We start from the raw sequence: 144,179 nt of genomic DNA, 5'->3' as shown, positions 1-144,179 counted from the left end.
CCTATGGCCCCGCCCCTTTAACAACAAAATGATAATAAACATAGGCCCTCATTCTGACCCTGGCGGTCTTTGACCGCCAGGGCGGAGGACCGCGGGAGCACCGCCGACAAGCCGGCGGTGCTTCAATGGGGATTCCGACCACGGCGGTAAAGCCGCGGTCGGACCGGCACCACTGGCGGGGTCCCGCCAGTGTACCGCGGCCCCATTGAATCCTCCGCGGCGGCGCAGCTTGCTGCACCGCCGCGGGGATTCTGACCCCCCCTACCGCCATCCAGATCCCGGCGGTCGGACCGCCGAGATCCGGATGGCGGTAGGGGGGGTCGCGGGGCCCCTGGGGGCCCCTGCAGTGCCCATGCCACTGGCATGGGCATTGCAGGGGCCCCCGTAAGAGGGCCCCTAAATGTATTTCACTGTCTGCTGCGCAGACAGTGAAATACGCGACGGGTGCAACTGCACCCGTCGCACAGCTTCCACTCCGCCGGCTCGATTCCGAGCCGGCTTCATCGTGGAAGCCTCTTTCCCGCTGGGCTGGCTGGCGGTCTGAAGGAGACCGCCCGCCAGCCCAGCGGGAAAGTCAGAATTACCGCCGCGGTCTTTCGACCGCGGAACGGTAACCTGACGGCGGGACTTTGGCGGGCGGCCTCCGCCGCCCGCCAAGGTCAGAATGAGGGCCATAGTTTATTATCATTTCGTTGTTCAAGGTTTGCAGCAGCTGCTGCTGACGGGGGGAGGGTGACACCTCCTCTGCCATAGCAAAGGAGCCACAGCTGCCTCTGACCTGCTAATCTTTATATGTGCCCACACCAAAAGGACCATGAGCTCACTGACTGGTGGTCAGCAGTGCTTAACAAAAACCCCTTAATGTGTCTTGACCTGAAAGTCACAGTGCTTCAGGAATGGTGTTGTCCTAGCAAGCTGTTTTGGTCCTATCCTTCTGGGCCGACTATGCAATGGGTTCATCGAGACACAAAGAGGTACTTTGTTATGGGAGGCAGAATGATGTGCTTATTTGGAAATTTGCCAAAAATCTGAGTCGTCCAATCCCGGATCAAACTAGTGACCTGCAGGACTAACTCAAAAATAGTATGCTCTGGAGCCCGAAAGAGATGCAGGGCAATATTAACCTCCATATATGGCTGTGATCAGCAAAGTACTTTGAACGGGAATAAGAATTGCTAGCCTGCTGCCCCTCCTCTCTCGGTGCGGAGTAAGTTGTCCATCAAAATGTACCCCCAGTCTGAAGGCGATCCGGGGATTGTCATGATTGCTAAGTTGATCGCATGAGTTCCATTGTTCACTGTCATACGTTCTAGCTATAATAAACTGGAAAAAAGCTTTTTGCATACACTGCACTCGCATGTATTTATATTATTATGAAAAAAAAATTCTGTTGGTTTTATGTTGAGGGTTCATTTTTTCTTTGATTTTATGTGATTAAATTCTGAATCTCTTCAAGAACTGCATCACACACAAGAAAGATGGCTTGTCAGTATAAACGTTTACAAAATAAAATAGACATATAGGGCCTGATTCTAACTTTGGAGGATGGTGTTAAACCGTCCCAAAAGTGGCGGATATACCACCTACCGTATTACGAGTCCATTATATCCTATGGAACTCGTAATACGGTAGGTGGTATATCCGCCACTTTTGGGACGGTTTAACACCGTCCTCCAGAGTTAGAATCAGGCCCATAGTCCATTTATTAAGTAATACCCGGCTGCTAAGACGCAGAAACAAGAAGCTTCAGAAAAGGTAATCATGTTTATATTCAAAGGATGTTCGCAGTAATACGGAAGAAGCACACTGACATGAGTAGCAGCTTCTTGGCTGCTTAGTTCCTACACCCAGGAAATATTGCACTGCTGCTGCGAACATTAAACCTGTTGGCTGGGTATGAGTGAGGATGCACAGGTGTTCTGTAACTGCTCTCTGAGTTAGGCCCATTTGTACTGCTGTTCCCATTCCGCATTTATGGTGTACCCCAGTGAGGCATAGAGAACAAGGGGGTGATGATGGCATGCACTGGGAGCAAAGAGTACAGGGGATCCACGGGTACAAGGGAGAGTGAATGTATAAGGTTTAACAAGGACCAAGGGGAAAATAGTGCAAGTGGGCGTAGACGTTGCAAAGGGGAGCGTGCAGGGAGGTCATACAAAGTACAAGGAGGGTGTACAGGGTGCAAGGAGACAAAGTGAAAGGGACGCGCATGGTACAAAGGACAGCCATGCGAGGGGTGAATGGAGCGGGAAGGGTAGAGCAGTGCACGGTGGTAGGAGAGAAGCACAGACGCAAAACGGACCCCCCGGGTGCAAAAAGAAAAGTGAAGGCTGCAAGGGATAGAATAGGATCAACAAACTTGCAGAGTGCCAAGAAAGTGAAAAGTGTCAGGAGAGTAGAGGCTGTGCCAGAGGAGTGCCAGGTACATGGAAGGCATATGGTACCACGGGAGCACAAGGTGTAGTAGAAGAGCAGGTTTCATGGGGGAGTGCAGGGTGCAAGAAGAAATGCTGGGAACCTAAGGAAGTGGGGGTGCGAGTGCACCGTACAGGAAAATTAAAGGGGGGAAACCTTGCTAAAATGCAGGGGAAAGTGCAGCGTGCAAGGGGAGAACACGAGTTGTGAGGAGTAGCACAACATGCAAGGTTTAACAGCAAGGGATTTCAAGCTTTCTATGTACTTATAAAAATGCATTTACCCCAAGACACATAGAACAGGTATGAAGTGGGCATCAAAGCACATGCTGCCTTCGCACAAACATGGCAGGTAAAATGCCCAAGTAACATTGCAAGCTCCCTGATTATACAAAAGTAAACATGGATGATTTGAGTAGGCATGCAAGCTATATTTGAACAGAACAAATACTACTTAGGCAGCAGTAGTGTAACTACAGATGAAACACAGACATATATACACACAGCAAGTACAGCACAGTCAGCACTAGTGCATTCTTATCCTGCTTTCCCGAACACACACAAATCCCAACATGATACTAATGTTTGGTGTAATTTATTGGAAGGTGGACCACCTATTCTAGGAGGTAGGCTGCTTTCTTGCTCTATAAATGCATGCACCACTGATACATATCAATGCACCCAACTGGACCAACCCAATTGTTTGCACCTATACACACAACACTCACTCATACTCACAACAGGCATCAGCACACAGCCCCCTACAAAGAATATAGTAATTATATGCACATCGCAAAATTCACTCTCACACAAACTCCTTGTATCTTTCAGGAATTCTTCGCTTCTTGCTGACATGATCACCTCCATCCTAAGAATACTCAATAGGAATTTCTCACACTCCGTGGAAGTTCACTCTTCAGGGCATTGAGAGCAAGGAATACGTTACAGCCTCAAGCTGTGTTTTTGACAACTCTTTCTCCTGGCTAACTATATGCTGGCACACTAAGACTATGCCCAAATTACAACTCTTCCATCATCTGTTGTCTCGACTGACTTGAACCCTTCCCCCACTTTCACAGAATCTGTGTGTTGGATATCACCCAAGGTTTCTGCTTGACATTTTGTTTATTAACAATCTGGGGTGATTGGACTTCACTGGTGCCCCCAAAGATCAACATGTATGTATGTATGTATGCCATATTTATAAAGCGCATTCCTACTCACAAAGAGCAGATGTACAAGTGCTAATTTGTGGCTGCACACTCTTGGGATTTGAAAATTCTCCGGGATTCCAACTGCAACATGGCTCTTTGCTATGTCCTAAACCTATTTTGTGAATCGGAAAGCATTTCTAATTTGCAGAATGGGTTTACTGACCCATGCCAAACCACAGGAAGGGGCTTAAAATGGGCATCCTCTCCTAATTTCGATTCAGAATAGTATGTATGGATGGTTTGAGATTCAAATTGCAAAGAGGAAACTGTTTCCTTTGGGAATTGTATTGGGTGACCTTGGTGGGAAATGGACCACTGACTGCAACCCCCATGGGGTTCCCAAACAAAAACGCACTTTTATTTATTTATTTAGTTATTTATCTTTCAAGTGTCCTAGGGCCATATGTATGAAAAAATGGCCTTGCGAATCGGAAATAGCGATTTTTAAGAAATCGCTATTTCCGAGTCGCAATTGGCCATGTAACAAAATTGCGATTCGGAATTAGCGATTTCTTAAAAATCGCTATTTGTGGTTTGCGAGGCCCATTTACCGAATCGCAATTTGCATTTTCGCAAATTGCGATTTTTTTGCGATTCGGTAAAAAAACGCAAACTGCGAGAAATTTCGAGAAAGCACACCTGGAGGAGCCTGATGACATCACAAGCAGGAAATGAGTCATCCCAGGCAGTTTCAGGTGCTACACCCAAACCAGCATCCTGAGAGAGAGCAGCCCAGCCACACAGAGCAGCACTCAGAAGGAGGCAGCACACCTGAGCAAGGATGGACACCCTAGCCCAAGAACAGGAGAAGAGAGAAAGAAAGCGCAAGCTAAAATTCAGTGAGCAGGAGCTTGAGGCGCTGACAGAGGAGGTGGTCAGGAGCCATGACCGCCTTTTTGGAAAAAGCTCACTCCAGGTGCCTGAGAGTGAGAAAAGGAGACTATGGGCGGATATCCAATCAAAAATCTGCGCAATTGGAGTGGTACAGCGCTCCGTAGAAGAAATTAAGAAGAGGTGGTATGGCCTGCGGTCCTGTGCGAAGTATAGGGTGGCAAGGAGACTGCAGGAGGCCAGGGGCACAGGAGGCGGTCCACCCACAGAGGCACCATCCACCCCATTAGAGGACCTAGTCAAGTCCACACTCCTCCCTGAAGCTGTGACAGGGGTCACAGAGATCGACACCTCCGGCACACCAAGTACCAGCCAAGGTAAGTGCAATATTGATTTGTAACCCCATATGTGTATGCACAAAAGCCCCTTAGGAATTAGCAAGTAATGTTAAACATTGTGAGAAGTAGTCCAGTCCACATCTTAGAAGCAGCACAACAATGCATTATGGGAGTGGCAGTCCACAACCCAGAGCTGAAAGTAGCACATACAATGTATTTAAGTAGAGTGACACCCAGAGGAACACAACACACACAACACAGTGTAGAGAAGTACCTGTACCTTTATTACCAATGTGTGACCATAAATGTAACAAACATAACTGACATGCTGCATATTGTCGTTGCAGGTGGGCCAGGCCCAGCAGCCACAGCATCAGCATGCGTAGGCGAGACAGACACTCATCCGGCCTCCGATTCCAACACCAGTGGGTCTCTCGCCATTGCGTCTGTCCGACGCAGGCCCAGATCACTGCCACTGCCAGAGCTCAGCCAAGACTCAGATGAGTAGCAGGAAGGGTCAATTTCCCCATCACCAACAGGCAGACGCAGCCAGATGCAGGAGGTCAGGTGTCAGCAGACCACAGCACCACGCAGGATGGCGACAAATTCTGGGGCACAGCAGCATGAGGCAGGTGAGGGTCCCTCCTTATTTGGCGGGCTGGAAGCTGCTATGTTGCAGCGGCAGCGCCTACAAAACAAGAGGATCCTGGGATTAGAAAATAATTTGCGCCAACATAACAGCAACGTGGTGGGCCTGCATCGCCAGCTTGAGTCCCTGAATGCCAGCACAGAACAGCTGCGTGAGGGACAGGTGCAGGCATCACAGGACACCAGAGACCTCACAAGTGCTGTCCATGAACTCTGCCAGGAGCTGCGCCATGAGAGGGTGAGCCAGCGCAGACAGGAGCGCAGATTTAGGAACATGTTTGGCAGTTTCTGTCGTTCTTCTAATAGGGTGGCAAATGCAACTGCACTGATTGCCCATTGTGCAGTGGCTGCACAAGTGGAGGCAGCACACAGCAGCAGGGATGTTGTGAACGGACTGGTACAGATCACCAATGTGATCGACCACATAATGGGACAGAGGTCAGCCACACCGAGTGAGATTGCACTGGGGGACACTGAGGACAGTTCCAGCCTCAGCAGTGTAGCTGTACCAGCATTGGACACCAGACGGCGCAGTGCCAGGCACAGCACTGCCACTGAGGCCGACAATAGAGGTGCCAGTGAGGTAACTGGGCACCCGAGTGGCGTGCGTGGGCGCAAAAAATGACTGTAGCTGCCAGTGGACTTATGTTTTCACTATGACGTAATAGTGCATTACTCAGGTCCTTCATTGTTTCTGGTTTCTCAATTAATCTTTTTTTTTGTTATTCCTCACACGTACATTACCTGACTTAAGGTAATAAATTTATTTCACTACAGGTACAGTTGTCAGAGGATTTGTGTCATTTATACTCACGTCTGAAATGGTTGTGTGTGGTCGGCACGCCTTTGCCTTCCCTCTGCTGCACTGGTCCTGTCTGCTGGATGTAGGGGTGGTATGGGATCATCATCCTCATCAGATTCAGATTCACATATTTCTACAGGTATGCCCCTGGTGGTAGCTATATTGTGCAAGATAGCACAAGTAGCCACTATTCTACATGTCGCAATTATGGCGATTTCTTATTTTTGGTCTGCGAATGCCTTTCATGCATCGCAGACAACTTTTTTGCACTCGCAAACGGCCGATTTTTGTGATTCGCACCGTTTGCGAGTGCCAAAAAGTTTCATACATCTGGCCCCTAGTTCCTTTAAGCCACATGGCCTGCTTTTGAAAAATAGGGTCTTGAAACTAGGTGGATTTCACTGCAAAACTGCACAATATAAGATCAAATCAAGAAATTAACTTCTCATGAGGGTAAAAGAATGGTTGTGTCAGTTGGTGGGAAAATTGATTTGTCCCATGTTGATGGAGCCCCTTAAGGACCATGTTTGGACCAGAACAAAGTTAAATGTTATGCATCCCCGTGGTCATAATATATGCAGTGCTTTAGACCAGAGATCATAAAATACCCAAATTATTGGTTCGTTATGCTGCTGCTACATCCCTACAGTGCTGTATTAGTTAATGATTTGGACTGCTTTTGCTAGTGGGAAGCTGGGTATTTTGCATCAAAACTCCCCACAGCCCACCTCGTCACCACAGAAGAAAGAAAAGTACAGACAACTGGGCCGAGTCGCTCCATCTTCCTTGCTTCCCTTCAGCTGGGAGGCTTAATGACTCGGAACAATCATAAAACGCAGGAGCCTCTGCATTTTTATTAGTGTGCAATTGATGTAGCTTTCCATTTTTTATTTTTATGAACTTTAGCTCTTCCCCCCCACCCAGCACTCGTTCCATGCGGCTCGCACGGGGAGATCTTCGGCTCGTGGGCTGACTCCGGGCGCCGGCTGCCGTCGGGAGCACACACTGCAGCTTGTGCTGGGAAGCTTCACTGCTGAAGTGATCAGGTCGGAGGGGTGTTCTATTTATTTGGCTTTTATTGTGTTTGTTGACATCTAATTGGCCCCTTCTGTTCTTCCTCTCCAGTGCCAGTTAGAAGTTGTAGTTGTTCCTAATACTAATGGAATATAATGAATAGCCTTCTAGAGGGTCATTAACTCAGGGTTGCGAGGACGTTTGACATAATCGTGCCTTTGATGTTACCTAGCCCTAAACCTACCGAGACTGGTACTGCCAGCTTGAAAAGGGAAAGCGAAGCCTCAAAATTGGACCGTCGATGGGTGTGACGTACAAAAAGGCGTTTAAAAAAATGTGTACTGTCCACAGCAGAACACAGTTTATTGGGGAAAAAAGAGAATACGAAGACCAAGCCTATGTGCAGTGGCAGTGTGTGTTCTTGCATATGTTTGTTTGTGGTGATGGTTTTCGATCTCTGTACGGTTGATTGCTATGTTCTGAGTGCACCACTTCGGATGGATGGCATGGCACACCCTGATTTGCGTCGCGGGGTGTGTTGTTGGGTATGTTTGTGTGTAATTTGTTATGATGCTTGTGTTTTTGTAAGCGTGTAGAATACTGTTGTGGTGCACCACTTTGAGTGGATAGCAAGACACACCCTGTTGTGGGAAATACCGCGTTAAGTAGAACTACATAATTTAGGGTGACCAGATCTCCAGAACAAAAAAACGGGACATTTTGCAAAAATAGAAGAAGGACTACAATTTTAGGTCAACGGAGCACCCCTGAATGACAGCTCTCATCAACTTAAGAACACAGAAGAGGCACTAGGAAAAGAAATAATAAGTAATTTTGAAAACCACCATCATACTTGTTATCTACATTGCTTACTTATAACATCTGCTAACTACCACATCTTTAGAACATCAAAAAAAGTGTCTTTCACTGTTTTCAGTCGCCCCCCTCTAAAAACCGGGACATAAGCCAAATTTGCCAAAATCTGCCGGGACAGTAAGTGAAAAACAGGGACTGTCCCGGCAAATCCGGAATGCAGACTGAACAATACAAGCAAGCATTGGCAAAGCCAATAAGTCCTGCTGTGACTGCTGTTCAATATGACTAATAGTGGTGTGATATAGAGGAGGGAGGTGTACAGTGAACTAGTGCAGAGGAGTACAGTTGTGGGTGTAAGTAACTTATACAAGGAACCAAAATAAAAATCATTGCAAAGACATGAGGCTTAAAGGGGATGAATAGCTGAAAGTCAACTAAAATAGACACATCATAAATGTATAAATGTGTTAGTGTGGTATTTATACATTATGCCACATAAAATATAATTTAATTTTGTTGTTTGAGTTAACCAAAAGATGCAGGCATAGGTAAACAATGTCCAAGAATGCATCTGAGAACAGAACGAATGGAGAAAGCAGAACGAGAACTGGACACAGAGGAAGTGTCTGGGAACACACAGTGTGTTCAGCGAATGGACACTAATTAAGTTGAATCGATCTGTGCTTGGTCCATGCTTCACAGGAAGAAAAGGAAGTGATGCCATGACCAGTTATGAGGCAGTAAAGAAGAGTGACAATGAAGCCAATGAATAGTAGGCAATAGGTGGACTCTTGCTCATTATTGTAAACAATACCCCTTGCAAGTGCGAGCCCATACAGTGCATGTGCCATCCCAGACGAGACTGAAAAATTATGTTTGGCATTAATAATTCATTCACTTAGGGCCAATTGCAAGAAAATAATTACTTAAGGTTATTTTAACCATTTTCCATCAGATAACTGCTCCTCAAAAACATTGAAATGCCTTCCACCTGCATTGTGAGGATCTACTTACCTTCACATTAAGGAGAAATATTAGAGCGCATACTTCCAACAAACCTGAACAACCTTTGTTCATTTAATATGCTATAAACTCAACACTATTCGTCATCAAAACCATGACACTGGAAGAGACGAGTAAATTATCAAACCTAATCAAATCCTCCAAAATGCCATCAAAACTGTGGCCAACAACCTATTTCAAGGATCCCTTGTAAAAATTGGGTCGAAAAACATATGCATCCTTCATGCTTCACTCAATGATGACACAATCCCCTTATGCATGAAAGTAGCTAGAATAACACTGCATCTGAGGAAAACACCAGCCTTACCTGATATTCAGTCCAACTGAAGATCAACATTGAACCTCTACTACACAGGTAAAATAATTACTCGCAAAACAACCAAAGGGATATATGGAGCAGCATAACCAACAAGTCTCTCCAGTCATGCTTCAGGCCTGTGAGAGGGGTTCAGATGCTGATAACACTTGTACAACCTTCTCACTACCCTGGTTGAATACATTCATGTATCCCTAATTCTCTTCAGCCTTCAGAGACATGTGATGGAAGAATCTTTTGAATAGTCCTGAAATGGAGCAGATCGTTTCTAAGTTGGGTGCTCAGGATTCCTAGGGGTCGTCCCTGTTCTCTCCATAATGCAATATCTAAATGCACTTATTAGTTAAGCTAATCTTACAGGTGTCTGGAAATTCAGAATGATGCAGATGCTACACAAATATATACTATTCTTGTTAGAAATGGGGTCTTTGGTTGACAGTCAGGTTACCCCCTGTTCAAGCAAGGACCCTCACTCTAGTCAGGGTAAAAGAGAATCACCCACAGCTAACCCCTGCTTGCCCCCTTGGTAGCTTGGCAGAACAGTAGGCTTAACTTCAGAGTGCTAGGTGTAAAGTATGTGTACCAAAACACACAGTAACTTAATGAAAACACTACTAACTGACACAACACCAGTTTAGAAAAATTGGAAATATTTATCTAAACAAAACAAGGCCAAAACAACAAAAATCAGACATACACAATTCAAGTTATGAATTTCTAAAGATTAAACCCCAAAATAGCACTTAGAAACACAAAATGCTTCGATGAGGTGTTAATACGGCGTTGTGACGGAGTCGTTCCCAACAAGCCGACACCAGCGGCGCCAGACACAGTTGCATAGACCCCCAAGTACAATACCTTTGGTGAAGAGTGAAAACAAGTCGATGCGCGAGATCGCGGCGTCTGTGCGAAACGTTGAATCCGCGCACTTCGAGCTGCGTCGGTCACGACGTGGTGTGGCGATTTCCGTGGAGTCGCAGACTTCAGTGGGGCTGCAGCGGCGTTGGGCCTGCGAAGGTCATCGCGTTCCAGCAAAGACCACGGAGTTGGTTGCAGGCGGCGTCACCGGATTCAGCAGCAGCGGTGGTCCGAAGTCGTCCGAAGTGGATTTCCTTGGATTTCCACCAGATTTCCTTTCAAGGGCCCAGGGACTGGATAGGGCACTACTTGTCAGAGCAGGAGTCTCTCCAGAGACTCCAGGTGCTGGCAGAAAGAAGTCTTTGCTGTCCCTGAGACTTCAAACAACAGGAGGCAAGCTCTAAATCAAGCCCTTGGAGATTTCTTCATAAGATGAAAGGCACACAAAGTCCAGTCTTTGCACCTCTTACTCTGGCAGAAGCAGCAACTGCAGGATAACTTCACAAAGCACAGTCACAAACAGGGCAGCACTTCTCCTCAGCTCTTCTCCAGGCAGAGGTTCCTCTTGTTTCCAGAAGTGTTCTAAAGTCTGTGGTTTTGGGTGCCCTTCTTATACCCAATTTCTCCTTTGAAGTAGGCCTACTTCAAAGTAAAGTCTCTTTTGAATGTGAAATCCTGCCTTTCCCAGGCCAGGCCCCAGACACTCACCAGGGGGTCGGAGACTGCATTGTGTGAGGACAGGCACAGCCCTTTCAGGTGTAAGTGACCACTCCTCCTCTCCCTCCTAGCACAGATGGCTCATCAGGAAATGCAGACTACACCCCAGCTCCTTTTGTGTCACTGTCTAGTGTGAGGTGCAACCAGCCCAACTGTCAAACTGACCCAGACAGGGAATCCACAAACAGGTAGAGTAACAGAAATGGTATAAGCAAGAAAATGCTCACTTTCTAAAAGTGACATTTTCAAACACACAATCTTAAAATCAACTTTACTAAAAGATGTATTTTTTAATTGTGAGCTCAGAAACCCCAAACTCCGCATGTCCATCCGCTCCCAAAGGGAATCTACACTTTAATCAGATTTAAAGGTAGCCCCCATGTTAACCTACGAGAGGGACAGGCCTTGCAGCAGGGAAAAACGAATTTAGCATTATTTCACTGTCAGGACATATAAAACACATTACTATGGCCCTGATTTCAACATTAGCCGCCTGCCAAGTTGAATCCGCCGCACGGCCGCCAATGCAGACGCACTCCCGCAGTGGCTATTTGGAGATCCCTGCTGGGCCGGCGGGTGGAAACCTATTTTCTGCCCGCCGGACCAGTGGGGATCTCGGCCGCAGCACGGGAGCCGGCTCCAAATGGAGCCGGCGGTTTTGCGGCGGTGCGACGGGTGCAGTTGCACCCATCACGGGTTTCACTGTCTGCTATGCAGACATTGAAAAGCTCATTGGGGCCCCCAGGGTCCCCGCATCTCCCCTTTCTGCCAGCCTTTTCATGGCAGTTCAGACCGCCATGAAAAGGCTGGCGGGAGGGGGACTCGTAATCCCCTGGGCAGCACTGCCCTGGGGGATTACATCCGCCGGGACCAATGTGGCGGGAAACCGCCGGGACCAATGTGGCGGGAAACTGCCGGTCCCAGCGGGGCGACCGCGGCGCTTCCGCCGCAGTCGTAATCCCATGGGAAGCACCGCCAGCCTGTTGGTGGTGCTTCTGTCGAAACAGCCCTGGCGGTCTTTGACCGCCAGGGTTGTAATGAGGGCCTATATGTCCTACCTTAACCATCCAGTGCACCCTGCCCTTGGGGCTACATAGGGCCTACCTTAGGGGTGCCTAACATGTAAGAAAAGTTCAAACTGCACACACAGACATTGCAGTGGCAGGTCTGAGACATGATTTCAGAGCTACTTATGTGGGTGGCACAACCAGTGCTGTAGGCCCACTAGTAGCATTTGATTTATAGGCCCTGGCACCTGTAGTGCACCTTACTAGGGACTTACTAGTAAATCAAATATGCCAATCATGGATAAACCAATCAACCATACAATTTACACAGAGAGCATGTGCACTTTAGCACTGGTTAGCAGTGGTAAAGTGCTCAGAGTTCAAAAGCCAACAGCAACAGGTCAGGAAAAATAGGAGGCAGGAGGCAAAAAGATTGGGGATGGCCCTGCATAAGCAAAAAAGTCCAACAATTCTGAAATGTAGTCAACATCACCAATTACCTGAATCACAATTATGACAGCATAAAAGAAGGCGTCCTTTGCTTCCGTAGTACCAAAGAGAGAGCATGGCAGCCCACATGGCAACACAACAACCCTCCATATATGAGAGCAGCCATTGCCTAGGCAAAGTCCAACGTATGAGTTGTGCCTTCCACTCCAATTTCATATTCTCCCGCAAGTTGCAGTGCTCAAAGGTGACAATTTCCAGTTGTTTGTGCAGATAGAGATTGCCTGATCCCTAACAATGACTCAGTTGCATTATTGCAATATGATGTACACAGGCTTTCTAAGCAGCACAATAGACTAGCTGAAGAGTGTGCAAAATCACTCCACAACACCAGTATTATTCTAAAAAATTAATTGTCCCACATCTGGCCTGCATAGAAAACATTTCTCTGGCTCCAGATGTCACCTGGTTTCAAGTTTAGTGTCTCATGCACCATGCATAAGGTGTTCCCGAACAGGAGTATGAGTTACTAACTGAAGTTGCTCATACTGTAGGCTAGCCAAGACGAATGCTCTTCAAACGGCCCACTCTCAGAGCATTTGCAATAAATGTTTTGACAACTATTCCAGAAGGGAAGAAATCTAAGGATCTCAGTAGTGATAGTGTGAGGTAGCCTATCATGCTTCTGAGGGAGCATATATAAAATTTAAGCTGGAGGCTAGTTCCTCCCCAAGATTCACCATTAGCTGCACTGAGAGCTTTCAGAGACCTATGTCTCTTTAGAATACAAATGTTACGCCTGTGTTTGAGACTAGTTTAAAAAAAAATAAGTAAACGGCTAAATCATGTTATAATTTGAATCAATAAACTCACTGTAATTAAATTTGAATTGACTTGTAGGTTAGTAATTGTTCAGAGCTGCACTACTGTGTGCTTAATTCAGCTACTATGGGTTAATTAATTTGCCTAGAAGTGTCAGTTTCATCTCATAGGTTGTGATTGTCTTCCTAGGAAACATAAGGGCTGTACATTTCAAATGTAATCCCTACCGTCAAAAGAAAGAGAAAGACATGTTCTGAGGGGCACAGACTCGGTATTTGTGACTGAAGGTGGCAGATATAATGTGGTTCTTTCCATTAGGAAGGTCTCAAAGACAAGTAACTCCTCTTCCCCCATCCAGCGACAGTATTAGCAACTGGCACACAAACTTTGTCACAGTATAGTGTCTGAACTCATTTTAAGTGGATAACTTTCGGAGCAAAAGAAAGTTCCTCCTGTGACATTTTAGATTTTAGGGCACAACACTTTGTTAAGGATATTACAAGGCACATGGACTGGATCACTTAGTATGGAAAAAAGATCCTTCCCATGACGTCTTGGCTTTTGACCGCCTCCCTTAGAAAACTGCAGGCTAGAAGGTGCCTGTTTCAAAGAGCTCTGTACTAGGGAACTAAAATTGTAAAGTATGCAAAGAGGACTGTGAACAGAGTGTACGTTTAGTTGGCTCTGAAAAGTGCTATAGAACTAAGTCATGCCATACTACACTTCCCTGCTAACCCATCATGTGGTTGGAAGATTTAGGTTATGGGGTTACCATAACCATTTTGTCAACAAGGCTGAATGCTGTGGATTGTACCCTGTAAGTTTTAAGAGTTGCTACAACTTTCAGTACCCATTGAAACTTTTCTACGCCCTCCCTGTCATGTAATGTGTGCATGGGAGTCCTATGTCTAAACAAGTTCTCTTGTCAAATCATTCACATGTTTGTCTTCTTAGGACATAATTACGAGTTTCCCGGAGCGTTGTTCCTTGGGCAGGATACTGCTCTGGGCAACTATTCCTTTCCTAGTGTCTCTGACTACAGGATTATCGGGTCCTTAAACTCCTGACCCGATAGTTGCAGGTCTGGAGACACATGCCAGGATTCTTTGGCAAAGGTGAAGCCAGATAGTGTACCCAGAACCCGCATGCCGGCTTAGTGCAGCATGTGGGGAGCGGGAAATGCTCCCCCAGATATAAAAGTAAAAAAACATCTGCCCTCACACATTTACCACCAGGGCAAGTAGGGGGCAGGAAACACCATGTTGGCAGTGGCTGTCATACCGCCAACAGGCTGGGGGAGAAGACTGCCAAATCATAACCATGGCGGTATTCACAACAGAATACAGCCAATCCACCGCCGGCACCATCAGTGTGGTCAGGCCGCCATGGACAACGTTAGCCACCTACAGGCCAGCGGAGACCATGTTCCCGCCAGACAGATTCCGAGGCTGCACACCACCAAGGTTTCCACCGTGGTCAAACCACCACGGAAACCCTGGTGGAAACCAAAAGGAGACACTCACCTTCAGGAACACATACCAGCCTGGAGCCGCCATGGAACCTAAACTACACGTCTTCCCGCTGCTCCTGCTCGCCCAACTACTCCGCAACCAGAAACGACAATGATACACTTACCTGTCACTGTTCCATAATGCCAACGTATCTTTGCACTCACAACATACACATCGGGAACGGGTGCGAGGGCAACACACACACGTAACCTCACACAGACAGCCACATACATACACGCCCATACCTAGTACACACACTACGTCCATCACACACACATAAAAAATACACACCAACCCCCAATACACAGCACCAGCACAGTCACACACAACAACACACAACACCACCAAATGACACAACTACACCACAACCGCAGCACCTCAAAAGCACCATTAAGCGTCCACAATACACATCTCCACTTGACAAATCATACATAAAACACAATGTAACAATACCAGAGAACGAACACACACAATCACACATCCATACAATGTGGCATACGCCATACCTCGCAAACACACACCACAATGGATCTGACAGACCACACACACTCACGCACACAGTACAACCGCACAAAGACACACAACAGTGCAAATAACACATCAACACAATCACAATACACAATGCCAACACAAATACATGTCCCCAAATTATAAGTGCCCATCACACAATATACACCCATCACTGCGGGACAAATACAATGCACTCACCCTCACATGCTGCCCAGACACAACTGGTAGCACATCTACAACACACACAAAGCTTACTCACATAAAACTAAAGCAGCCAAGACCAAAACGGGCCCATGAAAAGAAAGGCAGGACAAAGATTTAACCTTCGAGCCAACAACGGGTATGGCCAGATATATGTAAATAAATAAATAAATATATACATTAAAATGAACACAGATTAAAGCCATAGGCCAGTCCAAACACATATGTGTTACATGCACACATGGCTGATGATGATGATCCTGTCTCTCCTGTGGCACTCCCCTTGCCCTTCGGCCCTCTCTGTCGGTGGCCAACAGCATCCCCACTCATCTGTGCCCCATCTCCTTCGCCTGCCGATGCTAATGCACACAAATAGGTGAGAGAGGGAGGGAGAGATAGAGAGGCTCATCACATTCTTCACACACACACATTACAACATGCACACCTGTAGGTGTACATCTCCTGGCTAGGAAATCCCACATGGAAAAACACATATCCTACATTATGTCACAACATGTTACTTCTATCCACCCCTTTATGTCATCTCTCTCACCGACACCATATTCCATGTAAGGTAGCCCAACTGGATCATTCCATCTAATTACCTGTAATTACCTGTAAAGCAATGTCACCATAGTCATCATGCCCTGGCTAAAGCTGAAATTCAGTCCTATTCCTGGTCATAACTCTAAATACTCCGATCACCTTTAGGAAAAGCAGTTGACTAAACAAATTATATCATGCATGTTTCGATTCAATACCTGACCAATCCATGTCCATAAGTGATGTGCCATGCAATTAAAGACAACTCTATTCACAGATGACACAGCACCTGCCATTACAATCACATGCCTAGCGGAACCCTCTGTACATTTATGCCATTATGGAAACAATCTCTGATGAAGACACAACGGTGGTCATTCTGACCCTGGCGGTCTTTGACCGCCAGGGCGGAGGACCGCGGGAGCACCGCCGACAGGCCGGCGGTGCTCCAATGGGGATTCCGACCGCGGCGGTAAAGCCGCGGTCGGACCGGCACCACTGGCGGGGTCCCGCCAGTGTACCGCGGCCCCATTGAATCCTCCGCGGCGGCGCAGCTTGCTGCACCGCCGCGGGGATTCCGACCCCCCCTACCGCCATCCAGATCCCGGCGGTCGGACCGCCGAGATCCGGATGGCGGTAGGGGGGGTCGCGGGGCCCCTGGGGGCCCCTGCAGTGCCCATGCCACTGGCATGGGCATTGCAGGGGCCCCCGTAAGAGGGCCCCTAAATGTATTTCACTGTCTGCTGCGCAGACAGTGAAATACGCGACGGGTGCAACTGCACCCGTCGCACAGCTTCCACTCCGCCGGCTCGATTCCGAGCCGGCTTCATCGTGGAAGCCTCTTTCCCGCTGGGCTGGCTGGCGGTCTGAAGGCGACCGCCCGCCAGCCCAGCGGGAAAGTCAGAATTACCGCCGCGGTCTTTCGACCGCGGAACGGTAACCTGACGGCGGGACTTTGGCGGTCGGCCTCCGCCGCCCGCCAAGGTCAGAATGAGGGCCAACATGTGGCAGTCCCATGCAGGTGCCATCTGATGTTTAGAATCCATGTCTGGAGAACAGCCATTTCACTAAATGTCCCAAATCCCAAAGGAATATCTGCAGTTACTATACACAGATACACCACATCACATCATACATGCACATACAGCTACAGTGTCCTAAATAGCACACATGAGACATCTACTGACAATCACAGAGAGCAGTGTAAGAACAACTAAACCAAGGCCAGCCAACTAAATCCTAATGGGGCACATAACATTATACCTGACATGCAGAAACTGTTCCACAACATGACAACATGAGTAAACCAACACCACTCACACCATTCCTGACATGTGATTACCTGTACCTAAGTCTAGACAGCACACATATCCCACTGAAAAGAGGTGTACACATGATGTACACATGGTCCTACACTACTCCCACGACACTTACAACATACCCAACAACATCACCTGTACGACAAACAGTAGTAAAGTCAAACCATAACATCTCGAAGTAAGAAGTAAGCAAAAACCATTTCCTGTCCAACCTGTCCACATCAGCTAGGCTAAGGATAGCAATGATTGTACCACTTAACAACATCTGCCCCCAAGTAACCATTGTGGCATGATGTACGTGGCTAATACCATATTTTGTACTAGTATTAGTAGGCTATTGGCACTTATAGCATGTACATTGCACATCGTCAGATGGTAGGACAGCCTATTCATATACCTCCTCTAAGACAATAGCATTGGGATAATAGTGAATCGCCTACAGTTCAATGGCATGGAAATACATGGTAAGGCCAAATAATAACAACATAGTTGGATGTTCTTCCATTACAACCTTCACATACCCCATAGTATGAATTTGAAGGAACAATGGGGGCACCTCCACAAACCCATATGTACAGTCCTATACTGACCATATCTGTTGACTGATTGAGATGCCAGCTTCACAAGGAGTCAATACCTGGACCAGGACAAAAGGTAACTAGGCCATGTACCAAATATTTCAGGCACTCAGTAGCAAATACAGGTGATCTACACAGATGGGAGTGGTCTGACACCTTAGAGATACAAATGTACATGTTCAGATGTATGGACCTGGAAATACTAGATGGGTAGGATGATGTAGCAGCTTACCTACATACATATATATATGGCTGGGTGAAGTCACACATGTGGCAATGTCAATTGTGCACCTCCACATGCAGTCATAGCTATACCTTAACACAGGTGATCTAAATGTACACATGACCAACACTAATGCCAGATCTTGATTAGTCAGGCAATGTGAGTATTATATATTCCCACAAGTGTAGATACATGTAGCATCTACCACATTGTCACTGCTGCTGAAGTGTGACAGCATACACCATACTGCCACAGCCAAGTACATGGATACAGTCAGTACTTATCCCCTTGTGGCTGCTGTGCTGCCCTCAAACGGCCATCCACCTCAATATAGGCCACCACCAAAATGTGGGCCATTAGGGGGGTCAGGGTCTGACAGGCACCCCTCCCTCGTTGGGAGGACATCTACAGCTGGGCCTCAGCAGTCTTCCGGGCCCAGAGTCTCAGGTCCTCCCACCACTTTCTGCAATGGGTGCTCTGCCGGATGTGGACCCCCCAGAGTCACACCAATAGGAGTAGTTAGAACACATAGGTCACAGGAAGTAGGCACATATACCCATCCTCTCTGTTCACACACCTTCACATCATGCCATCTACATGCATCTACATCTTCACAAGTTCACATGGCATAAGCAGCGTCAAACACAACACCTATCACACATTACTGGGGCATTGGACTCACCTGCTCCTCTGGTTTCCCATATCGTTGCCCATACAGAGGTAGACCCTCCTCCACTAGCCTCTATATCTCTTCTGGGGTGAAGGGGCCCTATCACCTGCAAGATGTGGCAAGATGTGGCATGATGGCTCCCAGAGGCAGTACACAGCAGCTCACATCGTGGAAGTCTTGCTGGCAACAGTGCCAGGAGTCAAAGAAAATGGCGATCACGGCCGCCATGTACTGGACTGTCACCGCCAGCAGTCATGGCCTTTGGCCCAAGTCTGCCAAGGGCAGCAATGTTAACCAATGGCAGGCTGCACGGCGGTTGTAACCGCCTACCGCCATCACGACTTCCGCTAGCGGACTTAGGTCACTCTCAACTGTCCACTACAGTAGGTCAGGCGCCTGCCATTTTGGGCACGTCATCGATGGATGTTCTTACTTACCTGAGTCAATCACTTACTCCCCCAAAATCTTGTGTATCCGTATGTAGTGCCATCATGGATGTGCAACATATTGTGCCAAATTTAACAAATTTACGTGTTGAGGGAGTATATATGGTAAGAACTATGTAAAGCTATTCTGAGGTACAGAGGCCACAGGCAGATATTGGTAAAATCCAAAACATATGTGTGAATAGTGCAGGAGAGCTAAGTCTTACACACATGTATGCTTACATTTTTTTCATATGTAAAATCCCATTTACATGTTAGCCAATGTACAGCAATGAGAGTGAATTAGGTGCATATCTATGGCCTGTACTGTATCTGTCAGAAATGCTATGCATCCTCTACAGATGTTAGGTGTCAGGTAATATACAATGTGTTCATGATATGTGCATACCGCATGACTCATAGTATATTCTCTTCTCTCAACATAGTAATCCTGTCATGAGGAGAGTGAGACAACCACCAGTGTAGTGTCCACTAGTAGATCTGGAAACCATGGAAGAAAGGCATGTCATCCAGACATACCGTCTGAATCGTCATACCATTATGTATCTTTGTACACAGTTGGAGTCAGATCTGATGCCTTCCTTTCACAATCTCTATGGAATACCTCACATCGTTTAAGTCTTGTCATTTTTACACTTCCTGGCCACAGGGTTCTCTCAGAATACTGTCACCTTAAGAGCAGGGATGTCTCAGTCCATGTTCAGTCTGGTTTTGAAGGATGTACTGTGTGCATTGTTGAAACACCTGGAGAGCTGCATCAGGTTTCCCCAACGAGCAGATTTGGCCTCTGTGAAGGCAGACTTTTATGAGATGGGATACATTCCTCATGTGGTAGGAGCCATTGATGGCACCCGTGTAGCCCTGGTCCCTCCCAGTGCCAATGAACAGGTGTATAGGATCAGGAAGAACTACCATTCAGTCAACGTATAGGTGGTGTGTCTGGCAGACCAGTACATCCCATAAGTAAATGCCAAGTTTCCAGGATCTGTGCATGATTCCTACATCATGCGGAACAACAATGTCCCACATCTGATGACACAACTACAAACAGAGAGGGCCTGGCTGCTTGGTAGGTTGGCACTGTAGTGTGTATTTGTGTTTTATGTCTCCTGTCATCACAATATAGCCAGTCGCAGGAACTAATTCTGAGTTGTTCTACCATTGTGTTCACAGGTGACTCAGGCTATCCAAACCCTCCTTGGCTGCTGATATCAGTGAGGCACCCAGCTACGCCAGGGGAACTCCATTAAAATGAGGCCCACGGGAGGACAAGGCGTGTAATTGTGCAGACATTTGGGCTCCTGAAGGCTAGATGCAGGTGCCTGGACTGATCTGGAGAAGCCCTCCTCTACTCCCCCCACAAGGTATGCCAAATAATAGTTGCCTGCTGCATGCTCCACAATCTAGCCCTGAGATGTCTGATACCATTGATAGCAGATGAGGGGGTTGCAGCTGGACCAGTGGCTGGAAATGCTGATATGGCAAGTGATGAAGAGCCAGAGGAAAAAGGAGTAGGTGACAGTAGGTCATATGTCATCAATCATGCCAGGGAGACCAGATCCTCAGGGCCTGCACACGTTCCCAACATGTCCACCACTAGACAGCTCCAAAGCTCCGATAAAAATATCTCAGAGCTTGAGAGAGTCCAAGTGGGGGAAAAGGGGATTAGGTAGGGAACCGCTGGGAAGGAGAGCTGTAGGAAGCAAAAGGTTAAACAACACAATATCAAGATATAATCACATTGACTTTCAATAGACTACGGTTCTAAAAGTTCTCATACTGTAACCATGGATAACCGAAGAAGTGACTATAACTAGACCTCAAGAAATCTGGGTACCTGGAAAAAAATCAAGAATGGGTTAATACAATGTTTCATATGAGCTTTTCATGAAATATCACATACAGTCTAAAAATACAAGAACCTTCTAGAGTAATGCTTCAGAACAAACGTTGCATTTTTACATGAGGACAGAAGGCTATTTGAAACATTCCCTGGAAACAATAGGAATTGTACTAGGGACTTAATATGCACAAAGAATGTCACATTTTGAATTTAGCATCTTCACAGAAAATCCAAAAGCTCGGGATAAATGTGTGCACTTCAACAAACACTACACCCCAAAGTTTTAATTGCCATGAAATGATCGCGCACACTGTTGCCGATCTGAACGTCAATTTTTACGTGCTGGAAATGAATCACGCACACTGCCGATTCGAACAAGAATATGCGAATGCCATGAAATGATCGCGCACACTATTGCCGAACTGAACATCAAGTTTTACATACTGGAAATGAATCGCACACACTGCCGATTCGAACAAGAATATGCAAATGCAATTAAATGATCGCACACACTGTTGCCAATCTGAACATCAAGTTTTACATGCTAGAAATGAATCGCGCACACTGCCGATTCGAACAAGAATATGTAAATGCCATGAAATGATTGCCAAGATTAACATGAGAGCAATGAATCGCACACTCTGAAAGTTTCACAAGAAGGCCCAAAAACTCGAGAGTCTTTGAGAACAGGGTCTCAAAGACCGTCTTTCCGCCCTGCTCAAGGATCACCAGTATAATGCGGGGCAGGCCTGGAACATCAAGGAAGGCTTCCGGAACAGGAGCTCAGGAAGTTGCTGCTGCTCTGCACCGGGACCTCTGAATAGTGAGCACGTGGAGCTGGGCTGGCTCCCTTATATAGAGTCTGGCCCAGCCCACAAACCAGACCCACTCATGCTGCAGGGAAGGCTTCTAGAAGGTCCTAGAAAGGGACCACCCCATAACACACTCAGTAAGCCTGCAGCAATACCTTGCAGACATCATTAATAGTGTTTTTCAAGGTTAAACTCTGCAATGCAAAAGGTTAACATACTGCATATAAACACAGTGCATGAATTATGCTCTTGTATAAAGGCTGAGTTTTTGCATTTTTGTCGCCCGTAGAGCGCGCACTGTCCTGATGTTGACAAATTAGTACTTTCACTGACATACAGGTATGTCAAGTGGACCTTTTGATGTGTTGATTGTGCACAACTTGAAGTAGATGACTTGATTAATCAGTGGAGATGTCATGAGCTCCAATGCCTATGTGTGAGTTGTGGATGCAGACTGATAGATTGTTAAGTGTAATGTACAATATGGTCTGCTATATCATGTATTCTTATATCTGATCCTTAAATACACTTCTGTTATGGACTACTCAGTATTGAGGTATGTTTCTTGCATTCTTCTATCCTCTTTTCCTTCCACTCACTGAAATTGCTAAATCGAGTTTGGCTCTGCAACCAAGGCTTGAGATATTCATTGTGAGTAGCCAATGGTAATTGCTGACAGACATGAGAGGTGTCCCTGACAGAAAGCTGGTAAACTGGATATTGTTACAGTGGGATGGTACTTTGTTAGTACTTCCTTCATACAAGTGGGGTTGTGACTGCTTAGTCCTTTCCTATTACCAGTGTGGTTGGGGGATGTGAAATGGTGCATTACATGTAAGTTGAAGTATGTGGCCCATGTGTGATGATTGGATCATGGCCTCTGGCTTCACAATGGGTGGGGCACTTTGTGATGACCATGGGACCTAGCTGTGTTTCTATTCTGACATTGCTGTCCAAGGTGCAGGTAACTGTTTACCGACAAAGGTGAGTGACAATCCTACAGTTAGTCAGTGTATTGGTAAAGTACTGGGTTCCTCAGTGATGTTCTTTGTATGTTCCATTGGATATGTGATCATGTAGCTAAGGTATGGGTATGTGAAGAACCTGTACCTGGTGAAATGTAGGTCCAATCTGGGTGCCCCTGCTTAGTAGATAGATTACCATGGACATGACTTCTGTTATCTGTATATGTGCATGTATGCCACCATGCCTTCCATCCTGGTGGTAGTCTTTGTCATGCTCTATTTGCAGATTGGTATACTGACTATACTATTGTGTTGCCCAGGATTTCAACCTCTCTGATATGTGTCCTGTGACAGTTCTGTTGTCATGTGTCTCCTGCTGAGGGAGCCTCCATCTGATTACCATTACTCTGTCTGTTCGATGCAGGGGGACATGACCAAACCACAGTTGACAAGCATGACAATTGTTGATGTATTATAAAAGACACATATACAGTAGCTGTGTTCAATTGTGATCTATTGTGCATATCAGAATACTAACAGTCAAAATAAAAATGCAAAAATGAAATAAATGAAAAATAAGGTGATGAGTGAGGTCATGGTCAATGGATTCATCCGTGTAGCTGCTACACCAGTTGGTTACACAGGTACAGTGTCCTTGCACCGGGGGACAATTGAGTTATGTCTCAGAACAGTCTACAGTGTGTCTCAGTGTCACACAAGGGTGATATATCAAGAGAGGTTCACTTTCTGGCATTGGGTCTGGTCTTGGCATCTGCTTCAGCTGGATGTCTGGGTGGATGTCCACGTTTGTGGGGGCGTTCTTCAGCTACAGAGGGACGGGTGCCTGAGGCATGTGGTTCCCCTGGCAGGGCCTCCAATCCACGAGCTCCCACAGATGTAGATGAGGCAGATATTATGTTGCTAGTGGAAGGGACTGATGGTGTGTTGAGAAACCAATCAGGGTGGTATTGATGTCCCTCAGTACCCCTGCAATGGAAGCCATGTGGGCATTTTGTGCCTGTCACTGCTGCATGACTTCCTGGTGATATTCCCTCTGCAGCCTTTGATTTCCCCCAAACATGCAGATTATTTGGGCCATTCTGTACTGGGAACTTTGGTGTGCTCCCTGGATTTGGGAGATAGTCCCATCCTATGGCCCACAGCATCCCTCCCACGCACCCTACCCCCAGGTGCCTGTGCCCTTGGTACGGTGTGCCCACTCCCAGTGGTAGTAGATCGTTCATTGTCTGGGATGTTAAGGTTCAACTCAGGTCCCTCTACTATGGGGCACACAATTGATTGAACAGTCCTTAGGACACAGGTTTGGGGTCGAATGGGTCCCTATGATGTGGATACACCATGCGTGGAGGGGGGGGTTGATGTGGGCAGGGTGAGGCAAGGGGTTGTTGCCTGACCAGGTGTCCCAGATGGGCCAGGTTGTTCGTCATTGTCCAGTCATCCAGGCGTGTTGTCCTCACTAGGGCCTTCCTCCTGAGAGGGACTGGCACTCTAAGGTATCCTCTCCATGGTGGCAATGGCAGGGTTACCTGTGGAAGAAGTGAGACACTGAGTTCAGGTTAGAATGTGTGTGTGGTGGCCTCTCTGTGAGATGCAGACAGTGGCTTTACATGATTCCCTGCAATTAAGTCACAGAGTTGTATGTACCTTTGTTGTACATACAACTGTGTGACTTCATTTCCATACTCCGTGTCATACAAGTTTGGTACAGATTGCCCTGCAGATGGGTTGTGGTTTTGTCTGATAATTGACATGGCTGTTCGCCTCTGTTACCTAGTGAATAGTAAGGCTGGCTAGAAGCCACACATCAAAGATGCACAATGTACAATGATATCCTAGTGGGAACACAGTATGTGAGTATGTAAGAGTAATAGTCCTGTATCTAGACGTGATGCATGTGCATCGACTCAGCCATCTTAATTTCCATCCCAGGACTATCTATTTCTGGTTTGGGATATTTGATCTGTGGCGATTAGGAATGGTCACTCAGCTGTAGCTGTGTTTTTCTTTGTTTGCTATTGTTAGTGTGCCATTGCATTGCTTTCATTGCCATGTACTGGTCCTTACTAGTACAATCCAGATGAGGTTGCTAGTACTTTAGTGGTACATGCGTTACATGTGCTGTGTTGTGCACATTCCAGGTTTTCACAATGATGGGTTAGTGCATTCTGGGAGTCATAGTGATATGATTAGCCAGTAGTTATCATTCCATTGTCAAGGGCTGTGAGGGCGGTTGGACTGAGTGGAGTGGTGGCAAGCAGGATAGGGGCATTAGGGGATTAGGTGGGAGGTGTAGTGTGACATTCGGTTGATTAGGAAGTATTTGGGTGGTGAGGAAGCATGCAGGACAATGTGTGACATGACTGTTGTGGGTAGTCCCCCTGGTATTCCAGTCAGGCCCTCAGGATGCAGTAGGTCCACGACTGGGGGAGAGTGTTTGCATTGTCAGCACTCCGTCCATCATTCTTTTGTGTTGTTAATGTCGCCCTAAGTGGGAAGGGTATGCCCAGACGTGGGTCCCGTGCTTCCCATGCCACTGGATTCAAGCTAGCCTGGCTGATGAGGGGTGAAACCCCGAAACCGGTCCCAGGGTGCTTGTTTCCAGTCCAGGGAAGACCTGGCCTGGCGGTTCGGGCTGGACTGTTCCCATGGGGAACAGGGTCAAGACTGATTTGCATATGGCTGGGTCCAAACTGGAATGGCATGGGCAGCAAAAAAACGATGGATTAAACCCAGATCTGTGACTGGGGGAGAGTGTTTGCATTGTCAGCACTCCGTCCATCATTCTTTTGTGTTGTTAATGTCGCCCTAAGTGGGAAGGGTATGCCCAGACGTGGGTCCTGTGCTTCCCATGCCACTGGATTCAAGCTAGCCTGGCTGATGAGGGGTGAAACCCCGAAACCGGTCCCAGGGTGCTTGTTTCCAGTCCAGGGAAGACCTGGCCTGGCGGTTCGGGCTGGACTGTTCCCATGGGGAACAGGGTCAAGACTGATTTGCATATGGCTGGGTCCAAACTGGAATGTCATGGGCAGCAAAAAAACGATGGATTAAACCCAGATCTGTGACTGGGGGAGAGTGTTTGTATTGTCAGCACTCCGTCCTTAATGTCGCTCTAAGTGGGAAGGGTATGCCCAGACGTGGGTCCCGTGCTTCCCATGCCACTGGATTCAAGCTAGCCTGGCTGATGAGGGGTGAAACCCCGAAACCGGTCACAGGGTGCTTGTTTCCAGTCCAGGGAAGACCTGGCCTGGCAGTTCGGGCTGGACTGTTCCCATGGGGAACAGGGTCAAGACTGATTTGCATATGGCTGGGTCCAAACTGGAATGGCATGGGCAGCAAAAAAACAATGGATTAAACCCAGATCTGTGACTGGGGGAGAGTGTTTGCATTGTCAGCACTCCGTCCATCATTCTTTTGTGTTGTTAATGTCGCCCTAAGTGGGAAGGGTATGCCCAGACGTGGGTCCCGTGCTTCCCATGCCACTGGATTCAAGCTAGCCTGGCTGATGAGGGGTGAAACCCCGAAACCGGTCCCAGGGTGCTTGTTTCCAGTCCAGGGAAGACCTGGCCTGGCGGTTCGGGCTGGACTGTTCCCATGGGGAACAGGGTCAAGACTGATTTGCATATGGCTGGGTCCAAACTGGAATGGCATGGGCAGCAAAAAAACGATGGATTAAACCCAGATCTGTGACTGGGGGAGAGTGTTTGCATTGTCAGCACTCCTTCCATCATTCTTTTGTGTTGTTCACGACCTGTGCTCCAAACAGAGGTGGCTCTACCCTGACAATTTCATCCACCATGACCCTCAACTCGACCTCAGTGAAATATGGATGCTTTTGTGGGGACATGGTAGTTGTTGTATAGATGGTGTGTGCGGGTGTTGTGAGTGTAAGGGTGCAGTGTTGGGTAATTGGTGAGGTGTGGGTGCTGCATTGTGAGGGTGAGACGGTTGTTGCGGATTGTGTGTGCTAGTGATGTGTGTATTGTGTTAATTGTGCTGATGTGCAGTGTGTGCTGAGTGTGATGTGTATGTGTGCCTATTGTGTAAAGATGCTATATCTATAATGTTGCTTACTCTTTGGGTACCTGAATAGCTTTTTGTGGCAAAGGATTATGGGTTATGTAGTGGTGTGTTATATAGTGCAGTGAGTAGATGTGTCGGGTGTGTGGATGTGTGTCAGGTGTGGGGTATTCAAAATATCTAATGTGGTGTGGTGTTCTGCCTAATGTGAGTTCTGACTGCAGCGGTTCGCACCGCCAATGGTTTTCTACCATGGAAGAACCGCTGTGGTGATTTGTGGCTCATAATCTGGTGGGTGGATTTCTGTCGGCCTGGTCGCCTCTTTTGTCGCCCTCCAGTGACCTGGCGGTTTCAGATTTTGGGCTGAATTTTGGCAGTCTTTACTGTGTGACTCTTAATACAGGGGTCAGATTATCACCAACATGGCGGTCTTTTGGCAGCCGCCACTGCGGCGGTCTTCCCAAAAAAACACCAAAGTCGAAATAAGGCCCTTAGTACGCCCAGGTCTGTATGTTATTCCCCAATGTAGGAGACATAACTCATATTTTCCAGCATCGTCCGTGATAATGAGGCCTTCAGTCTTCATTGAGCAATCTAAATGCACTGCTGTCCTCTGGTGGATGAATGTTTAGGATTAATGGGTTTTCCTTGTTTTTTTATTTCCGATTTTTCTCATGTTTTCATTTTGCTGTAACTTTGTTTTTAAACTTGCCTTGGACTTTTAAGCTCTTTATTTTTTAACTATAGTCCTAGTTGTACTGTTACACATAAAAACTTTGACACTTTCTGGAAGGCTCGTGTTGTTGCTCATATCAGCTATGAAGCCCAAAAGGAAATCAGTTGAGTTTTTTAGAGTGAACTTTATACTGCAACAAAGTATTTCCTACTAACTATATAATAATTGTTCCTTGAAAATATTGTTGCAGTGTTTGAAGCTCCAGAAGGGACAAAGTAACAGTGAAGTTTATACTGAAGGATGTTATATGAATAGCGCATGTCCCTCTGTGACTGCCCCAGACTCTAACCAGGCAACCGATTGAAGTTGGGAACCTCCTTACCAGGAGATGCAAATACGAACATTCCATTGTTAAAGTTACAGACATCTCCTCCTTTAAAGCCCACATAAGGGCAAAAAATCTCCAAACCCCAGCCAGTGTAAACTAAAATTGGAAAATAAAACAGCATTGAATATAATATGAAAAACAAATAAAAATAAAATGTATATATAGAACAAAACATGGTCCAGCAAAAATTCAGGGAACATGTTCAATTAATGTGACCCCCCACGGCTGAGAATAAGCCTTGGCAAAACCAATAGGTCTTGCCTACACAAGAGCTTTTGGCTTTTGCAATGTGTTTTGTCACGTTGTTGACCAGTGTGGCTGCTGTTAAGCATGTGTAAAAGTCAGTAGCATGGAGTGTCAAAGTGGAGTGGGGGGGTTAGGTATTGTAGAGTTGACTAGGGAGAGCAGATTGTCGTATAGTTGAGTAGAGGGGAATAGAGTTCTGTGGTTCAGTAGCAGAGAGTGTCGTAGAGTGAAGTGAGGTGGGGTGGAAAAGGGTGGAGTTGGTTGGAGTGGATTGAGGCAGTGTGGAGAACTGGACTGGAGTAGAATGAGGTGGATTGGACTGATGTAGAGTGGGGAGGATTGAGTGGAATGGTGTGGATTAGATTGGAGTGGGGTGGACTGAAATTGGGTGGAGTGGATTAGATTGGATTTGGGTCGGTGGTTTGGGTTTGAGTGTTAGGGCTGGTGTGGGGTGAATTGGATTCACTTGATTGGAATGGGGTATATTGGAATGGGGTGTATTGGAATGGAGTGTATTGGATTGGAGTGGGGTGGTTTGGAGTGGGGTGGTTTGGGGTGGGCTGGATGGATTGTATTAGAGTGGGTATGATTGAAATGGGATGGGTGGGTGGACTGGATTAGGAGAGAGTGGGGGATTGGAGTAGAGTGTGGTGGTTCGGAGTGAGTAATGTGGATTGGAGTGGGGTGGATTGGACTGGAGTGGTGTGAGGTGGGGTGGGGTGGATTGGATTGGGGTGTGACAGGCTGCACTGGGATTGATTAGATTGGAGTGGGGTGGGGTGGATTGGAGTGGAGTGTGTTGGATTGTATTGGACTGGATTGGAGTGGGGTGGATTGTATTGATGTGGGATGGATTGGAGTGAGGTGGGGTGGGGTGGGCTGAATGGGTATGGGGTGAGGTGAATTGGAGTGGGGTGGATTGAATTGGAGTGGGGTAGGTTGGATGGAATGGATTGGAGTGCAGTGGACGGAACTGGGAGGGGGAGGTGGATTGGATTGGGTAGAGTAAGGTGGGTTGGAGTAGAGTGGAGTGGTTTGGAATGGAGTGGAGGGATTGAAATGGGGTGGGGTGGATTGGGGCGTGATGCAGTGGGTTGGAGGGATGGATTGCAGTGAGGTGAGGTGAATTGGAGTGGTATGGGGTGAACTGGATTGGAGTGGGTGGACCGGAGTGAGTGGATTGTATTAAAGTGGATCGGATTGGGGTGGTTTGGATTAGGGTGGGGTGGGGTGGACTGAACTAGAGTGGGGTGGATTGGGGTGGGGTGCATTGGATTGCAGTGGGATGGATTGGATTGTAGTGGGATGGAATGGGGTGGATTGGATTGGGGAGATGTGGACTGGATTGGAGTGGGGCATTTTGGAGTGGGACAAGTTGTTTTTGATTGGAGTAGGGGCAGACTGGAGTGTGGCAGGTCGTTTTGTATTAGAGTGGGGCAGATTTTTTTGGATTGGAATGGGGAAGATTTAAGTGGGGGAGATTATTTTGGATTGGAGTGGAGCTGACTGGAGTGGAGCAGACTGTTTTGGATTGGAGTGTGCCAGATCGGAGTGGGACGAATTGGAGTGCAGCAGGCTGGGGTGGGGCTGATTGTTTTGGATTGAAACAGGGCAGATTGGTGTGGGTCAGATTGAAATGAGGCAGATTGGAGTGGGCATATAGTATTAGGGTGGATTGGATAAGAGTGGGGTGGACTGGGTTGGTATGGAGTGGATTGGATGGGAGTGGGGTAGACTGGATTGGTGTGAAGTGGACTGTATTGCTGTGAGGTGTACTGATTGGAGTGGGGCGTATTGTTTTGGATTGAAGTGAGGCAGATTGGAGTGGGACAGATTAGTTTGGATTGGAGTGGGGCAGACTGGAGTGGGGTGGATTGTTTTGGTTGGGAGTGGGGCGGATTCAAGTGGGACAGATTGTTTTGGATTGGAGTGGAGCAGACCCGAGTTGGGCAGATTGGAGTGCAGCAGATTGTTTTGGATTAAAGTGGTGCAGATTGGACTGAGGGTAGTGCATCAGATAGCAGGGGGCAGATTGGAGTGGGGCAGATTGTTTTGGATTGGAGTGCATCAGATAGAATTGGGCAGATTGGAGCGGGGAAGATTGTTCTGGATTGAAGTGCAGCAGATTGCAGTGGGGCAGATGGTTCTGGATTGGAGTGGGGCAGATTGGTGTGGATTAGAGTGCAGCAGGTTGTGTTAGGGTGAAGTGGGGTTAATTGGATTAAAGTGGGGTGGATTGGGTTGGAGATGGGTGAACTCGATTGGTGTGAGGTGCATTGGATTGGGGTAAAGTGGATTGGATTGGAGTGGGGTGTATTGTGTGGATTGGAGTGGGGCAAATTGGAGCGGGTCTGATTGGAGTAGGACAGATTGCTTTGAATTGTAGTGGGGCAGATTGTTTTGGATTGGAGTGGGGCAGATTGGAGTGGGACAGATTGTTTGGATTGGAGTTGGGCAGACCTGAGATGGGCAAATTGAAATGGGCCAGTTTTTTGGGGATTAAAGTAGTGCAGATTCGAGTCAGATGGATTGGAGTGGGTTAGATTGTTTTGGACTGGAGTGGGGCAGATTGTTTTGGATTGCAGTGGGGCAGATTGTTTTGGACTGGAGTGTAGCACTTGCAATGGGGAAGAATGGAGTGGGGCAGATTGCAGTGGATTGGAGTGCAGTAGATTGCAGTGGGGCATATTGTTTTGGATTGGAGTGGGGCATATTGTTTTGGATTGGAGTGAGGCAGATTGGAGTGATGTAGATGGGAGTGGGGATTATTGTTTTGGACTGGAGTGGGGCATGATGTTTTCTATTGGAGTGGGGCAGATGGTTTTTCAATTGGAGTGGGGTCAAGTGGAGTGGGGCAGATTTGATTGGAGTGGGCTGGGAGGATTGGAGTGGGGTGGGTTGGAGTGTATTGGGGTGAACGGTTTGGAATGGAGTAGGATGGATTGGTGTGGGGTGAGGCTGGGTGGATTGCAGTGGGGCGGATTGGAGTGGAGTGGATTGGGGTTTACTGCACGATTATGTGTTGCATTATTTCAGAAATTACACATAATAAAGAAATTATGTCACTTTGCAATATTTACAATAAAATAATCATCATCTTTTGAGAACAACGCCTGGGAGCAAAAACAAAACAAAACATGAGTGCAAAGTGAGAAAAGACGACTTGGCAAAATAAAAGAAAGTTAGCTATGGACAAATAAAAGATGACTTGGCAAAATTAAAGAAAGTTAGCTATAGACAAATAAAACTTTGCAATTTTGTTTGTCCTGCTGGGCATGTTTTTGACAGTCAGAAGCCTTCTGTTTGCAGGGCACTAGAAGTTAAAAAGAACAAAATAGTAAGTCAATCATGTCGGGCGTAGCAGACGGGCACTGATTAAGTTAAATCCATCAGTGCTTGGACCTTGCACCTCACAGAGCAACGGAAATGATGCTAGGGCTGCAGCAACAAATTAAAAGGTTGTAAAGAAGAGTGTCATGCAAGCCAACAAATAGAAAGCGACAGGCGGGGTCCAAGCCCTTTACTTTACAAAACAGAGTCTCGCAAGACAGACACATGCGGCAGCACATGCACTCGAAGGCTCAACCCTAAAAAGGAAGGTCAGAAGAAAATACACACCAAAAATTAAGCCAACACATAGGGCCTGATTATGACCTTGGCGGATTGGATAGTCCGTAACAAATGTGACGGATATACCACCCACTGTTTTACAAGTTCCATATAATGAAACTTGTAATATGGTTGATGGGATATCTGCCACCTCAGCAGATGACACACAGTAGAGCAACTGGCTTTCACTTCATCATTGAGCAACCACCAGATTGACTCACATGCATCAATCTCACTTAGCATTTAATTTTTGTTTTCAACAATAGCTGTATTTCTTTTACTCCGCCACTTGCCATTTTCCACAATAATCTCTTGTTTGGACACTATGACAACACGAGTATTAGGGTAAAACTTTGAATTCCCCTTCATGGAAACTGGGGCCTCTTGAATTTCAACAAATCCCCCATCTGAAATTGCACATTCTTTACCTTGTTCAGACTATCATATCACTGCTTGCTTTTGGCTCGAACATCCTCTACTCTTTGACACACATCTTCCAAGGTAGGAATCCTGTCTCTCACATGCATTTTCCCTAAAACCCATTTAGGAGATAACTTACAAGACAAGTATCTGCCCCTCAACAGGACAAAAGGAGAAACTCCTGTAGTAGAATGTAGAGAATAATGATAACCCCAAAATCTATTGGATTCTGCTTCAAGGGCATCAACATAAGAAGACAAAGCTAACTGGATTGTTTCTTTTAGCATCCTGTTCACTCTCTTCATTATTCCAGTACTTTGTGGACTGTCATGCCACATACAAATGCATAATGCCAAACCAACTAGTGTTCGAAAGGGATGTGTTCTGGCACAGACTTTATTTTATCTATATATCAATGATCTGGTAAAAGAGCTTAACTTTCCTGGTAATGATGCACCAAAATTGGGCTGCCACAAAATCTCCTCACTACTCTTGGCTGATGATACACTTTTATTCTCTAACACCCCTCATGGAGCTCAGGTAGTTGTTGACCGCTGTTTAGGTTTCTGTTGTGCCCATGGCCTTGAGCTCAATATCAATAAAACCAAATTTATGGGATTAAACCCACACAAATCAGGGAAGACAAACACCTTGGCCAAGGGTCCTACTCCGGAGAGATTCCAGGTGATTGTATATTTGGGGTTTTGCATTACTCATAAGATGGATAGCACATGCATAATGGGAAAAGCTTGTTGAAACTTCAGCAAGAAACAGGCAGTGTTAAAGATGTGTAAAATGACACAGTCTTGGCCTCCTAATCCAGCTATGGAGATCTACAATATAAAAGCCAATTCATCAGTTCTGTATGGTACTGACGTTTGTGGCCATGCGAGGGTTGATGATCTTGTGAAAGTGGAAAATAAGTTTGTTAGTAGTCTTCTTAACCTTCCATATAGTGCTCCTCGTCTTCCCCAAATTATGGACATTGCTATTTATCCCGTTAACCTATCTGTAATGTCTTGACCCATTTTGTACTGGCACAGGCTTTGGTCCACAGTTGAACTGCCTTCCTTTAGAATTACTATTAGAGCTCCCTTGGCATGCCTGGGCTTGGAAAAGATACCCTAGTTTGCACATTTTATATTCTATGAGAAGGGCCTGCCCTCTCTTTGGGATACCCCTGAAGAGGCCACGTCAATTTCACTTGCTGAGATTATAGATAATTTAAGGAATATCTCTTGCTGCATGAATTGAAGGGTGTAAGGCCTAACTGATGCGTTTCTAGTTTTAAAGGTTGTCCCAGAATATGAAACTTTGCTTGATGTTTTCCCAGGTGGTATCTCCTTACAACTGTATCTAAAATGGAGATATATTTTTTTCCCCACTAATATCTACTGTGTCAAGTGGGGTGAGCAATATTGCAGTAGCTGTAAGTGCCCCTATGAATTACAGTTCACAAAACCTTACCCCACTTTGCTTTTTTCTGCCTTGCTTGTAGGCATCACCAGAAAAATGGCTTATACCACTATGTAAACTTTTTGGATTTTCCCAGGTTTTTCTTGCTCTATGTATACTATGGACAGATACTAGAGAAGTGATGGATGTACCATTCACAAGATTTTTATATGCTGCTTGGTTGATCCACAATCATATTATCTTCATCAAGTGAGGGTCTACCTCTGTTATCAGTTGAACAGTGGCACGATTTTATAAAACATCTGCTCTTGACATTTGTGCTTGCACTTTTCCTTGTTTAAAAAAAAATCTCCTGCTGTTTTGATATTTTAGAGTGATTTCTAAATTTCTAGTGTTGTAAGGTTGCTTTAGCTAAGTATACACGCATATTATTTTAGCCTTTATTAGTTTAGGCCTGTAGTTTGTGCCCTTTTATCTAGATACATGGCATTTTATTCATTTCTATTATTTTAGCAAAGGCTTCATTTAGTGGAAGCTGTTTTTAATATTTTGTCAGTTGCACTTTCGCGTAGACTTTTGTTATTTTTTTCTTGCACAACATATTCACTCTGTGCTTTCTCCAAGGCTGACTATGATACGTTTATTAGTTACTGCCAACACAAAGCTGTCATCATGTCCCCAACTCTTATAGACTGAAATATATGTGTTGTCAGAGCAGTTTCTCCGAATATTTTTAAACACCTCACTGCCCCATCATGTTAGAGGGGATTTTTCAGCCAGTTGCCAATGAATGATGCATGCCGACTGCAATTTCAGCTGAGATCTGATGCCTCCTTTGCCCAGATGTGGGAGGACTCTCAGTAGACCATCTTCTTTACCTACAACCACAGGTATGGGGAATTGGTTCCTTCTGGGGGGCCTGATGGGCAGATTAGAGCTTATACTTAGCGGCAGATACCGCAGACATCAAGAAGAGGGCTGAAGGAGATAACGGGGACCAAAGGGGGGAAATGAATAAAAAAAGAAAAAAACTTACGGTTCGTCGCTGCCACTGTCCTCTCCTGCTGCCTCATGTGTCCTCCTTTCCTGTTCTGGTGTCCATGTAGTCTCTGGGAAACCAGAAGAGGCTCCCCAGCAATCCTGGCCCTGCTTGTATGCTAAACAGAGCATGTAAGCAGTGTCAGGATTGGTCTGAGAAGCAGTAACACAACCATGGGGCCGGTGCACTTTCTCAGATCCGGCTGTGTACACAGCCAGGCTGGAGAAACTCAAGTGTGCATGTGTGCTTGGACGGCCGTCCAAACAAACATGTGCACGTAGTGAACACAAGTCCTCATCCCCCTGTCACCTCCCGAGGCCCAGCCTCACCCCTCCCTGCACCTGCTGGCTGACCCAGCAGCAGAAAAAAACACAATATTCAAATATTGTTTTCTTTTTCTGCTGCTGGGTCTTAGCCAGTGGGGCAACACTCCTGCAAAATTGCAGAGGAGCCACCCCTGCTTACACTGCTGTGCTCTTGCATAGAAAATTAGTAGTGCCAGTAGGGATTTTAAAAACAATATTGTGATAGTATGGTGGGACTTTTCCTATGTTTCACTTTCCTAGTCACTGTTTTGCTTTAATTATGTTTTATCATCCTCAAAATCACAATACATGCCTTTTTACATAGATTGCAGTTGTTTCAATAAAGCTAATTGAACCTAGTCCTGCTTCTGCCTGTCTGCCTGTATGAGACGTGTGACTGAGAGAAATGGGTAAGATTTTTTCCACCATGGTTTCCCTGAGAAATCCAAGACGTTATACAAAGGGCTGCCACAAATCACCTTTACTATTGGGTTCTGGTGAGGTGCTGCTAGCTGGCCAGAAGGATTAGGCCGACAGCTGTCACATGGCACAGGCTCTGACTCAGTCCCCAGTGCTACCCTAATGGGAGTCGCTTTATGATATGGAGCCAGACCGAGTAAACCACAACTTCAGGGTAATTCCAACAAGGATTCTACCAAGCAAGGAGAGGGTTCTAAAAAACAGTGTGATAAACAAAATAAAGATAATGCAAAACAGGGAGGAGAATCTCTGTACCCAAGACCTCTGAGAAACACAATTTAAGAAATAGAGATAGTTTGAAAACTCCTGATAGATATCAATATCCTATTAAACAACAATATCGTTCCTTCCAGGACTCACAGGATAAACGAAGTGAGAGAGGTGGGTGTTCCAAACAATGAAACCAATACGTGAAACCAAGAAAAGATTCACAATGTATCTCAGACCTTTCCATAAAAAAGGAAGAGAAACCTCTCCAACAGAAACAACAGTTTAAAAAAAAAGGTGACTTCAATTTTGGCCAGAAATGCCACAAATAATGAGAACTCTACTGAGGAACAGGAAGTGGGCACTGACTCTGCTAGACAGTGCTGTAGAGGTCACAATAGTACACCGGAATCTTCACGAGGTTCTGGATGCAACAATAACTAATGACTTTTTAGAAGTTGAAGCAGAGGATAGACACTTCTTCCCTACAAACAGGGTTTATAAAATGAATATACAAATAGAAGGAGACATTGAGCGCACAATTAAAGTGATATTTTGGGAGAGATTGACTACAAATTGTTATATCCTCCTGGCTTAAAAAAAACACTGGCCACCTAAATTTGTCTGTAAACTTCCACTATGGAAATGTCATTATTCCATCTTTCTCGCCCCTGGTTCCTGTAGATTTAAGGGAAGCTTATGCTTTAGATTGGCACAAGCCCCTGTGCTTTATCGCAACCATGTGGGATGGGACAGAAACTCTCCCTACCACATAATACCTATCAGATCACAACCACAACCACAGCCTCAACCTCAATATCCCTTTAAACATGAGGCTAAAGCACCAGTGAGAGAAATACTCACACAACATGACTACCAGGGTGTAATTGAGCCCTGTGTCTCACCAATGAACAACCCCTTGTTTCCCGTAGCTAAGCCAGACCATTCTTATAGAATAGTCTTAGATTACACACACTTAAATAGTCGTACATGCACATTTGCTATTCAAAATGCACACAGCAGAGCACTAATTAATAATTTAGTGCACAAAAAATACAAAACAACCCTGGATATTTCCAGTGGGTTCTTCTATCAAAATGTAGCACCTGAAAGTAGGGATTTAACCTCATTTAGCACATTAGGCTTGCAAAGAAAGTTTTGTAGGCTCCCACAAGGATATAAGAACAGTCCTGGACTTTATTCAGCATGTGTAACATCCATCTTACACAGCATTGACCCTGAGGCATTGTCCTATGTAGATGATATCTTCCTTATCGATGACAAGCTCATGGAACATTTAAGACGGGTAGACCACATTGTGGTGGGATTTGCCGAAATAGAGTACAATTCAATTTTAACAAAACCTAAAATTTCCTTTCTGAGTGTCCTGTTTCTGGGATACGAGGTATCCGATGAAGGAAAGAGCCTGGCGCACAATTACAAACACCATTAAAAAGCTGCAATTATTATTGGGTTCTTTCAACTTTGGCAGGACTTACATCCCAGACTATGCACAACACATAAAACCAAGATATGATTTAATATGCACGACTTTTAAAATAAATACTGGACAGTCGAATACAAAAGCATTCTGAGAGCATTGCAGAAAGGACATGCTTGAAGCAAAACATTTATACACATGTGATAACAAAACAAATTCGGTCATAAGAGTAATTGCTGGTGCCATCGGATTCCCCTTTGTAACATTCAATGAAGGTGATATGGTACCAATAGCATATACAATACACCTGTACTCCACAGCTGAACAATGCTTTGCTCCCACTGAAAAAATTCTGCGTGGTGTGAGACCTCTGGCCCAGGGGAAACGTATTATTGTCAAAACCCCATTCCAGCCCTCGAGGCTGGTACAAATGCCAGCATCCCAAATGCATAAGCATCATATCCACTCTGGATCCAATGGACAATGTCTCTTACTGCCACTGATGCAGACTATATTTTTGACCCAAAACTTCAGACTGAAGAGTTTCTCTAATACAAGCTTGAATACCCGGTGCTGACGTACACACTGCCATTGGACCAATATCAAATGCTAATCTATACTGATGGTTCAGCACAGCCGGCAGTAGGCACCAAACAACAGTAGTCAGCAGCCTGTGCAGCTGTGAGTGTTCTCATGAAGGATGAAACATTCTTTCCTCAAAACACTTACACACAGACCCTAGGGGACTGCACTGCATAACTGGCAGAGCTTAAGGCTCTTGTATGGGCACTGGAACATATGGATCCTGAACAGCTAACGCTAATAGTGTGTGATTCGTACTATTGTGTCCAGTCCTATAATGAATATCTGTATAACTGGTGCCAAAATGGGTTCAAAGATTCAAAAGGGAACACTATTAAACACAGGTTACTGTAGGGGAAAGTAGCAGATCTAAAAGTAATGCTACCAAATGCCCATGTAGTACATACATTGGGTTAGAAACGTGTAGGAGTACGCACTGCAGGGAATACTTTTGCTGATGAAGCATCCAAGTCATGATGATTAAACACTGGCTGCTGTGAAATCTTCGGCTGAAAGCAAGCACTTGCCAAAGGCGTATCCTGCCAAATATTCCTATCACACAAGGTCCCAGAACAAATGCCGTTGTAACAATACCAGGGGTGGGTGATCGTGCGATCACCAATCAAGATCAAAGACCAGAGTTAATTAAAAACAGTGCATGAGGGAGTTGTTGCCGCCTGTGCAGGTGTGGCAGCTATTATTTTAAAAGTTACTGTTGGCCAGGTCTATAAAAACAGACCAAACAATATGTCCTTTGTTGTGACATTTGTTAACAAATAAAATAATTCACTGTCACCGTCAAGCGCCCACCGGAGACACCCCTCCTAATTTCCAGCAAACCACTACAATGTGTGTACCTGGACCATTGTGGTCCTCTAACACCTGACAGTGCATACAAATACATTCTAGTTGTTGTTGACTCTTGCTCCAGATTTCTATGGGTGTGGCCACAATGATTAGCTGACGCTCAAGCTAGTATTAAAGATTTGCACATCTTTATCAGGACATTTGCAGTTGCAGCATTTCATTCAGACCAGGGCCCTGCCTTTGCTTCAAAGGCATTCAGGGACACCATGGAGACAATGGGGGTCTGTAGGAAGCTGACTCTGTTTATACTATATCAAAATTAGATATAGGGCCAGATTTAAAGAAAAGTTAAGGGAATACGGCGCACCCCTGAGTTTCCCCCTGCACTGGTGCTAAATTTAGCTGCCAACGCAGGCATTCTTGCACCATCGTGCAAGGATGTCTGTGTTGAGGGGTGTGATTGTTTATGTGCGGCAAGGTGTCCCTTCCTGCACATAAACAATCATTTCTGGCATTTTGCTCTTTTCATGCATGCGACAGAATGCAGCGTGCATGGAAAAAGCAAAAAACGAGGAGGAATAAAAGTATTCCTCCTCGTTGCAACCTTCTAGCGCCTGGGGGTGGCGTTAGATTTTGGTGCTGCCTCAGGTTTATGAGATTTCATAAATCTGAGACAGCGCCAAAATGCAATGGGTGTTGCTGTGGCACGTTCACAGCAACACCCATTGCACACCTCTTCCATGCACAGTGCTGTGTGGGAAGGGGCGGTATTTACAAAGTGGCGTTAAGCCACAAAAAGTGGCTTAATGCCACCTTGTAAATACGGCGCTGTGCTAACGCCCTCCTGTGGCGCTAGGGGCTTATAAATACAGCCCATAGTGTGCACAGAGTCCAAGGGTTCCCCAGAGGCTTAACAGAGGCTAAAGTCAATAATACTAATGCTCTCTTTTGTGGTAGTATGGACGAGCAGTTAGGCTTATCAGAGGGTAGTGCAAAACATTCGCTGTACACACACAGGCAATAAAGGAAGCACACACTCAATGACTAACTCCAGGCCAACGGTTTTTATATAGCAAAAAATATATTTTGTTACTTTATTTCTAGAACCACAAGATTCAAGTGGCACATAAGTACATTTGCAAGTAAGTATTCAATGCATGTATCAATACCACTTTGTTTCAATTTGGCAAGTTAAATGGTTTTCAGAAACATAGCAAATATCTGTTTTAAAAGTTGATAGTGCAAGGGGAGAGGAAAAGTTAGCACAGTTTCAAGGTAAGTACAAGACTCACAGTTCCAGTCTCTGGGAGTTAGGATGTCCACAGGTTGGGGTTCAAGTTAATCCCAAACACCCACCAACAGCAACACGGGGCCGGCCGGGTGCAGAGGTCAAATTTGGGGTCGGTTGAACATGGACTCCTATGGAGACTGGGGGCACTCGGAATCAGGCCTGCTTGCAGGTAAGTACCCCTGTCTTCGGAGGTCAGACCTCGGGGTTTAGAGGAGCAGTGGGGGGCCACAGGTCAGCACCAAATACACACCCTCAGCGACGCAGGGGCAGCCGGGTGCAGGGTGCAAACACAGCGTCAGGCTCTCAATGCTTTCCTATAGGGTGACCCCAGGGGTCACAAAGGTGCTGCAGGTGAAGTCCAGGTATTGTTTCCAGGAAACCAAAAGCTGGACGTTGGGCGAGGCTGCCTGCTGGACGTTGCTGCACCGAAGGTCAGATTCCCCAAGGCCAGGGGGCTGTGGGTGCAGGGGTACCTTCAGGCATCGGGAATCTTCTGACGATTCTGTCGCAGTCAGGGGGGGGCCTTCAGATTCAGGCTGCAGGCGTCGTCGTGTTGGACAGGAGGAATCAACCCAGGATGGGTACTTGCTCAGAATTGCCTGGGGACCAACTCTAGTTGGTTGAGCCACCTTTACACAGGCCATGGGCATCGGGTCAGAGTGGGCAGAACTTGTGGATGCGGGTGGTTCTGGAGTTCTTTGTTGGAGTTTCCTTCTGGACAGGGTCGCTTTCCATGGGAGATCTTGGTCCTTTGGGGTGCAGGCAGCCCTCTTGAGGCTTTTAAGAGATCGCTTGTCCTCTATGATGCATCACCTTTTTGTAGCAGGGCTTCAGAAGCTAAAGCCAGACCTGTAGGACTGGGGCCAAGTCAGTTGTTATCTTCACTCTTCTCTGCGGGGGTCAGCTTAGCAGTCTTTCTTCTTTCTTCTTGTTGTCTTCTTGAGGTTGCCAGGAATCTGACAAGCTAGGTTCAGGGGAGCCCTTTAGTCCTGGATTTAGGGGTGTTACAGGAGTCAGAGGGCAGTAGTCAATGGCTACTGTCCCTGAGGGTGACTACACCCTCCCAGTGTCCACTCCCTTTGGGAAGGGGGGGACACACTTAACCCTATTGGTCCCTGTCCTCCAATCCAAGATGGAGGATTTTGCAAGGAGGGGTCACTTCAGCTCTGGACACCTTAGGGGTGGTCCCAGCTGAAGTGGTCACTTCTCCTTATTTTCCCAAATTTTACCATCGGACTCGCTACCAAAAGTGGAGCTTAGTCCGGTGGCGGGCATCTCCACTAGCTGAAGTGCCTTGGGGCACTGTAATAAGAGGACTGAGCCTTTGAGGCTCACCGCCAGGTGTTACAGTTCCTGCAGGGGGGAGGTGTGAAGCACCTCCACTTAGTGCAGGCTTTGGTTCTGGCCACAGAGAGCACAAAGGCTCTCACCGCATGTGGTCAGAAACTTGTCTGGAAGTGACAGGTTGGCACAGACCAGTCAGTCCTGCACTAGAAGTTTGGCAAAAATATAGAGGGCATCTCTAAGATGCCCTATGGGTGCATTTTCCAACAAATCCCACGCTGGCATCAGTGTGTTTTTTTTGTGCTGGGAAGTTTGATACAAAACTTCCCAGACTTCAGTGAAGCCATTATAGAGCTGTGGAGTTCATAATGACAAACTACCAGCCAATATACTTTATATGGCCACACTGCACTTACAATGTCTAAGAAATGACTTAGACACTGTAGGGGATATTGCTCATGCAACTATGCCCTCACCTGTGGGATAGTGCACCCTGCCTTAGGGCTGTAAGGCCTGCTAGATGGCTGACTTACCTATGCCACAGGCAGTGGTTTGTGGGCATGGTGCCCTGAGAGGGGTGCCATGTTGTATTTTTCTCCCCATCAGTACACACAGGCTGCTAAGGCAGTGTGCATGTGTTTGGTGAGGGGTCCCCCAAGCTGGCATAATACATGCTGCAGCCCTTGGGGACCTTCCCTGGCCACAGTGCCCTTGGTACCATGGGTACTTTCTACAAGGGGCTTAACTGTATGCCAGGGGTGGGCCAAGTGTGTGAACAATGGTACAGTTTTGGGAGAGAACACAGCTGCTGGGGCCTGGTTAGCAGGATCCCAGCAGACTCTCAGTCAAGTCAGCATCGATATCAGGCAAAAAAAGTGGGGGTAACCATGCCAAAAAGGGACACTTTTCTACAAGGTCCAATTGCATTTCTCATTTCTCTATCATCCTGAGGGTAACAGTATTGTGGAGCGAAAGAACCGAGGCATAACGCAATCCTTAACAGCAAGAGTTTTAGGTACAGGTCGTAGTTGGCTTAACCAGCTATATGGAGTCCAAAGAGCAATTAAAAATCTGCCTTGAAGGTCCCTGAGAGGGTGCACCCTATACAAAGTTCTGTTCAGCATAACTATATATGTTCCGGATCTCAATGGCTCTGGTGCGGTGGAAGCAGACACACCTTTTGACATAAACAAACATGTCACTGTCTGCAGGAATTACAGCAGTTCCATGATGAAAACTCATCTACATGTGCCGCCGCTTTGGAATGATGGATGCACCAATAGAACCGACTGGCTGGATTTCAAAAAGCTGGAGATCTGGTTCGAGTAAAGATTGCTGTGAAAAAAGTATTTGGCACTTCATATGGAGCACCGGTTCCAGTCCTGGGAATACATGGTACCAGAACTGTCATCTTATGACTGGTTCTAATGGAAACCACTTTGTTTCTGTCGACAATTTCAAGTTACACCATGTGGCCGATCCTGCATAGCAGATCTAGAGGATTTCTGTGTAGTTCCCAAATCCCTCTCACTACCAACTTGGATGTTCTGCTACAAGTTTTAATCAGTAATCATCTACAGGTTTCAGCCAATAATGCTGAAACCACCCCAAGCTTGGGGAGGGTGGAAAATGATCTTTCATTAATATTAGTGACATCTTCTGTGACAACAAACGTCCATACTTCTGAACCGTTTCTTTAAATTCCACACAAACAGATGGAATCGATCACTACAAACCACCAAGGGGCCCATCTGCCAGTTCTCCTTTTTTGACACCGGCTCCTGTCTTTGCACGAACTGCTTCTGGATATTTTGCCGACATCAATGATTCTTTCACAGATTCTTCTACATCTTCTGCAGCACCTGTATCAAGAGCACGTAAGCTGTTCACTCAATTAACTATCTGACTCAACCATGGAACTATCTTTGGGTCCTGTAAACCGTGTTTACCTCTTCTGGGGATTGGCTTTGTCATTTTTTTCTTCTCATTGATACATGGTCATTATCTGAAAGCTCTGCTGTAGAACTGGTGGATGAGGTCCTAACACCGCATTTGTATTCACATAAGGTCCGGAGAGACTTATCCCTACTTAACATTATTAACATTAACTTTATAAACATTACGGACATCATTTTATACATAAAGCCAGCACCCCGAAAGATGTTTATAATTATACTCAATGGGAAAATTGTCCGGCCCCACCAGTGGGAAGCTCTAAAACATATATGGAAAGGTTTGGATATTTTACTGGGCTTAACATCAAAAATGCTGAGTCTTAATATTTCAACTTACCGCCAATAAATATGCAAAGTATTTTGTTTACTGATACCAGATTGATTTCTTCTGATTCCTTTGTTTTCCAGTTGGCAATAGAAGGCTATGAATATTGGATGAAGTCGATTGACTTAAAGAGTGTTTGGGGAACTAAGGATTGGCAATTTTAGGGAAGGGAAGCTTTGTTTAGAACAGGTATTATTCCATTGAAAATCATAATTCTAAAGGGAACCATACAGCAAACTAGCTGTCTAGGCATGACAAAGATTGAGGAAATGAGTGCAAGTATTCCTTCACAGGCTAAATTTAATAATTGACAAAAACTAATAAATGTAATTGAAGAACCGCTCCATGGGTGGGTTAAGAAAAGGAACATTTAACACAGCCCTTCAGGTCCTGACAGGTGGTTATTGAGGCCAAGGGACACAAATGCTTGTCATGCACGTTTTGTAAATTGCACTGGGAGTATTAGTGCGAGCCGACCTGACCCTTACATATCATCACAATCCTCTGACATTGTCACTATGCATAGCTTAGGAAAATTATGCCAATAGTGGTTGAAATATTCCTCCCTAACAGCCGTAAAAGAACACCTCAGTCTCCTATCAGAAGACACAGATGTACATAATTTTCAATTAGGCCTAAAAAAACAATGGAAAACAAGCTTCTTATATGCAAGTTCTAAAGAAATTTGGAACCTTTCCCAACAAGAAGCTGAAGTCCAGTTAAGGCAAATAGATCAGGAAAACTTACAGAAAGCATTATCCGTTGTAGATTATGAGATGAACACCTTGTCCAACTGCATATACACCGACACTAACATAATTTCTTCTGAGATGGACATTATTAAAAATGGCATGTCACCCTTACAACATGGACAAAGCCAACTAAGATCCATTATGCAGTTTGGTTTGACATTACAAGTGCTGAAAAGTGGGCATGTGCCACAGTAATACGTTAGCTCAAAAGACCTTTTTGCTGCACTTAATGTAACACGGCAGCAGCAAATAATGGCTAAGAAAGAAGCTACTTGCTTCATCCTTAACAGTGAAAAGTTAGAAAAGCTGCCTTTTACCATGGCAAAAATACCATCTGCCATCTGGAGTTATCAAAAGCTAGGAGATAGTTGCAGCCACATGGTGTGGTAGCTGCCCTTCTCGTACAAATGTTCCAATGGCATGAAAGAGGTCTTTCTTAATGGAAGCGAGTGTGGGACTTATGTGAGCCATTCAATATTTTGTAAATAGCTGTCCTTGCATGGAGCATGTAATGATTCAGTAGCAAATTTAGGCGGTCATTCTGACCCTGGCGGTCAAAGACCGCCAGGGCGGAGGACCGCGGGAGCACCGCCGACAGGCCGGCGGTGCTCCAATGGGGATTCCGACCGCGGCGGTAAAGCCGCGGTCGGACCGGCACCACTGGCGGGCTCCCGCCAGTGTACCGCCGCCCCATTGAATCCTCCAAGGCGGCGCAGCTTGCTGCGCCGCCGAGGGGATTCCGACCCCCCCTACCGCCATCCAGATCCCGGCGGTCCGACCGCCGGGATCCGGATGGCGGTAGGGGGGGTCGCGGGGCCCCCGTAAGAGGGCCCCTAAATGTATTTCACTGTCTGCTGCGCAGACAGTGAAATACGCGACGGGTGCAACTGCACCCGTCGCACAGCTTCCACTCCGCCGGCTCGATTCCGAGCCGGCTTCATCGTGGAAGCCTCTTTCCCGCTGGGCTGGCGGGCGGCCTGAAGGCGACCGCCCGCCAGCCCAGCGGGAAAGTCAGAATTACCGCCGCGGTCTTTCGACCGCAGAACGGTAACCTGACGGCGGGACTTTGGCGGGCGGCCTCCGCCGCCCGCCAAGGTCAGAATGAGGGCCTTAGTGTGTTATCTGAAGGGAGTTTCTTTGATTCGTTCAGTATTCCAGGTGCTCTTGAATAGGACTTAGGTGGTTCTGAACAAAAAAATGTTGTGGGATGTGAGCCAGTATTGCCTACGTAGTTTCGGTCTCCAAAATTGTCAACTGTTGCAGTAATGTGTTTTTTCTCCCCATGCGACAGATGAAAGTAGCAGAGATTGGGCCTCATATTGCTACTTCAAATGTAAATTTTGACAAGCTAAGCAGACAAAAATCTCCTTTGTTTCAAAAACACGTGGTGTTTACATCTGCCCACTGGACCTATGCTCTTCAAGTGGCAAGGTCATCTGCAGAGATACAGACCCTTTAAAATACTAACTTTCAAAGACATTTCTATGAATTAATTGGACACATTTTTAATGCATCCAACACCTCTTTAAGGTTGTTGGTTCTGGTTTTGTCAGCACCTTTTCCTATATTCGACATTATACCTTCAGCCATACACTCTATTTTCTTGAGTGGTTTCGGGGAATTCCCTTTCACTTTGGCACTAATTGGTTGCCTTTTGCTGTTGCTTTTCTTCCTTCACAATAGTTGCCCCATCTCAACAAGGAGGACTGATGGCGCTCCCACCAGCCCAACTGTCTTGTTTGTGAACACATGATGCAGTACTTCGGAATACCATTCTAGGAAGAACTGGAGTGTGCCTGGTCTCTGTCATTCAGACCAGTTTTGAACTGTGTGCAGCCCGCGTGTCATTGCTTGTGGTGCCCTTTCAAACATGCACCACAAATGTTTCATGCTACGTGGTGCAACCCTTCTTTGAATGCCTATCTGTTGATGTTCTTGCTGAGGGCTCATTACCAGCCATGCACATTGAGATTGTGTTTGCTGCAGGAGGCTTTCTATGAGACTGCATTTGTGGATCAAGTGGATTTTGGTGCTACAACACCTGGCACTGCACGGGATGCTGCCGTCTTGGCTGGAGCTGTGGCACCAGAACATCAGTGCTCTCTCACCTTTCTTGTCAACAAATTGGTTTCATTAGCATCTTCAGAAGTGGGATCTTTCCTGGATTCAATTACAGTTGATTAAATTGGCTACTTTCTAAAAGACCATGATTATTTTTAAACTGCTGACTTTTGACTTTTTTCAATTTGCCATGTTACTAAATTCTAAAGTAATCAGTTTTTATTTGACCTGCATTTGGTGGGTTGGCTTGTCAACATAGGCATTTCGGCCCAGATCTGAGAAGGCCTAGCGCCTCCTTGCACCACATTAGCATCATTTCTTTACGCTAATGTTGCCCCATGAGGCCGAAATCGCTGTTCCAGATTTACAAAGTGGCGCAATGCATGTTTTGCGCCACTTTGTAACACCTTGCGCCACATTATGCCTGCGCCAAGCATAATGTATATAAGGAGGGGCATTCCCCCAGTAGGGGGCAGTGAAACACCTACTCAGGATTTTTAACACCTACTCAGAGGAGGCATTAAAAGGGGACACACCATTATTTATAATGGGCCCCTACGTACTGTTCAGGGTTAGCGCCAAAGTTTTGGCACTAACCCTGAACATTACATCAATAGCATAAAAAATGATGACACTATTGCCTCCTACCCTGTGCCATGGTGTGCCGCATTTCTAAATACGGCACACACATGGTGGCAGTAAGGAGGCACTAAGGGGCACAAGAAAAGTGGCGCTGTACTTGGTGCAGCGCCACTTTACTTATATCTGACCCTTCATTTTATAGGCTTTAGCATGCTTTTAATATTAAACATATACATAAGGTGATTCACCTTTTGGCTTTATTAGGGACCTTCACACTTTGAACTGTCGAAGAGGAGGGTGTTGTAAGGTTGCTTGAGTTAAGTATACAAGCATATTATTTTAGCCTTTTGTAGTTTAGGCCTGCAGTTCGTGCCCTTTCATCTAGATAGATACATGGCATTTTATTCATTCTTATCATTTAAGGAAAGACTTTGTTTAGTGGAAGCTCTTTTTATTATTTTATCAGTTGCCCTATAATGTAGACTTTTGTTGTTCTTTTCTTGCATGACAAATTCACTCTGTGTTTTCTCCAAGGTTATGATAAGCTTATTGTTTTCTCCAAGGTTATGATAAGCTTATTAGTTATTGCCAACATACAGCATTCTTCATGTCCCCAACTCCTATACACTGCAATATAAGTGTGTCACATCAGGGCAGTTTCTCAGAATATCTGATGTTTTATTATAAAACACCTCACTGCCCCCTTTATGTTAGAGGGGATTTCCAGCCAGTTGCTATTGAATGCTGCACGCAGACTTTGCAGTTTCTGCCGAGATCTGACACCTCCTCTGCCCATAGGACTCTCAGTAGACCAATAGACCTCTTCTTTACCTACAAACACATGTATAGGGGATGGGTTCCTTCCGGGAGGGCCTGATGGGCAGATTCGGGCTTACACTGCCATGCTCTTGCATTGAATATTAGTAGTACTGGTAGAATTTTTTTAAACAATATTGTGACTGTATAGTGGGACTTTTCCTATGTTTCACTTTCCTAGTCAGTGTTTTGTTTTTATTATGTTTTATCATCCTCATAATCGCAATACATGCCTTTTTACATAGAGTGCAGGTGATTCATAGAACTAATTGAACCTAGTCCTGCTTCTGTCTGCCTTTATGAGACATGTGTGACTGAGAGAAAGGTGTAACATTTGTTTCACCACTGTTTCCCTGAGAAATCCAAGACATCATGCAAAGGGCTGCCACAAATCACCTTTACCCTTGGGTTCTGGTGAGGTGCTGCTAGCTGTTCAGAAGGTTTAGGCCGACAGCTGTCACACAGTGCAGGATCATGCTCAGTCCCCAGCCCTTGGTGATGCTGCTGCCCAAATCCGGCACTCTCGTTACCATAACAGGAGTCAGTTTACAACACTGGTATGAATTTATTTGGGTGAAGTTGGCGCTGTGCGTGCTTTGCCGATTCTGTCTATTTTATCTAGTTCAATGTAAGCTTTTTGATGTTTTTATTGTATTTTATTGTTTTATTTATCCAAAGTAAACCTATAATGCCAAAATATATCATAAATGTTTCTATGACCTGGGACTTAAATTGCAGTCCATTATCTGTGACTAAGAATTTAGGAACACCTTTCCTCTGGAATAATCCAAAAATCAATTACCACACCTGTCTTTGGTTCCTTCAAAAATGTACATTTAGCACACTTTGAATGGCCCTGTGAAATCCATTTTCAGCTACTCACACTGCCCTTTACCCTTTAGGGAACTCCACCAGGAAAAAAGTGAGTATTATAAATGCAAGGAGATTTGTATACCTCTCTGCAGTCAGCACAACTGCCCACAAATACCTCTACCTCAGTATCCACACCAACCAATAAATAGTACATTACAAAGCCTCTTCTTGGTTCCAGTCAACCCAGCATGCCCTCATGCAAACCTTATCAAGTGTCCTTAAACATGCTGGCAGAATTAGCAAGTTTCCTCCTCAAGATCAGTTCCCCTCCACAATCAAATCAACTTTCGCTTTACAGAGAATTTAATCTCATTTTCTACCTTTTGTTCCTTTGGCCCCCCCTTAACAGTAACACTTTTTAATGTCCCTTGACAAACATCACACCCAGAGCAATATTTCTAGTCTTGGAGTGTTGTGGCACTTTCAGTAACAGTAGCTCCTTCAATTAACCCAACCACACACTCCCATTCATTCACAGTTTGATCTCCAGGAAATGTTTCAAGAACTGTCGGGCCTGCAAACCTGGACGTGCTCCAGTGAAAAACTCTTAAGCCAATCATCTGCCTTTACAGGCACTGATGTTTGTTGTAACCCCATAGGAATGTGTTACAGAGACCAATGCTTGTTTGCAGAGACCAATGCTTGGTGGGACCAATGCTTGTTTAGGACATGTGTTGCTCAAGCCTTTAGCATCCCTATGACTCGGGTGAGGCCAGATGCAGCAGGTATTTAAACCACACCCAGCCTGAGTGAATTGCTTGCTGTAAAGGTTGCCAGCTGCAGAGAAGGAGTCTCTGCTTCTCCACATTTGATCTTCATGTTCAGTCCTCTATCTTGGATGCCGCTTCTAGGGAGAGGAAGAGGTCGAGAGAATTAACTACTAAAAAGGTGGTAATGTTCTGCACTCACTCAAAAGGCATTTATTTCTGAAAACTTGACATTTGCTGACTTGATGTTCAACAGTTGGATGTTTCGGAGCTCTGTGCACCTAAGAAGGCACATCATTGACTTTTAACATCACTGGAATGCTCACTGCTTGTCGCATAGTAATGCTTATCGTTATTACTTGCTATATTTTGCAGAAAGGAAAATCTTTCGAGCAATTATTATAAAAACGATGTACTGTGAATATATTTTTTATCGGTAAGTTTGTCATTGCTATGCTCAACTTATACTGTGATGTAACTGTGATAAAACCGATCGCTTGTGTTTTTGACATTAACCCTTTGTTACCAGAGTGATGCAAACTTGCACCGTGATCTTTTCTTATTAACCTTATGTTCCCAGATTGATGCAAACTTTGCACTGTGATCTTTTGATATAAACTCTCTGTTCCCAGAGTGATGCAAACCTTGCTCTGTGATCTTTTCTTATTAACCTTATATTCCCAGACTGATGCAAACATTGCACTGTGACCTTTTGATATTAACCCTGTGTTCTCAGAGTGATGGAAACCTTGCACTGTGATCTTTTGATATTAACCCTATGTTACCAGAGTGATGTAAACTTGCACCGTGATCTTTTCATATTAACCCTATGTTTTCAGTGTGATCAAAAACACCAAAATGTGTTCTTTGGAATTCTAAGTACAGTGCAGTAATTAACCCATGAATGTCTGCAAACCCTAATTACCTGGGAATTTGTTGTCATTATTTATTATCTGTTTAAATGTCTATGAATTCAAGTGAGTCAGCTTCTTGCGAAATCTAAAAAAGGTGAATCAAGCACGGTATCCACAGAGCTTCAAGAATATCTAGGTAAGTGTTAATTGTTGTGACTTGGGACCAATCTGGGGTCACAGTGGGAGTAGTTATAAATACTCTTGGAGGTTTAAGGTTCTTATTTAATTACAGGTAATCCACATTTTTTCCCGAAAATTCCTAGAGAGGGAGAGCCATCTAAAGCGGGAAAGGGGACCTTTACAAGTACACCTAACTTGCACATAGTAGTTAGAGACTAGCATATACTTGGGTTATAACTAACGCTTTGTTTGAATGATGTGTAATTTGTCCTAGGAAATTTTGGCTTTTCAAGAAACATCACTATTCGTTTGGATCTGGACCTGTGGCTTCAGTGTCTCTGTCTCTTTTCATCCATCCCCTTTCCCCCGGGACATTTTGGTGCCGATCATGTGCATTTAAGTGGGAGGCATGCAAAGGCCAGGAGTAATTGGTATTAAGCAACTTGATCAACATTGTGTCTCCATGGGAGAAACAGGTTACTGCTTGACAAGGACACATCTGGAAAGGAAACTGGTGAATAATTCTTTCCCCCAGGAATGTGTTTAACTCTGAAGTTGAATTCATACATTTTTGTCGATAGCCACACCAGCCTTGAACTTATTCTGTTAAGGTTTTTCTCTGACAACAAATAGACTAATGGCTTATTATTGGTAACTAAGTAAAATTTCCTTCCTCAGAAGTAAGTGAAACAATTTTTATTGCTCAAACACAAGCTAGTGCCTCTCTCTCTATAATGTCATAATTGTGCTCAGAGAGATATCTAAAGGCAAAAGCTATAGTGGATTCTTTCCCCATCCACTGTTGTGGCAAGAACCACCCCAAGTCCCACTCCCCTAGCATCTGCAGTAGAATTTACATCATCATTTCTGAAGGCACAAAGCGCTGGAGCATTAATGATGATATCCTCCTAAACTTCAACTGTAGTGCTTTCCTCCGTTCTCCAAACATACTTAACACCATTTCGCAATAATCTTCTTAGCGGTTCAGTTTGTAACCAAAGTTATCTATGAATCTGGGTTAATATTCACATAGTCCTAAGAAAGCTCAAAAGTGGTATTTATCCTTAAGTGCAGGGCTCATTTTAATGGCTTCCAGTAAGTCAGTCTTAGATTTAATATCCTCCTCTGAAACCTGATGGCCCAAATATGCTCCTTCTCTCACCAAGAATTGCCACATGTTAAACATAAGTTTTTGGAATACTGATGCCTGAGAATCTAGAGACTGCACATCCTCGCTGAGCTTAACCTGGTGGTACGCGGCTCTTAATTCTAGTGAAGAAAATATCATAGAATCTCCTGGTTGGGCTAGCATTTCAAGAATTTTAGGTAAAGGAAAACAGCCACTTAAATGTTTTTGTTTCAAGACCTGAGGTCTTCACACAGTCTGATGTCTCCTGTTTCTTTTTGGCTGCAACAATGGAGAGAGCCATTGAGAGGAGTCAACTGGTTTCTATAACCTTTTCTGAAATAACTTCCTATCCCTTGATCACTCCCACTTTGTCCTCAAATAAATACTTGAATATGTCAAACGATGGGTCAAGAGAAATTACTAGAAAGTTGGAGACTTTAACCAGGGAAATAGAACACTCATTGTCCTGTCTCAACACCATCTCAAATGCTCCTTGATTTCTCCAACCCAAATATTAGAACCTTTCTTAGACTTATAAACCTTGGTGTAAATTGTCCTATCTTCATAGGTGCCCTTTTCAGGAAAACAAACTATCATGTGAGTAGTAAATCCCCCAAAAGCTACAGTATGAATATCAGGACAGTCCATAAATACGCCAAGCTCATATAAAGTTCAATGTAAACATTTTGACCCTTATGTGTAGAACTTTTTGGAGCTGGGTCTTCATCAGGACAACAGGAGGGTATACACCTTTAAAACCACTAAATGGGGGACAGAAGTACTTGTACAAATATCAGGAGGGTATCATTGAATCAAACTGCACTCTTTCAAATACAATTTATGAGTCACAGTGGTGATGGGAGAGCTGGAATCCACAGTGACTTTAACTTTCATGTCATCAGCAGCTATAGTGCAGATAGGATTGTCACCTTTCTCAAATTTGTGGAGGTTTCTATTATTATCTTGATAGATAACACTAGTCTGCTGTTGTGTCCTCTTGTATCATCCCTACTCTAAGTGGATAAATCATGATCATTACCAAACAAATCCCTTCTTTTAGACTCTGCCAATATTCACACTCTTTGACTTTTTAAATAGGTATTTCCTATGACTGGACACCCCCTAGAATTAGCTAAATGAGTGATGGAACCACGTCTAAAGTAGGTAATCAATGAATTTGGAGTATTCCTCTCAACTTTCTTGTAGTCTTTTGCAGAATCAAGATTGAACTTAGGGTTGGTAGTAATGACATTAACATTCTCCATTTCAGACATGGGTTTGAATTTATTCAGGTCTCTAGACACTATTATAGGCCTTTCTTTGCCTCTTGTGGTCTCTAATATTTCTTCAAAACGGTTTCTGCAGTATTCTTTTCCTGAGTTTTCTTTTGTTCTAACAGTTGACAACTATTTGATCCTTCAAATAATTAACACAATTGGAATCAACCTCACAAGTAGATTCCAAAAATTGAAGCTTGGCTAGAAATCTGTCAGTTGGTTCATGCTGTCATTGGTGACATGTGAAAACAATTAGGTTTGTGTCATCTTAGAAATTATTCTATAGTCTGTTGACTGCTTCCACATAGATGTCCAACTCAACTTTTGGTGGAGGAATCACAGTTGGTACACGAGCTAAAATTCTTTGACCTTCAGACCCCCAGAAATTATACAGTATTGCTAGCTAACTTATGGTACCATCAATTGCAATTAAGTATGTATCACAAGTCTTGAACAATTGTTTCCATTTGAATTTCTGCAGACCTGCTTCAGAAAGTAGTGCTGTAGGAATATTAGTATTCTGCATGTTAAAATCATATTATTTTAATTTACCACCCAAAATAATGGAGTACACAAGAAAGATAACACTAAGGCCCCTATTTATACTTTTTTAGCGCAGCATTTGCGTAATTGTTTGACACAAAAGCGGCGCAAACTTACAAAATACAATGGTATTTTGTAAGTTTGCGCCGCTTTTGCGTCAAAAAGCAGTGCACACCCTGTGCTAAAAAAGTATAAACATGGGCCTGAGATTATAATGTTTTAAAATTTGATAAGAGACATCACAGTAGTTTTAATATGAGAAAGTGACCTACAGCCAACACCAACAGAAGTGAGCCAATCCAGCGTAAGCTTATATCCACCAATGAAAATCAGTTCCCATCTGTGTGCCAATAGAGTATGTGCTTTTATTTCAGTGCAGAATTGAGCTACACACCACCAACATTGAATAATTGTAATTGTAGGAGCTCTGTTTGATGAAGAGGTAGCGTCCACACTGGGCAGATTGAGATCAGAACGAGCAATCAGGAAATGAGAATGGGTGATCACACACAGGCCAATAGATCCACACTGCTGTGTACTTTAAGGAGAGCAAGCACACTACCTCATGTCGGGTGCTTGCACAGATTGGTCCGCTATGCCCAGTGCGGTAAAGAGCAATGGGTAAAGTAAGCGCAAGCTTGTGCCGAGTGATTGATCAAACATAGACAAGCAGCGGAAAAGGTTTGACACAGGTTAACGGACACCATATAAATAAACCCAGATCAGTTAATAGGATGTCAATCCAGCAAAGACACACTGGCAGAATAGCTCACCAGCATTAGTAAGAAAACAGTCACAAAAATAGCAATGTGATGGAGTAATGGCCGAAGAGGGCAGACCAAAAGGTCAACAAAATATGTTGTATTGTTTGAAGTTCCAGGTGCGCCAAAGTAATGATGAAGAAGTTAATTTTGAAGGAAATTATACAAACAGCACACAACCTGCCTTGGCGATTGCTCTGGACTCCCACCAGGCAACTGACTGGAATCTGGAACCTTCACCAAGAGATGCAAGTACCAACATTCCGTTGTTAAAGTTGCAGGTTATAACAAATATGAAACTCAACATTTAAGAGCGAGTTTGTGTCATTGTAAATTAGCACTAGTATTAAATGGAATTTGCCTTCAGTTAGAGTTTTACTGTAATGTACTTGCAGATTACTGTCATATGACACACAGTTATTTCTGTTGTCAGTATAGATAATTTTTGTGTTGGGCTATATAAAAACAACCTATGTAGAACTCTCAGGCTTAAATTTCTGTATGGTGAATTACATGCTGTGATCATAATCAAGGTAATATTTGTGTTGCACTTTCACCATAACCCATTGTTTCCTAGTGGTTATAAATATTAGCTGTTGGGTATTCTAGTAGTATTCTAGTGGTTTTTGTCACATTCTCAGACCATATTATGGAAGTGCCCCTGGGGTGCAATGGGCATGTACGCCCACTTTGTCAGCCCCTGAGGTACTTTGGTATTACAGAAAGGGCAACAGACACTTGCGTGGCCCTTTCTGTAATACAGATAGTGCTGGCATCTGCGCTATCATCAGGGAGGTTCCATCATTTGCATGGGAGCATGGTCCCATGCAAATGAGCGAATCCCTTTGCCTCTACACCCGCACCATATCGTAGATGTGGGCGCAGAGGCAAAGAAGCTGTCAGCAGGCGCACTAATAGTGCACCACCTAGAAGGTGGCGCACTGTCAAGGAGCACCCTAATTGCAGTCCTCTGGAGGGAGAAAAGGGGACCCTGTGGACCCCCAGACTTCCCGCTGCAGGTGGGTGCAGCCCTAATCCCCCAAAAAAGTGCAGGTGAATTTCCTTATGCTTTCAGGGCAGCATGAGTTTGTGGCTGCCCTAGGGGTAGCGTATTCAAACTAATTCTGAGTACTCTCCTTGTTTGCACAAGGTGGACCTTTTGGCAGGTGTGCCTGGCGCAAACAAGGAGAATGTACTGCATTGTATAATACTGCCCCTGGTGAATGGCTGGTTTTGTTGACCGACTAGGATTTAAACTTTTGAACTACAGGTCGTACAAAAGTCTCTCTGGTGGATGGTTTAATCCAAAGAGATACCTCCCCTTCAGTTAAGGTTCAAATCTTTCTCTAGGTCTTTTGTTCTACCACATGATGTGAAAGTAGCACCATATTTTTTTTGTGTCATCTAATTGCATGTGTTTTTAGACTTGAAGTTTTCCTAAAAGAATAGCTCCATTCTTCGTTAGAATCCATGACTGTGGGTTTAGATAAGTATCCCAATATGTGCTGCATGATAGTATAACATAGAAATCACTCAAATGATGGTGTACCAAGAGGTTCGGTCATTGCTTATTGAAATTTAAGGGCTACTGTGGAAGAATAGAGTTTTTAGGAGGAAATTTTGATAATATTAGATCATTAATCTGGGATATGCTAGACAGCCACTGAGAATCGACCATACCCTCCTTTCTGTGGTACAAGAATCTAATTTAAATCCTACATGGGGGGTGCAGATAAATCGCTAAGACCAAATCCATCTTCCTTGGGTGAGAAGACTCTCATAGAACCTACTGGATTAAAAAACTGTGGTATGAGTGCAGCAAATATTGTTTATTTACACTCCAGGTGCATCACTTCTTTTCCTTTCATTACAGTCTCATAAGAGGTATAAAACTACAATGCAATTTACCCCAAAGCCATCCCGAAATCAAAATCTCTTTAAAACAAGAATATTGTCCATCACTTCTTTGAAAACAACATATGTTTTCACAGTTGCATGGCCTATCGCTCTCATAGGTTAACATGGGGGTTGCTTTTTAAATAACATCTAAGTGCAGATTCCTTTTGGGAACTTTTAGAAAGTGGGCATTTTCCTGCTTAAACCACTCTGTGACCCTGCCTGTTTGTGGATTCCCTGTCTGTCAGTGAGACAAAGGGAGCTGGGGAGTAGCCTGCACATCCTGATGGGCCATCTGAGCTAGAGTGGAGGGAGGTGTGGTCACTTACACCTGAATGGGTTGTGCCTGCCCTCACACAATGTAGTCTCCAACCCTCTGGTGTGTGTCTGTGGCCTGGCCTGGACAAGGCAGGATCTTGTGAATAACAGAGACTTTCCTTTGAAGTTTGCCTACTTAAAAGGCAGAAAGGGGTATAAATAGTGGACCTAAAACCTCAGACTTTTAGATCACTTCTGAAATCAAGAGCAACCTCTGCCAAGGAGAAGAGCTGAAGAGCTGAGGAGAAATGCTGCCCTGGCCTGTGACTGTGCCTTGTTGGGCTATCCTGCAATTGCTGCTTCTGCCTGTGAAAGGGGACAAAGACTGGACTTTGTGGTGCATTCCTGCTTATAGAAAAATCTCCAAGGGCTTGGAGTAGAGCTTGCCTCCTGTTTTGAAGCCTCAGGCTCCGCAAAGGCTTCATCATCCAGTTTGAGTCTGCAAACTGTGGACTCTAGCTTGCCAGAGGGTGCCATTACAGTTCCTGGGCCCCTGGAAGTGAATTTCTGGTGAAATCCTGTGAAATGATGCCGGATTACTCTGTGCAACTTCGCTAAAGATGCTGCTGCAGGGAACCCGCGAAGCTGCCTGCACCTGAAGCCGTGGACCTCACAGAGGCGCAACGACCCCAATGACTCTGCAGGACTCGCATCGCCGCAGTTGCTGATCCTGCATGACTTCGCTGAGATCGGAGTGTCATAGCGCCGACGTTCATGACACCTGACTCCACTGCGGCACCTGTGACCCTGTGACATCAGCGAGACCCCGTGAGGTCACCTCGCAGTATTGTTACTTCACCAGACTACATCTCTTCCAGAACCAAGGGACCGACACCTCGCATCCAACACCGCCTCACCTCCAACGCTCTGCAGTAAGGACCCGACGCCTCTTCATGATGCCTCTGCTCCTCTGCCCTGTAGCACCAACACTGCATCAAATCCAATGCTGCGTTGCTCCCCGACTCCATGCACCGGCCTGTTTTCTACTTGTTTAACTAAGGTACTGTACCTGAGGGTCCATACGACTCCATAGACGGCGCCCATGGAGTCACATTGTCAGAAACGTTTCTGTCACGACGCTCCTTAACACCAAATTGCAGGTTTCGGGTCTCTGGGCACTATTTTTGTGTTTTAAAGTTCTAAGATCGCATTTCTATTGGTGTATTGTGGATTTTTATCATATTTGGTCTTGTTTATTTAGATAAAATATTTACTATTTTTCTAAAGCTGTGTTGTGTCATTTTGTAGGAGTTCACTGTATTACTGTGTGTGTTGCTACAAATACTTGACACATTGTCTCTGAGTTAAGCCTGCCTGCTTGTGCCAAGCTACCAAGGGGGTGAGCGGGGATTAACTAAGTGTGATTCTCCTTTACCCTGACTAGAGTGAAGGTCCTTGCTTGGACAGGGACAACCTGACTGCCAACCAAAGACCCCATTTCTAACAATATGGTACTACATTTAACCATGGCATCCCACCACAATGTCTTAGGACTGCCATTGTAGCCTTTAATGCAGTCGTAAACTGTCATTTCAACCTGGTAAAACAAATGTATTTCCAACCCTAAAACCTCCTTTTTAATACATATGTTTCCCTAAGGTAGGCTCTAAACAGCCCATAGCACAGGGTACATTATATTTTAAAAGTAGGGCATGTTTTTAAGTTTTGCGTGTTCTGGTAGTAAAAAAGTCCCAAATTCGTTTTTCACTACTGTGAGGCCTATGTCTCCCATTGAGTTACAAAGGGTTACTGTATTACATTTAATATGTTTCCTACTGTCTAGACCTGTTAATGGCTCCACCATTAAGAATGTGTATTGGGCCCAGGACATGAACAATAGGAGACATGGTGTGAGCAGGATCGGCCATCCTTTTAGGATGGTTGGGATCAGAGCTGTTTCCTGCCCCACTTAAATTTAGAAGGACAGCACACGCAAAGGAACCTGACACTAGTATTTTGCCACCACCTTCTTCTTGGAACCTTGCCAGTGAAAGAGAAAAACTTTCCAGAACCAGATGTGGGGGTAGCCTGGCTGGAAAATTCCTCCTCTTCAAAGGATGTAATTGGGTATAAATATTGGACCTCCTGAGTTACTCTTCGGTATACTTCTGGACCTGCGCACATTACAGATGAAGGACTGCCTTTTTCCACAGAGCATTGTCTGCTGCTTCAGGCTCGCTTTGTGCCAAATTCTAAATCAGGCACTAAGTTGTTATGATTGACTCACGCCCCTTGAAGATTTTATGCTAAGGACTGTCAGAGGGTCTTCTGCTGCAATATTTTTGCCTTGGCTTAGCCACCACCCAGGGAAACCTATCAAACTCAGATATTTTTGTAAACTAGACACCCATGGAAGTCCTAAGGTGTCATGCCTTTTGTGAATCCTATACATTTTCGCGCCCAGAATGCCATTCAAACCTCACACTTTGGCAAAAACACAAATTTTCTGCATATTTCTGTGGGAGAAATTTCCAAAATCAGCTAGGATCTACAACTTTTCCACCACCTAGTCTTCCCACACTAGTTCCAATAAAAACGTACCCCACTTGTGTGGGTATGCATAGTGCTTGCAACAAGAAAAACTATAAAATGCAACATGCACAGATCACTTTTTCCACTCATAATTGACACTTTGTAGATCTAACTGTATAGCGCAGGTGTTCCTGGAGCTTATGTGATCAAAAAAAGAGCCTTCAGGAGTACTTCAAAGAGGGAGTGGGCTCCACCCAGAAGTTGGTTCATCTGAGTACAGCTTTTGATTTGCCAAAAGCTGTGTGATTCCACAGAAAGAGTGCTTAATATCCATCAAGCTGTGATCATTTGTTAGTCAACCGCTTGAACAAGGCTAATTATCAAGCAAAGCTATTGTGTTTGACCTTTGAGTCTAACACATGCCACTGTGATGTATTAAGATTTCCCCCTAATGTCTCACAAATGTCACTATGATACTACTAAACAACTTCTAGATCATTATTGTGTCTCTGTTTGCCATGTGTGAAAGCTTGTACTCAATAGATTATGGCTTGGATACTTATCGTGGCAAGCCAATGAACAAGGTTATAAGCTAAATCGAACATTATGATAAAGTCAGTGGGCCTGACGCATTTATTACGAAAGGGTATAATAAAGTCAAAAGGCATTTATGGCGTGATTTTAATTACTGTATTAAAATCTTTCAAGATATTTTGTTACATGGAATCTCACGGTTTGCCATAATAGGCAAGCGTTTTAATGTTGGTTATCACCTCTGACAAACTGTCAGGATAGAAGATTTGTTCTGTTATAATCCGTGTTTGGCCTTAAGAAATCTAGTATTTTGCTTTGCCAAATGCACTGTTCTTTACATTTCTAATTTAGTGACTGTATGCATGTTGGTAATGTTATTGGAAAGTTTACAATAAACGAACAGCCACATTCCCTCCCCATTGCATCTGTCGGTCATTGCCTGACATTGGGGAGGGCTTTAAAAGACCCTCGGTGCTTTGCACTAGAGGATTATTTTTTTAGTTTTTTGCTCTTTTTTTGCTCGAATTGCTCAGGAACAGTTTTCTGAGCAGGCAGAGCTTTTAATTATTTTTTTGTTAATGACGATCAACTTATAGGCCGGGCTGACGTCATTACATTCAAAAGTGAAAGTAAAACGAGCCAAACGGCTTGTTTCACTTTCCCTGCACAAGTGCCCAGTGGGCATATCCCAGCAGGCCAAGGACTGATTGTCTTGGGAGAGGTATCACTGGAAAGGGGTGTATTTCTACCCAGTGGAACCCTGCTTGAGGATCACCACAGGAGAGGGATCCCCAAGCAGAGATCCACCTACTAGACACCAGGGAATTGGGGGAGCAGACCCTTAGGCAAGGGCTTGGGCTCCCTTTCACCCCGATCTAATATGTAAGACTCTCTGCCCCCCGGGGGGTGTTGAGGGTGATTATCCCCAATCAGCCCCTCAGGGGTCAGAAATCCCAATAGATGCCAGGGAAAATAAATAAATATGGGTTTGCCTCCCACCCCAATCAGGCCCAACATTCATTTTGACACCATACCCCCCCAGAGAGGGTGTGGTTGTGACCCCAGTCGGTACCACCCCCACCCCAACTGGTAGGAAGAAAGCCCACTAGACACCGAGGACCATTTATATATATGATTTAAAAAAAACTATGGGTGGAGGCTGCCACCATAGGCATAGCCACCCTAAAAAGGACTCAACAGTCTTTCTTGGTTGGGGTGATTACACCCTATCTGCCACCCTGGGTGGGTGGCAGAAAGTCCACTAGACACCAGGGCATATTGTAAAATAACATAGGGGGGGAGGCTGCTTGTCATGGCCATGCCCCTGCACTGAACATAGGGGTGGGGACTACCCCCAGGGGCATGGCAATGCAGTGGTGTAACAAATCTTTAGGGAGTCCTACTAAAAGTACAAGGAGGAGCCCCCTCTGAACGCACTCAGGAGCTCTCAGGCCAGGATATAGCGGCCCTTGTTACACCACTGTGGCCATGCCCCTACCCCCACAGTTATCCGCCTAGATGTCAGAAAGCCCACTTGACACCAGAGACCGCATTTAAGCAGTATTTTATTTTGAGGTGGGGCCTCTAGACATGGGCCTGTGCTCTCTCTCACCCTGCGGCCCAATAGACTTGGGAGGCAGATAGGGTATTCATCCCCAATCTTCCCCCAGGAGAAAGAAAACCCTCTAAACACCAAGCATTTCAAAACTGAGCCAAAACAAGCAAAAGGAGGGTCAGTCCTAACCTGGCATTAAGCCATACCCCTGGCTTGTCCCTATTGGAGAACTTGCCTCAATGCGGCAATATTAGAATGTCTACCTGACACCTGGGATTTTGTCTTTGGGGCAAAATAAAGTGGTACAGGTGTTGCACTCAGATTTGTCCCATTTGAGTGGGGGTGTAGCCAGTGCCAGGGTGCAACACCTGCGCTGCTTTTTCTTTCCCCCAAAAGCGCAATCCCTGTTGTCAGGTGGACTTTTGACCCTCAGGGGCAAGTTTAGCAACCACCCCATTAAGACAAACCTATTTGCCCCCAGACGGCAGGAAGACACTATTGCCCCTTCTGGGCAAGCACATGGCACGATGCCAAGGTAGACCGCACCCTCCTTTTTGTTTTGGCCCATTTTGAAGTTGCTGTTGTGTAGTGGACCTTCTGCCCTTCACCCGCCCCCACCCGGGCAAATTGAGGCAACCCCCCTGTCTGGCCCTGAGAGGAGACAAACGAAGCATTGACAATGCCAATAGGTCTCGCCTATGCAAGAGGTATTGGTTGTCAGTATGTTTTAGTCATGTTTTACACCAGCGTGGCTGCTGTTCAGCAAGTCTAAAAGTTAAAGGGGTAAAGGAGAGTGGCATGGAGTAGAGTTCCGTAGAATAGAGTGGAGTGTTATGAGTGAAATGAAGAGGAGTGTCATGGAGTGACATAAAGTGGAGGGAGTAGAATGTGGTAGATTGGAAGGGCATGGCATGCCAGTAGAGCATCACAGAGTGGAGTGTCATAGAGTGAAGTAGAGTAGGGTGGTGCAGAGAAGATTGCAGTGGCATAGAGTAGACTAGAGTAGTGTAGAGTGCAGTGGCATAGAGTAGATTGAGCAAAGTGAAGTGGTGTAGCGTGGTTGAGGGTTGAGTGCAGAGGTGTAGAGCAGAGTGGTCTTGGGTAGAGTGCAGTGTCATAGAGTGCATTGGTATAGAGTAGATTGAGTACAGTGGAGTGGTGCAGGAAAGAGTGGAGCAGTATAGAGTAGAGTGGCGTAGACTAAAGTGGTGTAGAGTGCAGTGGTACAGATTAGATTAGAGTGGCGTAGAGTGCATTAGAGTTGCGTAGATTTGAGTGGTGCAGTGTAGAGTGCAGTGGCATACAGTGCAGTGATGAGTCGAGTGACATTGAGTCATGCAGAGTAGAGTATCATAGGGGGCAGTGGCGAAGAGTGCAGTGGTGCAGAGTAGAGCCGCAACGCGTACTCGCGATCGGCGCGCTCGGAGCTGCTAATACTGTTTACGGATATAATTACAGGATTATTAGTTAAACACAAGGATGAACCACTTCAGAGATTCTGAATAGACGTTTTCTGTGTTACGCTTGTGGGGCTGGATTTCAGATTCAGAGCACTTTAACGGAGTCAAGGATTATATCCAGTAGAGTGTACGCTAATGGATAGCAATTGATGGATTTTCTAGGCTCTTTCCTATTAACAGCCCTGAAGAAGTCACTCGGGATTGTATAAGAATTTCCCTTGACGAAACACGTGTTGGCTGAAATTATATGGCTGTAATGTTTTGACCACAGAAAAATCTTAATTTTCCACTGATTTATGATGAATAGTTGTACCAATTTGGGCAATTCAGCTGTAACTTTAGGATCATGAATGATTTTCAATTATTTACTGATTTTTGATGATTGTTTTTACCAGTTTGGACAATTAAATTGAATTATTATTGTAAAATAAATTCAAATGAAAAGTATATGTTCTTTTCCAAGACTACGGTTTATGAACTTTAGATATTGCTTCATGCCCGTGAGTGGAGTGCTGCACATAGTATTATCGTGCAGAGTAGAGTAGTATAGAGAGCAGTGGCATAGAATACGGTGTTGCAGACTCGAATAGAGGGGTCAGAGTGCGGTGACGTGGAGCGTAAAAGTGTAGAGTGGTATTGCATGCAGTGGCATAGAGTGCTGCAAAGGTAGTGTATATTGGCACAGAGTGCAGTGGTGCAGAGTACAGGGAGTGCAGAATTATTAGGCAAGTTGTATTTTTGAGGATTAATTTTATTATTGAACAACAACCATGTTCTCAATGAACCCAAAAAACTCATTAATATCAAAGCTGAATATTTTTGGAAGTAGTTTTTAGTTTGTTTTTAGTTTTAGCTATGTTAGGGGGATATCTGTGTGTGCAGGTGACTATTACTGTGCATAATTATTAGGCAACTTAACAAAAAAAAATATATACCCATTTCAATTATTTATTATTACCAGTGAAACCAATATAACATCTCAACATTCACAAATATACATTTCTGACATTCAAAAACAAAACAAAAACAAATCAGTGACCAATATAGCCACCTTTCTTTGCAAGGACACTCAAAAGCCTGCCATCCATGGATTCTGTCAGTGTTTTGATCTGTTCACCATCAACATTGCGTGCAGCAGCAACCACAGCCTCCCAGACACTGTTCAGAGAGGTGTACTGTTTTCCCTCCTTGTAAATCTCACATTTGATGATGGACCACAGGTTCTCAATGGGGTTCAGATCAGGTGAACAAGGAGGCCATGTCATTAGATTTCCTTCTTTTATACCCTTTCTTGCCAGCCATGCTGTGGAGTACTTGGACGCGTGTAATGGAGCATTGTCCTGCATGAGAATCATGTTTTTCTTGAAGGATGCAGACTTCTTCCTGTACCACTGCTTGAAGAAGGTGTCTTCCAGGAACTGGCAGTAGGACTGGGAGTTGAGCTTGACTCCATCCTCAACCCGAAAAGGCCCCACAAGCTCATCTTTGATGATACCAGCCCAAACCAGTACTCCCCCTCCACCTTGCTGGCGTCTGAGTCGGACTGGAGCTCTCTGCCCTTTACCAATCCAGCCACGGGCCCATCCATCTGGCCCATCAAGACTCACTCTCATTTCATCAGTCCATAAAACCTTAGAAAAATCAGTCTTGAGATATTTCTTGGCCCAGTCTTGACGTTTCAGCTTGTGTGTCTTGTTCAGTGGTGGTCGTCTTTCAGCCTTTCTTACCTTGGCCATGTCTCTGAGTATTGCACACCTTGTGCTTTTGGGCACTCCAGTGATGTTGCAGCTCTGAAATATGGCCAAACTGGTGGCAAGTGGCATCGTGGCAGCTGCACGCTTGACTCTTCTCAGTTCATGGGCAGTTATTTTGCGCCTTGGTTTTTCCACACGCTTCTTGCAACCCTGTTGACTATTTTGAATGAAACGCTTGATTGTTCGATGATCACGCTTCAGAAGCTTTGCAATTTTAAGAGTGCTGCATCCCTCTGCAAGATATCTCACTATTTTTGACTTTTCTGAGCCTGTCAAGTCCTTCTTTTGACCCATTTTGCCAAAGGAAAGGAAGTTGCCTAATAATTATGCACACCTGATATAGGGTGTTGATGTCATTAGACCACACCCCTTCTCATTACAGAGATGCACATCACCTAATATGCTTAATTGGTAGTAGGCTTTCGAGCCTATACAGCTTGGAGTAAGACAACATGCATAAAGAGGATGATGTGGTCAAAATACTCATTTGCCTAATAATTCTGCACTCCCTGTAGTTTCTAACAATGTTGGAAACAAGGGCCAGATGTAGGAAGCACTTTGCGAGTCGCAAACGGCAAAATTTGCCGTTTGCGACTCGCAAATGCGTGTTTCCTATGCAGAAATGCATTTTGCGAGTCGTTACCGACTCGCAAAATGCATTTCCGAATCGCAAATAGGAAGGGGTGTTCCCTTCCTATTTGCGATTCGCAATGGTATGCAATTCCATTTGTGACCGCTTATGCGGTCGCAAATGGAGTCGCAGTTACCATCCACTTGAAGTGGATGGTAACCCATTCGCAAACGGGAAACTGCTTTATTGAAAAGCAGGTCGCTAACATGGAGGCCTGCTGACTACAGCAGGCCTCCATGTTAGCGAGTGCCTATACTCGCTATGGGGCCGTAATTTGCGACCCACCTCATGAATATTCATGAGGTGGGTCATTGCGACCCCATAGCGAGTTGCAGTCGGTGTCTGAGACACCGTACTGCATAGCAATTTGCGAGTTGCAAATTGCTAGTCGGAAGGACTCACAATTTGCAACTCGCAAATTGCTTCCTTCCTACATCTGGCCCCAAATACTTTAATATGAAACATTTAAACCAGGTGATGCAATTTCCACACATTTTCATCTGTGCACCAATAGTAAAACTATATGTTTGTGCAAATATAGTGGTAATTTCAATTGAACATGTGTTGTCTGCAATGGCAGTGAGGTGCCACACCAAGAATACTCCACTCCAGTCCGCTCTGCACCTCTCCACCTCACTGTGATCTATTCTGCACCTCACTGCGCTCTATTCTGCACCACTCCACTTTACACCACCCCAAGCCATGCACTCTGCACCACTCCACTTTATGGCACTGCACTCCACACCACTTCATGCTACACGTCTCTACTCACCCTGTAACACTCTACTCTATGCCAATGAACTGTTTGCCACTGCACTCTACACCACTCCAGTGAAGGCCACACCAATCTACTCTGCACAACTCCACTCTACGGCACTGTACTCTATGCTGCTCTGCAACACTGCACCCAACGCTATTGCCCTCTATGCCAATGCACTCTACACCAATGCACTTTACTCCGTAACACTTAACTCAATGCCATGCCCTCTACGCCAACCCAATGAACGCCACTAATCTACTCTGCACCACTGCACTCTGCCACTGCACTTTACACCACTTTACACCATTACAGTCTGTGCCACTCAACGCAACTGCACTCTACCCTGCACCACTCCATGCCACTTCACTGAACTCTGAAACAATCCACTCAATGCCACTCTGCTCTTAACCACTGCACTCTATGCTAATGCACTATACACAACTGCACCCTGTCACTGCACTCCATGCCACTGCACTCTACTATGTATCACTGTACTCTATGCCACTGCTCTCTAGGCCACTCTACTCCACTCTACTCCACTCTACACCACTGCACTCTGACACTCTGCTCTGCAAAATTGCACTCTCTGCCACTGAAGTCTATGCCACTCTACTCTACACTATTCTACCCTATGTCACTGCAGTATATGCCACTGCACTAAATGCCACTATACTTTACTCTGCACCACTCTGCTACTCTACTCTGCACCACTCTACTCTGCACCTCTCTACTCTGTGCCACTCCACTCTGCGCCACCCCACTCTGCACCACCCCACTTTGCACCACCCCACTCAGCATCACCCCACTTTGCACAACTGCACTGTGCTATGCAGTGCTCTAATCTTCACCACTGCATTCTACGAAGGTGCATTTTACGCCACTAAATTCAATGCCACTGCACTCTGCACCACTATACTCTGCAAAACTCTACGCCAATGCATTCTACACCCGTCGACTGTACTCTATGCCCCTCCAGCGTGTGCCACTCTATGCAACTCCACACTATGCCACTCAAATACACAACACTCGCTGCCACTCTACTCTATGATTCTCCCTCCATGCCACTCTCCTCTATGCTATTAACTTTAAGCCATGTTAAACAGCTGCCGCTCTGGTGAACAACACTCTAAAACACAACAGCTTTTCCGGTAGGTGAGATCTTTTGGCTTTGCCAGTGCTTGTCATATAACTTACAAGAAAGACAAACACCTTAATTTAAGTATTATGAAACACTTATGTTAAAAACAATAAGCCTTTAAGGGTTGATTGTTATTGTACTGTCCTAACCCTGCAGACATGTTTTGTTACATAAAATCTCATAGATTACCTTTGCAGGATTTTGGTGCTGATTACCCCCTCTGATAAACCCTAAATTTCATATATATATATTGGAAACTGTTGGACTTTTTTGCTTATGCAGGGTCATCCCCAATCTTTCTGCCTCCTGCCTTCTATTTTTTCTGACCTGTTGCTGTTGGCTTTTGAACTCTGAGCACTTTGCCACTGCTAACCAGTGCTAAAGTGAATATGCTCTCTGTGTAAAAATTGTATGTAATTGGTTTATCCATGACTGCCGTATTTGATTTACTAGTAAGTCCCTAGTAAAGTGCACTAGAGGTGCCAGGGCCTGAAAATCAAATGCTACAAGTGGGCCTGCAGCACTGGTTGTGCCACCCACATAAGTAGCTCTGTAATCATGTCTCAGACCTGCCACTGCAGTGTCTGTGTGTGCAGTTGTAACTGTAAATTCGACTTTGCAAGTGTACCCACTTGCCAGGCCTAAACCTTCCCTTTTCTTACATGTAAGACACCCCTAAGGTAGGCCCTAGGTAGCCCCAAGGGCAGGGTGCAGTGTATGGTTAAGGTAGGACATATAGTAATGTGTTTTATATGTCCTGATAGTGAAATATTGATAAATTCGTTTTTCACTGTTGCAAGGCCTGTCCCTCTCATAGGTTAACATGGGGGCTACCTTTAAATCTGATTAAAGTGTAGATTCCCTTTGGGAGCGGATGGACATGTGGAGTTTGGGGTCTCTGAGCTCACAATTTAAAAATACATCTTCTAGTAAAGTGGATTTTAAGATTGTGGGGGTCATTCTGACCCTGACGGTAATTACCGCCATGGCGGAGTTCGGCGGTAGCACCGCCAACAGGCTGGCGGTGCACCGCTGGGCATTCTGACCGCGGCGGTTCAGCCGCGGCCAGAAACGGTAAGTCGGCGGTGTACCGCCGACTTCCCGCTGCCCTTGAGAATCCTCCATGGTGGCGGAGCGCGCTCCGCCGCCATGGGGATTCTGACACCCCCTACCGCCATCCGGTTCCTGGCGGGCCGTAAGAGGGCCCCACGAAGAATTTCAGTGTCTGCTTTGCAGACACTGAAATTCGCGACGGGTGCAACTGCACCCGTCGCACCTTCCCACTCCGCCGGCTCCATTCTGAGCCGGTGTCCTCGTGGGAAGGGTGTTTCCCGCTGGGCTGGCGGGCGGACTTTCGGCGGTCGCCCGCCAGCCCAGTGGGAAAGCCAGAATGACCGCCGCGGTCTTTTGACCGCGGAGCGGTCTTTCGGCGGGAACCGCTTGGCGGGCGGCGACCGCCGTCCGCCGCGGTCAGAATCACCCCCTGTGTGTTTGAAAATGCCACTTTTAGAAAGTGGGCATTTTCTTGCTTATACCATTTCTGTGACTCTGCTTGTTTGTGGATTCCCTGCCTGGGTCAGTTTGACAGTTGGGCTGGTTGCACCTCACACTAGACAGTGACACAAAGGGAGCTGGGGTGTAGCCTGCATATCCTGATGAGCCATCTGTGCTAGGAGGGAGGGGAGGAGTCACTCACACCTGAAAGGGCTGTGCCTGCCCTCACACAATGCAGTCTCCAACCCCCTGGTGAGTGTCTGGGGCCTGGCCTGGGCAAGGTAGGATTTCACATTCCAAAGAGACTTTACTTTGAAGTAGGCCTACTTCAAAGGAGAAATTGGGTATAAAAAGGGCACACAAAACCACAGACTTTAGGAACACTTCTGGAAACAAGAGGAACCTCTGCCTGGAGAAGAGCTGAAGAGCTGAGGAGAAGTGCTGCCCTGCCTGTGACTGTGCTTTGTGGAGATATCCTGCAGTTGCTGCTTCTGCCAGAGTAAGAGGGCAAAGACTGGACTTTGTGTGCCTTCCATCTTGTGAAGAAATCTCCAAGGGCTTGATTCAGAGCTTGCCTCCTGTTGTTTGAAGTCTCAGGGACAGCAAAGACTTCTCTCTGCCAGCACCTGGAGTCTCTGGAGAGACTCCTGCTCTGACAAGTGGTGCCCTATCCAGTCCCTGGGCCCTTGAAAGGAAAGCTGGTGGAAATCCAAGGAAATTGACTTCGGACGACTTCGGACCGACGCCGCAGCTGAATCCAGTGACGCCGCCTGCACCTGACGCCGTGACCTTTGCTGGAACACGACGCTCTTCGCAGGCCCGACACCGCTGCAGCCCCGCAGAAGTGCGCGACTCTGTGGAAGTCACCGCACCACGTTGTGACCGACACCGCTCAAAGTGCTAGGATTCAACGTTTCGCACAGACTTCGGCATCGACTTGTTTTCACTCTTCACCAAAGGTACTGTACTTGGGGGGCTACGCGACTCCGTGTCTGGCGCCGCTGGTGTCGGCTTGTTGGGAACGACTCCGTCACAAGGCCGTGTTAACACCTCATCGAGACATTTTGTGTTTCTAAGCGCTATTTTTGAGTTTAATTTTTAAAAATTCATAACTTGACTTGTGTATGCGGATTTTTGTCGTTTTGGTCTTGTTTTGTTTAGATAAATATTTCCTATTTTTCTAAACCTGTGTTGTGTCATTTTATAGTGTTTTCATTAAGTTACTGTGGGGGTCATTCTGACCCTGGCGGTCATGGACCGCCAGGGCCAATGACCGCGGAAGCACCGCCAACAGGCTGGCGGTGCTTCCGGGGGCATTCTGACCGCGGTGGTAAAGCCGCGGTCAGAAAAGGGAAGCCGGCGGTTTCCCACCGGCTTCCCGCTGCCCCAGGGAATCCTCCACGGCGGCAGCGCCGCCATGGGGATTCCGACCCCCTTCCCGCCAGCCTGGTTCTGGCGGTTTTCACCGCCAGAACCTGGCTGGCGGGAACGGGTGTCGTGGGGCCCCTGGGGGCCCCTGCAGTGCCCATGCCACTGGCATGGGCAGTGCAGGGGCCCCCTAACAGGGCCCCACATAGATTTTCAGTGTCTGCCTGGCAGACACTGAAAATCGCGACGGGTGCAACTGCACCCGTCGCACCCCTTCCACTCCGCCAGCTCCATTCGGAGCCGGCATCCTCGTGGAAGGGGGTTTCCCGCTGGGCGGGCGGCCTTCTGGCGGTCGCCCGCCCGCCCAGCGGGAAACTCAGAATGACCGCCGCGGTCTTTTGACCACGGTACGGTCTTCTGGCGGTTCCCGCCAGGCCGGCGGCATCCGCCGCCAGCGGGGGTCAGAATGACCCCCTGTGTGTGTTGGTACAAATACTTTACACCTAGCACTCTGAAGTTAAGCCTACTGCTCTGCCAAGCTACCAAGGGGGTAAGCAGAGGTTAGCTGAGGGTGATTCTTTTTTACCCTGACTAGAGTGAGGGTACTTGCTTGAACAGGAGGTAACCTGACTGTCAACCAAAGACCCCATTTCTAACAGAAACGAAAACAGTGGAATGAAAAATCTGATCAGAAGAATGCTGTCTCTCACAGGGCAAAAGAGCAGTGCAGTACAGCCAGCACAGTACTCCACTTGCATCCACGATAGCATTCAGTATGGGGCAATAGGTCACGCACCTCAGACATTTGCTCATTTGACCAATGAGTGGCAGAAGTTTGCTGATCACATTCACATCCATCTTTTCATTGTAATTACTTTAGAGCATACATCAGCTCCTCAAACAGCGCTAACAGCCTCTTGCTTGACATTCATTTCATATACAGTGTGTCAGATCCCGTGAGGCCAGAACTTCTAGACCAGGCGACCATGATTGCATGGTATTGTCCATAATTCTGCTGTTTTCTATTCCAAGATGGTCAACTTCAAAACAACGAAACCCTATGCACAATACCATTGCAAGACGGCCGCCTGATCATGTGTTTAATTGTATTTGTTAATGGAAGCAAATGCTTGCCACGTTTAGGCAGCAGCATAGTTTTTTTCTACTTTTATTCTTTTAATTTATCTTGCATATGTTGAGGGAGTTTACAGGGATTCTGTGGTTGGAGGAATGCAAGAATGAATTAGCGGGTTGATGAATGGACTCATGAGAGCTAAGATGAGTGACAAACTGCATGTATGATAAGTTATTGGATGCATAAGGCATCGCTGACTAAGGAAGCACTTTAATCTAAACGCCTGATCAGTTGGCATTTCCAATGCCTGTTTTGCGTCTGGACCGTGGGAAACCTATCAAACCAAGACAGTTCTGAAAACGGAATCCATGGAAGTTCAGGTTAATGTTCTTTGCTTGAATTCCTACCTTTCCTTACCCACAATGTGCTTTAAATCTCAAACTTTGCAAGCCTCAAACTTTGGCAAAAACATGCATTTCCACACAATTCTGTAAAGGGAAACCCCTGGAATTTGTGCAGATCCACAAAATTCCCATCACCCAGCATTCCCACACTTCTCTTGATATAATTAGCACCCAACGTTTGTGGGTATGTCCAGCACCTGTGACATGAAAGGCCCCACAACACAACTTGGATGGATGAAATTTATCCACTCAAAATTGAGCATGAGTTCCTAGTTTAATCTGTTCCTGTTGTGGGCTCTAAGGCAAAGCCACACAAGTGAGCATGGCGTTTTAATTGGGAAATGTGTGGGAACAGTGGGTGGCAGGAAATTTGTGGATCCATGCAGATTACGGAACTTTCCCACATAGAAATGTGAGGAAAAATGAATTTTAGGCAAAGTTTTAAGTTTACAAGTCATTGTGGGTATTGTCCCTTCTTCTGTGGGGGCATGGCCAGATGCTAGGGTGGGCTGCAATCTCCCATTTTTTGCTCAAAACTAAAATTGGCAAACACTGATGGTGACAAACTCCATCTCTGCACCCCTAAATGATATTGCTCCTTTTGGGGTAGAGGCATGGCCAGATGGCAAGGTGGGCCACTTGTCCTTTTTGTTGCCCCAGTGTAAAATCACTGGTGTTTAGTATCCTCTGAAGATTAATAGTGGGGGTAAACACTGCAATCTGCCCCAAAATTGGGCAGAAAGGTTGTAGCTCCCATTCTGTGATTGAAAAATAGCCCCATGCTTGGTGTTGTCCAAACCCTTTTTTTTGTTATTATTTTCCCTGATGTCTAGTGGGCTTTCTGCCCCGCATCCCATCCTGAAGGGGCACCTTTGACTACATATCCCCATCCATCTCCCTGAAGGAGGGCAGAAGAACTTGTGTCCAGGGTTGGTGAGAAGCTCAAGCTGATGCGCCGGTGGGTTGGTCCTTCCCAAAATAGAAATGTGTGTCCTGGTGTCTATCGGGCTTTCCCCACTGGAAGCAGATTGGGGGGGGCAGACAAACTGTATGGCTCATTCTGGGATGGAGACTCGGCCTGATTACTGGGCAAGCCACTCTTTTCTCTATCATCTAGTGGGCTTTAAATAAAAGGTCCCACTCCATTTTATAAAAATAGAGAATATTGTACTGAACAAAACTACAGCAGAATTACAAAAATCCAATAAGGGGAGTGAGAGATATGAAATTTCAAAGTTAAAAAAAAATACTGCCAAAAAGTGCAAAGCGCCAACGTCAGGCAACTGGTCACGGGACACAGGTAAGGGTTAAGACTGACTGTGATGGAGCCTGGGACATATACGAGGACATGGTCAGTCCCGGTCAACTAGTTATCTGTGGACTTACAACGTTTTCAAGAAGGGACAGTTCTCTGTGGGACAAGGCAGCAGGTTGGATCCGAAGACAGGCCTGTTGGTGATTGGTTGGCAAAGGGCAAGATCTCAGTGAAGCCTTTGGCAAAAGCCGGAACAGTCCAGAGTTCATGCCCACAAAGCCATTGACGTTGACCTGGGTGCTGCTCCCCTTTGGGCTTGGTGAAGATTTCTACCTTCAGGCTTAGACACTTTTCTGGAAGGATTTCTTCAGCAGCGCAAGGCTGCAGGTTGTCGAGACCACTGAATTAGATTTTTTTCTGCAGAGAAGAAAGCAGCAAGAGCTGTGGTGAAGTCAGGCCCACCGGGGATGCACCCTCGGTGGAACGGATGGCTGTGATTGGTACCAGTCCCAAGACGGTTCTCCAGGCAAAAATTCAGCAAAGCCCCAGCTTGTAAGTTTGTGCAGGAGGAGTACACTAACACCAGCCAAGGGTTCCAGGACCTGAGGAACAGGACCTAGTGGTCAAGACTCACTGCCACAGAAGCCACCAGCAGGGTCCAAGGCTTGGCAAAGAGCAGTCTTGCTGTGGAAGTCCCGTCAGTAGCACCCAAGCGGTTAATAGCTGAAATAGTCAGTGATGGCTGTTCCATTCAATCCAAACAAGGCGAGTGAGTACAGCTTGAATTTTTTGTTTATGTTTAATGTGTCAACCATTAAAAGATTGCAGTTGCAATGCATCTAAATGTGGAATGTACATCGCAATCTTGTAATGGTACAAGTTTAAAAGAAATACCACTTGATGATGACCACCCGCCGAGCCATTACCTTCTCCAGTGTTTGTACAGCTATTGAACAATGGCAAGTGCAATACCAGCCTCTCGCCAGTAGTCAAATTGGCAATAGAAAAATGCCAATAGTCGTTCAACTTGTGTAGAACAGCGTCCAGTGAGCCTGTGGGATATACAAATACACTACTCTATCAGACAATAGCTGACTCCTAATTTGAAAATGTTTAATTATGTGCTTTGGGACCTTGGGCTCCCAGGGTTTCCTCACTCTGCTCAGCACAGTGGTAATGTAATTTTCAAGATAATATACCGCCTTCAATTTTGCTCTCAGGATTGGGGCATTACTGTTTCTTCACTGCATCAGTTTATGCCAGATGCATATAGACCACCTTAGTGCTGAAAAAAAAAGAACTAGATATAAAAAAATAAGAAAATGATATTGGTATGGTAAAACATGATCCGGTGTTGTGGTAATGCTGGAAATGGAAAATATTTACTCAGAGAAACCACAAATAATGTGTGGGGAGAAAAAAGGTCATTATGGAGGTCTCAGTTATGACGATGGGCAGTGTCACAAGTAGAGTGAGTGAAAGTGCTTCCGGTTGGAGGTAGACCAGACGGATGGGGTGGAGATCCAAGATGGAGGATGGCCATTTTTGCTGCTGGAAGAGGTTTAACGAGATTAGCGGGGTAGCTGTAAAAGCAGCTTGGCGTTATTTAGTATGTACTAGTTTATGGGGGTTATGGTGTGGAGAAAAGGCTGGGCATTACAAAGCAGTGATTGGACTGACAGCCGTTGTTGGGCACAGGAAAGAGGGGGTGCTGAGCAGTTGCTGTAGAGCATGTGATCATTTAAGGAAGAGGTAAGTTTGGTGTAGGGAGGATGGTGGATAAGGTTAAGTGGTGGGAAAAACGAGGCAGAGAGGTTAGTTTAGGTAAGAACATTACTAGCGCAGTGAAGATAATCTAGAATGGGAAGCAGAAGGTAAGAGGGTACACCGTTGTTTGAAGGCCAGGGGATGGAAATGATCAGATGAGAGTTTTGATAGGCTAGGAAGAGGGGAGGGTAACTGAGGGGAGAAAGGGGTGGTGGATGAACTGGGGCACATGTTATGGGAAGATAAATATTAGTAGTTTTGAAGGGAAGGGGGAAGAGGTGACAGGCTGGAAGGGAACAGTATATCTGGAAACTTGGAGAGGAAGCTTGCGTCCTTTTTACTGTACCTATAACAGGTGAAAGATCATTCCAGTTTAGTGATGCCATTTGAGCAATCATCAGCTGCATCCGTTTTCAAAAAGCTGTGCATCATTAATTTAATGATCTGTAGCTTTTAGTAAAATGTTTCTAGGATGATTTATCATGGTTTATCAAGGATGTTAAGAATCATACCAAAATATGAAGAAAAGTGGGTGTGAGGTCAAAATTCAATTGGCATTGAATGAAAGTAAGTGGAGTTGTTCAAAATTGTGGTGGATAATTTAGGTCAGATTATTTCTGAACAGGGTATAAGGTGTTGGGTTGGTGAAGAAAGTACCAAGGCTTTTTACCATGGGGAAGGCAATTCATGTCCTTCAAAGTGTTGTGTCAATATTATGTCAAATTAATTTAACATTTTGATGGCAAGTTGGGATGACTAAGGTATCTTCTTAACCCATGCATACATGGGTTAAAGAAAAACAACTTTCTCTTGATTGTATTAAAGTAAAACACCTCAAACACCACTCTGGAGCCATGTACTGTGAAAAAATTGATTTATAGCTGTTAATGCTTGAACATTTTGTCTAGAGACAATGTTGACCCTGGCAAGAACTGAAAACAGATGGGCTGTGGCGCATGCCTTGAAGTTTACTGGATGCTGAAGGACGATATTCTATCATTGATTGAGTGATGATGTGTGTGGTTTTAGGCAGTGCATTATTTCAGGAGCCATCCATGAAAGAAACCATTCCAAGTGCAAATGATCCACAAACCTTTAGTTGATGTTTTAGTTTCGGGCCACATCAAGATTTTCAGCACTCAGACCTGCTATGCCTAAAGTTCAGTTGCAAAAGCGCAAACTGAATCTAGTGTATGTTCAAGGAACAGAAATATTCCAGTAGAATATTTGTCATGTTTATGTTGGCAAAGAATGCCTTTGAGAGAGAGAGTGAGGATTTGGAAGTAGATATGGTGCCATCTGTTGTAGAAATGGTAGACGTTCTGCTTTTTGCACTATGTGGTAGTAGCAGCAAAGCACCATGTAGGTACGGCTTACTAGAAAAGGTTAAAAATATATAAGGTAAAGCTGTCTTCATCTCAAGAATGTTGGTTGAATCCCCAGATGGCAGAGGAATTGTTTGTTACAGGGGATAAAGTAACACTTGAGGCAGAGTTGGTTAGTTGCCTGATGACGAGGTGCACGCACTGGTGCAACAAGGGTTTGCCACTTCATAAAACGATTGATCACAGTATTTCTGGTTCATTAATATGGCTGTTCATGTCAACAGGAAGGCAAGGAGTTACAGCGGGTCTAATTAGAGTGAAAGTGACTTAAGAACTTGCATAATACCCGTGTAATCAGATGTAGCCCAAAAATCCCGCAGTGGGAAACCTTGATGGATAAATCACAACTACATACCACAGTCTATATATATAACCCTCAAGGGGCATAGTTATACTATTCTTGCGCTGAATTTGCGTCATTTTTTTACACAAATTCAGCGCAAACTTAACTCCATATTTATATTTTGATGCTAGGCCCATCTAGTGTCAAAATATTGGAGTTAAAGTCATTTTGTGGATGTGTGAAACCACCTTGCGTCAATGAGATGCAACATAGGCATTCCCGTCCAAAAAATGACTCAAAGCCCCTAGCGCCTTATTTACCCTTCCGTGCAAAAAAGGTGCATGGGAGGAGGTGGGTCTAAATAATGGCAGTAGCCTGTTTAGCGCCATTATTTAATGCCAGGGTCAGTGCAGGCGTTAGGGGACCTGTGGACCCATTTCCATGGTCAAACACCATGGAAAGAGCCCACAGGTGCCTACCCCAAGCCCCAGGAACACCCCACCCACACCAGAGGGACGCCACAGAATGGGGGGACCCCATCCCAGGTAAGTAGGGTAAGTAGAGGTAAGTATTTTAAAAATGGTATTAACGTGCCATTGGGGGCCCTGAAATGGCCCCCCTACATGGCACTGGGTCCAATGGCCATGCCTAGAGGACCCTTGTCCCCTGTGCTGGCCACTGGGGTGGTGGGCATGACTCCTGTCTTTTACAAGACAGGATTCATGTGGTATGGATGGTTTTGCATCAGGAAACGATTCTAGGCTACTTAAAGGCATTTTTTTTCCTCTAACCAGTCTAGTGTCATTTTTTGGTCCAAAACCCCTTCCCCCATACTGCCACCCCCACCCGGCTAACGTCATTTTCCCAGACACTAGCCCACCCTTTGCACTGGCTTGCAGGATTCCATAAATTTGGCACCCGGCTGGCACTCTGGAATGATGCAAGCTGGCGCTATACTTTTTGACACAAAACTGTGTTTGCGCAGTTTTGTGTCAAAAAGTATAAATATGGGCCCAAGAGGCTAAGAAATTGGTGAGTGTGGCACTTTGCAAGTATGCAGTAACATAACAGTCTATTTGTTGAACTCTTTAGTTGCCTGCTCATTATATTGTCCACTTAAGTGTGACTCCACAGTTCAGTGTAGTATTTGGCTTTCTCACTAAAAGTAAGGTGGTACTTCCATCACACTCACTGTTTCGAAGATATTTCCATACTTATACAGAACGAAACAGAAGAGCTGGTTCGCCACCAAAGATTGCCTTTGATGCTCTTGTGTTGCACAGAATGCCTTCATATTCTCAAGCAATGCTGCTGTATGGCAAAGAGGCTCTACACACCTTATTGCTGAACAAAGTGACAGAAAAGGCCAGAAACCAATTAGCATCTGTTAGCAATGCCTTTGGTACGAAGAACTGTTGATGGGATGACATAGACACTTAGGGCCAGATGTAGCAAGAATACATTTTGCGAGTTGCAAATTGCGAGTACTAGCGACTCGCAATTTGCAACTCGCAAAATGTAATGCAGAAAGGTGTCTCAGACACCTTCTGCGACTAGCTATGGGGTCGCAAAGACCCACCTCATGAATATTAATGAGGTGGGTCGCAGTTTGCGACCCCATAGCGAGTCTAGGCACTCACAGGGATGGTGGCCTGCTGGAGACAGCAGACCACCATGTCCGTGACTGCTTTTTGAATAAAGCAGTTTTTTTTTTCTTTTTGTAGCCCGTTTTCCTTAAAGGAAAACGAGCTGCAAAAAGAAAAATTCCGAAACCATTTGGTTTCGGTTTTTTCAGAGTAGGCAGTGGTCCATAGAAAAAAATATTTTTAGTGGCATTCACAAAGGGGAAGGGGTCCCATGGGGACCCCTTCCTTTTTGAGAATGAGTTACCATCCACTTCAAGTGGATGGTAACTGCGTTTGTGACCGCATTCGCGGTCACAAACCAACTCAGCATGGCGATGCGGTCGCAAATAGGAAGGGAACACCCCTTCCTATTTGCGAGTCGCAGCCTCAAATTGCGAGTCGGTACCGACTCGCAATTTGAGGTTGTGCATCGCGTTAAGCCTTTTGCGCCTCGCAAACTGTGTTTTTAGCAGTTTGCGAGGCGCAAAAGGCTTCCTACATCAGGCCCTTAATTCCCCACCATGTAACTGTTTTTACTGATGTAGGAAAATATCTGGGATACACATATATGCTGATGGACTGGTATGCATGCTCTTCATCTGTGTGCCCCATGCACACTCACGAGGTGACTTCACTCATTTCGTTAGAGTTCGGTCAGTTATCATGGCTCAGTTGTTTGGCAGCTTTTGTGTACCGAATGCCACCACAAAGTGCTACACTATTTACTCTGGCAGTATTCATAAATGCTAGTATTATGTGCCTATGATGAAATTAGTGAAACCATTCATGTATGTAGTAGTGAGTCGATATGTTCTTGTTTTAGGACTAAAGTCACTAATACCGTAAGAGAAAAAACCCTTGTATCCAAACTTGTTACAAAGAGAAAGCAGCCTTTGCCAGTCCTGTATCCAAGGTCCTTGTAAAGGACAAAATTCCTAATTCCTGATAAGATATATTGAGTCTTGGGAATTAAACCATCTGTATTTTTAAAGCTGTGCTGAGTAAAGAAAGTGTGTTTTTGTTATTTGCTGGGGGCTGTAAATCTCGTTTTATAAAGTATATGTTGATAGATGTAAAACCCTTCTAACCATCAACAAGGTAAGTCTGTTCCCATGTGTATGTGTCCCCTTTGTCAGCTACCTAATCACAAAAACACACAGTTGCCTATCAAAAGTTTGTTGAACCCACTTAACAGTAACCTTTATGTTCTGTAAGTCCTTTGTCAGCATAATGTCTGTGCAATTCTGTTTCTTGTACATTGTTATAATGTTTCTTGTATATTGGAATGTGTAGATATCAACGTTTCCAGCCATCTGTACTGCTGTACATATCCTGACATTCTCTATTTGTCCCTGAAAGTTTCCCAGTCTGATAATGTTTTAGCCATGTCACTGAAAGTTTCCCAATCTTATTATGTTTAGCCATGTCTGTTAAAGTTTCCCAATCTTATTATATTGTGTTAATGTCTCTGAAAGTTTACCAATCGTATTCTGTTTCGGCAATATATGTGACATTTTCCCAGTATTGTTAAATGTTGGTAATGTCTTTGAAAATGTCCCAGTCTTATTATGTTATTCCAACAGTTTGTAGGACCCTGATACTGATGGAATCTTCACACTAGAAATGTGCAGCTATTCAAGAACTCCTTCGAATGCCCTGAGGTTAAGGAGATCATCAACCTCCACATCCTGTAGCTTGAAAGGGTACCCACCCTCAATCTCCTCAGAAACAAGCCTGGTTGCATCATGGGTTTTGGCCGCAGTGACTGAACCCTGGTGTGTGGCGTTCTGGTATTACCACCTAAATTAAGTCCATCACAGAGAATCCAGTGTCTTGGCTAATGGGAAAAACCTTACTCCTGGAAGTGTAGCAGTGTCCCTGTGATTGCAAGGATGGTGAAGAGAGCTTGCCAGAATTTCAGAAGGTGATTTAGAAAGCCGGGTGGAACATTTAAAGAACTGTGGGCCTGATTTCGATCTTGGTGGAGGGAATAATCTGTCACAAACATGACGGATTTCCCATCCACCTATTACGATCTCCATACGAGTTAACGGTATTGTAATGTGGCAACGGGATATACTTCAGGTTTGTGACAGGGTATTCCCCTCTGCCAAGATCTAAACCAGGCCCTATGTCAGTAGTATTTACCTGTAGATTTAGCAGTTAAAAACATAGGATGCTTATGATTGTCATATCATTAGTATTGAGCATCACACGGTTTGTCTTTCTGGAACTGACAAGCAAAAAGGGTGGTAAAGCAAATTGCTCTTTATACATAAAATTAAGAAACACAGTAAAATAACGAAGATTTCCATAAGGTTTATATGAATTTTACAACAATTTTGACTTTAAAGGCTTCAGCTTTTGAACCGTGAACATTACTAATCTGCCTTAGTTATTTAGATTATTGAAAGACTGATTTAAATATATTTGAAAACGTGCCTTTTATCAACATACATCAAATTCATGGTTAACTCTGTAACTTGTGAAAGGTTATATAAGAGAGGTTGGAGCTGTGTGGTACGTGGGAATTGATTGCAATGAAGCAAAACATTTAAAAATATTCATTAAGATTTCACGTGAAAGCAAAAGCGGAAGTGATCATCAGGTTTAATTTTTAGGTCGCAGCCTACCTGACATGCTAAAGACATAGGTGGTCATTCCGACCGTGGCGGTCGGCGGTGAAGCGGCGGTAAGACCGCCAACAGGCTGGCGGTCTTTTTTCATGTATTCTGACCATGGCGGTTACCGCCATGGCCAGTCGCCGCTTCACCGTTCCGACCGCCACGGCGGTAACGACCGCTGGGCTGGAGACCTGGGTCTCCAGCCCGGCGGTCGTCACATACCGCCGGCGGTATTCCAACCCACCTGACCCCGGCTTACCGCTATGGATTTCATGCGGTTTGGGACCGCCATGAAATCCATGGAGGTAAGCACTATCAGTGCCAGGGAATCCCTTCCCTGGCACTGATAGGGGTCTCCCCCACCCACAACCCCCGCTCCGACTCCCTCCCCTACCCCCCCACCACCCCTGCCACCCCCAAAAGGTTGCAGGACCCCCGTCCCCCACCCCGATCCCCAACATATACACACACATACACGCACGCATTCATGCACATACACACACCCCCCGCATTCATGCACGCATTCATGCACATACACACACCCCCCGCATTCATGCACGCATTCACACGCCCCCTCAACATAGACACACGCACACCCCCATGCACACACACAACTCACAACACCCCCCCACTCCCCTTCCCTAGCGGACGATCACCTTACCTGTTCCTGGTGATCCTCCGGGAGGGAACAGGCAGCTCCGCCGACACCGCCACGCCAACAGAACACCGCCACAGCGAATCACAGGTCGTGATTCGCTGGGCGGTGTTCTGTTGGCGTGGCGGTGGAGGTGGAGCTACCTCCACTTCCCCGCCTGCCGCCAGTATGGCTGTTGGCGGCTCTTCGTCCGGAAACGGGCGGAGCGCTGCCAACAGTCAGAATGGCCCGTGCGGAAGACCGCCAGCACTGGCGGTCTTCCGTACGGCGGTCCCTCGGCGGTCTATTGAAAAGACCGCCGAGGTCGGAATGACCCCCATAGTGGGGATTTTCAGAAAGTTGACATAGAAATGCATTCTGCCCGTCACTTGCCATTTGCTTTGTGGCTTGTAACTCACATTTTCATCCTTCTCATTTGCTGGCTTTATTTGTTTTAGGCTCCCCAGGTTCAGTTTGTCTGGCCCGATAAGAAAGCTGTGTTCACTGAATACTTCCATAAACTCCTTTTGTTCTTATCTGTCACTTTTACTGGGAATTCAAAGACTTAACTCAAATGTCAAGCTGTGTTTTAGTGGGACCCTGATTATTTTCTTTTGCTTTCTGTTGACTTCAAAGTGACAGTCTTTATAGGAAAGAGGAATGCAGCCTTTCTCCGTGGAGCTGCTTGTGCCCTTTTTAATTTTTTTATCTTAGACATAGCTATCTCAAAATGTATCTGTTTCTTCATCTGCACAAAACTTGTGCACGTTTTTTGCAAACTTCTTCTCCTTTGGGCCCATTTAATTTGTGAAACTGCCTTTTTAGGAACAATGTACAAAACAGCATTTCAGTCTCTGTCAGCTTACCAGATGGTGATCTTGGGCAATTTACACTATGGCCCATTCACTGTCAAGCATAGGTGAAGATCTTTTCACAAAAAGAGCTAGCCACATTGTAACACAATTTAACAATGCTCGGTTTTCATTTTGAAGTGTAAAGCAAACTCTTTATTTATGACATCTGTGGCAACTCGTTTTGGAGAGTTAGGTAAGTATAAAGGTAGTTGTTATGAAAGCTGTAGTGTTTGTTCACCTACAAAATAATTATGTATTCCATCTGCAACTGTGCCTTTTTTTAAACACATTCATTACTGGATATAAACAATTTCCTAGTTGTACCTTGCAGGCACTATGCCCATGATTTGGATGGTGCAGTGGCACAGGTGCCAAAAGCTCTAGGAATCCACTGAACACAGATTATTGCTACAGGTTACCATTCTGCAAGCGGTCACAAGTGCAGTTACCTACAGGCACTAAGGCCATGATTTGGATGGTGCAGTAGGTGCAGTGACACAGGGTACTGACAATAGGAGGGACAGGGAGGTTGATGGTCCAGTGTACAGTCTCCCACATAGACTAATCACACACTAAATAAGTACACCGTTCCAAAATAACTTGATCTAGGGGAACATGAATGTTCAGGAGCAAGAGCCCTCACACATCCTAATGGATGTCATGCTTCATCATCGGGTTGCTCCTCGTCAGACTGGCACTGCAATATCTGACGGGCTCCCCGTTAGGGGGCTCTTTGCCAGAGATCTTTTTATAAAATAAAAAAGTGGTGACTGCCGTAATAGTAAACACTCGCTGGAGAGTTACAAAGGTCAGGCACTGATACTAGCAGGAGAGTAGTAAGTTAAAATTGGTTCTTGGCCCCACAGGAAACAGCACTATTTAATGTGTCAGAGGGAAGGGGCTAAGACCAAGATTAAAAACAAAAGGAAAGTGGAAAATGAGAGTTCTTGCTCAGCCACTTTCTGACTCGACATGGGGATATGGGAGATTATCACCTATCCCCTAAGACATGGTCAACATGTTTCACGTACAGTGGTCTATACAGATCCCATGACGCTTCTTCAGGACCAACGAAAAAACTTCTCCTGACTTATACTCGGTTAAGAGGAAGTAAATGTGAAATAAATTCAAAACTACTTTGTGTATCTATTAATAACGTACAGTCACTTACATTCTAGTAAACTGTCTGTCAATATCAACAAACAAAAAAGGTTGCCCTCGAAAACAAAATACAATCAATATACACGGTTAGTAATCAACAAAACACCCGTGGTGAACCAGTGTGATAGACGGGGGTGACCCATCATGGTAAAAAATTGAATCATGCACTTACCATCCCTTGTCATGGGGGGGGGGGGCCCTTGGGAAGTAACGTGCCACAAGCGGTCACTACTAGTAAAAAAGTTAAAGCATAACACATTCAATCAATGAAGTGAATCTTATTATGTTTCAACCAATATAGTCAAATGAAGGGTTCACCAATCTACACTATTGATTTAGTGAAAACTCTTTAACTTTCTCATGTCCAACCTCCTGTAATGGATCACTTAATTGACATGCCGGTTGATTATACCACATGTAGCTGGGTAACCCAATCTAAGTTGTAGGTACCTTTTATCTGGTTGGATCTGTAATATACATTCAGGAATTATGGCTGAGTGCATCAAAAACAATGTAGTAGTCACCAGTATCAGAGGGGTCTAGGCTCCCAATCCACCCAAAATTGTTAGTATCAAAAGGTTGTAGTCTCCGTCTATGTGTTGGCTAGGGGGGATGAATCCCAGTCCTCTTTTAAAAAATCCAGGACTAATAGTAACAGCTCGTCCTCAGATGGATGGTGTACGGATGATAACATCCATCCACAACCTTTCTACAATTACCCTCAATATCCAGTCAGCCATCAAATGCCTTGGCAGTCACCATACCCTTTTTATCAACCTCGCCCAATGATGCCCTTCATGCCCCTTTTTTTAGGCCGAGGCCGGGGCAGAGGAAGAGGCAGAAGAAGAGGCAGAGGCAGGCATGTCCAATGGGCCAGGGAGGAACCACAGATGGTTACCAGGAGCCAGGGCAAGAACAAATCTCCGAAAACCCAGTGGTGAATCTCTTGACAAGACATCTCTCTGAGATAGAAACCACACTGCTCAATCAAGGACTTGGGTTCGTCCCCACACCAACTGAAGATTTTTTTAGATTCAACTGTGAACTCTCACAATTTTTCCGAAAAATTTGGTTACAATTTTATTTTCGTGACCAGTCGGTTGACCATACATTGGTCGACTCTGGACTGAGACCTCAGTCGACTTTTGTCCCACCTCCATCAGCTATCCCTTGCGAAGTCCTAGCATTTGAAAAAGCGGTATTAACCGATCTTGCAGCAATGCATCCCAAACGCCCCTTCATCAACATCCCTACAATGGAAAGGAAAGCTTTAGGGATACTCGCTAGTGATACCTCCATTGTTATCAAGCAGGCTGACAAGGGAGGGGCAATCGTTATAATGAATACTGAGGACTATCAGCAAGAATGTTTGCGCTTGCTGAGTGATGGGACCTACTACGCTAGGATCACACGTGATCCAACACCGAGATTACAGTCCCAGATTAGGGCTATGATCGCAGAAGCATTAAACAACACCTGGATCTCTCTCAAAGAGGCATCATTTTTGGACACAACTAATCCCAAGGTCCCATACTTTTACTGCCTTCCTAAAATTCATAAAGGCAAAGGGCCGCCTCCGGGATGACCTATTGTGTCTGGGATTGGTTCAATCTTAGAACCACTGTCCATTTTCTGCGATCACTTTTTACAGCCAATTCTAAAGGGATCCTCCACATACCTACAAGATACCAAGGATGTATTGAATTTGATTGAGTCTATCAATGACACAGTTGATGTCCACGGTCTGGTCACCCTGGATGTTGAGGCTCTTTATACGAACATACCACAGGACGCAAAACACTACAGGTAGTGGAATCTGCACTACATGATGATAGTGACAACCTCCCGTCACCTGTTTAGTTTATTATGAAGTGTGCTACATTGGCGATTACAGAGAACTATTTTCAGTTTGAAGATCAGTTTCACCATCAGATTAGAGGCACTTGTATGGGAAGTACCTTTGCTCCAAGCTTGGCTTGCCTCTACATGTACAATTTTGAAAAGCAATTCATTCTACCTACCACTAATCCGTTTTCTGCCAACATAAAATTATGGCGTCGTTATATCGATTATATTTTGGTAGTGTGGAACGGCTCTCTAGCCAGTACTGATGACTTCACAGATTGGGTCATTACACTCAACCCATATCTGAAATTCACCTCCACAGTGTCCACCAAGGAGGTCAATTTCTTAGACTTACTGATATGGTAAATTGTCCACCAGCACATATACAAAACCAACAGACCGAAACAGCCTGCTGACATATGACAGTCACCACCCCAAATACTTATGTGATAATTTGCCGTTTGGCCAATTCTTACGGCTACGACGCAATTGCAGTTCAGCACAGGTGTACAATATTCAAGCTAATGACCTACAGACTAAGGGCCAGATGAAGGAAGGCATTAGCGCCTCGCAAATGGCGAAAAACTCCGTTTGCGAGGCGGAAATGCCCTCACGCGATGCAGAAACACATATTGCGAGTCGGTACAGACTCGCAAAATGTGCTTCAGACTCGCAAATAGGAAGGGGTGTTCCCTTCCTATTTGCGAGTCACACCGCGATATAGAGTTGATTTGTGACCGCGAAAGCGGTTGCAAATCAACTCGAGGTACCATCCACTTGAAGTGGATGGTAACTCATTCGCAAACGGGAAGGGGTCCCCATGGGACCCCTTCCCCTTTGTGAATGCTCACAATAATATTTTTTCAGAGCAGGCAGTGGTCCTATGGACCACTGCCTACTCTGAAAAAAAACGAAACTAAAAGGTTTCGGTATTTTTTCTATTTGCAGCTCGTTTTCCTTTAAGGAAAACGGGCTGCAAAGAGAAAAAAAAAAACTGCTTTATTCAAAAAGCAGTCACGGACATGGTGGTCTGCTGTCTCCAGCAGGCCACCATCCCCGTGAGTGCCTAGACTCGCTATGGGGTCGCAAACTGCGACCCACCTCATAAATATTTATGAGGTGGGTCTTTGCGACCCCATAGCGAGTCGCAGAAGGTGTCTGAGACACCTTTCTGCATTTCCTTTTGCGAGGTGCAAATTGCGAGTCGCTGGGACTCGCAATTTGCACCTCGCAAAAGGAAACCTACCTACATCTGGCCCTAAATTACTAGCACAACACTATCCCCAGCAGATTGTCAACCGAGCTCGCAAGAGAGCTAGAAACAACAATCGTGAAGCCGAGAGCCAAGAGCGAGATTGTGTGTCAACCTCTAATTCTTCTTGAATATATGGATATACCTTTTCTCTACTAAATCTGGTGATATCCTTCTGGAGTTTTGAGATTGTCTGATTGGTGAGAAAATCTTTAGTTTCGTTTAATTCAGCGTTAATCTCTGCCAAACGACTTTTAAAAGCCGCCAAGGTCACAGTGGTTTTCAAGGTACCCTCTAAAAGATTGATTTGTACGGTGATAGAATCAGCCAGACGTCCGGAGGTGTTTATAATAAGGACTAGCCAGTCTCTTGTGCACTTCCAAGCGATCTGGGCCCAGTCTTTCCTAAACGCTAAATCGTGTAGGAAAATCTTGGGCATGTTGGATACTAGTAGACCATTAGGGGCGATATTCGCTCTTAGGTATTCAGTCATTATTGTACCGTGCATTATTGTTTTGATCAGGTCACATTTCAGGGTGGACAATTTGTCCCAGTCTTCTTTAAGACTGCCCGAAGGAGCTGACCCATCGCTGCTCAAAATCGACGGTGTTAGCAGAATTGCTGCTAACATTGTCATTGTCAAACCTCAAACCTTTGAAAGTATCCATGGTGTCAGAGACACAGGTGAGTCAAGAGCTCACTAGAAAGTTAGAAGTAATCCCACAGCAAGCCTGCTGTACTAGGATACTGACAATAGGAAGGACAGGGAGGTTGATGGTCCAGTGTACAGTCTCCCAAATAGACTAATCACACACTAAATAAGTACACCGTTCCAAAATAACTCGATCTAGGGGAACATGAATGTTCAGGAGCAAGAGGCGACCTTTTTTGTTCGTTGATTTTGACAGTTTACTAGAATGTAAGTGACTATACGTTATTAATACATACACAAAGTAGTTTTGTATTTATTTCACATTTACTTCCTCTTAACCGAGTATAAGTCAGGAGAAGTTTTTTTGTTGGTCCTGAAGAAGCTTCATGGGATCTGTATAGACCACTGTACGTAAAACATGTTGACCATGTCTTAGGGGATAGGTGATAATCTCCCATATCCCCACGTCGAGTCAGAAAGTGGTTGAGCATGAACTCTAATTTTCCACTTTCCTTTTGTTTTTAATCTTGGTCTTAGCCCCTTCCCTCTGACACATTAAATAGTGCTGTTTCCTGTGGGGCCAAGAACCAATTTTAACTTACTACTCTCCTGCTAGTATCGGTGCCTGACCTTTGTAACTCTCCAGCGAGTGTTTACTATTACGGCAGTCACCGCTTTTTTATTTTATAAAAAGATCTCTGGCAAAGAGCCCCCTAACGGGGAGCCTGTCAGATATTGCAGTGCCAGTCTGACGAGGAGCAACCCGATGATGGAGCATGACATCCATTAGGATGTGTGAGGGCTCTTGCTCCTGAACATTCATGTTCCCCTAGATGGAGTTATTTTGGAGCAGTGACACAGGGGCCAGAAGCTCTAGGAAACCCATGAGCATTGATTATTGCTATAGGTTACCACTAAGCAAGCAGTCAAAAGTGCAGTTACCTTGCAGGCATTAGGGCCATGACTTTGGATGGTGCAGCAGTTGCAGTAGGACAGGGGCCAAAAGCTCTAGTAAACCCACTGAGCACCAATTATTGCTATATGTTGCCACTGGACAAGCAGTCCAAGCATGGTTACCTTGCAGGCACTAGGGCCATGACTTGGGTGGTGCAGCAGGTGCAGTGGCACAGGGTCAAAAGCTCTAGGAAACCCACTGAGCACCAATTATTGCTTTATGTTGCCATTGAACAAGCAGTCCCAAGCGCAGTTACCTTGCAGGCACTAGGGCCCACAATTTGGATGTTGCAGTAGGTGCATTGGCCCCAAGACCAAAAGTTCCAGGAAACTCACCGAGCACCAATTATTGCTAAATGTTACCACAGAACAAGCGGTCACAAGTGCAGTTACCTTGCAGTCACTAGAAGCCACAATTTGGATGGGGCAGCAGGTGCAGTGGCCAAGGGGCCAAAAGGTCTAGGAAACCCACTGATAACTGAGTATTGCTATATATTACCACTGGGCAAGCGTACACTAGTGCAGTTACTTTACAGGCAATAGGGGCCCTGTTTCAAATGGTATAGCAGGAGTAGTGGCACAGGGGTCAAAAGCTCTAGGAAACCCACCGAGCACCAATTATTGCTATATTTTACTACTGTACAAGCGGTGCCAAGCGCAGTACCTTGGAGGTACTAGAGCCACAATTTGGATGGTGCAGCAGGTGCAGTGACACAGGGGCCAAAAGCTCTAGGAAACCCACTGAACACTGATTATTGGTGTATGTTACCACAAGGCAAGTGGTCACAATAGCACTTACCTTGCAGGTGCCAGGGCTGTGATTTGGATGGGGCAGCAGGTGTAGTGGTATAGGGGCCAAAAGCTCTAGGAAACCCACCAAGCACTGATTATTGCTATATGTTGCAACTGAACAAACTATCACAAGCTCAGTTACCTTGATGACCCTAAGGCCATGACTTAGATGGTCCAGTAGGTGCAGTGGCACAGGAGCAAAAGCACTATAAAAACCACTGAGCACCCATTCTTGTTATATGTTGTCACTGAACAAGCAGTCACAAGCGCAGTTACCTTTCAGGTCGTGGGGCCAAGATTTGGATGATGCAGCAGATGCAGAGGCACACGGGCCAAAAGCTCTAGGAAACCCACAAAGAACCGATTACTGCCATATTTTACTACTAAACATGCTGGCACAAGCGCAGTTACCTTGCAGGCACTAGGGGCCACAACTTGAATGATGCAGAAGGTGCAGTGGTGTAGGGGGCAAAAGCTCTATGAAAACCACTGAGCACCGATTACTGGTATATTTTACTACAGAACAATCAGCCACAAGTGCAATTACCTTGTGTAGGAAGTTGGCTCTGTATGTACTATTTCAAAGTAAGAAATAGCATGCAGTCCAAGGGTTCCCCTTAGAGGTAAGATAGTAGCAAAAAGAGATAATTCTAATGCTCTTTTTTGTGGTAGTATGTTCGAGCAGTAGGCTTATCAGAGGGTAGTGTTAAGCATTTGTTGTACATACACACAGGCAATAAATGAGGAACACACACTCAAAGACAATTCCAGGCGAATAGGTTTTTGTTTAGAAAAATATCTTTTCTTAGTTTATTTTAAGAACCACAGGTTCAAGATTTACAATCAATACTTTAAATGAAAGGTATTTCACTCAGGTATCTTAGGAACTTTGAATCAACAAAATAACATTTACAGTTTTGGCAAAAAATGGCAATAAGCTATTTTAAAACTCAACAGTTCCTGGGGGAGGTAAGTATTTGTTAGTTTTTCAGGTAAGTAAAGCACTTACAGGGTTCAAAGTTGGGTCCAAGGTAGCCCACCGTTGGGGGTTCAGAGCACCCCAAAGTTACCACACCAGCAGCTCAGGGCCGGTCAGGTGCAGAGGTCAAAGTGGTGCCCAAAACGCATAGGCTTCAATGGAGAAGGGGTGCCCCGGTTCCAGTCTGCCAGCAGGTAAGTAACCGCGACTTCGGAGGGCAGACCAGGGGGGGTTTTGTAGGGCACTGGGGGGGGACACAAGTCAGCACAAAAAGTACATCCTTAGCGGCACAGGGGCGGCCGGGTGCAGAGTGCAAACAGGCGTCGGGTTTGCAATAGGTTTCAAAGGGAGACCCAGGGGTCTCTTCAGCAATGCAGGCAGGCAAGGGGGGGCTCCTCGGGGTAGCCACCACCTGGGCAAGGGAGAGGGCCACCTGGGGGTCGCTCCTGCACTGGAGGCCGGATCCTTCAGGTCCCGGGGGCTGCGGGTGCAGTGTGTTTCCCAGGCGTCGGGTTCTTGGAAGCAGGCAGTCGCGGTCAGGGGGAGCCTCGGGATTCCCTATGCAGGCGTCGCTGGGGGAGATCAGGGGGGTCAACTCTGGCTACTCACAGGGTCGTAGTCGCCGGGGAGTCCTTCCAGTAGTGTTGGTTCTCTGCAGGTCGAGCCGGGGGCATCAGGTGCAGAGTGGAAAGTCTCACACTTCCGGCGGGAAACGTGTGGTCCTTTAAAAGTTGTTTCTTTGTTGCAAGTTTCAGTCTTTGTGGAACAGGGCCGCTGTCCTCAGGAGTTCTTGGTCCTTTTAGGTGCAGGTTAGTCCTCTGAGGCTTCAGAGGTCGCTGGACCCTGGGGGACGCGTCGCTGTTGAAGTTTTTCTCGAAGTGGGGAAACCGGTCGGTAGGGCTGGGGCCAAAGCAGTTGGTGTCTCCGTCTTCTCTGCAGGGCTTCAGGTCAGCAGTCCTTCTTCATCTTCAGGTTGCAGGAATCTATCTTCCTCGGTTCTGGGAGCCCCTAAATACTCAATTTAGGGGTGTGTTTAGGTCTGGGAGGTTAGTAGCCAATGGCTACTAGCCCTGAGGGTGGCTACACACTCTTTGTGCCTCCTCCCGGTGGGGAGGGGGTCACATCCCTAATCCTATTGGGGGAAATCCTCCATCTGCAAGATGGAGGATTTCTAAAAGTCAGAGTCACCTCAGCTCAGGACACCTTAGGGGTTGTCCTGACTGGCCAGTGACTCCTCCTTGTTTTTCTCATTCTCTCCTCCGGCATTGCCGCCAAAAGTGGGGCCGTGGCCGGAGGGGGCGGGCATCTCCACTAGCTGGGATGCCATGTGGCGCTGTAACAAAGGGGGTGAGCCTTTGAGGCTCACCGCCAGGTGTTACAGTTCCTAGAGGGGGAGGTGAGAAGCACCTCCACCCAGTACAGGCTTTGTCTCTGGCCACAGAGTGACAAAGGCACTCTCCCCATGTGGCCAGAAACATGTCTGGTGTGTGGCAGGCTGGTAAAACTAGTCAGCCCACACTGGAAGTCGGGTATGTTTTCAGGGGGCATCTCTAAGATGCCCTCTGGGTGTATTTCACAATAAAATGTACACTGGCATCAGTGTGCATTTATTGTGCTGAGAAGTTTGATACCAAACTTCCCAGTTTTCAGTGTAGCCATTATGGTGCTGTGGAGTTCGTGTTTGACAGACTCCCAGACCATATACTCTTATGGCTACCCTGCACTTACAATGTCTAAGGTTTTGCTTAGACACCGTAGGGGCATAGTGCTCATGCACCTATGCCCTCACCTATGGTATAGTGCACCCTGCCTTAGGGCTGTAAGGCCTGCTAGAGGGGTGACTTATCTATGCCATAGGCAGTGTGAGGTTGGCATGGCACCCTGATAGGAGTGCCATGTCGACTTAGTCATTTTCTCCCCACCAGCACACACAAGTTGGCAAGCAGGATGTCTGTGCTGAGTGAGGGGTCCCCAGGGTGGCATAAGACATGCTGCAGCCCTTAGAGACCTTCCCTGGCATCAGGGCCCTTGGTACCAGGGGTACCAGTTACAAGGGACTTACCTGGATGCCAGGGTGTGCCAATTGTGGAGACAAAGGTACAGGTTAGGGAAAGAACACTGGTGCTGGGGCCTGTTTAGCAGGCCTCAGCACACTTTCAAATCATAACTTGGCATCAGCAAAGGCAAAAAATCAGGGGGTAACTATGCCAAGGAGGCATTTCCTTACCCATTGCATGCACTAGGGGCCTTGATTTGAATGGTGCAGCTGGTGCAGTGGCACAGGGGCCAATTTCTCTAGGAAGCCCACTGAAAACAGATTACAATACTTTACTACTAAACAAGCAGTCAGGAGTGCTTTTTTCATTATTTTGTAACCATTGCCCCCAAAGTAACACATGGCCTAAAGCATCACTGCAATAAAAGCTGTAACCTATTGGATTTGTCTGTCTACCTACAACTTATGTTACATTTATCACATTTCTATGGCACATTTTGACAGTTTTTGTATGGTGCTGAAATGCTTCTGAATCTGGACACAGTAACACTTGGGCAAAGGCATTCTCAATTCAATAACATAAGCACATCTGCTGTTGTAAACACCATTTAAATACTTATAACTTACCACATGGCATTTCATACAAAGCATTGGCAAAGCCAATAGGTATCGCCAATGCAAGATCTATTGGCTTTGTCAATGTTTTTAGCTATATTATATATCAGTGTTAGCGTCAGTGCAGCATAACTGAAAATAAAAAAAGTGGTATAACACAGACAATGCTGGCTGTGTCATACAGCTTGATTACATTACTTTCAGCCATTTGCAACATAGATTAAAAACATTAGCAAAACCAATAAATCTCATGTAGGTATGGCCTATTGGCTTTGTCACTGCTTGTTTGAGATGTCAGTGCAGTACTGCCTCATTAACCAGATAGGTGGTATCATTAGTTTAACCTGGTACTGGAACAAAAACACATGAAGTGCAACTAACACAAAACAATAGTCATGCAGATTGAATGTGTACATGGTTTTTATGGATGATTTTCAACTGGTTAAGATGTTTGTGGAGTTCAACCTTGTGTTTTTTTCTCTCTCTCATCTTCCTTTCTTACATGGCCTATTTGTCACTCACTCCTTGCTTCACTCTGTTTCCACTTTCTTTCGTTATAGTCTTCCATCCTACATAAAACCCTACTCCTCAACTTTCCTACCTGACCTTCAACAAGTGGTCTACATTGCCTACTCCTACGCCACTATCTGGATGATCTGCAGCAAGTTCAAAGCTACCTTTGACGGAAACCATGACACATTCCTAGTGGAATGCCTGGTAGTCCCTACAGCGATTCTGGCCTTCCAGGTGAACCATGACTTCAGACCTCTGGAGGTAAATCAGTATGCTAGTTTAGAGTGTCTATAAATATCTTTGCCTATAAATTTGTGGTTTTGCATTGGTGTACTATTGCAGTCAATCTCTTCTATTGCCGTTGCAGTGGCATCTTCTCAAAAAGAGAGATAGCGCGAGCAATAGAGAGAGAAAGATATATACATGGAGATGGTTCTAGTGAACTTGGAGATCCTGTGGAAGGAATGACTGGTGTGCATTGATCCTTTTGAGCAAGACCCTTCTAGTTCTTGTGGTAAGGGGCACTCCTTCTGCCAGGAGAGGTACTCTGTGACAAAAGAAAGCAATGACTTTAAGCAACCCCACATTAATACTTTACAGTCAGCTCAAGCCTACTTCTTGCCCCTGACTTTTCAGTTATTTGTGCCTTATTTCCACAATCCAGAAACTCACTTGCGGAAACAACAACCAAGGTTAACCTTCTGCTCTCCATACTGTAAAATTAGACTTAGGCAAAGAATTGCTCTTCTACAAGAAAAGGTTAATTTAGAGAGTGTTTTGGGGTACAAGTCCTTGAAAACATATCAAATAAGAATTACTAAAAGAACTCTGAGTCCACTTGTGGGTCCTTTGAAAACTGACTCTTGTGTTAAATTCTAAGCATGTATTTTTAGTTTCTTCGCTGATAACAATCCTGTTAGCTAACTTTTACTTTGTGTTACTTCAAACTCATAAAATGTGTCCTTTTTAATTTATCTTCTGCTAAAATATCCTCATTTAAATTCAAACTGTAAGGGTGTCTGTAGGCAAGGAGAAACCAAAAACAAGAGGCATCAGGCTAGTGCACTAACCTGAGGTCAGTGTAATGAGCTGGAGTCGCTGGTGCATTGAGTGGCTGTGAGAGAATGATGGTCATAGTCAAGGCAAGGGAGATGAAGCAGCACTGACTGAATGACCAGGTTTCAGGGTTCAAGGTTGTAAAAAGTAGTCTGGAAAGGTTGCAAGCCCCCAGCTTCCAGAAAACAGTGTCTGAGTTACTCTTGTCACTGACGGCGGGACTCAGAACCACAGGCGATGGTGGCAGGATACACAGCTCTCTCTTCAGGTAGATTGACAAAGCCAAGCTGACCGCTACACTTTGAATATAGTATTTACAGTCCAGTATGCACGGGGGAGTGCTGCCTGCCGATCAAAAGACAGTTTCCAACAGGAAAAAGGGGCAAGAAATGGAGGCCCTTAATTAGTCAGCAGTCATTGTATAAACAAAAACAATATACCAGACACTTCAACAGGAAAGGAGGGCAACATAAAACCGAGGTCTTTAATAAAACAGCAGTGTATTCTTAGTCAGCAGCCATTGTACAAATGAAACCAGACTTCCAACAGGGAACAAGGACAGCAGGAAACCGACGCCTTTAATTGGATGCTCACCAGTGCATTTTGTTTTAACAGAAATACTAGCCACTTGAACTTCATGAAACAGACATGTTTTCATTGCACAGAAATTAAAGTGCATAGCATGCCTTTTAAACACTTAACAGTGTAAAAATAAGTACAAAGCCAATTATGAGGCACCTGCCTAATTGGAAAATAGTGATGACAATGGAGAACATACAGCACAGGAAGGCTGAGGTAAAACAAAGATGAGATGATGTCTGGTGGTAGGATCATCACACTGACCCGCCATCTGAGAATTCTAATTCTTATCCAGTTAGACCTTTACCACCAGAAGACTTTAGCATAAACAGCTTCATATAAAGGGCTGCCATTGAGAGGCAATACAGTGGAGAAAGAAGAAGACTCCTGCTTCTTGATCGAGGCACTGGCCCTCTGTAGTGAAGGAACCACTTCCTGCCTATGTTGCCCAAGGTACTGTAAATGGGTATTATTTTTTAGCAACACCGTCCACTACTTTGCAAAAAGAAATTAGCAATAATAAATCTGCATCACAGTGTCTGACATGCAGCAGAACCTCTGTTGAACCACTTTTAGTAATTCTGATCCTGATAGGAAGATGGGAATCAATTGTTGTGCAAACACAGTATCACTGCCTGACAAAGAAAGTAAAAAGATTGATGCAGCATGAAAGATGACAGAGACTGAGGGAGGCACTGTATGTCACTGCCAGTTCAACTGCTATTATGGTAATTTATGAGTGCAGACAGTCAAGGATACTCAGAATAATTTACGGAACTTATCTGAAGAACAACAAGACCATTGCAATAACAATCTCTCTCTCTCTCTTCCATCCCATTATGGGATGGGAGAGCAAGAGAGAGAGAGAAAAAACAGAAAGTGAGAGATTGAGAGAAATTAAGAGAAAGAGATTGACAATGAGAACGTGAGAGACAGAGAGAGAGAGAGAGAGATGTTTTTGGGCTTTGGGGAATAATATACATAGAATAAGAAAGATATTTTAGTACAAATTAAAAAGAAAAGTGTATTTGTCATTTAAAACAAGTGATTTGACCTTTGAGCATGAACCTTAAACGTTTGAAGTTTAAAACAAATTAAAGAAGGAAAATGATCACGGTCACACCTGGGGTAGAACCCTCAACTGAGGGTCTGTGACCTTGCCCATTAAGCCACAGGACTCAATGGTATGCTGTTTCCAGACATGCCAATGAAATTCAACCCACATTTGAGTGGAAAGAAACTTGAATGTTCCGTCACTAGGAAGCCATACAGTCAAAACACTTGGAAATAAATAAGCACAATACAGAGTGGTACTAGGATTTGAACCTTCAGCCTACACAGTGACAGTACAAGAACTTGTCCACTAGGCCAGAAGTCACTCTGCTCTGCATCCAAACATAACTATAACATTTGTACCAAACATCTTGCTAGTCAAACTCTTTGAAGTCAATGTACGGAGACAACATTGCAATAACAATCTCTCTCTCTTCCATCTCATAATGGGATGGAAGAGAGAGTGAGAGAGAGACAGAAAGTGAGAGATTTAGAGAGAGGGAGAGAAAACAAGAAAGAAATTGACAGAGAGAACTTGAGAGGGAGAGAGGTTTTTTCGGCTTTGACGAATGATATATGTAGAATGAGATATTTTAGCTCAAAATAAAAAGAAAAGAGTATTTGTCACTTAAAATGATTGGAAATGCCTTTCAGTATGAACCTTAAACTAGAGAAATTACCACAGACACACCTAGAATAGAACTCTGACATTCAATGTGGAAGCTTGTGACCTTAACCATTAGGCCACAGGTGACTCCTTATTGTGGTGTTTCCAGACATGCCTATACCATGTAACCAAAGCATGTGATAGGAAAGAAACATTAATTTTCCATCACTAGGAAGGTTTAACAGTCAAAACACTAGTGAATAAACAAACACACAGCCAAATAATACTAGGATTTGTACCTTCTGCTTACTGAGTAATACTACAACACCTTGACCATTAGGCCAGAAGTGACTTCGACTGCTCTACATCCAAACATAACTATAACATTTGCACCAAGCATCTTGCTAGCCTGACTCTTTGAAGTCATTGTATGGAGAGACCATTGCAACAACAATCTCTCTCTCTCTTCCATCTCATTATTGGATGTAAGAGAGAGAGAGCGAGAGACAGACAGTGAGAGATTAAGAGAGAGGGAGAGAAATTAAGAGAAAGAGATTGAAATAGAAAACTTGGGAGAAGGAGAGAAGTTATTTAGGCTTTGATGAATGATATACATAGAATTAGATATTTTAGGACAAATTAAAAAGAAAATTATATTTGTCTTTTAAAACGAGGGAGATGACCTTTCAGTATGAAGCTTAAACCTTTTAAGTTTAAAAGAAATAAAGAAGGGAAATGAATACAGATATACCTGGAGTAAAATCCTAACTGTCCATGTGAATATGACTTTAACCATTAGGCCACAGGTGACTTCTTACTGGGATACTAGATATACCTATGACACTCAACCCTCACATATGATAGAAAAGAAACATAAATGTCCCTTCACTACGAAGGTTGAACACTCAAAATACTAGTGAATAAACAAACACACTGCTAAGCAATACTTGGACTTCAACTTTCAGCCTCCTGAGTGAAAGTACAAGACCTTGACCATTAGACCAAAAGTGACTCTGCTCTGCATCCAAACGTAACTATAACTTTTGTACCAAACACCTTGGTAGTCTGACTTTTTGAAGTTATTGTATGGAGAGACCATTGCAATAACAATATCTCTCTTTCTCTATCTTCCATCCCATAATAGGACGCGGAAGAGAGAGAGAGAGACAGAAAGTGAGAGATTGAGAGAAAGGGAGAGAAATTAAAAGAAAGAGAGTTACAGAGAGAATTTGAGAGAGGGCAAGAAGTTGTTTAGGCTTTGATGACTGCTACATGTAAAATGAGGTATTTAAGGATAAATTAAAAATAAAGTCGTTTTTGTCATATAAAACTAGTGAGATCACCTTTTCAGTATGAACCTTAAACTGTTGAAGTTTAAAAGAAATTTAAAAAGGTAAATGACCATGAATGAACCTGGAGTAGAACCCTCAATTTTCAGTGTGAGAGTCTGTGACCTTTAACATTTGGCCACAGGTGACACATAGGCCCATGTTTATACTTTTTTAGCACCACATTTGCACCACTTTTTAACGCAAAAGTGGCACAAACTTACAAAATACAATTGTATTTTGTAAGTTTGCGCTGCTTTTGCGTCAGAAAATTACGCTAAAAAAGTATAAATATAGGCCTTAATTTCCTGATTCCAGACATTTCTATGACATTCAACCCACATGTGCAAGGAAAGAAACATGAATGTAACATCACTCGGAGGGTTTTACAGCCAATACACTAGTAAATGAACAAACACACTGCCAAGCAATACTAGGATTGGAACCTTCTGCCTACTGAGTAACAGTACAAAATGTTGACCATTAGGCCAGAAGTTACTTTGTTCTGCTCTGCATCCAAAAGTAACTATAACATTTGTCCCAAACATCTTGCTAGTCTGACTCTTTGATGTCATTGTTTGGAGAAAGCATTGCAATAAAAATCTTGCTCTCTTTCTCTTCCATCCCATTTGGAGATTGAAGAGAGAGAGGGAGCAACAGAAACGTGCCAGAGAGAACTTGAGAGAGAGAGTGAGATAAAGGTAGAGAAGTTTTTTGATGCTTTGATGAATGATATAAGTAAAATGAGATATTTTGGGACAAATTAAAAAGAAAAAAATATTTGTCATTTAAAACAAGTGTCATCACCTTTCAGTATAAAGCTTAAACTTTTAAAGTTGAAAAGCAATTAAAAAGGGAAAATTAACATGGACACATCTGGAATACAAATCTCAACTTTCAGTGGGGGAGTCTGTGACCGTAACCATTAGGCTACAGGTTAATCCCTACTGTAAAGATTCCAGAAATACCTATGACATTCAACCCACGCATGTGATAGGAAATGTAGCAAGGTGAAGGTGTTATATGGTATGACTAGGTGGTCTCACCATGGAATACCAATGCAATGCCCAGTAGTGGGCTTCAGCTTCACTCTCATTAAACCCTAGCTCAGTTCTGGTAGCGTGGCAAAGAGCAGTCAGGCTACCTAGAGGAACATGTGTGAAGCATTTCACAAAACCATCATGGAAGATAAGTAAATGACATGACTTGATAGAAATCCAACACCAATTTGGAAAAATAGATTTGATTTTAAACTTAATTTAGACACCATAATGAACTTTGTAGCTTTTGTACAACCAGAGTTGTGAATTTTCAAATCTTTAGAAAATACAATACTTTGTAGGTTTAATGGGCTTCCATTGAAATCAACGGGGAACATAGCAGTGTGCACTTGGCTCATGTAAGGTGATTTCTGACAAACCCACGGGAACTTAAGGTACTGCTGGGATCTAGACCAAGATTCAACAGTCAGACTTTGGTTACCTTTCCAAGGGAGTAAAGTTGCAGAGGTGGCTTGGCTGTCCTTGGTGCTGAATGCTCCACAGTGGCTGGTGCATTTTGCACTCCGTTGCAAAACAGGACTTTGGGGTGAATGCACACTCCACCCTTTGGGTGTAGAGGTCTTTGGGGCGCCAGGACCAGGAATCAACAGTTTGATCATCACCACCTCGTCCGCCTGCTCCAGGTGCAGAGGTCGCATCCAGCTATCAATCAATGGGCTGGTCATGTCAAAGATGCTTTGCTGCTTTGCAGCTCCAGTCGAAGTCACTTCCTTCAGGCTACAAACCCACAGGAGAGGGGTCGTTGGCGATGTTGGTCACTATGCTGGGGGGTGTCCTGGAGTCGGTGAACGGTGTGTGGCCGTCGTTTTCCAGGCTGGCGACATACAAGCCTTGGTAGCTGTTAGGGTGGTCCACGGGCTTTCTGGTGGCTGGAGGTCGTTTGGTGGGGAGTAAAGGCATGACACTTGGGACGGGCCTTACTCCCGCTCTTTAGATGCTTGACACAGAGATTGTTTAGGCTCAGGCATGCAGAGTCTGTTGGGTCGCAGTTCTTCGATCTCAGCCCGCCTTTACTCCTGCAAGTTACAGGGGACTGGTACCACCAATTAGGGGAGCCTTCCTTGGATTCTTGGTAACCACTGGGATCCCTCTTGCTGGGACCAACAAGTCTTCACCTTAGGCATGTGTCGTGCACTAGGTTCAAGTACTGATCCCCTTTGGTCACTCTGTGTCCTCTCTTAGCACTGGGGATGGAGTCCAGATCCTGTTGTCGGTGCAGATATCTCTTTGTGCTTCTTTCATCTTTTCCAGGTAAGGTCTGAGTTTTGGTGCCAGGGGAGCCCTTTAAATCTTGGTTTAGGGGGTGTTTAAGGGTGTGAAGGACAGTTGCCAATGTTAGTCTCTGTGGCTAATCCGCCCATGAAGTGATGAATTCCTGTGGGAGTGTGTCCCTTTTCTACCCAGAACCCACTATTCTTAGGGTCTGCCAAGATGGTAGAACCCTCCCTCAGCTGCGCAGGCCTCCTAGCCTCCCTTAAAAGTGTGGCTAGTCTTTTGGACGTGTATGCCTCCGGCATTGCTAATTTCCCACCTGCCTCACCGGGCAGTGTGGGAAGGGCTTTGTCCTTCACTGGGGGGAAAGATACTTACACATAAAAGGCAGAGGGAAGCCTTTGAGGCCCACCGCCCTGATGCTATTCTCATTAGCCAGCCTGGGTGTGACCTCCTTCCTGCTCAGGCCTTTGTCTTTCACCCTGCCAAGGTGCTAGCACCACCAGCAGGAGGTCAGACTCTTGTATCGGGAGAACCCACCAAAACAGTACAGGCCACAATCAATTGGTGGGCACCCTCTAAGGGTGCCACCAGGGCATCTGCTTTATAATCCTAAACCTGGGTATGATGTTCAGGGTTAAAAACACAGGCTCTCATAATGACCCTGGCAGACAGCGGTATTTTGGAGAAAGGTACTGCCAACAGGCTGGCGCTACCTCTCCCCAAAATATGACATTGGCGGTTTGGCTCAAGCCAAACCACCAATGTACCACTCTGTCTGCCAGGGCGGTAACAGCTGCTGGGCTGGAGACTTCAGTCTCCAGCCAGGCGGCTGTCACTGTCCTACCTGCGTGATTATAACCCTGCCTACTGCCATGGTTTTCATGGCTTTCTTACCACCACAAAAACCATGGCGGTAGGCACTATCAGTGCCAGGGAATTCCTTCCCTGACACTGATAAGGGTCTCCTCACCCCCCTCCCCAGAGTTCTCCCCCACCCTACCCCTCCTGACCATCCCACGACATACACGCACATTCACGCACCAACATACACACACATACACACACTCATACCCACATTCACTCATGCATGCATACATCCATTCACACACACATCCACACACACTGACATACATACAAGCACCCGTGCATTCACACAACACTACATACATGCACACTCACAACCATGCATGCACACACGCATTCCACACGCCACACACCTGCATGCACGCACACACATACACCCACACACCCCCACACACACAACACTTCCTACCCCCCTCCATGTCAGATCACCCGACTTACCTGCTTGCAGGGGGTCCTCCGGCAGGAGTTGTGACGTGGCGCTGCTGCCAGCAGCAGTGTCTGCCAGCAGAAGACTGCCAGGCCGTATCATGGGTCATGATACGGTCTGCAGCGGTCTACTGGAGTGGTGCTGCTGCTGGCAGCAGCGACACCTTACTGCCGTCCGCCACCATGGCCGCAGCCGGAATTCCACCAGCCTTCTGGTTGTATTCCGGCTACGGTTATAATATGGCAGACGGTAGGTAGCTGCAGCGACGGTGTTTTGGCGGCCGTCGCCACGGCGGTAGGCAGTCATTACCACCAATGACATAATGAGGACCACAGTGTTTGATACCAAACATAACAGGATTTGATCGGGCAGAGCTGGACATCTGAGTAGTAGTGAGATGCGAGCCCATGTTACTCAATGGACAGCCCGTTAGTCGGGCCCGCATCACATTGAAATGCCAGCACGGGGTCATAGGTCCTCACTCATGGGAGAATGCACCCAGCAGCCTGGGCTAGAGGGGGCCTACGTTAGGGGTGACTGAACTGACCATGGACAGTAACGGGGGCTCTGCCTGCACCTGGTGTTGGCAGAGTCTCACTTGAGCAGCAGGCTGCTTCTGCAGGCTGACATGGCAGCTCTGCAGTCTCTCTTTTACTCAGGTTACTCAGGCACAATCTGTGCTGCAGCCCTGGTGACCCCCTTTACCACCCTTGCCAAGGGTACCATTTACTAGGGACTAGGGGTGGTAAGGTCCTTGTCAATTGGCCTATGCAATTCAACATACAATTTAAGGGAAAGAGCATTGGTATTGGGACCTGGTTAGCAGGCCTCAGTATACTGACAGGTCAAAAACAACAGCATCCGACAGCAAAAAGTTGGGTTGGCCATCCAAAAAGGGGCACTTTACAACAGACATGCCACAAAAATGTGTGGTTGAAGTCCATTATGTAATGCCATCCATTGCGCTATAAGGGTCAGCGTGTTTTTAGATGCTTGATTTACACACATTGTAATGTCTAACAACCATAAGAAATGTTAAAAGGAATACAACACTCATTCATTCACTATGAGAAATATCTGCACAGTGTGTGGATGAAATGTAAGGGAAAAGTCGTGAAAGATGAGTCAGGGATGATTGAGCTCAGAAATGAAGGGGTGATGGATGGGGATAAAGACTTAGAGTAAGGCATGAAGGGTAAGTAGTGAGAGATGAGGAGTGTGGCATGAGGTATGTGGAGCAAGAGATAAGTAGTGAAAGATGGGAAGTGAGGGATGAGTGATTAGGTTGAGAAATGAAGACTGAAGAGTAAAAACACAAAACCAAAGATGAAGGGTGAGGGAAGAGGAGTGAAGAAATGACAAATGGTGAGTGTGAGATTAAGACAGAGGTGTGAAAGGTGATTGAGGGACAAGGGATAATAAATGAGGATAAAGGATGAAGAGTAAGAGAGGAGAAGTGTAGGACAAGCAGTGAGCAAACAGTAGTAAATAATGAGGTGTGAGGGTTGAGAGGTGAGGGATGGTGACCGAGGATTGAAGCCCAAGCAGTAAAAAATGTGGAGAGTGAGGAATAAGGAATATAGAATGATGTAAATAAGTATTGAGAGATGAAGTGTAAGGGCTAAGGACAGAAGGTTGATTGGTGGGGCTAAAGTGAGGGATGGAGCTGGAGGGAACAGTGAGGGGCGATGAGTGAATGACACAAGGTGAAAATTGAGATCTGTGCCATGAGGAGAGAGCAACGGGGATATCCTAGTATGGTTAGGGTGGTGGACATTTTAGGAAACATCATTTGTCCAGTTCCCTTGACACTGCTGAGGTGAGGGGGAGTGAGTAGTAATAGATGAGGTACGTTAAGTAAGAAATCAGGGGTGAAGAGTGTTAAATGAGGGAAGAAGAGTGAGGAAGATGAGTGAGGGATTAGATGAGAGAAACAAGGGATGAGGTTTGAGTGATGAGAATGAGGAGTGAAGGAGGAGAAGGTGAGTGAGGGATGTGAGAAAGGATGGAAATTGAGGGTTGAGTAGTGAGACGGGAGGAAGGAGCGATTAAAAGTGAGGTATTACAGATGACAAATGAGAAATGAAGGATGAGGAGTTAGATATCAGGGCTGAGGAATGAGGGATGATAATGGGAATGATGGTTGATTAAAAAAGGATGAGAAGCAAAGAGAGCGCAGTGAGGTCAAGAGGGTACGCATGAGGAATGAGAACTGGCACATTAGATGTGAGGGGCAAGCATGTCCTGAAATGGACTGTGTGGTATACATTTTAAGCTATTATCATTGTCCATTTCACTTATTTCTCAGAAAGGGAGTTATGAGCAGCGAGGGATGAGGAAAGAAGTATAGGGAGATGTGAGGAATTAAGTTTGACAACTAAGTGATGCAGAGTGAGTAGAAAGGAGTGAGAGATAAAGGGATAAAATTATGGATTAGAGATGTGGAGGGACAACTGAGGAGTGAGGGATGAAATATAAAAAGTAGATTGAGTGATGCAGAGTAAATGATGTGAAGTGATTATTAGAAATCAGAAGTGAGATATGATTAATGTATCGGGAATAGAGGATGGTTGATTGATGGTGAGGGATGAGTAGTGAGGTTAGAGGAGGAAGTAGGACATTTAGGACCTCCTTTATATTCTGCTGGTGCCGACCGTTAAATTTTGAAATGTCCATTGGGTCGACAGACATTTCAAGCATTGACAGATACCACCGCTCTCTCTCCACCAAAAATTTAAACCGGGTCCTAAGCATGATAGAAGAGAAGTAAAGAATGTGGAATGAGGAATAAGGAAAGGGCTGAGGAATGAAAATAAAGTCAGGAGTGAGGTAGGGTGAATAATGGATAAGGAATGATGAGTGAGGGTTGAAGAGTGAGAGGGTATACATGAGGAGTAAAGGATGTGGAGAGGCATGTGTCATTTGTGGAGCAGGGATCACAGACCCAAAGTGAAGACCTGGTTGTATGATATGATGCACTGTAGTGGCCAAATAGAATTCCACAACTCTCCAGGCTTTGTGGCCCAAGGACATCTGGGGCCCATTGCAAGAATATCTGTTAACTCGTGATATCAACAGCATCAAAACCGATTAAAGCTTGAGCCAAACATGCAGAATAGGGGTGGGATGAGTGAATGATGGGAATGTGTATATTGGACAAGAGCGCCAAATGTATTAGTACCTGATGCACTCTTGTGGCCCCATTTCGGAAATGATTAATTTTACTGTACTTTGGAGGATCCCTCCTGATGTGTGGAAAGGATTTGTGGGACAAGGGGGACACTGCTGGACTGTTGATGTATTATTAGCAGGGCCACTGGAATTATGCAGCATAGGAGGGTCAAATTGTGCGACTGGGTTTACTAAATTTGCAGCAAGAAAGGGCAAATTATGCTGGATAAAGCAGCACAATTAATGATAGTATTACTGCATTATTTTGTCATTTATACCCATTTTCCATCCTCCTGGACCATGTCCAACCTTCTGCAACTTCATTGCCGACTTCATCGCCCCCGTCACCAGAGACAACTACACTTTCTTAGGCAGCCTCAACTTCTGTCTTAACGAAAACCATGACATCAACACTACTAACCTCCTTGACAACATGTACAATATCAGGCTCACCCAACTCGTCCACAACCCCACACACACGGCAGGCAACACTAGACCCTCATCTTCACCTCCAGCAACCACTATAGGTACAGCTACACCGCAGAACTCACCTGGACTGACCACTTCATCATTCACTTCAACATAAGCAGCTTACTGACTTCTGCCCACAGTCTGCCCAACAGCCCATACCACAGCTGGAGCAAAGTTTCTTGAAATACATAGATCAACGCCCTCAACACCACTCACCCCATCTCCTCTAACAGCCTAGACCAGAAAGTCAGAAACTTCAACAACTGGATCACCAACTGCACTGACAGTGTCGCTCACATCTGCAACAACACCCAAAAAGGTCCACAATGCAGGCTAGCTGGTAGACTGAAGACCTTAGAACCATGATATGACACTGTAAACAACTGGAAATGAGATGGCGCACCAGCAAGGACACGTCTGACAAGACTGGCTTTAAGACAGCCCTCAACCGCTACCAAAGACAGTTGATAAAATTAAAGAAAAAGGCCTTAGCCTCACGCATCGACTCAAGCTCCAGTAACAGCAAAGCACTCTGTTAAATCTAGAAATAGGGGTCCAGAAGAGTTTTTCCAGTAGTTTATTGAAGAACAGCACAGAACCTGCCTCAAGTCAAGGCAACCAACTCCAAACTCTTCATAATTCTAGATTCAGAATCTACATAGCAAATATTGGCAAAAGATGCAGGTTGGAATATAAACACATCCCTCAAAGCAATATCAACACAGAGTATATATAACACATCCATCCCCTTGCACATGAACTGCAACACAAAACAAAACACACTTCAAACAAATGTACGGGAACACACACCACAAAGCAATTCTAAGACATAACATGAATCTTATACTGTAGGAGGCTGGCCTGGTTTGTAGTGGGTACCTATGGTACTTACACCTTATACCAAGTCCAGTTATCCCTTAATAGTGAAATATAGGCAGTGTCTAGAAGCCAGGCTCTCTAGAGGTAGCTGTGGATGAGCAGCCAAGGCTCATCTAGAAGACATGCAAAGCTCATGCAATACCACTGTAGTCACACAGTACACACACACATGAAAGAAAATACTCAGGGCCTGATTTATACTTTTTAGCACCACATTTGCATCATTTTTTGACGCAAAAGCGGTGCAAACTTACAAAATATAATTGAATTTTGTAAGTTTGTGCCACTTTTGCTTCAAAAAATGACACAAATGCAGCACTAAAAAAGTATAAATCAGGCCCTCAGTATAACAAAAATAAAGGTACTTTATTTTGGTGACCCAAATACCAAAAATACCACAGAGACTATACTCCCTTAGGAGGTAAGTAATACACTAATTATATACACTAATATACAGAAATAGGCATACAAACAGTTAGAAAACAGTGCAATTAGTGAAAATCGCAATACTTAGAAATGGGCCTGGGGGAGCACAAATCATATACTAGGAAAGTGAAATGCAAAAGTCAGTCTCCAACCAAGGCATGTGTAGTGCGTAGAGGGGAGGTGTGACTACCAGAAAACCCCAAAGGTAAGTACTAGAACCCACCCCAGTGCCCACGAAAGTAGGAGTAAAACGCAGTAACTTTCCCAGAACACGCACAGAAATGAACAGAAGGATTATGCAAGAACCAGAAGAGACTGCAAAACGCCAACAGTGGATTCTTGGACCTGAGGACCTGTGGAAGAAGGGGACCAAGTCCAAGAAGCACAGAAGATTCCAGGGAGAAAAATAGCCCCTGCTAACCTGTATGAAGGTACAAAAGAAGAACTACCGGTGAAGAAGAACAGTCAGTACTGCGCCCAAGAAGACAAAGTTGGGTTCCTGGTTGGTGCAAGTGATGTCCCAGCCGGATGGAGGATTGCAGTTTGGTTTGCATCACTGAAGTCCGCCAACAAGCCTTGGCACACGCAAAGCTTGCGGTTATCGAAAAATGGTGCTTCTCGAGACCAGGAAGGACCAGGTGGACTCTACCCAAGAGGGAGAATCAGAGGGGGCTCTCAGCAACTCAGAGAGCTCACAGAAGACCAGGCAGTACACAGAGTAGTCCCACATCACAGGGAATAGAAAGGTGCAAAAGAGGCCCACGCAGCACTACAGCAAAGGCTCCCACGCCGCCGGAGAACCACTCAGGAAGCTCTGTATCGCAGGATAGAGTGCTGGGGGTTGAGCTACAAAATGGCTGAAGGGCTTCATGGAAGGATACCAACAAGCCTTGGCAGCTACAAAACATGTGGTGCACGGGGGCACTGTCTTGTGTGGGGAGGCAAGCTCTTACCTCCACCAAAGTTGGAAAGTCAGACGTGAGGACCGGGGGGACCACTTCAGTCCACCACCCATTAGGCAGGATCCATGCAGCTCAGCAGAAGAGGGGGATCCACGCAGCCGGTCATCGTTGCAGTTGGTGCAGGGGAGTGACTCCTTCACCCCGAGGGAGATTCCTTCACTCTTCTGATGCATGCTGAAGACAGGCTGTCCTCAGAGGATGCACGACCGGGAAACAGTTGCAGGTGCTGGCAGGAGCTGAAGATACAATTTTGCCGAAGGCGTCTTGCTTCTTTGTTGCAGTTTGTAGAGTCCCTGGAGGGTCCAGATGCAGTTTCTTCCATGAGAAGTCAAAGTGGAGGATGCAGAGGATTCCTGCTGGAGTATTGCAATCTGAATCTGAGGAACCACCCAAAGGAGAGACACTAAGGGCCTGATTCTAACTTTGGAGGACGGTGTTAAACCGTCCCAAAAGTGGCGGATATACCACCTACCGTATTACGAGTTCCATAGGATATAATGGACTCGTAATACGGTAGGTGGTATATCCGCCACTTTTGGGACGGTTTAACACCGTCCTCCAAAGTTAGAATCAGGCCCTAAATAACCTAGAAAGGGGGATTGGTCACCTAACCAGGTAAGCACCTATCAGGGGAGGGCTCTGATGTCCCCTGCTGGCACTGGTCATTCAGATGCTCCCAGAGTTCCCTGCCAACCTTGAATCCAAGATGCCAAAACCCAGGGACCCTCTGGAGGAGCTCTGAGCACCAGGGGCGTGGTCACTCCCCTTTCCTTTTCCAGTTTTGCCCCAAAGCAGGGACTGGGGGGTCCCTGAACCGGTGTAGACTGGTTTTTGCCTTCAAAGCTTTTTCCGGTGGCTTGGGGAGGCTACCCCTCCCAAGCCTGTAACACCTATTTCCAATGAGAGAGGGTGTAACACCCCTCTCTCAAAGGAAAGCCTTTGTTCTGCCTTCCCGGGCTTGAGCTTTTCAAGCAACAGGAGGGCAGAAACCTGTCTGTGAGGTTGCAGCAGCTGGGGCTGCCAAGAAAACCTCAGAAGGCAGTAACGGCAGAACTGGAGGTCCTCTAAGGAGCCCCCAGAGTGGAATGATCATACAACCAATGCTTGCAAATGCATGGGATCATACAACCAATGCTTGCAAAAGCATGGGGGTATGATTCCTAGATGTTTGATACCAAATATGCCTGTGTTGGGAGTTATCATTATGTAGCTGGACATAGGTAGATACCTATGTCAAGTACACGCTTAAAATGGCATCCCCGCACTCACGAAGTCTGGGAAAATGCTCCTGGAGTTTGTGGGAGCACCTCTGCTAGTGCACAGATGCCCTCACACATAGGTAGTTTGCACCTTGTCCTCGGAGCTGGAGGTCCTTCTTTAGGGGTGACTTATACGTTACCTGGTGCAGTGTAAATGGCAGTGAAAGAGTGCCTGCACCTTTTCACGCAGGCTGCAAGGGCAGTCCTGCAGAAGCCTTTGCATGTGCTCCCTATTGGTGGCAAAATATATGCTGCAGCCCATAGGGATCACCTGGAACCACAATGCCCTGGGTACCTAAGTACCATATACAATGGACTTATAAGGGGGCACCAGTATGTCAATTGTGGATGAAATACTGTGTTAACAGTATCCAACAACCAATTTGAAGGGAGACAGCATAACTACTGGGGTCCCAGTAGACACAGTCAAACACACTGACAAACAAGCCAAAAGTGGGGGATAACCAAGCTAGAAAGAGGATACTTTCCTACATATACAAAATCTACAAATTTACAGGGAGGCCTCCTCTTACAGTTGGTTTGCTCTATCCTTGAAGCCACACTGCCCAACCGGTCCACTTCTCTTGAAATTACACGTTGAGTCCTTTGCATGTCACCCTCACTTCTAGCCATTCTTCTTAAATTCCAGACTTTGCCATTCTGAGTGGCCACACTATTCCTGTTTACCACAACGACTCTCATAGCCTTACCAAACTTAGAATCACTCTTGGTCAAAATTTCCTGGTTTATGAATCCTGACCCAATCCCCTACCATAAACTTAGGTTTCTTAACCTTCCACCTAGCATCATAGGTACACTTGACTTTCTCCTGTTTCTTTCCACTCTTAGAGCCACTTCCTCTTTCTTCTTAATCTTTCCTTTTCCTAACTGTTTTTTCTTGAACCACCAAGGACACAACTTGGAAACATGACCCTACCTTTAAGAATTGTAAACAGACTAACTTCTGTGGTGGTGTGAGGGGTGATTAAGTATGACCACAAATTCTCCCTCAGTTTGTCTGTCCATTCTCCTCCAAAAGCACATTTTCACAAAATGTTCTTCTTCAATACTCAGCTAAATCTTTCCACCTGTCCATTTCATTAAGGTCTGTACAATGCAGTGGTGATATGGCAAATGTTAAAATATCTAAGAAAACTTTCCATTTCGTGTGATCTCAGCTGCACACCACTATCAGTGACAAGGACCTAAGGATAATCTCAATTACAGCAAAGGCGGTGACTTGCGAAACAAAGTTGACTTTGGGCCTTTAGAGTGATAATCCACTTTGACCATTGCAAATCTACATTCCAGTGGTAAAAAATTAAAAGGACCAGAAGTGTCAAAACCTACTTTCTGCCAAGGATATTTTGGCCATTCAACAGGACGTAAAGGTGACAGTACCACTCTAAGCATTTTCTCATTATTTGCCCATACATCACACTCCCTTATAATCCTATCCATAACCCTATCAAGTCCCAGCCACCAAAAGGCTATCCTTATCAACTTCTTCATGGATGACACTCATGGACTAAAGACAATATGCAATCTTGCAAACCTTTTGGGGGCATACACTTCCAATCCTTAAACAACATCTCACCTTCCACTTCTTATTTTCCAGAAATAATCCAGTAAGCATTAAGGAAATAATTCTGCCGAAATCTCCTTTCTCTTTGGCCATCCTTCCTTCTCATATTGCAAAGCACTTTTAAACAATGAGTCACTTTCCACACCAACCTTCCACATTCCTTCATCCACACTTTCAAACTCTCTAGACACCACATCTACTATGCTGGATACTACTTCAGAATCTTCTGTCTAACCAACATTCTCTTTTTGTTCACAGGACAACCAAGATAAACAGTCCACAGTGACATTGTTTTTCCCCAGTACATGTTCCACTTTAAAATTATACTCCTGGAATCTAAACATCAGTCTTGCAATGTGTTCAGTAGCTTTGCATCCCCCTCCATGAGACAATATTCCAATGTGGTTTGTGATCCATTCTTAAAATGAAGCGAGAGCCCCAAACCTAATTATGGAAATGTTGAACAGCCCACACACATGCCAACAATTATTTTTCTATTACAGCATACCTTCTTTCAGTTGCAATCAGTGTGTGGGAAGCAAAGGCCACATTCCATTCCTCATTATCACACTTCTGTGATAACACACTGCCCACACCATACAGACTTGCATTAACTGTAATAATACATTCTTTGTTTACACCAAAGGGTTTCAAAGTCAGTGCTCCCACAATCTCTGATTTGATCAAATGAAATGCTTGTTGTCTTTCTAACAATAAAAACTCCACATTTCTCCTGGTCCTTCTCTCAACAGTTCCCTTTTGGTAGTGAAATCTCGAATAAATGTCCTATAATATTCACACAGCCCTGCAAGCAAAAGCAATTTATCCTCATTATCTGGGGCAGGGGCATTGATGATGACATCCACCAATAACTTTTTTGGCACCACCTCTTCCTTTGACAAGGTGTGTCCAGGATACTCCACAGAGTCACAGAAAAGTGTACACCTGTTCTCTTTCAGTGTCAAACCTTGTTTTCTCAGCATACAAGATACCTTCTTTAACTGCTCCAAGTGTTCTTGTCCATTCTTTGACAAAATAAATGTCATCTTGGAAGCATTTGACAAAACTCTCCATACCCTTGAAAATGTGAAACGTTTTCCTCTGGAAGACAGATGCAGCTGATGCAAGCCCAAATGGCATCCTTATAAACTGGACAAACCCTGTAGTGTAATGAATGCAATCAAATACTTGGAATTTTCAGTCAATTCAATTTGATGGTAGGCTGACTGTACGTCGGATGTGAAAAATACTGCAGCACCTTCTAGAATAATCACTACCTCATTGATAGTCAGCGGATGGCAGTCCAAAACAATATTAGCATTAAGTGCTCTGAGTTCGATGTATAATCTCATAAAGATTTATCTGCTTTGAGTTCTACACTATTGGTGGCACCCACTCAGAGGAGTCAACCTCTCTGATAATTCCCTCACTAAACATCTCATCCAGTATACCCTTCAGTTAATTCTTCACATTAATGGGTACCCCCTAATTTCTGTTTACAAGAAGTGCTACTTTCTCAAGTTTAATGCAGTGAGTTTACCCCTCCAATTTGCCTAGTCTGCCAGTGAACATGTCAGAAAACTGAGAAGTCAACAATGCAAAATTGTCAGGTTCAGTGACCACTAACACCAACTCTTTGTTAATTGGCTTCAATATGATGCCCAGTTTCTACCGATCCCTCCATCCTAGCACATTCACTCTCTTCTCCGCCACATACAATTTAAGATGTGCTTTTCTTCCTTTGAATGTTATCCACCTCAGTAAAACCCTTCATATCAATGGCAGTTCCCTACAATCTCTGAGCAACAATGTTAGACTCCTTCAAGTCATCTTGAGTCATGACATCACTGAACGTCTCTGGGGCTGCTAAACCCCCCTTCTTTCTCCATCATCTCATGAGTGTTCACAGATAAAACTACCCCTTCTTCCTTTTCACACTGTGCCTCTACCACAAGCACATTTCACACAGGTTATCTCCCTGCCCTTCTACGGAGAAGTACTTTTCTTTTTCCATCCTTACACACACTCACAAAGTGTCCCATCCAATCACTATTATACTCTTGCAATGGCAGGACATTGAGTTGACAAAGCTAAATGGCCAATACTGCAGCACCTATAACATGTAACTGTTTTATCATATTTTCTTCCTGTTTGTCCCTGATGGTGAATGGAACCACCCCCAACAGCACACAACTCATCTGCACAGTCAAACTTTTCACATTACTATCTTTCACAGGGTTCCCCCACTTCTCCAACTGCTCAATAGCTGTAGCAGTAGCAATAGCATCTTGCAAGTTTGGGTCTCTCATTACCCATAATCTCTCTTGTAGGGAAACACCCGGAACAACAACTCCTAAACCACAAAATCGTAGAAAACAAAAGCAAAACAACGGTTTCGTTTTCCACGACTTCCTGGTTTTCGGGCCTTATCCACGCATGTGTGAACCACGTACATGCGTGGTTAAAGCACAGAAGAAGGGAGTCGATGAGGTGAAGGAGGAGGTAAGTTGGGCTGGGACTGGGGCTGTTTTTTGGGGGTCGAGTGGGGTGAGGTGGGGTGGAGGGCTTGGGGTTATTAGGGTTTAGGAGGGTCAGGGGGGTCAGGGTTTAGGTTTTAGGGGTGGGTTGGGGGGTTGGGGTGCTTTAGGTTTTAGGGGCGGGGTGGGGACTCAGGGTATTTTTAGTTTTTGGAGGTGGGATGGGGGCTTGGGGTGATTAGGGTTTAGGGGGGGGGTCAGGGGTTGGGTTTGTGGCAATTTTGGTGGTGGGGGTTGGGGTGGTTGGTGGGGTGGAGGGGACACAGTAATTTTTAGGGGCAGGGGCTAGGGGGGACGCATGCTGGAAAAATCATTGTAAAGGCATTCGTGGTAAAGGCATTAGTGATACCAACGAGTTTGTTGTTCCAAACTCGTTGTTGAGCCATGGATCCTTGAAGCACTTGTGATTTCAACATACAACCCTCTTGTATCTTTTTACTTACTTTTCACATTTACTATTATTTGGTCCCCAATCATCTCATTACTAATATTACCAAAAAACAGGGCAATGACAGAGCACGTAAAGTTGTGAGGAACTCATCAAAAGATTCTCCTTCACATGAAGCCCTAGTTTAGACATTTAGGGGGTCATTCTGACAGAAGGCCGCCCGCCGGCCCAGCGGGAAACCCCCCTCAACAATGAAGCCGGCTCCGAATGGAGCCGGCGGAGTTGTAGGGGTGAGACGGGTGCAGTGGCACCCGTCGCGATTTTCAGTGTCTGCAAAGCAGACACTGAAAATCATTATGGAGCCCTGTTAGGGGGCCCCTGCACTGCCCATGCCAGTGGCATGGGCAGTGGTAGCGGCCCCCAGGGGCCCCACGACACCCGTTCCCGCCATACTGTTCCTGGCAGTAAAAACCGCCAGGAACAGGATGGCGGGAAGGGGGTCGGAATCCCCATGGCGGTGCTGCAAGCAGCGCCGCCATGGAGGATTCCCTGGGCCAGGGGTAAACCGGCGGGAAACCGCCGGTTGCCCTTTTCTGACCGCGGCTTTACCGCCGCGGTCAGAATGGCCCAGGAAGCACCGCCAGCCTGATGGCGGTGCTTCCGCGGTCCCCGACCCTGGCGGTCATGGACCGCCAGGGTCGGAATGACCCCCTTAATCTGTCCAATGCTACACTCGAAGTAGGTTTAAATCTATGTTCCATTCACAATAAAGCTTCTTCAAACACATTAAGATCTCTCACCCCTTGAGAGGTAATCTGTGACAATGTTCTAAAAGTGCCCTTCAGAGCCCAAACAGTGAAGTAAAATATTCCACTTTCTTTCAGCTCCCATTCGATTCCTATCAATGGCTTTCATGTATGCCAAAAACTCCTCCTTCCATCGTGCCTAAGCCATAAGCCATATTTTGTAAAGATTTTGTAGGGGGTTTAAATTGCATTCTTACAAATATAAATAAAGAAAATTGCAAACAAAAAAATAAAATTACAGGCTGGTAGAATGTAAATTGATTGCCTTCTTATGACAGAAATACAGGTTATTGTTAATGCATAAAGATAAATATAGTTTTTGAGAGGAGAACAGTCAGAGAGTATGCAACACCTAATGTACTTGCATAGCGGTGTGCATCAGTGAGAGTGCACCCAATTTTGCCAATGTCAGTGTATTCTATGTGCAGTGAATTTCATAACCAACCATGAGCATCAGTGTTGATTGAGATTGAAGAGCCATGCGCAACAGCATTGAAAATCTGGACGCAAACTGTAATCCAAACTGAGTGCATCAGTGCTGAAGTCTTGACATGCACCCAAACCAAGATGGCATTGCTGCATGCAATGAAATCTACTTAAACAGTGCGCATTGATGTTGAAATCCTGATGCACACTTGATCCAACATGGCACCGCTGTGTACTTTTAACAGCATAGAGAGTGCTTCCTCTACGCGATGTTGCGAGGTTGTACCTGCCTCTCAAGTCAAGGCAACCAACTCCAAACTCTTCATAATTCTACATTCTGAATCTACATAGCAAATACTGGCAAAAGATGCAGGTTGGAATATAAAGACATCCCTTAAAGGAATATGAACACAGAGTATATCCATTACCCTTCCACAGGAACCCTGCAACAACTTTGCAAACTACTTCCATGGCAAGGCCACCAACTTCTTCAAGCAACACAATGACCCCGCTACCACCACATACATCAAACTAACCAAATGGAGTCAGCTTGCCCCACAGGACACCACCTCCACCATGAACGCAGTCCACTCAGGGTCCCCAATCAACTTATGCCCTCGCCAAATCTTCAACCAGGTACCTATCACCTTGTTCAACACCTCAATTGCCACTGCCACCTTCCCTGAGGACTGGGAACATGCAGATATCAATGCCCTATTAAAGAAATTATTGGCAGACCCCAGCAACCTCAATAACTACCGACTGACCTCCCGGCTCCCATTCCTCTCAATCCAGACTCTGCAGCAACCACAGCACTGAGACAGCCCTCATCGCAGCTACCAATGACATTCAAGCCCTACCCAACCAATAAGGAACTGCAGTGCTGATCTTCTTAGACCTCTCAGCAGCCTTTAATGTAGTTTCCCAACACATATTCATCACAAGACTGCACAACATAGGCATCCAAGGAGCAATCTTACCTAATGAAGGGGCACTCCAGGGGCTCTCTTCCACATTTAGCAGTCCTGCTTATGCCTCAAAAGTCTGTACAGAGGGAGCCCCAAAGCTGCTGGGAGCGGGAGTATGGGCTTTGTTGTATAAAGACTAGGGTAGAACTAAGAATGTCTAGAAAGAATGTAGAAGGTTGAGGAGTAGAATCGTGGGGTTGAGGTGAATTGGCAGTTGCTGGTCCGTGCCCACCCTGTTAAGACATGCCTCTGCTTATTAAACGGCATTCAACAAAGTATTCCAGTGTGGCTACTTACTTCAAGCTTGCTGTGGGGTTGCTGGAGAGGCCCTGTGACCCAAACCCCACAGGAGCAAAGGGTGTATACTGGATTGTCTGCAGCCTGCTTTGCATGTGTTATGAGCTTGCTCCTGCCCACAACTCTTCCTCTTGCTGAGCCACAGGAGGCCCCCGTTCACTTTCTAAAGTGGACTCTGCAACTTGCATTGAACTTCACTGTGATTGGCTGTCAGTGTCATGTGCTCTTCAGTGTGTGTTGTAAACACATAATACACCACATGCATTTCATACATATCCTTATCCAGTTCAGTCAACATTTTGTGTACCTCAGTGTAATTCTTATCCAGTTTCAGTGATGCACATATTCATTTTGAGTACAGTGTTATTTACCTCACTATTATTTCTATCCATCTCAAGATATGCTAAATTTAAATCATTCTCTAATGTTCATTTTTAAAAATTAGCTTCTGTGTTATATTAGCTCAATACAAAACTACACTTCCCAGCACTGGATCACAGTCCAGTACCCACATGGAACAACATGTTGTATAATCAGGACCACTGGAATTGTATGATTCTGCAGCTGAAGAATTTTTCGCATAATTATGGATTTGCATTTGCACAAAATCTACTATCTGCTAAATAATGTGCAGATTTTAACAAAAACAAATGTTGTTTCTAGCTCTAAGGGATCAGAACTTATGAAAAACATGGTAAAATGTGGCCCTCTGCACTGGTAGGCCCTTTGAAAAACATTGTTTTGTTATCTTTCATTTGCTTGTTGCTGCCTTTGGCATTCAGTTGGCACTAATAAAATGCGCCACTTTTCACCCATGAGAGTATCCAGGCACTGGCAGAGTCCAGTTGATTTGCTGAATTGCCAGGTCTTCAGGGACTTTCAGAACTCTGGAAGAGATGTAGAGGTTCGTATATGAAAGGCTACCTTGTTGCATGACTTCGCTGCTAGGTAATAGAAGGAGCGACCTCCGCATCTGCTACATCAGATGTGGGGGTGAGGGTTAGAGAAAGGGATGCAGAGCGGAGGTGTCTGGTGGGCTGATGGAAGTTCAGTTGGTGGTTCAAGTAGGCAGGTTCATAGTTGTGTAGGGCCTTGTAAGAATGGAACCTTTTCTGTAGAGGTCCCTGAGACAGGGAGTGGTGGGGGTTTGTCTAGAGAGATCCAGGATGAGTCTGGCTGTGGTGCTCTGTATGGTCTGCAGTTGTCAGAGGTGAGCTGTGATACATGGGTGAAGAGTCCTGCCATAGTCAAGTCGGCTGAAGATGAGGGTCAGGGTGATGGTGCGTCTAGAGCTTTGGGGTAATAAATTGACTATTTTACGCAGCATGTGACCGATGAAGAAGCAGAAGGAAGAGACGGAGTTATCCTGAGTCATCACGGTTGGCTTGTTGTCCAGAATGACACCTGGACTCCTAGCATGGTCATTTGGGGTAGGAGTAGGTCTGAGTTCTGAGGACCACCAGGATGTGTCTCATGGGGAGCTTTTGTTTCAGAAAATCAGTACCTCTGTCTTGTCCATGTTGAGCTTCAGGCAGTTACCCTTCATCCAGTTGGCCTTTGCCCGTGCACAGCATGGGTTGCCTGCAAGGGTTGGCCTGCAGCCAGTCCCTGTGGCCAACCGCCCTAATCATCCAACCCTACTCTGCACATGGCGCTTTGGCCATACGTAGCAGGACTTGGCCGCAGCTTATCTCTCTGGGTGTGAAAGTAGGTGTAGGAGGGTGGTTCTGGGGGTCATAGTAGCTGTGAAAGTGTCTGTGTGTGTGAGTGTGTACATCAGTGTTTTAGTGGCAGTGTCAGTGTGTGTGCGGGTCTGTGAGTGGATGCATGAGGATGTCATTGGGTCTGTTAGTGGGTGTGTGAGAGCCTGCGTGGGTCTGTGAGTGGGTGCGTAACTGTCTGAGTGGGTCTGTGAGTGGGTGTGTGAGGGTCTGACTGTGGCAGTGACTGGGTGCATGAGGGTCTGAGTGCATCTGTGAGTGGGTGCACGAGTGTCTGAGTGGGTCTGTGAGTGGGTGCGTAAGTGTCTGAGTAGGTGTGAGTAGGAGAAAGAGATTGAAAGCGAGAGAGAGAAAGAGAGTGAGAGGGAGACAGAGAGTTTTTTAGGCTTTGATGTAGGATATACTTAGAATGAGATATTTGTGCACAATTTAAAAAGAAAAATGTATTTGTCATTTAAAAAGAGTGAGATCACCTTCTATATGACCCTTAAATATTTTTACTTTAATAAAAAAAAAAACGGAAACAAATCCAGCTGGACTTGAATACTCAACAGGAAGGTCTGTGACCTTCACACTGAGCTATTAATGTTTTATTTTCTTAAGCCCTTTATTGGCTATCTGGGCCAACTACGGAGTCCTCAAAGGCTCCCCCCCGGTCCGTACATGTTTTTTCGCTATTACTTAGTTTTTTTAAGACATGCCCTTTACGGGCTATCTGGAACCACAGGGGAAGCCTCAAGGCCTCCCCTGCTGTCCCATTGCTTCACCAAGCAAGGAACTGCTTTAACAGCAGCTCCCTCTTTGGTGAAGCAAACCTTTCCTCTCTGTTCCCTGTATGAATACCTGTGTGCAGGGAACAGAGATGAAAGCTCCACTGTTTGCTAGAGGGACCTGCTTGACAGGTCCCGCTGTCAAACAGTGGAGTGCTTGCTGTGGCTTGGCTGCAGCTTCAAAGCTACAGCCAAGCCTCAACAAACAGCTATGCCCCCAGGGTGGGCACCTCAGGACATAGCAGCAGCTGACCCTAGGGGGTGGCGGTCCCCAGGGCCATCAGTTGGCCCTGGGGACTGGCTGCGCAGCACCCCTCCAGCGTGAAAGAGGCCACAGGGAGGTGGTGGTCCAGGGGGGAAATGGAGGTCCGAAACAGAGCCCCTTACTATTGTGTACTCTTTTTCCCGGGGAGGTGGTGGCCTCCAGGGCAGCGGGAGGGCCAAGTGCCCCCCATATTATATTATAAGTGTAAAGCCCTGAGGTGGTGGATCCCAGGGCTGTGGGGAGTGGGGGGCTGCGTGGCCCTCCTCATTCAATTTTAATCAGGCCCCAGGGAGGTGGTGGTCCCCAGGGCTATGAGGTAAGCCAACAGGCCTACATCAATTCACTCCATTAATTATTTTTGCCCAGGAGAGGTGATGTCCCCAGGGCTTGGGGGACCAGGCAGCACCCAGACACTTCATTTGAATGATGCCACCTGGACTTGGCCCACCCGGAGGCTTAAAGAAAACAAAGTGCAGGAGCCCACGCTTCATTTAAAAAAAAAAAATTGCCAGATTTGCGGATCCTCCATGAATCTCAGTGAAAATTAAATAAAATATATATGTTTTCTAGCCCTGGGAGGGTCCCTCCAGTACCCCACCACCAGAGCTAAGAGGTCATGGTGTCTGTACCCTGGCCCCTTTTCTTTATTTTTAACTTTTTTTGTTGAAGTGTTGTCAGCCAGTCAGATCTCAGCAGATAGACAAATTTGGATTTTTCTTAATTTCTCTAAAACTACTGAACAGATATACACCAATTAACAAAAAGGGCTCTGTCTGAATCAAGAGCTCCCTTTCTGCCAAATTTGATGTAATTTCTATCCAGTGGTTTTTGGCGCTATCGCTGTTCAATTTTCCCTACGGGAATTAACATTGGAAATGCTCTAAATTTCACCCCTACTTTATCTCAGCCCCTGCTTCACAGATCACCCTGAAGCCCATGTGACTGTCAAATATTTTGGGAAATTTCCATGAAGATTTGTCAAGTGGCGCCAAAGATATAGGCAAGCAAAAAACAGCTTTTTCTATAGTAACTAGTTCCTAACTATAACTACATAGTGGCTACTGCCACTAGGTAATATATATAGATATGCATATACATGTGTGTGTGTGAGTCAAATACTAGGTACTCCCATGTGTCTGGATAATGCTATACACCTCCGGAGAGCTCTAATAAGAGCAAAACATACCAGGGGTTGCTTTTATTCTTTCCAGGTTGGCTTGCATGACATTTTTCTAATTCAAAGCTGTAATACAGGGCCTGGAGTGGTAAAAGACTTTTGTTATTTTTCAGCTCGACATGGATGGCACTAGCTAATCCTATGCTTAAAGACTTTTTTGTAAAAATGGCAAAGGACTTTGTCATTCTCTAGCTTGGCATGGATGGAACTGTACAAATCCTATGCTTAAACACTTTGCTTGAAAAATTGACACTTTAAGGGTGCTCAATAGAAAGGAGCTGCTCTCCACCTAAAGATGGGAACAACCCAACGTTCCCAGCTTCCTTTTTGGCATTATTTATGCAGCACTCTAAACCTGAAATTATAACAATATATACATATGTGTGTGTGTTGCACAAATATATGGATAGATATATATATATCTATGCATTTATATATATTCACAGAAAAAAACAGGTTACAGGGACTTTATAGTTAGGTTCTGAATTTACTTGTACAAAACCATAGGAATTCAGCACTTCTAGTTAGAGTTCTTTCAAGTAAACATAACGCGAGCCCTAAGGTAACTATAACTCAAGCCCTTGCCACGGATAGTTTTCTTATCAATAATATTATTGCAAACGTTGTAGTGATATCAAAGATGCCATACAAGATCAATGACATAATATCTAGAGTAATTAGCTGTGCGAAGGCATGAGTTATAGTTACTTTATGGGCATGTGTTATAGCTCGTTATAATTCACGGAAATTCATGAAAGTTCGCAAAATTTCACGCATATCGTGCGCTGTGAACTTTCTAGTCAGGCTGCAGTCAGCCAAGTGCAATTCCTCCTATCGCATGTGTATTCGTGAAAATTCGCAAGCGCCCATAGATAAACAAATTTATTTGCCCTTCAATACCTCCATAACTACTGAATGGATTTACACCAAATAAGAAAAAGCACAATCTGCATACCTTTCTGCTAAATTTGGTGTAATTCCGTCCAGTGGCTCGGGCTGTACATGTTGACAGGTCCAATGGGAATTAACATGGGAAACGCAACGTTTTTTTAGCCCCCTTTTTCTCGGCCCAGCTTTTACAGATCACCCCCAAACTTCCTCTGTGGAACAAGAATCACTGGGCCGGGGGCGTGGTCTGGCCACGATTGTTCATGGCTGCCTAAAAGAGGAGCTCCGAGTGGTGGCGGGGCTCAGGCCATGAGCAGAGGTGCTCCGGAGGCGATATGCCTCCTCATTCTGCTGCCGAGAACGAACTGAGGACTACTGGCGGAGGCGGCCACTCGGCAGATGGGGAGAGCACCTGTAGCCCCCTGCTCACACAGCATGCTTGTTGAGGCCTGCGGTCTTGCTCTAAGCCGCGGTCTCTCGTGACGGCCCGGCCTGGTACAGCGGTGAAGAAGGGGTGGCTCGGGACAATCCCAGGAGAGGTACGCACTGCGGAAGAGTCCCCCCAATGCTGTGATCTCGCCACCCCTGTTTTCTCCACCCCCCGCCTCTGAGGGGCGGGGGCGCCTTGGACCTCTGGGGATCAGAGCCTCCACACAGCACGGAGGGCATCACCGCTGGGTGCCTGCGCCTTGGAGGGGACGCTTGCTGGATGGGAGCCGCACATGCAGCCCATTGCGCATGCGGTGTGCACCGCTGCGGCCTGCAAAGTTGACCATGGTCCCCCGTGGTGGAGTGACCTGCCTCAGCACGCAAAGGGGGACAGAACAGCCCCGGGCGGCCCCAGGACAAGTGCGTGTCACATCGGAGGAACACCGGACCGGTAAACTGCCTCCAACACTCGTGGCCCTACTACTTACGCGTCTTCACCCTCCCACTTCCTGAGGACATAACGCGCAAGGGGAGAGTGCCTCGGACCCAGTGAGACCGGCGCTGCTGCACACCGTGACAGACAGCAGCGATGTGCACTTGCACTTCGGGGCGACCTCCTGACAACTTCTCAGAGGCCAGTGGCGACGGAGCGCGACCACTGGGACGAGGTGGCGCACCAACCGTGACATATCATTAGCTGTGAGCGACTCCAATCAGCCAACTCATCGTCCTCCCAGTGCTTCGGCCTTTGGACCCTGGGGGTTGATAGAACCCCCCCCCCCTCCTTCCCCACTGCACATAACATCAGGGGAAGCGCGACTCACTAGACCTGGCAACTCTCAGAAAGGGGATCAAACCTCGCATCACTGAGCCACAAATTATCAGATAGTACGAGTTGACCACCCCCTCCCCCAGTGAGCACGAAGACCGGGAGGAGCGCAGCCCACGGGCCACCAATCTTATGGGAGTGGAGGAGAGGGGACTTCCCACAGCCTTGTGTTCGACACAGTCAGACGCAGGGTGCCGAGATCATTGCTTGAGGATCAAAGAGCTCATGCATCGAACCTCCCCTCCTTGCTGGACCTCCAACTGCGAATTATGCACCTTCTCTCACTCTAAGCACCGATTCTGTCGCGGATAACCTCTGGCCTCCATTAGGCAGCGGAGCTTCTGCTGGGAGTGTCGAGAGAACCCCCACTTCTGCATTTTTCGCTTACCCCCACATGGCCAGGGTACCACACACCGGTACTAAGTGAGAGACTCTGGGATCCCCAGACCACTGCGCTATACCTGCACCATGAAATCTGTGATGCCAGGGGGCAGATCGTGAAGCAAGCACTCAGGCAAGCCGGCAAGACAATTACCCTTCTCTGAAGTTCTACAACACTCGCTGACTTCACCCTCCGCTCCAGAAGTGCACCCACCCATACAGCCCCACACCATGGCAGACCAAGCACAGGCAACAACAATGGACCACATCCTCCAAGAGATCTCGACAGTGGGTCGCAGGCTGGAGGGGATGGACAGCATGATGGCCTCTCTGATGGAGGAAACAAAATCAATGCGCCTGGATATTGCAGGCTTTCAGTCACGGGTGACGAGCCTAGAGCAGCGCGTGACGACGGTGGAAGCCAACTTCTGTATCTCCACTGCAAGATAATCGTCTTGGAGGATAGGAGTCGCAGAGACAATGTCTGCTTTCTCGGATTTCCGGAAAACATAGAAGGTGCAGACATCCACTCCTACCTGAAAGAGACCCTGCCGAAGCTCACTGGCCTGACTTTCGCCCCCCCGGAGTTTCAGAGAGCACATAGACTTGGCCCCAAGCGACGAGACAAAGCCAACTGCCCCCGTCCAATCACAGCCTGCCTCTTGCGACACACGCAGACCCGCCAACTCTTGCAGGTGGCCCTCACGCACGGACCATTCCGAATGGACAGGCAGGAGATCCGGATGACTGCTGACTTCTCAAAAGAGACCTGCGAGCGTAGGAAAGCATTCTTGGCGCTCCGGCCACGACTACGCCAGCTAGAGGTGAAAAATGGACTATTCGACCCAGCGAGGATGTGGATCACTAAAAATGGTATGTCCAAAGACTTCTACGATCCAGAGGACCTGTGCTTTTTTCTGGACAGCCTACAAACCCCGGGCCGACCCCAGAGCTTATCTGCGGTGACTCCGGGTCCGTCATCTCAGGGCCCTGCCCCCAGGAGGCCGGGCCAGCCTGCCACAGACTTTCTCCCCAAGGGGAGAGACCTAAAGAGACTCACGAAGAATCATGATGACAGGGGGCAGGTGCTGCACTCGGTGGTGATGCACAAGCAAGTGACAGACAGAGACAAATCTCACTCCTTGTAAAACCCACCACGGCCCCCACCTGAATACAGAGACGCCTGACCCACCACAAGGGTTATACCACTGGCAAATCTGGTATCCTGCACATGGAATTGTGGACTCCCTACTGCACCAACGGACATATGAGTAACGTCCATATATGCATACTGCCATTGTTGTTTTATGGTTGCAATGTACTCTCACAGGTTTCCAGGGGAAGACAGGCAAAATACCCTGCTGTCAGGAACCTGTACAGACTATTTGAGTCCTATGCCTCATACGCATACTAATTTTTGAATGCTTACAGTTTGATTACACTCAGAAAGTTGTTGTTTGTTTGATGTTTTCAAGCACCAATGTTACACTGTTCAAGTGGTTGAGAATCACCTCTCTTTTCCTTCTTCTTTCCCGCTCTCCCCTCCCCTGCCCCCTTTCCCCCACCCTTCTTCCCCCCGACACTGCAGCGGCCCCCCATGTGGATCGAACCGTGCCACTCGACAGACCATGCTGCGCCCCTTAAACACACTGCGCTGCCTGCCCGGTCCCCGAATGGCCACAGCATCTTCCATCTGAGATTAGCATCCACTGAAGGGCATTGTGGCTTATGCTTGTCCCTTGGGAATCACTGGACCGCAAGGAGGGGGGCCCCAACAGATGGGTCAACAGACGCACCCCTCCTCATCCCCCCCCCACTCTCACATCCCACTACCACTTCATCCATATGGCTCGTCATTACCACTGCTGCACTGGCCAGCTGGTCACCCACTACACATGCAGCAGCAGCAATCTCGCCACACAGCTCTCTCCGTTGTGCCGGACCCCCCCCCCCGTGGCGTGGCACTGTGCTGCATTGACCTCTGCCACAAGTCCAATTACCGGGCATTGTTGCTGTGCCGCCAGACAGAGCTTGTGACGATAGACTTGGAGCATCCTGTGTGTCCCCTCCCTGTTGAGGCCCACTCGCCGAGTGTATGGGCTCCACAAATTTAGGTCTAGACCCGCAGATTACAGTTTAAGACCCGCTGGGCTTTTCTGCTCTGCTTCCCCCCACTCCCACTCCCTTTTCTCTCCGATTCGAGGTCTGTATTGTCATCCTATTGCCTTTTGAGTTCACCCCTAGTATCTCTACCCTTTTCCTCTGCTCTTCTCCCCTCTTTTTTCTTCTTCTTCTGCTCTCTCTTCCGTCTACTTTCTTACCTTTCTCTTCCCTGGTGTCTTGCAATTTCTATTTCTTTCTTCCCTTTACCACCTGACTCACCCTCTCCCACCCCACTTCCGTCAGCCCTTCTCTCCAGATACTGGTACTCTCCTGTCATCCCCTCTCCCCCCGTTGCACACCCACCCTGCCCAACCCTCATTGGTTGTTCCCATACTGACCATGCCTTCTCTTGCACATACACTTCGTCCCCCACCACTACCCATCTCCGCCCCCACTTCTCGACCCCACCATGGCTGGCCCTCCCCCAGCCCCAACTACTCCACTACGGATCATATCCTGGAACGTCAACGGCCTAACTCACTTCATAAAATGAAAGAAGATACTCTCATACCTCCACTCGAAATGGGCAGATATAGCCCTACTACAAGAGACACACTTTGACAGGGCAGAATCTGCTAACCTGAACCGTGACTGCGTAGGAACAACGTTATTTACCTGTAGCCCCACCGCGCAAGAAGCAGACAGCGGCGCCCCACGAAAGCACTGTGTTGCGATATTACTGCGGAAGAGCATACCTTTTACTGTCACTAAATTATGGATTGACCCAGAGAGGCGTTAAGTGTTCGCCAAACTGAAACTGGGAGACTCCTCAATATGTGTGGGCTTCATCTATGCTCCAATTGGCTCAAAACGACTGTTTTTTTCTACAAATCAACCGCCTCCTGTCAGAAACAGGGGCAACCCCCAACGTAATAGTGGGAGACTGGAACCTGGCTAGAGACGCGGTGTTGGATAGGACTTGCCCCCTGGATATTAACAATAATAGCGACAAGGCCCTACAGTCTGATGTAATGCAGGACAACGGCTTGGTAGACCATTAGAGGTTAACACACCCGATCGACAGAGAATATACTTTCATGTCACTGGTGCATGGCACCCAATCCCGATTGGATTACTTTCTTATCTCACACAGTTTAGTGGCACACGCCCAGGATGCCTGTATATTGGAAGGCGTTTTTTCGGGCCACTGCCCAATCCAATTAGCTGTCCAAGTGGGCCTGGTGTCCCCGGGTCGCTCTCCGCAGGGTAAAACACAGCTACGAGCTCACACGTCCACCTACGTCCAGACTAACTTCGGTTCTACTGACTCCAAGAGGATCATATGGGCAGCAGCCAAGGCAACCAGACGTGGACAAATGATGAGGGATGCGACGTTGGCAAACAGAGAGAGGAAAGCACAACAAGTGACTCTAGAAACTGACATCAGCCGCCTAATGCGACAACATATGGACCACCCATCTCTCCCCACGCATAGGCACTTGGAACGCACCCACATGGCCCTAAACCAGGTATATACCTCCCAGGCCGAATACGCATTGCAACACATACAAGGAAGGCACTACGAGCAAGGGGAGAAGGCTGGTAGATTGCTGGCAGCACAACTCTGCCAGAGAACGGCAGCCCGAGCCATACAGGCCATTACCACCCACAGAGGAGAGACACTCACACATCCTCAGTAAATAAGCAATGAATTTGCATCCTACTACCCCCGAATCGACACCCACACCTGCCCAAATTGAGTCCTTCTTCGCCAGCATAACTTTACCTTCTCTCTCTGACTAGAGCTGCAACATTTTGGAAGGGGACATTAGCCGGCTGGAAATTGCACAGGTCATCTCTGACCTCCCCTATCACAAATCGCCCGGGGAAGACGGATTCCCTGTGGAATTTTATAAATGGGTGGGAGAGGAAGTGATTGATGTCCTACATGAAGCACTGGGCGAGGCCTGCTGGGCGGATTCTGTGGGTGCGATATCTAACAATGCCACAATAGCAGTCATACTGAAGCCAGGACGAGACCCACTATTCTGCAGCAGTTACCGGCCCATCTCTCTCCTGAACGGATATATTAAGATTCTGGCCAGTGTCCTAGCGAATGGACACTATACACAAGTAGGGTTTGTACCAGGCCGCACCTCCATAAATCACCTACGTACCCTATGCCACACCCTATGGGAGTCTAGAACTGCACCGGAGGCTGCATTAGCCTTATCCCTAGACGCTGAGAAAGTGTTTGATCGCATAGAATGGTCATATTTATTCGCGACCCTGGTCGAAATCCGGCTTGGGAGACCAGTTCATCTCAAAAGTTTGCCTGCTCTATGACCACCCCAAGGCGCGGGTTAATTGCGGGGGGTTCCCCTCAGATCCCTTCTCCATCCACACAGGGACCTGACACGGATGCCCCCTTTCGCCCCTTTTGTTTCTACTGGCGATGGAGCCGTTAGCTGCCGCTATCTGTGACTCTCCCTCAATAGTGGGCCTACCCCTACCAGGCGGGACCTCCAAAATCTATTTATACGTCGAAGACGTCCTTATCACCATAACTGACCTAGAGCATTTCTTACCAGCTCCATTGGAGATCATTGATGGATTTGCACCCCTGTCCGGTTACCGAGTGAACTGGGACAAAAGCGAGGCCCTTCCCCTTTTGCAGGTGACAACGAAGGCTGCTCTTCTCGGTTTCCCATTCCGATGGACTCCGAATAACCTCAAATACCTGGGGGTACAGGTCAACCGAGGTCTGGACCGCATGATGGCAGACAACCTAGCCCCACTCATTACGCAAATGAGGCTTGACTTCCAGAAATTGACCCATTTGGGCCTCTCCATGTGGGGCAAGGTACAGTTGATGAGAATGGTCACGGTACCACGCTTCACTTACGTTTTAGATCTCCTACCCTTGCAAGTACCTCTGTGAACACTACGATCAATTGACGCAGCAATCAGAGCTTTTGTGTGGGGCTCCACACACCCACGACTTGCACCAGCTAAACTAATGGCGGGACGCTCCCACGGGGGAATGGGACTCCTCTCGGTGGAACATTACACCCTAGCTCTAGACTTGTCACAACTGGCCAACTTACTGCCTGGATCGAGTGAACCACTGCAGTGAGTGTCAGTGGAGAGGTTGCTGCTTTCCCATGGTGGAGGCCTCGGTGGGCTCTACTGCGCTGACTCCTCACCCCCAAGCACAACGAATCCGATCTTGAAGGCGACACGCGCGGCATGGAGGAGGGCTCACCGTCTACTTGGGGCACACCCTTTCTTACACGCCCAGGCCCCCCATGGAAAAACAACAGCTTGTGAATAGGGAGAGCGGTTCTCAACTGGCCGCACTGTAGTAGAGTTGGCATTGTCAACTTGGCCTAGGTCCTAGAGGATGGAGTGATCAAACCCTTCGCCACTGTGCAGGAGGACTTCAATCTCCATCCACGGCAAGAATGGCAATACCTGCATTTCAAACATTGTCTACAGCAAAACACGGACATCATCCATTGGGGACTTCAGACTTTGCCCATGGTGCCCTATCTTAAGACATGGGGGAAACACAAAGGCGTTATGGCAGGCCTCTATGAGGTCATCACATGTCACCAATACTTGCAACCTCTCCTGGAAAAATTACGCCTGCAATGGCAAGCTCGCCTACAGCGGACCTTTGATTCAGAAGACTGGACAGACATACTGGATGCTCTCGATAGGGATACCCACAAAGCTCGATTAAAATTCTGTCTCTTTAAGGTAATCCATGACTGGTGCTGGACTCCGGTGAAGTTACACAGGACCGGGCTTCTTCCACATGTGAACTGCTGGTGCTGCTCAGTGACACACTGCGATCTGCTCCATAGTCTCAGTGGATGCCCGTTAGTCCAGCCCTTATGGGACGCTGTGGGACTCACTCTGGCTGAATCAGTGCTGCTTTCAACACCATTGCCCCCCTCTCTTATCAGAATGCACAATATGGACGCTCTCCCGGCCCTGTCACAACCGCACCAAAGACTGTTGCACACGGCACTAGCCACCGTAAAAATCTGTATCCTCAGTCATTGGAGATGTGTAGACCCTCCAACCCCGGAAGAATAGATCGTGACAATGACTCGCAAAGCCGCACACGAGAAAGTCATCTATAATCTACAGGATCAGGCTGCCCTGTTTAATCAGGTGTGGGCTCCCTTTCTTGAAGACCCTCCACCACCTCTTTCTCACAGCTAGCTTCCTTTGCTACCACCCCTTCTCCGTCCTTGTTTTAGTTGCTCCTCAGTGGTATCCTGGCCGACTCCTTCCCCCCAACGTACCTTTCACATATCTGCTCACTACCACCACATATCTCCCACGCCCCTCCCTCATCCCATCCTTCCTCCTACCTCTCGTCCCCCCTCCCTCCAACTTACCCCCCTTCTGTTTCTGTTTCCTTGACACCAGCTCCTACCCTCTACAATCCAACCTTTCCTCCCCAATTTCTATCCTTCTCTATCATCTTTCTCCCATCACGAAAGGATGATCTACTACATAGCTGCGAAGACCTTAGCACCCACCCACGGGTAACGCCGCACAGTTGCAACACTACACTATCACATTGTCCATCACCATATGTCACAAATCAACAGCCAGTACCTTAGCTCTCAATCTCCCCCCTCTTTTTCCTCTTTTTCTGCTGTTATACCCTCCCCACTTTTCCATTTAATAGTTGTCATTGTCCTTTTATATTGTTTAGATCTGCAAATGGTTGTGTTTAGCCCATCCCGTTATACTTAAGATACAGTTTGTACGTTTCCCACAAAGTACGGGGACTCCGATCCCTTTTTCTGTCCTGTATCATTCCACATTATCAATAATAAAAAATAACAACATTAAAAAAAAGAATCACTGGCCCACTTTTTTGGGAACATTTTGTGAATATTCGTCAAACAGAGCCAAAGATCAAAGATGTAGGCAAGTCAAAAAAATATTTTTCTATGGAAACATGGTCCTAACTATAACTACCTACTGGTGACCACCAGTAGGTAATATGTGTAGATATATATATATATATATATATACATATATATATATATATATATATATATATGTGTGTGTGTGTGTGTGTGTGTATATTATATTTGTGTATGTATATATACACACACATATATTTGTGTGTGTGTTATTATTTTTAAGGGGGAACCACCTTTTTTTATTCCTTACCTCCCTTTACCTCTACCCACTTCCTAAACCCTAAAATCACCCTTACCTTCCTTTACCTCTACCCAAGCATAAACTAAAAAATATCCTTACCTCCATTTTACCTCTACCCACCTTTGGACCTTAAAATCATACTTACCTCCCTTTACCTCTACATGCACATACACAATTAAGTTAATCACAAAAGTACTTACCTGTGTGATAAAGTACTGTGTGACAAATGTAGAAATACTTAGCAGCATTGCAAATGGATGTATGTAATGGATGTGTGGTAAAGGCTGGTTCCTCGTTTTATATTCTGTTAAATGTGTGGTATATTAATCAATGTTTTATTAATCCATATCAAATCATTTCAGAATATATAATAATAATTTCAATATGTAATATTAATTTGAAAGCAAATCAACATAAGTTCAATGCAAGCCATATTCATTTAAACATGGATCATATTAATTTAAACATGGCTTGTATTCATTTCAATATGTGCTTTATTCATTTCAGAGCATGCTACATTTATCTCACATAGTTTCATATTCATTTCAAAAAGTGTCATATTCATGTTGCAGAATGTCATATTAATTTTGGTGTGGGCCATATTAATTTCATCAGGTGTCATATTAATTTCAAAGTGGCTCATATTCATCTTAACATGTGTCCTATTAATTTCAATAAAGTCATATTCATTTAAATGGATGTCAAAATACTGACACACACCTACAAGGCACTGCACAACATAGGACCGGGCTACCTCAACCACCGCCTGACCTTCTACACCCCCACCAGACTGCTCCAATCTTCCCAACTCACCCTCGCCGCCATCCCCAAAATCAGAAAGAGCACAGCCGGAGACAGATCCTCCTCTTATCTCTCAGCCCAGACATGATACATGCTCCCACTCAACATCAGACAGGCCACCTTGCTGAAGCAGTTCAGGAAGGATCCCAAGACCTGGCTTTTTGAGTGAGCAGCATGTCTGCAACAGCACCTTGGGACCCCATGAGTGATATGTCTCGCTTTACAAGTGATTGGTTGATTGAATATCACCTTAACACCTGTCATAATAATTTTAACATGTGTAATATCCATTGCAGCATGGGTCATATTCATGTGAATATATGCAATATTTATTTTCCTACATATCATATTAATTTAAAATTATGACGTATTAATTTTGACAAGTTTCATTTTAATTTCAGCAATGGTCATATTCAGTTTAATACATGTTGAATTCATTTCAGTGGGGCTCATATTCATTTCAATGCATGTCATGTCCATTTTAGCATGTGTCATATTCATTTCAATGGATGCCTCATTCACATTAACACATCTTATTAATTTTAACATAATCATGTCAATGTGTAGCATTACTTTCAACGCAAGCCATGTTCATTTTGATAAATGTAATGTTCATTTTATTGTTAACTCATATTCATTTTAAAACGTGAAATTCATTTCAATGAAGGCCATATTAATTTCAACTCATGTCATAATCATTTTAACATGTGTTATATTTATTTCAATCAATGTTATATTTATTTCAATTGATGTCATATTCATATGAATTGTAAGATGCACCATATCAATTTTAACAGATATCGTATTCATTTGAATATGTTTCATATTAATTTCAATGTGTGCCATATTCATTTTGACAAATTTCATGAGAATTTCAGCTTTGGTCATGCCATTTGAAGGAATGTCAAATTCAATTCAATGGGGCTTACATTAGTTGCAACACAAGCCATATTCATTTTAAATCATCTCCTTTTCATTTTGCATATCTCATACTCATTGCCATCTAGGTAATATTCATTTCAACGCAATTCAAATTCATTGCAACATGTTTAATGTTCAATTCAGTGTATGTTATATTATTTTCAATGTGTATTATTTTCTTTTCGGAATATAAAATATTAATTTCAGTATCTTATATTCATTTCAATCTGTCATATTAATTTCAATGTATGACATATTCTTCTTGGCATATGTCAGTCATTTCAAGAAATGTCCTATTCTTTTAGATCAATATTTTATTTATTTCAGCGATCATTTTATTGTTTACAGTGAGGTCCATATTAATTTCAGTGTGATTGATATATATTTCAGTATATTTCTTATTTAATTCGGTGTGTGTTATTCATATTAATTACTAAGTAGCATATTCACTCTGCCAGGTTCATATTTGTTTTGGTTTAATTAGATTCACCTGCCATGTATCATATTTATTTTAACGCATATTACATTCATTCTGGTGTGTATCATATTCATTTTGCAGCAAGCTATGCATTTCAAGAGGTGTCCTTTATGGGGAGCTGTAATTTTGGCATGAACGGCTTCCCATATTTTTTGCTGTGACACTGAATATGTAGGGATTGTAACAGAATATCTGAGTTGCTTCTTTTTTATACACATTATCTTCTGCAAATAATGAGAATGGAGCAAAGCTTTTTACAAGTCCTCGGCCCATTACTACATCATGACTAATGTAATTCATAAGAAATGCCCTCAAGCTATTGAGATTTCAGACATCCCTTTTTTATTACATTTCTTCTTGGGGGTAAACCTTAAGTGCTCTTTTTGGGGTCATCAATGAGTACCTTGCAGTCATTTACATGGTAGGGATCCTGCTGTCAGAGTATTACAGTTTTTGTATCCATTTTAAGGTTTTCGTTTTGATGAGGGGTAATTGTTTTGACTTTGGTGCTTTGTTGATAAGGATCACTGAAGAACCAGATTATAGGCGTGACCAACATTTACGTAAATGGAGATGAGATTGTTCAAAAGTTCAGGCAGGTGTGTGACTTTTTGTCCACCAGGGGTCATGGCCGATAGCAGACAGATTGGTCTTTGAGGATTGGTGATTTACACATTCAGGTGGTCATTACAACCCTGGAGGACGGTGTTAAAGCGGCGGTAAGACCGCCAACAGGCCGGCGGTAAAAAAATTGCAATTACGACCATGGCGGAAACCGCCAACAAAGACAGCCACTTTAATACTCCGACCGCCACGGTGCAAACAAACAGCGCGGCGGTCACCGCCAACAGACAGGCGGGAGACAATTTACCGCCCACACTATTATGACAGGCCAATCCGCCACCTTTTCCGGGGCGGATTCACCGCAGATAAAAACACGGCGGAAACTGGAATCCCGAAGGAAAAACGCTCACCTCTACACACTCCACGAGGAACGAGGACACCATGGAACCGGAACTCCAAATCCTACTTCGATAGTCTTCCTGCTCCTCTACCAGGAGCACAAATGCCAGCGGCGAAGACCACGGTGAGTACTGCACCTAGGACACAGGGGAGGGGGGAGGCAAAAAACAGGGACACACCCACGCAACACCCCCACCCTCACCCACTACAACACACACACTAATGTATATCAATACATCACAGTTACATCCCCCAAACCCCACCGGAAGAATGCAAAGACCAAAGAAAATGAGTGTAACCATCGGAATATATTACAAACAAGTAGGCAGAAATATATATATACACCATGTACAAAATATATACCAGGCATAGTAGTCCAGGTACTGCACAAAGAAAGTCCGTGGAACACTGGGACCACACGGTATGAGCGAGGCCCACACAAGATCCCCGACCATGACGGAGAGAACACTGCAGGGGCATCAGAGAGCAACTAAACAGGCATCTCAGGGGGAGGGAAAGGCCGCTTGAGTGCACAACGACAAATCCAAGAGGGGGCCACATGCCCACTGTACCTTCCTGGGGAGTGCAAAGCCACAGTCTCTCAAGTCTCACAAGTGGGTGGGTTACCCACTGTTCAATCCTGGGGAGTGCAAAGCCACAGTCTCTCAAGTCTCTACAGTGGGTGGTTTGCCCACTGTTCAATCCTGGGGAGTGCAAAGCCACAGTCTCTCAAGTCTCTACAGTGGGTGGGTTGCCCACTGTTCAGTCCTGGGGAGTGCAAAGCCACAGTCTCTCAAGTCTCTACAGTGGGTGGGTTGCCCACTGCCATATCCTGGGGAGTGCAAAGCCACAGTCTCTCAAGTGGATAACAGTCTCCACTGGTTCTGGAGGGGGCATGGTGCCCAGAGTGCTTCATCCTATGAAGGACAGAGGTTGTGGATGGATCTCTCCACTGGTTCTGGAGGGGGACTGGTGCCCAGAGTCCTTCATCCTGTGGAGGACAGAGGTAGTGGATGGATGTCTCCACTGGTTCTGGAGGGGGCATGGTGCCCAGAGTGCTTCATCCTGTGAAGGACAGAGATAGTGGATGGATATCTCCACTGGTTCTGGAGGGGGACTGGTGCCCAGAGTGCTTTATCCTGAGAAGGACAGAGGTAGTGGATGGATGTCTCCACTGGTTCTGGAGGGGGACTGGTGCCCAGAGTGCTTCATCCTGTGAAGGACAGAGGTAGTGGATGAATCTCTCCACTGGTTCTGGAGGGGGACTGGTGCCCAGAGTGCTTTATCCTGTGAAGGACAGAGGTAGTGGATAACAGTCTCCACTGGTTTTGGAGGGGGCATGGTGCCCAGAGTGCTTCATCTTGTGAAGGACAGAGGTAGTGGATGGATCTCTCCACTGGTTCTGGAGGGGGACTGGTGCCCAGAGTGCATCACTCACCCGTGACGGACCCAGTTGTGTCAGTGCCCCTGCCGCTCATGGGCTAGCGGTGCTTGAGTTGGCGGTGCCCTGTTCAGCGGTGCTTGAGTTGGCGGTGCCCTGTTCAGCGGGGCTTGAGTTGGCGGTGCCCTGTTCAGCGGTGCTTGAGTTGGCGGTGCCCTGTTCAGCGGTGCTTAAGTTGGCGGTGCCCTGTTCAGCGGGGCTTTTGCTGGCGGTCCTTCATGGCCCAGCGGGGCTGGTGCTGGCGGTAGCCACCTGGGCAGCTGGGCTGGGGCTGGCGGTGGCCTCCTGGGCAGCGGGGATGATGGCGGTCTTCTCCGCCGTGCAGCCCTTCCCAGACTTGCCGGGTTTCTTGTGGCCCTTCCCCACCTTGGAAGGTGTCACAGCTGACTCCACACTCCCAACGGGACCCCTGGGAGCGGCTTTGGTGGCTGGAGTCTTCCCCCTCTCCCGCCAGGCACTGGCCAACTTCTGATGCTTCACAGGTAGGGGACTGTCTGTGCTGTGGCTCCGTGCTACACTGGCTGTCCTGGTGGCCGGTGCACTCCACATACCGGTGACTACAGGCACCACTGGTCCCGGAGATGTTTTGGCTGAGGTGCTACTTCGGGACCTATGAGATGGACGGGGTGGGGGAGGTGTGGGAAAAAGGTCAAGGGTGGACAGGAAAAGTATTTTGGACACACTGGGACGGGTAGCTGGAGGAGGTTTGGGAGTGGAGGAAGAGGTGGTGGTAGTAGGAGGTGTACGTTTGGTGACTTTGGGTGAAGGTGCATGCGCTGGAGGCTGTCGTGAGGTGGATGCCTGTTGGGTGGGTGTGTGCCTGCGTTTGTGTATCTTGGGAGGGGGCGTCACAGACACACTGGGAGAGGACACAGGGGACGTGTTAATGGTGGTGGGGGTGGTGACTGAACGTGAGCGGGGTGTGCTGGTGGGTGTGCTGGTGAGGGACGTAGTGGCTGTAGAGGTAGTGCATGCAGGTGTGAGTGTAGACGAGACTGGGAGGGAGGAGGGAGACGTCGAGGAGGGGGACACAGTGGAGGCAGTGGATGTTGGTGTGTCTGCATGTGTGTGTTGCTTGCGTGAGTGCCTGTGGGATGTGTGGTGCTTATGTTTGCCTGAGCTTCCCTTGTGTGTTGAGGTGTATGCAGGCTGGTCTGATGGTGTGCTTGGGATAGGCAGAGGTACAGGGGATTGGGTCTGGGTGGAGGAAGTTGGAGGGGGGAGGCTAGAGAAGGGGACAATGGCTGCCATCAGTGCTGAGGCCAGAGTTTGAAAAGCTCGGTGAAGGGCCGCCTGACCAGAATGAATGCCCTCCAGGAATGCATTAGTTTGTTGCAACTGCCTTTCTACACCCTGGATGGCATTCAAAATGGTAGACTGCCCAACAGTGAGGGACCTGAGGAGGTCAATGGCCTCCTCACTGAGGGCAGCAGGGGTGACTGGGGCAGGGCCTGAGATGCCTGGGGCGAAGGTGATGCCCACCCTCCTTGGTGAGCGGGCACGGGGCGAAGGCTGAGGGGCTGCTGGGAGGGCGGTGGTGGTAGGGGGGGTGGCGGCTGTACCTGTAGATGCGAGGGGCAAAGATGTTACCGCCACCACAAGGGAGCTCACATCAGAGGACGAGTCCGTGTCGCTGGTGTCAGCTCCTGTCCCCGCCGTGGAGCTCCCCTCGCCCTCTGTCCCACTGGTGAATTCCGAGTCCGTAGTCTCGCCCTCCAGGGCCATGTGGGATGCAGCTCCCTCCTGCTCCGGTGCCACTGCTCCTCTGCCTGATGATGCTAATGCACACAAGAACAGGGAGACCACAAAAAGGGGGACGACGACAGAAGAAAGACATATTGAGTGCATGGATTACCGCTACCGTTGGCGGACACGACAGACACAGAAGCCCCCTGCACTACGTCGCGCTCTTGGGCTCCACTGTTCAATTCCTGGGAAATGGCCTACAAGGCTGTGGACGACATCTGCACTCATAGACGACACAGGGGCATGAATAGCTGTACTTGGCACTCTACAGAGGTGGGCTGGGGTGCCACAAGGCCTGCCTTACGGAGGGGCCTTGCCTACGGAACTCGCCCTGGCCTAGGGAAACCCACAGCCCTCCTCCCCCACCCAGACAACTCCACTGCGCGCAAAGTCAGCAGAATGAGAGTGTACTCACCGCCTTGTGTCTGCTGTAATGCCCTAAAGCGCCCATCAAAATCCGGGTAGGCCACCGCCAGGATCCTGAACATCAGGGGGGGGTCATGTGGTGACGGGCACCCTTCCCACGCTGGGAGGCCATCCCCAGCTGAGCCTCCGCCGTCTTCTTGCTCCAGCGGCGAATGTCCTCCCATCTTTTCTGGCAGTGGGTGCTCCGTCTGTGGTAGACCCCCAGGGTCCGGAAGTCCTTGGCAATGGCACGCCAAATAGCTTTCTTCTGGTGGGTGCTGACCTACATGAAATGTACAGGGGAAGAAGAGAAGTCATTACCAACTGCACCATCAAAGTGATTGGCCCCCATCCCTACCCTTGCCATGTGGCACATGCATTCACCGTCTTTCATGCACGCAGCACTCTGCCCCCTTCCTTCTTACATCCAGCCCTCTCCACACAGGCATAGCCCATACAACATGCTCCCTGTGTACTTACCTGTTTGTCTGGAGGACTGTAGAGTAGCGTGTACTGGGGGAGGACTCCATCCACGAGCTTCTCCAACTCCTCCGATGTGAAGGCAGGGGCCCTTTCCCCAGACGCACGAGCCATTGTCTCTTCCAGACTGAGGTCACAGCAGAGCTTGCAGTGTAGGTCCTCTCCTGTCGAAGATCAGGTATTGAGTGACTGAACAGATAGAAAATGGCAGTCACGTCCGCGGCGGTGCGTACCGTCACCGCCGGCGTACATCGTTATTGGCTCCTGGGACCCATAGGATCCAATGTTAACCAATGCAGCATTGCGCTGCGGTCTTCGACCGCATACCGCGACGGTGTACAACGCCAGCGCAGTTACCTCACATCCCATGTTCCCACTTTAGAGGTCAGGCAGCTGCCATTTCAGGGGCCCACATGGCTTCATTTTCAACTGCGTCACACATACCTAGGCCTAGACTCAACACACATACAGGCCACCTTTTGTGTATGTTTGGTGTTCTGGGTAAACTGTGGGTACGTACCTCTGAGTTGTTTGACTCTGTGCTCGCTGTTGTCCTTCATAGGCACCGTCCGCTGGGACATGTGAGGAGATGGCGGCATACTCCGGTGTACCGACCGTTGGTGAACCTGTCGACAATGGAGGAGCGACATTTGATAATCACCTACAGGTTTGACCGTGCCACAATCCAGGAACTGTGTACCCAGTTGGAGCCAGACCTGATGTCAGCAATCCGCCATCCCACAGGAATCCCCCCTCAAGTGCAGGTGATGTCAGTGCTCCATTTCCTTGCAAGTGGGTCATTTCAAACAACTGTGGCCATGGCATCAGGGATGTCCCAGCCTATGTTTTCCAACGTATTGTCCAGAGTGTTGTCTGCCCTTCTGAAACACATGCGGAGCAACATCGTTTTCCCTCAGGTGGAGGATTTGCCTACAGTGAAAGGTGATTTCTGTGCCCTGGGACATATCCCCAACATCATAGGTGCCATTGATGGGACCCATGTGGCTTTGGTCCCCCCCCCCACAGGAGTGAACAGGTGTACAGAAACCGGAAGAGTTATCATTCTATGAATGTACAGATGGTATGTTTGGCAGACCAGTACATCTCCCATGTGAATGCCATGTTCCCTGGCTCAGTGCATGACACCTACATCCTGCGGAATAGCAGCATCCCTTATGTGATGGGTCAGCTCCAGAGGCACCGTGTGTGGCTATTAGGTGAGCACCTGGAAGCTAGTCAGTGAGAATGGTTGTCTGGGTCTGGGGTTATCCCTCCAGGTTAGTGTGTGTCTAACAGTTGCCCCTCGCCATTTGCAGGTGACTCTGGTTACCCCAACCTGTCATGGCTACTGACCCCAGTGAGGAATCCCAGGACAAGGGCAGAGGAACGCTACAATAAAGCCCATGGGCGAACTAGGAGGGTGATCGAGCGGACCTTCGGCCTCCTGAAGGCCAGGTTCAGGTGCCTCCATATGACAGGTGGATCCCTATTCTACTCACCAAAGAAGGTGTGCCAGATCATCGTGGCCTGCTGTATGCTTCACAACTTGGCTTTGCGACGCCAGGTGCCTTTTCTGCAGTAGGATGGTCCAGATGGCGGTGTTGTTGCAGCTGTGAAGCCTGTGGACAGTGATGAGGAGGAAGCAGAGGAAGAAGACATGCACAACAGGGTCTCAGTGATCCTGCAATATTTCCAGTGAGACACAGGTAGGAATACAAACCTGCCTACTATATGTACTTTGACACTACTACCTCTCTCCTGTCTGTCGTTTTCACCCAGTGTATGGTCACTGAGTTGTCACTTTCCCTTACGATTTCACAGATGTGGGTCCCACTGTGTGACATCTGCTTAGATTCCTCATGGACTAGAGCTGTGTGACATAGGTATGTTGACATTACTATTTAAAAAACATTTTGTCACTGTAATTGCTAATACGCTATTTCGAAATCACAGACAGACTCCAGATCATTTTGTGCATTAGGTGTGTTTATTTAAATGCTCAGTATTGGAGGGGGTAGAGAAATGGTGAGGGGTGATGGCGGAGGAGTGTCCATGGCAGAGTCCAGTCTATTAGTCTCACAGGTGCATTACCCATATGGGCATAGGAAGTGGAGCTGGGGCAGTTTAATTATGGACAGGGTGACAAAGTGGGACAGTAGGATGACAATCAGGGTGGTCTCATTTCTTGACGGGGGTCTTGGCATCGTGCTCTGTCTTTGTCCTGCATCTCAGGGACCGTTTGCGGGGTGGTTCTCCCTCTGCAGGGGGTGGGGTGCTGGTGTGGTGGTCCTGTGGCAGGGCGTCCTGTCCACTAGCGCCGGCGGAGGTGGTGGGCAGTTCATCGTCCATGCTAGTGTCAGGGGCCCCTTGTAGTGCCACAGTGTCCCTTCTGGTGTTGAGTAGTTCCTTCAGCACCCCTACGATGGTGCCCAGGGTGGAGCTGATGGTTCTGAGTTCCTCCCTGAAGCCCATATACTGTTCCTCCTGCATGGGCTGGGTCTCCTGAAACTTGGCCAGTACCGTTGCCATCGTCTCCTGGGAGTGGTGGTAGGCTCCCACGATAGAGGAGAGGGCCTCATGGAGAGTGGGTTCCCTTGGCCTGTCCGCCCCCTGTCGCACAGCAGCCCTCCCAGTTCCCCTGTGTTCCTGGGCCTCCGTCCCCTGGACCGTGTGCCCACTACCACTGACTCCAGGTCCCTGTTGTTGTTGGGGTGGTGGGTTATCCTGGGTTCCCTGTAGTGGTGGACACACAGCTGATTGACGTGTCCTGGGGACGGAGGTATGGGCCTGCTGGGTGGGTGCTGTGCTGGTGTTTCCAGAGGGGGGAAGGTCTGTGGTGGCCTGTGCCTGTGTGAGGGGAACCGGCTGTCCAGAGGTCCCCGATGGTCCGGGCTGGTCATCTAGATCCAGTTGGACAGAGGTGCTGTCATCACTGTGGGCCTCTTCTGTTGGTAGTGTGGACATGTGTGGACCCTCCTGTCCGGTGACGTTGGGTAGGGGTCCTGCAGGGGAATAAAAGGATGTTTATTAAATCTGTGTGTGTAATGGTGTGCAATGGGTGGGTGACCGTGTACCCCAGTGCTAGCATTTCTGTGTGGGAGCTTGTGTGATGATGGTTTAGGGGGGTGTATGGGTATGTGCAGTGGGCATGCTTTGGTGATGGGTGTCCATGCTTTGTTGTTGCATGCAGGGCTTGGTGTTGGGATGTGTGGTTTGTGATGTTGGGACATATGTGAGGAGTTGGGGTGGTGAGGGTGAGGGTGGGGGTATGTGCTAGCATGCAGGTAGGGTGGAGGATGTAATAGTAAAGCTTTGTCTTACCAGAGTCCATTCCTCCACCTACTCCTGCGAGGCCCTCAGGATGCAGAATCGCCAAGACCTGCTCCTCCCATGTTGTTAGTTGTGGGTGAGGAGGTGGGGGTCCGCCGCCAGTCCACTGAACCTCCAGGTGGTGTCTTGAGACCACGGAACGCACCTTCCCCTGTAGGTCGTTCCACCTCTTCCTGATGTCCTTCCAATTTCTTGGGTGTTGTCCCACTGCGTTGACCCTGTCCACTATTCTTCACCATAGCTCCATCTTCCTAGCTATGGAGGTGTGCTGCACCTGTGATCCGAATAGCTGTGGCTCTACCCGGACAATTTCCTCCACCATGACCCTGAGCTCCTCCTCAGACAACCTGGGGTGCCTTTGCCGTGCCATGCGGTGGTGTAGGTGATGTGTGGGGTGGAGTGTGTGGTGATAAGTGTGGTGATATGAAGTGGTGTGTTGTGTGAGGTGCGTGGAAGTTGTGTGGGTGATGGTGTTGTGTGCCTGTGGATGCTGTTGTTCTTGCTGGTGCTGTCTCTCTCTGGCCTTCTTTCGGAATTTGTGGTCGTAAGGGTTTGTGGGTGATGTGGGTGTGTGTTTTATATTGTAATGGGTGTGTGGGAGTGGTGTGTGTATCAGGTGTGTGTATTTTGAATTGTCCAATGTGGCTGTGTTTTGTAAATGTGTGTGTATTTTGAGTGCGGCGGTGTGTACCGCCAATGGAATACCGCAGTTGAAAGACCGCCGCGTAGATTCGTGTGTCGTGATAGTGTGAGCGTATTTCTGTTGGTGTGACGGTGGAGGTTTTGTTTTCGCCAGTTTATCACTGACCTTTGGTGTGGCGGACTTGTGTGTGTGTCTGACTTTTGGCGGATTCCGAGATGTGGGTCATAATAGCTGTGGTGGAATTCCGCGGCCGCGGCGGTGTGTTGGCGGTCTTCTGCACGGCAGTAAGCGCCTTTTACCGCCAATGTTGTAATGAGGACCTCAGTGTCTTGTGGAAAGACTGGTCGTTGGAGTACAGACAGACAGGTGTGTTTCTCTGCAGAGTTAGGGAGAAAGTTCAGAATGAAATAGAAGATACGCTCTAGTGATAGATGTGGAATGCAGGTAACCTCCCTGTGGCCTAAAGCCATGCCTTGGGGAGAGCATTGCAGGTCTGGGCACAATATGGGCACATTTCAGACAGCTGAGTGTTAATGGAGGTAGAAATAAGAGGGTAGTTTCATAGTCTGTCAGAGATGCTGGTGGAGATGTATCAACTTTTGCACCACTAAAAGGGATCCATGGGCTTTTTGAAGAGGGTAGGGGTACACTTCAGTTTTTGTGTTCATTGTTAAAGCAGCTGTTCTTTCTCTGACATAGCTTATTAAATCCCGGTCTTTCTTTCTTACAGACTGTAGCACTGGTTTGCTCTGTGTGATTCTGCCGTTGTGCTTTAGGAATATATCTATGCAGGAGTGGCAGTGCACCATTGAATGACGCATGAACAAAGGGAAGCATCCACATCTGCTGTTACTTACCCATTTTACATTCTTGGTTACAAAGTTCTACAAGCTCTTCCTTCATTTTTCAGGACGGATCGACTCTTGTCAGACAGAGAGGCCCATATTTATACTTTTTTGCGCCGCATTTGAGTCACTTTTTGACGCAAAAGCGCTGCAAACACAAAATACAATTATATTTTGTAAGTTTTTGCCGCTTTTGCGTAAAGAATGACGCAAACGCGGCGCAAAAAAAATATATAAATATGGGCCAGTGAGTCTGTAATTGGCGGGATTGGTGTGCACCGCGGTGCTTGTTTGGTCACCTGAAGCGGATGCTTTTCAGAGTTCTGTGACCCGTATGGTCGCTAGAGACTGGAAGTTGGGATGGGCCATCTCAGTAGGGAAAGGGATACCTCCACCAGATATGATCCTCTGAAAAGGCCTAGCACATGACTTACTTTACTAGAGGAGCCTGCCTGTCTTGTTTTCTTTGTTTAGCAGGTGAGCTCTGTTAAAGTGGTAAACACAGGACTCGTTTCATCTGCCCAGCGCATTGGTCTCGGATTCTGTTCCCTTTTTCACCTTCTACTTCCAGACAAATACCTTGTCCATTCCTCAACCTCAGATAAGGCCTGTACGAGAGCAGCCCCTTTCCACCACATACTGACAGAGTGCTCCATAAAATACAATCTAGAAAGACTTTTTTGTCTTGAACGTTTTACAAAATGACATCTCTGTCATTAGACGTGCCGTACGAAAGTTGTTGCAGGTTTCTCTTTGTGGTAGTTGGCCCCACAATTAACCAGAATCCAGCCCTGGTAAGTGTAAGCATCTCCCATTAGAATAACGAGTTTTTGGTCATTTTCCCACATTACCGCAATGCCTGAGATTGTCACAGAAGTCCTGAAGTGCGGTAAAACATTCTTTTTCCAGTTTCTCACTTTGCTAGGTAAGCTCTGAGTACTGTCAATCAAAGGCCACAAGTTAGCGCTGGTGTACAACGGGAGGTATAGGATTGTGCGTGTATATATATATATATACACATATATATATATATATATATATTACGATATTTATATGGTTATATATTACGATATTTATATGGTATTTATATTTATATATATTACGATATTTATATGGTTCCCTCGTCTTCGTCGCTTGATTTTGCTTGCAAGAAAGTGTCTGTCGTAGTCATTGAAATATCACCCATAATTACTCTGAAATTATGAAAATGTCACGCATAGTACTATGAAACCTTGGCAGCTCTGCGAGTCAACACTCCTGTTTGTTGAAGGTTGCTTTAAATCTACCAAGGCTGAACGCAGGAAAAGAAATCAAACGGTGCTCTCGCAAACGGAGTTTTTCTGTATGATAATGTTAGAAGTTCAAGTGCAGGCCATGAGCCTGCCATCTTATGGCTGGAAACCTAATTGCATCGAATGGAAAGTTAGAATGACGTGATCTGCAGCGCAATATTCAAACGATAGCAAAAAAAGATTAGAGCACCTACTATGTATATGGAATATGTAAAACTAGTACAACGATCCCAGATGTGACACTGTAATACCTGTAGACGATGCCAACTTGCTTGTAAAGTGATCGACGGTGGTGCACCCCTGTGAGTACTCTATCTATCTTCTGAAAATGACCTGTAATGAGTCATGAGATCAAGTCTTCTTTTCTGCTGATAAACTGTAGTCTTTCGAATATTACTTTATCCGACAGCTCCGAGAGGATTTATTTTCTCTTGTGTAAATACAACCACTGTAGATACATTTAATATTTGGTGCTAGCTTGACTGCAGAAACCAACATTTTCGCTAAGGGGCGCTGCTGTTGCTTTAACTATAAATCTGAGCAACCAGAAGCCTAGATTTGGAACTAGGTTTTGTAGACATTATTTTAGCTCGTGAAAGAGGCTCTGGTACACTTTATTAAGTATATTCATTGTATATAATTTGGTGGTTAAATCCCTTGTACACTTCAAGTACACTTTTTTTTTACCAAGTGCCTTTAAAACGTGTTGCTAATACAATAATGGTTTGACAATGTAGCTCATCTGTGGTGGCGTGATGTGTATCTGTCTATGGTAATAGTTTTTGTTCGTTCTCGTTTCATATTTTTTGTTTTGTTTTTTGCTATTTTCGCATCCATTTTAAAGGAGCGGGCAAATCCGCTATCCCCTCAGAGCTATTCATTGCAGTGCGTTTACAATCAGAAGTGTTTTGAAGATGACACATTGTGGGGAGATCGGGGTACGGGTTTTTGTCCCTGTTAGATGATGGAGGATAGTGAATATACTCTTGCTCTAGCCCTGTTCGTGTTCATGTTGATTCCATATTTTGCACAACAGATCATAATATTTGAGAAGAGTTCTTGACCAAAGTGTCTGCAGGTAACACTGACTTTGTAGTTTCGTAATCAAATCAGCGATAGGCAATTTGCAGCTTATGAGTCAGACCACCCTTTAACAAGAAATTCCTTTTTTTTGTCACTTTGATCTGTACGAAATTTTGCAAAAGAAAATAATTGATGTGTTACGTACGGAAGTTTAATCCTGAAATTATTTGTGCTGGTGGGTCAAGGATGCAAGAGTTATACGGGGCTCTGAAAATGTCTATTTCTCATTTAAATTCCCATAGAAATGTTTTGTAATAATAACTAAAACAAACTATTGACAAATTTGCACTTTTTATGGCTGTGAGACTTGCTTTTCGTGATTTGCTGTAAATATGTCTACAGTTTTTTTATATCCAATATACAAATAATTGTGCCATGGCTGCATATTGAAATTTGAATTTGAACTTAAATTCGGATGTGCTGAGAAAAGCTGATCATTTTAACTCCAGCATCACTTTCCGATTAATATATTGGCTCATGGTTTAAGGTATGAGAAGTTTGTGTAGTTTGTTGTTGCATAATTAGGGGAAATTCCACAAAATGAGAAAATGGCGTGTGTCTGTTTTGGAAGGGAAAATGCATTTCACGCTCAAAAAAAAGCACAAGTTCCACGAACTGCAGCTAATCTTGTTCTGGACTTTGGCGCTGTTTTTGCACCTGCATGAAAATGTTGTCACAATGCAGCCTAATTATTCTCCTTGGCGTAATGACGTCATTTTGGGAGTTTCGCGTAGCAAAAGTAAAGAAAAACTCTGGAAATTATGAAAGATTATGCCAATGTAAGGGGAATTTTGCCCAGGGCTTGTTTAGACATTTCACTTAGAAAATATTGCTTGTTGTCTCTATTATAGGCCCAAGGTAAGGATACCCCACCTTTTGGGGCACCACAGAACAGTTCATGGAGACAGCAAACACTTTTCAACCCATATCCCAAACCCCACCTCCCAAAGTCACACATGAGACACTGTATCAGTAAACATTAAACCACTATACAAATGTTTAAAAATTAATTACAATTAAGGTGTGAAAAGGCTCAGATAAGTTGTTGGGCAGGAGCTGTGGGGACAGTCCACTTAAAATAGGGCAATAAATAATTAACACAAGCCTGTGCCCAGTACATGGTGAATAGTGCTGTGGAGAGAATGGACCTTTTCACCAGGCCTTCTGAGAGTAATTGAGGCAGGGGGTCTGAGTACAGGACGTGTAATTTGGCAGTACCTTGTGCCTACTATTTGCTAAGTGGGGCCGTCCCTTAAAGGCACTCCAGCATACTGTGGTCAGCCAGCATGAGTCCTGGGCACAGTTTTCCATTTGTGCATGCTTTTGCCTTTGTGTATGCAGGCATGGTCCTACGTGCAATTGTGTCTTGAGAACACATCTACATGCTGTGCCTAATGGATACTGGGGCAGGGGTCATTAACTACCTGTGCATAGGTCACTTGAGGACATTAATCTAACAATGTGTACACAAATCTGTCCTGCGTTGTAGGCTGCCAATAAATTTGGAAAAGATGGGTTTTATGGCTGAACTGGAACTTAAAAAAATATTAAATTCTTGACGATGCAGAAATAGTTCCCACAGATGCCATCCAAGGGGTACCCAGTCGCTGATCGCCCTACTCCCCTTTTTGATGTGGAATCTAAAGGACTCTT

Source organism: Pleurodeles waltl, chromosome 7, assembly GCF_031143425.1.
Source record: "Pleurodeles waltl isolate 20211129_DDA chromosome 7, aPleWal1.hap1.20221129, whole genome shotgun sequence".
Classification (NCBI taxonomy): Eukaryota; Metazoa; Chordata; class Amphibia; order Caudata; family Salamandridae; genus Pleurodeles; species Pleurodeles waltl.
This window is presented reverse-complemented; position numbering follows the sequence as displayed.